Raw genomic sequence first — 137303 nt, 5'->3', positions numbered from 1 at the left:
CAACAACAATGGAGCCGCTGTTCCACGGCGATAAACATGGCAGCATTCAGGTCAGAATGAGGACGCAACCTCACAGTCCACCTCTGACAAGCATCATTCTTTCTAGTGTCCAGTCCCTGGAGAACAAGATGGATGACCTTCGAGCGAGGATTACATTCCTATGGGATACAAGAAACTGTTGCGTGCTCTGCCTGACGGAGACATAGCTGAACCCAGTGGTGCCGGATGAAGCCATTTGTCCAGCCGAGTTCTTCTCCGTGTTCCACGCAGTTTGTGTACTGGCCGAACAGATCCATGGACGATGCTGTCTCAGGTACTGCACACCACGCTCACGCGCCTGGATGGCTGGAAGGGGGCCTATGTGAGATTGCTGTTCATCCGCTATAGTTCAGCTTTCAATACCATAGTCCCCACCAGCCTGGCTGTCAAGCTGCGGGAGCTAGGACTGAGCACTCCGCTGTATGCCTGGACCCTGGACCCTGGTCTCAGCCCGCCCCCAGGTGGTTAGGGTGGGGAGGCACAAATAAAGTGAGGTAGTGTTTGGGATAATACAGCACAGTATACAACAGTACGGCGCAGCAATACGGCATCACGAACAACCTGAACAGTGACACAGTATGCGGTACAGTATGCTACATACAGTACAGTAGGTAGTGGAGCCTAGTGTATGGCTCAGTGAGGACCCCTGGTGAGGTCAGCGTTGACAGTTCTAATGGCTTGCGGGAAAAAACTCTGTCTCAGTCTCTCTGTTCCCGCTGTGTGACTGCGGAGGCGCTTGCCTGACCGCAGCAGCTGGAACAGTCCATTGTTGGGGTGATGAGGATCCTTCATGATCCTGCGGGCTCTGCTACTACACCTCCTGGTGTATAACTCCTGCAAGGGGGGGAGGGTAGTTCCAGTGGTACGTTCAGCTGAACGCACCACCCTCTGCAGGGCCCACCTGTCCTGAGCAGTACAGCTTCCAAACCAGGCAGTAATGTTGCCTGTCAGGATGCTCTCCACTGCTCCAGAGTAGAAGGACTTGAAGATCCTCACCGAGACCTGGAATTTCCTCAGCTGCCTGAGGTGGTAAAGACGCTGCCTCGCCTTTCTCACCAGAGTGTCTGTATGTACAGTCCATGTTAAGTCCACTGTGATGTAGACTCCCAGGTATTTGAAGCTGCTCACCTTGTTGACAGAAGTCCCATTAATCACCAAGGGCGCGTGCGTCCTCGATTGTGATCCTCGCCTAAAGTCCACAATCAGCTTAGTTTTGCTGACGTTCAGGTGGAGGCTGTTGTCCTGGCACCAGAGTGACAGGTCAGCCACCTCCTCGCGGTAGGCCTTCTCGTCGCAGTCGGTGATCAGGCCCACGACAACGGTGTCGTCAGCAAACTTTATGATGGTGTTGGAGCTGGACCTGGCCACACAGTCATGTGTGTACAGGGAGTACATGAGGGGGCTGAGGACGCAACCCTGGGGGGATCCTGTATTCAGGGTGAGGGAGCTTGACATGTGCTTCCCCACCCTGACCACCCGGGGGCGGGCTGTGAGGAAGTCCAGGATCCAGGCGCACAGCGGAGCATTCAGTCCGAGCTCCTTCAGCTTGACAGCCAGTCTGGTGGAGACTATGGTGTTGAAAGCTGAACTGTAATCAATGAACAGCATTCTCACATAGGCCCCCTTCTGGCCATCGAGATGCGTGAGCGTGGTGTGCAATACCTGGGAGACCGCGTCATCCGTGGATCTGTTCTGCCGGTACGCAAACTGCAACGGGTCCAAGGTGCGGGGGAGGGAGGCGCAGATGTAATCCTTAATCAGCCTCTCGAAACACTTCATGACCACTGAGGTGAGGGCCACCGGACGGTAGTCATTCAGGCAGGCGGGAGAGGTGATCTTCGGGACAGGAACGACGGTGGACTTCTTGAAGCAGGACGGGACCACTGATTCAGCCAGGGAGATGTTGAATATTGTAGTGAACACCGGGGCTAGCTGGTTAGCACAGGAATTCAGTACACGCCAAGATATGCCATCTGGGCCCACAGCTTTCTTGGTGTTCACCCGCATCAGAGCCCTCCTGACCTCGTGCAAGGACACTGAGAGTGCGCGCTCATCCCCAGTGGTGTAACTCCAATTAGCCGGCGAGCTAGCGGTGCTGTTGCCAGACTCGAACCGCGCATAAAAGGAGTTCAGTTTGTTGGCTAGGGAGGCGTCCACACTCGTGGCTGGGGAGGAGCTGCTGTTGTAATTTGTAATAGCCCGCAGCCCTGCCACAAGCGTCTTGTGTCCCCCCGCTCCATCTGTAGCTCCACGGTCTCCCTGTACGTCCGTTTAGCGTCCCTCACCGCCCTCCGCAGATTGTACGACGCCACTTTGTAATTGTCCATATTTCCAAATACAAGACCGTCGTTGTAAGCGGCCGTGCGCGCATTCAGAGCACAGCGGATGGATTTATCAACCCATGGTTTCTGGTTTGGAAATATCCGAACTTTCACCATGGGAACGATGTTGTCTGCTAGCGTAGTCACAGAATGAGAATGACAGAATGATCACAATTGTGGTCAAAGAAGTGTTTGCGGTTCATATACTGTCTGTCATAAGACATTTATGTGATGAAAGGCTATAGTATTGTTTTTGATGTTTATGTGTTTTGTATGTCTAATACCTTGTTTCGGTGTATATTTGGAAACTAGACTATAATAACGTGACTTGTTAAGATTTTGATTCACAAGATAAGATTCTATACTTTATTAATCCTCAAAGGGAAATTCCATGATTTACCGATGGGTTCGATATTAAATAATGATTTATTTTGCAATAACCCTTATGCCTCTGAATTTTTTTACCTGATCTGTGCCCTAGATCAGAACCAATCCAGTCATTTTAACCTGTTGAAATACCTACAATGCCGTTTTCCACTTGCCAAAAAGTGATTACAGCTCCTTCCTTGTCAATGAGAAAGAAATTATGCCTCGAAATGACTTGGTTTCATTCATTAGGGTTATATTTTAAAGATTATAGCAAATGGAGTCCTTTTTTATCTGTTGAAATACCTACAATGCAGTTTTCCACTTGCCAAAAAGTGACTCTTATCTTGTCACTGAAGGTTGATTTGTCTCAAAATAATTTGATCTAAATATGTTAATGAAAATTGGAGCCATCAAACCAACTTACTTAACTCATAACCATAAAGAAAATAACACTGTGTCCTCTACCTTGTTTCAGTGGACATATGGAACAGTATATCTTCCTAAAGGTACACATTAGGAAGTACTTATGTCTTGCATCGTGTATCCTAGACATTTTTCATACGTGCAACATACGATATTTTAATAAACAGTCAGAACAACATAATGATAAATACTATATACGATATACCACTATATCTACATTTACACGGTAGTAGTGGGCGCCTCTTAGCGCAGCTCCTGTGGTGCAGCTGTAGGTAAATGTGACGGACAATCTGAATTAGTCAAAAGAGGAAAACACTAAATTATGGTGAAATAGTTATACAATAATAATAGTAATGGCTGCATGTGCACCTTATGGGAGAAATTTACTAGTACATTTAAAATAAATATGTTCATTATATTCTACCATTAAATAAGATAGAACATTCATTATCTTTCCCATATGCTATATGAATGAAGTAAGTGTGCGTGAAACAGGGGTCAGCAAAGACATGAATGGGTGCTTTATTGGCCGTGAGCCATATGACATGGGAAGGTCTATTAATGCAAACATCCCCTCTAAAATATGGCCTGGATTAGCGTGGGAAGGTTTGCTAATGTAACTAACGTCAAAGAATGCAGACAAATGGGTTCTTTGCACTATTGACCGTGTAGGAGGAAGGAAGGGATCCTTATTGAGGAAACAGACGTACATTCTGGACCAACAGAAAGAGGTTAAAAGAAGGAGTCTGTGAGCGGCTCGGGAGTTCTTTGCCAAACCAACTCAGATTCTGTTGTCACCTCTTGCAAGTGATAATAAAGTCTTATATCTTCAGACCTCGACTCTCTCGAACCTCTCTTCTTCAGTTTAAGTGTTAGATGTGTTTTTTTCCACTACAACCTCTGGGCCATCTACCATCACCATGTCCACCTCTGGGCTGTCGACCACCACCACCTCCTCATCGGGCCCATTCACCAACACCACCTCGTCCTCTGGGCTACCCGCCACGTCCTCCTCTGGGCCATCCACCACCATTACATCCTCCTCTGGGCTGTCCACCATGTCCTCCTCTGGGCCATCCACCACAACCTACCTTGGGCCGTTCACCACCTCCTCGTCAGGGCAGTTCACCACCAGTATGTCCTCCTCCGAGCCATCCACCACATGGTCATCTGGCCCATCCACCACCACCATGTCCACCTCTGTGCCATCCACCACGACCTACCTTGGGCCGTTCACCACCTCCTCGTCAGGGCAGTTCACCACCAGTATGTCCTCCTCTGAGCCATCCACCACATTCTCATCTGGCCCATTCACCACCACCATGTCCTCCTCTGGCCAGTCCATAAAGGGTTATTATCTTCAAGGGTATGAGGAAGTTGTTTTGATGGCTGAAAATATTCATTAACAAGGTATTGTCTTTAAAATTTAGATGAAGTTATTTTGAGGCATAAACAACCTTTCAGTCACAAGGTTGGAGCTGAAATACATTTTTTGGCAAGTGGAAACACTATGTCAACAGGTAAAAAGGACTGGATTGGCTATTATCTTTAAAATGTAACTCTCATTAATGAAACCATGTTATTTTGGGGCATAATTTACCTTTCAGTGACAAGGTAGGAGCTGTTATCATTTTTTGGCAAGTGGGAAACTGCATTTTTTAGGTTGTATTGGCCTTTGAAAGGTATTTCAACAGGTTAAAAGGACTGGGTGGGCTATCATCTTTAAAATGTAACTCTCATGAATGAAACCAAGTCATTTTGATGCATAATTTACCTTTCAGTGACAAGGTAGGAGATGTAATCACTTTTTGGCAAGTGGAAAATGCATTGTATGCATTGTATTGGCCCTTTAAAAGGTGTTTCAACTGGTAAAAAGGACTGGGTGAACTATAATCTTTAAAATGTAACTCTCATTAATGAACCCACGTTATTTTGGGGCAAAATTTACCTTTCAGTGACAAGGTAGGAGCTGTTATCATTTTTTGGCAAGTGGGAAACTGCATGTTACTGGTTGTATTGGCCCTTTAAAAGGAATTTCAACTGGTGAAAAGGGCTGAATTGGTTATAATCAAGGGCACAGGGCAGGTAAAATAATGCAGAGGCATAAGGATAATTGCAAAAGAAATAACGTCTTTATTTTATATCCATCCCATCAGTAAATCATATTAATTATAGTCTAGCTTCCAAATACAGGCCTAAACAAGTATATTGGACATACCAAACACATAAAAACAACGGAAACAATACTATAGCATTGCCTATAATCGTGTAAATGTCTTATGACATATATAAACTGAAAACACTTACTTGGTCACAATTATGATCATTCTATTACAAGAGACGGGAAAGTTTCACAAAGACATACCTTTGAGAGTACCACAGACATAAAGTTCTGCGTATTTACATGTTATGACAGTTTGATCCAGATAAAATAGCTTTAGACAGATAGAAACTGGGAGATACAGCTTCACCAGGCTGCGTTTGACCGACCGTACGGCCACGAGATGAGAGACGGGGTTGTCTGTCTACACATAGCAAACTCTAAATGTACATTGATAGTGATTAAACTCGAACAAGACGTCTGAAACCGGCCAACCTGTTCCAACGAGATCTCAATGATGTCTGTGCGGTTGCAGTGTTTCAGATACTTTTAGCCAGAATGTATCTGAAAAATGCCAAGAAGATTAAAAACAATAAAAATACGAGCAATAACAATAGCGAGGTAAGTTGAGTTATACCACCCAGCCCTCCGTGTGACGCATGACCGCGTCATCGCCACCAGGTGTGTTAATTAGCTAAGCAGGAAGAAGAAACGCCTTTTTAATTAGCTCAGGCTTCTGTTAGTGCACTGAGCATGGGATTCGACGCACCTCTCCTTTATCTGTCCGTTTGGACTTTAACTGCATCCCTGGTCCCGCAGCTGAGCAGCACAGCCGCATGGACAGAGCAGGTGCAGCGGGTCTGGCAAGAGGCGAAGCCAGAAGTCAAGCTCGGGGGCGAAGAGGCCGCGCCGGCGTCCTCCCGCCCCGTGCCGGTGTTCCTGCACTCACCGGGTCACCTCATACCGCCGGCTCTTTTTCGGCCGGTTTCAGGTCGGGGGTCGTTTCCTAATGGACTCGCCAGACTTTTGTTCCCAGCGAGACCGCAAAGCCACGTCCACCCCACGAGCGAGGCGCCGCGCGGTGTGGACGTGCGGTGCGGCGACAACCACGTCCGCGTGTCCCTGGCGCGCTCCCAGCTCGGCGCGTGGTCAGCTCCCGCGTCGTTCCAGTTGGGCTCGTGTCGCCCGAGCCGCGTGGACGCCCAGGTTGTGTTCTTTCAGTACGGACTAGTGGAATGCCGGGGCGCCGTCCAGGTAGGAGAGCGTCGGCCAGGTTGTGTTCTTTCAGTACGGACTAGTGGAATGCCGGGGCGCCGTCCAGGTAGGAGAGCGTCGCCCAGGTTGTGTTCTTTCAGTACGGACTAGTGGAATGCCGGGGCGCCGTCCAGGTAGGAGAGCGTCGCCCAGGTTGTGTTCTTTCAGTACGGACTAGTGGAATGCCGGGGCGCCGTCCAGGTAGGAGAGCGTCGCCCAGGTTGTGTTCTTTCAGTACGGACTAGTGGAATGCCGGGGCGCCGTCCAGGTAGGAGAGCGTCGCCCAGGTTGTGTTCTTTCAGTACGGACTAGTGGAATGCCGGGGCGCCGTCCAGGTAGGAGAGCGTCGGCCAGGTTGTGTTCTTTCAGTACGGACTAGTGGAATGCCGGGGCGCCGTCCAGGTAGGAGAGCGTCGGCCAGGTTGTCTTCTTTCAGTACGGACTAGTGGAATGCCGGGGCGCCGTCCAGGTAGGAGAGCGTCGGCTCCGCATTTTAACAGTGGATCTGTGCCGCGAATCACTTTGTCCATTTGATTTGGCGTCTTCGTTGGTGCGCGAGAGCAGGTGGCGCGTCAAGTCATTGATTTAATACAACTGTATCATGCACGTGTTTTCTTGTGTTTTAGCTTCAAAACCAAGGAGGCCGACTCGAGAAACACGACTTGTTTATTTCAGTGGATAATTTATGGGTGATCCGTAATACCGACATAGCTGGAAAAGATGAATGATTATTCAAGATCAACAATTATTATGAATGCTGATTCAGCTCCGTACGATTTCACTATTATGAAGAAAAGAAACTCGGAAACTTTGACATGTCGAAATAACATTTATTTGAATTATTGATCGTAAATAGTATAATTATCGGACTTCTAATAAATATAATTGGGAGGGATTGAAAATGTCAATATCCACGACACACCTGCCAATTCCTCAGTGCCTTAGCAAAGGATTTAACTTTCTTAAACCTTTCAATGATATAATCTTCCCTTCTAAAGTTAAATCATAAATATTTCATAGATTGTACATAGAACCTGTCGAGGTATGTCTCGCTCGATATACAATAGCGTTTCAACACTTTGTAGTACCGTGTTATCATGTTGTGGCTAGTGAAAGATATTGTGAAGTGCTACGATAAACGATCTAAATAAATCCTGTCTGAAATATGGAATCATTCCCACATACATATGCCTCCACAGATTGTCAAAGGCCAGGTGATCTATACCAACTTTCTGCATTACATTCCGGCTCCCCAAGTCCATTACCATGTCATCAGAGCAGTACCACTTCATCTGCCAATTCATTGTCGTTACAACAGGTAATATTGATGTAGACAAATCTGCTCAAGAAGCTAAACCAAAAGAAAACTCAAGAAGTAACCAAGCCACCATTATGGTGGAGTGCTGTCACTACTAGATTTGCATATTGGCTTGCTTGATGATCTCATCTTTACCGGAGCTTCTCGGCTAATTTTGATAAATATGATTGGGTATTATGCTTTGGGGAGTTTAAGGCATTGGGAGATATGATGGATTAGAACATAGGTGTTGGATCCCCATATAAGTAGGAGTCAATAATAAAGGCTTGATGACGTTGATTATAAAGCCCATTGAGACTTAACTTTATTTCCTGGCACAGGGCATTTTTCTAAATACTAAAATATTTTTAGTACTGGAATATCCACTTCTCCCTTCAGTACAGTGATGACCTGTGACTTGCACACATGCCTTTGCCTTGCTTTGATGCTGAAACTTAAATCGCTCTACAGATTAATCTATAGCCAAGGGATCTCATTTTGTTGTTCACTCATTTCGTAGGTTCCACTATTCATACCAAGTGGGCTACAGACCTCAGGTGCACCTGAAGACCTTTCTGAAGAGCATAAGAAGTAAACGTAGTTTCAGCCTCACCGTCTGCAATGGTAACACACCCAGAGATAGAAATATACCTCCACTGAAGACTCATTTGAGACAGTGCTGCTGTATTTTAGACAGTATTTTTATTTATCATGCAATTTTTCTGTAATTTATGTTCAGCTCAATGGCAGCCACTGTCTCCTGGCCAAGGGTTCCATCTAGGGGAGCTGGTGTACTTTGCTGCCCAGACAGGCGCTGTATCAGCTGGAGAGAGATTATATGTGGACTTCTGTCATGCCACAACCTCCAAACACCCAAACACCATGCCTAGACTGGATGTTATCGACAATTATGGGTATGTTACTCACGGAGAAATGTCTACGAATACTATATAATGTTCCAATTCTATAAAAAATGTCTGGCAATGATTTATATCCTAGTGCTGTAAAGTTTAATTGTTTGTTACTGTGCCATGCTTTATTCCAGTTGTATGGCGGATGGCAAGCGAGAAGGCAGTAGTTCCCGTTTCTGGATGACAGGGGGCAGCATTGTGAGATTTTCTGTGGACACTTTCCTTTTCCCTGGAGTCCAACAACAAGTAGGAGGTCCTACTTCCTTACTATGTCAATGTGAACACTTAAGGTTCAGATTTTCTTTAATTTAAAAAAATTTGCTTTTGGAATTATTAGAGGTGGGAGAAAATAAACTGGACCGTTTCAACAGACCTGCGGGCTTTGCTTGACATGTATGTGCACATTTGGGATATTTTGAGGTGGAAGGGGAAAATTGTTTAGGAGCTGTCTACTGTCTAAAGCTTCTAGCTTCTACTTTGCGGACGGGCTGCATGTTTCACATCATGATTGTTACATAAACCAATGACAAAATATTTGCAAGATTTGTTGAACATTACTTTTCTGTTTGAGAAGAAAATATGATTTCAAAGAAATCAGGAGTTTGAAACTAAGTTGGCTAGGGAGAGAGAGCAGCCTCTTTGCCGGGCTTTATATTGATTACTGTACCTACCTGAGCTACCCTCATAGTATGACATAGCATTGTCAAGTCCAAGAGATTATTTATCACATACATATACTAACGGTTATACATATATGCAGTGAAATGTCACGACACCAGTGATCACGCACATTTGAGGCGTGATCGGCAAAAGGCGCTCGTGCAGGCGGCCGCAAGGGGAGGTGCCACAATCGCGATTCTGGGTTTTATAATTATATAATAGAATTAATTGTTTGTTGTATAAAATATACATTGAAACTTACCTTGACTACTACTGTTGAACAATGGCGTCCTACCCATTTAACTCTTGTATTTTTGCCTACCTGTTTAGCTAATCTATCTCCACTGTACGATGTCAATAAGCTCTGATCCTTCAAGCAAGTCAAAGTCCTGCAATTTCAACACTACCGCTGGCAGGTAACTAAAATATTTAATTGCTACTGTAATTTATCCCAAATGTACAACTCAATCTGTAAATGGAAACATTTACAGATGTGTTCGTTCATTTTACAGAATGTTACACAATATGACCATTTAGTTTGTCTTTAACATAGTTGACATGTAATACATTTTAGGATGAGTTATATGCCAATGGATTTATTGAGGTAATGTCAAAGTTGTTGTACCAGGTGGGAGTTCTAATTTCCTGCCTGGAATAAATATTTACCAAAATACCGACATACTATAACATGTAAATCAAATACTAAACATGTCAAATATGCTCTATACTAAACAAGCTGCAAATCAAATGTCATTTGTTTAATAAGAGTCTTTGTTCTAAACTATTTTAGTTTCATCGCACAGTCACTTCTATCATTCAGGGTTTGTAAGGCGATGGAACAGTAATGGAAAATAAGTAATTGTAAGTTTTAAAAGGTATTCATATCTGACTTAATTTATTTGCCAATCTTGGCCTACAAACCGCGAGGGCAAAATGCTATACTACACACTTGATGTTCTAGGGAATGTTCTAGTGATGTTCTAGGGAACCTGAATGGCAAGATTTGTTTGTGAGCGAAGTATGCATATGTCTGCACATTGACTTGCCCCATTCTTTAAGACGCTTACTGACAGGTGTCCCAAAAAGCAGCATATATTGTGTTTGATGAAAGCCTTGACCACAATTTACAAACCAAACAAATAGATTTGCAAATTGGGTTTTGTAAATGAGCAGGGGTCAAGTATTTTAAGACTTAAGTTTACAGGATATTACACAGCAGTTGACAAGATGAGCAAAGTGTTTTCCAACTAATTCTGTTAACTTCATCCAGCTGTCAATGGATGGCCAAATGTCAACTGGAAAGTGTTGGAACTGTTACAGAAGGCGATGCATCTGGAAAGAGCGGAAAAAATATTTCTCCATGTGAAAATCTTACTTCTCAAATAATGTGGTTTGATCAAATTTCCAACCATCTTTCTCTGAATTCAAAACTGACAGGCTTGGATTGAGCCTTAATCCTTTTATTGACTGGTAAAGGGGAGATTTTTTTAAATTTTATTTTTAGAACTGAGGTCATGATAGGAGGATTAACATTTTTGCCAATAGACTAATATTTTTAGTGATATAATCTGTCTAGTAGGTCTAAAAGATTTGTACACATTTCAGTAAAATGGCCTGTATCACCACAACCAAAAAGTCAGAACCATGCTTGTGGGTTTATAGGCATATTATGTTTCAGGTGATAATGAAATTAAAACCGAATAATCTATTAATTGTATGCCTGCTATTTACATGCCTGAGTAGATTTTATCCGGAACTTTATGAGTGGTAATTTGGTAATGAAATTAAGTTAAAAGACAAGTCTTGGATAAGGTGTATTAATCCCTGGTGATTATGAACAACAGTAGGGGTGGGCGACAGAATATCCCTTTGCAGTCAGTTGACGAAAGTAGGGGTCAAACTATTGGCACATGTTGCATAGGAGGTGTAATGGTTTACAAAATGGTGCCACAGTTGAGTGCATTTGAGGCTGCTAAATCAGTAGATGAGAATGTTCCTCAATTTTATTTGATGTGTGAATCTCTAGAGTTGAATGAAATTGACTGTGTGAAGTATGCTCAATATATTTAGTAATGTTTTCTCTGTAGGTGGGAGGAGCTGGAAGCACCACCCTCCATATGTTCCTGCTGTGATGCAGTATGCACCTTTGAGAGCTGTAAGTACTGACTTCATACGTCATTTAAGGTGAATAAGTAATGATGCATACCAGAAAACTACTAAGTGCAATTTCTCCTTGTCACTATTTCTCATAGTAACGTCTGACGCTCCATTTGGTAAGCATCCGATCAGCAGTTCGGGCTGGCACATTATAGAAAGAAGAGGCAATGTTCAGAAGGCAAAAGAGTTGTATGGAGAACCTTTGCAGTCGGAAGAAGGAAGAGGAGGGGGTAATAAAGAAAGGGAAGGGCAAAGGAATAGAGAATCTGTAAAATCAATTGGCCAAAAGGGTGACACTTATAGTCTCTTTACTGTGGAAAATGAGTGGAAAGAGAATTGGGGCAGAGAACGTGGTGTTGTACGTCAGCTTGTAAAGGGAGACAAAATGCCTCTGGAGGAGGAAACAAACCAGTTCACTGAGAGAAGATTGGAAAATGACACTTACATATCCAGCAAGCACACAGAGAGTTTCAGAAGAACGGAAGTTGATGTTGAGCAAGATGAAACCGACAAGACTGTCGCAAACTTCTCCAGCTTCAACAAAGCTTCTGCCATTGGCGCATCCGATGGTTTTAGTGACAGTGTTGGTAGGAAAGGTAGTTCTGGCACAACTGTGACTACGGAGAGTTTGGGGAATGGCAATGGGAGTAAATATGCTTTTTCTAGCACTGTTTTAACAACTCTGCCTACCATCATTAGATTTTATTTGAGTAGTAATAAATCTACTACTGGCAAACCAGATTCGAACACAATTAAATCCAACGCAGCTGGCTTTGCTGCTGGTAATGGTACCACCGTCACTCCTGCATATAGTAGAGAAGGCTCGGCTAAATTTACCAGGGGAAATAACTTTATCACCACAGCTGTTACTTCAGATAGGCCCTACGCTAGCACACTTGATTATGTTAAGGACTCAGAGTTGAATATAGGACAAGATGTGAATGGTGTTCAGCTGCTACCTCATACTTATCCTGAAGTTGGGGCTAAATATAAAACTGACAATACTGCCCTTAATGTCAGAGAATCATTGAAGGCCATTGTAGGTTCTATGTCACACTTGTCTATTACAGGAGCTGATGATAGAAACGGCACACCAGGGGTATCGAGCAGAATCTTTACTAATGAAGGTCCAGATCATGGTCTTTCTCAGCGTCTACAAACCAGAGGCGCTTTGAATTCTCATGAGCCTGTTGATCCAATGTCCAGTGGACCCGACTTTGCGAAGGATTTAACTAGTTTGTTCCATTTTGATCAGCATGCAGTCAAAGTTCAACCTGCGAAGCCTGATTATGTGTGGTTAGAGAATAGTCCATGGTTGGAACATGATGAGCCTTTAAAAAAAGAATCTGTTATTGTACAAAAAGAACATATTTTCAATGCCAGACTAGTCTCTGATCTGTCAGAGGAGATAATTGAAGAGAATCCTACTCACTCTGTAATTGTCATTATTGCTGACAAAGTATCAAAAGGTCCCCAGTCTACTGAAAGTGAGTCGCAGTTTAAACAGGATCTGCAAAATGTGGCAGATTTGTGGTAGAGCAACCAAGTGGGATGTATATTTAGTGGAGACCAATTGAGCTGGAGAAAGTGGCCAAAGAGGTGTGAAACATTTGTTAAAGGTGCTGGAATAGGAAATGGGTGTTGGGTTGATGGTGATCAGGAATGTTGGAGAGAACATCAAATTACTTGATGGAAGGGAAAGCAGTTAAGCTGAAACAAAGGGTCAGAGGGAATATTTTTGATGACAGGTTAAGGGCAGAATTAGTGGTGGAGGCTGGTTGGGAGCCTCTTGAGGAGCAATGAGAAAGAAGACTCCTTCCCTTTGGAACCAGGAGCTCCAGGCATGGAATTGAGACCTGTTGGAGCAACCTGAATATAATGAATTGGCTGGAACATCAGAATCTTAAAGCTCAGAACTTCTCACACTTTGAAATAAGTGTTTCTTTGTATGCCTTTTTTTTTAATCCAAATAAACCATGTGCAACACTGAATTCTGTCATATGTGTAACTGTGCTTATTATGCTCTACTTATCCTGGTACAAGATTAGGAAACGTTTTGTTTGCAGCGAACAGGGTTGGGTCAATCCGGCAGAACGGGCAAGCGAGTCTTCGGTGAATTGGTGGTTTTGTATAACAAAAGCTGTGCTCTTGTCATTCCACAAGACAATGTTGCAAGCAGTTCTGGATGATTAAAGAGTGGCATTGGAGGTTGAACTTGCAGACTAACTCCATCCTAGCTGCAATGGCATACAAATTCTGTTATATGCCAAGCATGCTGACAGCACAGGTTTAGAAAATAAATATAGTCCAAGGCACAGAATGGTGTAGGCATTTGGCACAATTCATATTGAATTTACGTTGAGTACTGATTAACACTTCATTCCACAAAGTTAATTTTGACAAAATAAATGGTTCCTGGGAAAAACAGACTTCTGATTCTGATCAAAGTCCTCCCTTACCTGCATTACACCAAATGAATCAATCATGAAAGATTCTTTACTCAATTACTGAATCCCAAAAACAGGCCTTGGACAACTCCTTGTTTCAGTGAGCTTTTTCTGATGAACATAGAGCTGGTATAATGACTTGGACTGATTAATTAGTACAGCCTTGCAACTTTGATCTTGCAAACCAGAGCCATTTCCATTTAAGTTACAATTCGATTTTTTTTTTGCTCACTAGTGCAGTGTTTTTCCAACACTTCCACAGAAAACTAGTTGCTCATAAGTGCAATTATACACGTTTGTGACGGATTCAGGTTGAGGATGATGCTGTGGATTATTTAATAGTAAAGGGTGCTGTTGCAGAAAGATTGGGGTGGAAACACTGTTCTAATTAGCCTATCTCTTGTTCCTACCAAGGCTGCAAGGAATCTTGGTGTCATTATTGATGACCAACTGACATTCTCCGATCATGTTGCCGCCGTCTCCCAGTCCTGCCGCTTCGCACTATTCAACATCCGAAAAGTCAGGCCGTACCTGACCCAATATGCCACTCAACTGCTGGTACAAACCTTGGTGATGTCCCGTCTCGACTACTGCAACGCCCTCTTAACAGGCTTGCCGGCCTGTGCGGTGAAGCCACTGCAGATGATACAGAATGCAGCGGTGCGACTGGTGTTCAACCAGCCAAAGAGGGCACATGTCACTCCGCTGCTCATCGAGCTCCACTGGTTACCTGTAGCCGCCCGCATCAAGTTCAAGTCTCTGATGCTGGCCTACAGAGTGATTGCTGGGAATGCTCCCGCCTACTTAAAAATGCTCTTGTAAAAGCACATGTTACCCCCTGGATGCTGCGCTCATCAAATGAGCGTCGCCTGGCTCTGCCGGCCATACAACCACGGCAATCCAGGTTATTCTCATTTGTAGTTCCACGTTGGTGGAACGAGCTGCCAAAAATGACCGGAGCAGGGACCTCCCTCTCTGTCTTTAAGAAGCACCTGAAGACCCAGCTCTTCAGTGAGTACCTCCTCTCCTAACTTACAATTACTAAGCACTACCTAGCAGTATTTATTGTTACACTAATGTCTCTGTCGCAATGTAGCTTGAATGTTATTCCCCCTTGTAAGTCGCTTTGGATGAAAGCGTCTGCTAAATGACTAAATGTACTTTACACAGTGGCCACTGTATAGACTAGAGTTGTGAGGAGGGATCAGGGCTGCTAAAATAAGCAAAATTCACGTCAAAGAGATTGCAACTTTTAATATAATCCACGACAGGTAAGGTGCAACGTCAAGGAAGTCTCAGGCATGCGAATACTACACATTAGGCTCTCATGGCATCTCGCCTACTTACTGTATGATTACAGCGCTCCCAATAGTGAAGACATTCCCTCCTTTCTAAGAGTAGTTTGCGTAAAAAAATAAAACCAATCGTAATTGTGTCATCACTTAGTTATTGGCAAATATAGCAATTTTAAATATCTCAGTGATTCGTACTTCACGTATAACAGTATAAAAAATGTTCTTTATTAAGTCATTGTAATTTGCCTTTTTTTTCTTACCATTTCACACCATTTGTCAATTCCCACTGACTCGGTCTTCACTGCCATTGACAAGCTCAACCAGAAGCAGTACTCTCGTGACTTATCATTCAGACGAAATAGTGTGGAATTTACTTTTAATGGGTAAGAGTCTCTGCTTTTGTTTTTCAGCCCTTTCATTATATTCACATTTGGAGTCTATTTATTAACCTAGTTGGGTTAGTTCATGAGTTAAGCATTTGTTGTTTATATTTCACATAATTCAATCATTTAATTTTCTCAACTTCCTCCAGCACTTCCATGGGATTTCAATTCTTTCGAGTTCACAGGACATTTCAATGAAAATGATGTTTAATATATTAAAAAGCTTAATAGACAAGATATCACACTCTCATGCTCCCGGGTGCTTTTTACAGCCCTTGAAACGGCAGAAAGGTAGACAGTTCCAGACCTCCAGTTCCCAGACACATAGAACTATCTGATCAACCTTCCCTCATCCTCCTCCGCTGATTATTTGACAGCATATAAAAGCCTTGAAGCTTACACATGGACAATGTCCGGATTTGTTATGAATATTCAGCTGTGGGCTACAGACCAAGTTTGCGTGTTCTCAATAGCTTGACAAGAAAGCTATTGCATTTTGAAATTGTAAATGACAGAAGATTTAATTTTAAATCGAAAGCCTGCACAACATGTAGATTAGGTCCTAGAAGCTTAAACACCTCGCTTGAGTGAGTGATGTCACATGACAAAAAGAGCTATTGAACTTTGACATTTTAAAATGTTAACATCAAAATCTTGGGTCTTGAAGTTTGAAGATGAAAGGTATGCAGCATGTAGATTAATTCTCAGTCACATAAAGCCAAGAACTTTGATTGGGTTTTAGATAACCATTTGAATTTTAGATAACCAAAAAATCTTGGAGCTTATATTTGAAAACAAAAGGCTGTGCAACATAGTAGTTTGAGTGATCTTGGTTACATAACATAAAGACCTATTGCACTGTGAAATTGAAAATATTTTAATGGTACTTTTATTTTCAAAATGAATGGCAGAGCATGTAGATTCATTTATAGAAGCATATTTTAAGTCACACGACAAAAAAGCTATTGAACTTTCACATAATTTTATTTTATGAAAGTTTCGGATCATTATTAATTTCATTTATTTATTATTTTGAAAATGAAAGTCTGTGCAACATCAACATGTTGCACTACATTTCAATCATAAACATTCACTTTGACGATCAAACAAGGTCTGTAGGTCCCTGAGAGACTCATCAACCTAGTTTGATTGTTTGAGTCACAGGACAAAAAAATATAGAAGATATAAATCAGTAAATATAAATCATTAAAATATATTATGGAACTTTTACTTTCAAAGTGAAAAGCTGTCTGTAGCTGTACTTGTACATTTTAAAACAAAGTATATGTGACATGAACCCATTCATATTCAAACCTTGGATATGTGATTGTTGTTTAAAATGCATTAGTATTATATGTACAGTACTTTTGCATTTTGGGTAAAGTCGGGTCATGTCATTTGTAGACGGTTCCGAATACGGCACTGAAACAGCGACCTACTCTGTCATTGCTGCTGCTACCATATCGGCTACCTACCATATCGAGTTCCTTCCCGCTGCATGGATGTGCTAGGACATAAGACTGACCTTATACACCAGAACCAATTGGGATAAGTCCGGTGGACACCACACACACGCATTCCTCTCCTTTCCTCCCTCATTTGCTGCCATAACTATGACAGGAAGAGGCCACGTGTCCAATTGCTGTTCCAGTTTTCCTGAACCTGATTAACAGTTTTTCAATATATGTTGTTGTCCGATGTTTATGTTTTCCGTCAACATGTTTAGTTCTATGTGTAATTGTCTCACCGGTGGTGAATCTCCCCCTCTTGGAGTAGTGATCAGTTGTTTATAGACCCAAAAAGGGGGGTTGGTGGTGGCTCTCCATAACCAAAAACTGTGCTCTTGTCATTCTACAGGTCATCCACAGGACAGAGTTATTGCAGCAGTTGTTGATGATTTAAGAACTAATAAAAAGTGGCATTGCAGGTTGAGAACTTGAACTCCACTTGTGGACTAACTCTGTCCTAGATGCAATGGCACAAATACTCTGTGTTGTATGCACAGCATGCTAACAGCACAGGTTAAAAAAAAAAAAATGTATTGCCACATCCCAAAGAGTATACAACCATGTGTGTTGAACATCCCTTTATTTCATTGATAATTTTCCTGAATAAATTAAACTAAATTTTTGTGTGTGCGGGGGAGTCCTCATATGCACAATGGTGAACAAAGACATCTTACAAACAAGAATTTACCCAAGAATCATTTTATTGGTTTAATAGAACTGTAAGAAATTGCATAAGAATGACAGTGTACAATAACTTATTTAATAACATCTTGTTCTAAATTGTATGAAGGGAATTGCATAAAAAATACTTTGAAACTGAAATAAAGCTGTGAACGAATCCTTAATCTCTCTGGTGACAAGCTTGAAATTGCGTAACTCACTAAAATAACTTAATTGATTGCGCTCCAACTAGACGTTCTTTGATCATTCTCCAGGATGTTTGGATTGCATTTTTTTTTTCAGAAGAGTGTAGATACATTTTATGAACAGAGCAACCATCAACAGTGTGCTCATGTATTTGTTGCATTTGACACAGTGCACAGCAGGAGCATAAACAGTGGAAAACACTTGGCATGAAAACAGGGAAGATGAACTGCATTTTCCAAGATAAAATATTTGCTTCACACACACTTGAACCTAACTTAGCACAACAAAGGGGTATAAGTGCTTGTAAGTTTTCCCAAATTTGTTCTCAATCAAATCAGAATACGATGCGACATGTTTATGATGCAACGATTTAGTAGTATGTCTTAAAAACAAGTGTTTATTCTAAGCTTAAACTCAAAATGCAATAATATAACGCCAGAGTTCATACAATTTTTTTCGGGTTGGGCTGATGGACAAATGTTGGCCTAGGCCATTTTCACTTTCCAAACAAATGCATATGGTATTAGTTAAAAGCCAAGACGTAATCTGTCAGAAGATAAGAGTATATCTCAAAAGTATATCTTCCAGCAAAGTTGGAGGGATTTACTCTCTGAGGCCATTAAGAGATAATAAGAGCCAAAATGACTGGTGTGTCAGACAAAAGAGAGGGTGCTGATATATTGCAACTTGTTGAGGTCAGACAATAACTGTTTGATTGACAGTTTCAGGTGTGGTAGGTGGGCAGACGGATTTGGGGGTTTGAAGTCCTCTGCGAATTCCAGCCAAGATTCTAAAACTGTAAAGAGAACACCGAAACAAACAGTGACACATTGGTCTGTGTATATCTTGGCAAATCATTTTGTTTTCGTTTTGTCGTTCAAAACCCATTAACCAACTCCAGAATGGCATTGGTTAACAATATTTAAATATAATTAAATAATTCTAGACATTTTAAGTATCAGGTTTATTTAAGTAATGCGCGCACAACACACGCTTGCTTAACAAACCTGGCTCAATATGCCAAGTCCCTTGTTATTAGCCAAAAACTGAAGTTTTGTCATTCTCACAACTGTCAGTCCCAACTATTTTTTAATGATATGTAATGATGTGTTGGGAATTACATTTTCATATAACTGTTAAAAGTGACAAAATATTGAATATTGGTATTTCAAGAGTACCTGTAAAATCACCCTCTTCAATTCCAATGTCTTCATGTTCGAATATGGTATTACTCACATTTATGCTTCAAGTAGTTTTGTGTGTGTGTTTTGTATGCGTTGATGGTTAAATAGTTTATTATAATGTCGGATTGATATGGGTTCATAGAGTGTTAGCAAAAGTACATATTTCACAGAAGTAAAAAATAAAAAATAAAAAAAGTATTTGAAAAGAAAATAACTGGATTCACAAGAGAACTCCCATCATCTTACCATCCACTTCCTTTTCGATAAGGTCCATCCTGGAGGTCAACTGGTTCTGGACATCCTCAATGTGGGTCAGCAGATTCATCCGCCACTGCACATGGGCCCTGGTTCTATGTGAAGGCCAGTTTGATTTGAAAAGCACAACATTTGCCATGTACACTCGCAGGCACATTTTGGCTGTTGAAACATGTTCGTAAATATCAGTTGTGTTTTACTCTTCCTTTGTTATTCGATTCATGCCATACTAAAGTGTGATGTGGGTCAGGGTTGCCAGATGTACGATAATTATTGTATTTGTATGATGGTTGTAACCAACCAACACCATACAACCAATATTTAAGTCTAAGATAGTTTCGCCACAATGAAACCTTGTTTGTGATTTGTTTGAGAGCAATGGTGAATTTGCTTCCCAGTGCCAGGTACAAGATCAGTGAATTACCCTATACCTTACGTTAGAATGCAGCAGAGTACCTGATCCTGGATCTAGAGTAAACCCACCAATCAATGGAATTACTACACCCAATCACAGTTGGTGTGGATTGTGACGCTGGTGTGGATTGTGATTGATTGCACAATGCCATGGGACGGTTCCTATTGCAAATGCATGTGTATTGGGAGTAGTGTATAGCCTTGTAACAGGGCTTAATGAAATAGTTTTGCCATTCAATGTAGTATCCTGCATGCAGTACTCAGTATATACAATAGTTCTTGCTAAAATACATCTATATTTTCCATATGGCAACACTTAGTTGGTTCCATCCATCCCACCTAACCAAATAACTACATTGCAAGATAATGAACTATCCTATTGCCTTGACCCAACCCAAGGGTTTCAAATAACAGTTTCAAGTTTCAAATAACACTGGTTATATTTTAGTTCTGTGCACTGTAAGCTTAAACATTTCGGCAATTCAAATAACTTCAAGCAGGAATATCTTAAGTCAAATAAACAAATGCTTAATTATGTGTATTAATTAAGCATTAAAATAGCTGCATAACCTTGAATTATCTCTGTACCCAACACAAGCAATGGCTCTGTGATTATCTTTTGCAGAGTTCCACTGCCTTTAAAAAAAACAAAAAACACTGCAAATAAACAATGACCTCAATTACAAAGTACATAAAATTACACTACATTATGTGTTTTTTCATACGCGAGTTGAAGGTTTGGCCTGTGGATTTAAAAATCAATATTGTATATTGTTTATTTTATAGGTGGAATAAAGAGACGATAGTAACGGCGGACCAGACCATGTAAACCCAGTGATCAGAAAATTTGAAACCAATCCTCCTTTTTCTTGCAGTATGCCTGGGTGAAAGACACAGCAGGAGACACTTAGAGGGCCGTACCTGGTTTTAGTCTGGAGTCCTGCCAGAGCCAAGCTGCCCAAATCTTGAGGACAAGAGAAGAGCACAGCAGGCTGTTCCTGAGAGACACAATTCCATTGGAAGACCCGCACACAGGCCACATACCACACAGACAGACAAGCATGCAGTTATTAGGATGATTTTGGACAATTCAGTATTCACCCCAACCTCTGTAACGGTTATTCTTTCCATTGGACTCTGCTTGGTATAGTACAGGGTAACGGTCCAAAAAAATGATATACAGTACAAAACTGGATTTTTTTTTCCAGTTTTGTACTTTTTTTCATGCTTTTTCAAAAGCATTTCAACATGGATCGAGGCATCTCTGTTTTTTTCGACATTGCCACAGAATATAACAAGTTACCTTGCTTTGTTGTGCACCGCAACGTGCAGTGTCCGAGGCTGAAAGAGTTTGCAAATTGGTGGTGGAAGCGAGGTCTAGACAGGGCCGCTCAGAGTTATGAGCAGGATCACTGCTTTGGGGAGGGTCAACTGGTTTCTGGTAGCTGTGTTCGGTGGTGATGTAGGTGTCGGGGAAGCTCGGGTTATAAAGGGAGATGGTGTAAAGACAGGGTCTGGAGCTGTGTCGTGGGGATGGGTGGCTAGGGTAAGGGGCGTGATTCAATAGGGTGAGGCAGTCCGGCAGGCCTCCCATGGGTTGATGTTCATCCGAATTGACCCATGAACGCGCCCAAAGTTGAAGGCTGGGGCTTTGATGGTCCCTGATCGAGAAAAACAAACACAAAAGAAAAAAAACAGAACAGAAACAAAACTTTATTGCCTCATTGAAGGAAAAATTACTTTATAGCTCAAGGTAAATTTTATATTGTATATATATTTGGGCTGAAACTACTATTTTCTTTATTACTAATTAATCATACAATCTCTCTTTTTTAATCAAGTCCAAGACTTATAATTACCAATATTTAAAAATACCACCACCAACTTAATCAAAAAAATATGTGAATCGTTTATTCACTAAATAGTATACTTCAAATCAAATAAGTGTTGTATGAGATAGGTCAGTTCCAAATAACAGTTCTAAATAGCTGAGTTTACAGTGTTAATGTTGGTTGTAAGTTGTAAAGTAGAGTAATTACGAAATTTGGTTGAAGTTTCATCCAAATCGATCCACATACGGAACAGAAATTAGTGAAACAAGAAAGTGAACAGCATTGTTTGTTGATGTTTACCTTTGTTAGTGGATCATGGATAGACAATTTATTTGGATCTCTAAAATCGTGTTAAGTTTAAATTCCGAAAATCGAATAACATTTCTAAATTGACCATGTCGTACTGCTTCCAATATGATAGATCAAAGATGACTCAAGAATGACTTATGTGGTCATTTAATTTGGCTTTGAAGCTTTCCTTAATCCTCATCGGTTCCGGTCCATTATCATCATTAACCAGGAGGTAAACAAAACAGCGCAAAAAAAACAGTGCTGCGACATTTAAAATTTATCGAAAATTAATGCGTTAATGCATCCAGCCCTACTATATATATATATATATATATATATATATATATATATATATATATATATATATATATATATATATATATATATATATATACACACACACACACACACAAACAATCAGCCACAACATTAAAACCACTGACATATGAAGTGAATAACATTGACCATTTCGTTCCAGTGGCACTTGTCAAGGAGTGGGGTATATCAGGTAGCAAGTGAACAGTCAGTGAAATGACTGTGTGTGTGTGTGTGTGTGTGGGGGGGGCGCGTGCCAAGATGGCCGAGTGAGCACACACTTTCTACCAAGCTCTGCAATTTTAAGTTTTGAAAACATTTAAAACTTTCTGAAGGTTCCAGAACTAAGGTAGACTAAGCTAATGTTGCTAAGGCTGGTAATGTACTAATAGACTGCTGTCACGATTATACCACCGCCTCAGTGACTCTTCCTTCAGTAGAAGACAAAATGGATGAGTTTCCATCACTGCTTATCACTCCAAGTAAACCCACAGCTCCGAAGAAGGTGATGTACACACACAGCAGTGTGTGTACATCACTCATTTGTGACATTTGCCTCTTTCTGCATTAATAAATACAAGATCTGACGACATTAAGAGCATGGTCAGTTCAAATGCACTGAAAAATTGAGGGATTAAAAAAGACAGTTGATTTTGCGTGTGTAGATATTAAGGATATGAAATGGAAAGTGTGTATGCCTGAGAAAAGAGTCGTCAGGGAGGAGAGACGAGTGGACACATGTCAGCAAACGTTCTCTGACTTGGAAAGATACTCCAAAAGGTGGAACCTAATGCTTTATGGCATTGAAGAATCGGAGAAGGAAGATGTATGGTGAAAGGCTACCGGGAACTGTCAAGCTGTCCTGCCAGAGCAGAACGGGCTTGCTGACACCATCGACACAGTGCACCGTCTCGGTGCCAAGTGGCAAAACGACACCAAGCCCAGAGGGGTTATTCTCCAGTTCACCGCTCGAGTCTGCGGAGATGCTGTATGGAAAGCTGCAAAAACATCCCCCTTACTGCAGGACAACACCCAAAGATTTGCAGAAGATCCTTCAAAAGAGGCCAGGGAACGTTAGGAACAAGCTGTAGCCGTTGAGAGAAGGCTCGAAAGGAGGGCAAAGCAGTTTACTTTGATGGAGGTCATGGATTTATCGTTTATTTAACAGTTCCGAAGTCCCTCCCCTCTCTTATGACATTCTCATTCACTGAGTAATACAAATGGTGAAATAAGTTGGTTGGATTAGTTTTTTAAATTTTAATTGTTTTATAACCTATATTTTGGTTTTAGGTTTGAAAAATGATCTGCATTCCATAAGCAGGTCCTTCTAGCCTGGTCCTTGATATATAAGCACAACTTCTCACCACACAAGTATCTTATTTGGAATAATAGACATTTTGTTTAAGAAGAAATCACTTTTCTTTGAGAGATGGGTACAGAATTACATTCTGCGGGTTAGTCAATTGTTCAATGGGAGGGGCTACTGTTGACTTACAGAGAATTCTTATCTACGCATGGATCGGGTTTGTTGTTCCAGCACATCCCACAGATGCTCAATCGGATCGAACCCTAACCCGGCCATCAACATGATGTAGAAGAAAAGGTGATTCATCAGACCATGCCACCTTCTCCATTGCTCCATGGTCAAATTCTGACGCTCATGATGCCCATTGTAGGCGGTTTTGGCGGTGGACAGGGCAGCATGGGCACTCTGTCCGGTCTGCGGCTACGCAGCCCCATACGCAGCAAACTGTGATGCACTGTGTTTTCTGACACCTTTCTATCATAGCCAGCATTAACTTTTCAATTTGTGCTATAGTAACAGCAATTTGTGCTATAGCAGCTCTTCTTTGGGATTGGACCAGAGGGGCTAAACTTCGCTCCCCACACACATCAATGAGCCCATGGGCGTGCAAGACCCTGTCACCGGTTTTATTTCCTTGGACCACTTTTGGTAGGTATTAACCATTGCATACGGGGAAGACCTGCCATTTTGGAGATGCTCTGATCCAGTCCCCTAGCCATCACAATTTGGCCCTTGCCAAAGTCGCTCCAATCCCTACACTTGCCCATTTTTCCTGATTACAACACATCAACTTCAAGAACTGACTGTTCACTTGCTGCCTGATATATTCCACCCCTTGATATTCCCCCCGTGCCATCCATTGTAACAAGATGAGCAATGTTATTTACTTCACCTGTCTAAAACCTGTGGTTTTAATGTAGTGGCTGATCAGTTTACACACACACACACACACACACACACACACACGCACACAAACACACACACATTTTCACAATTATCTAGAAAAAAAATCTAGTTTGTTAATTTAGCAGTTCTGTTCAATTTAAGCAAGTTTGTATGTGTAAGCATCAGTAACCAAATGTGCCTTACTGAAGTATATCCATCTTTAGTCTTAGTCCATGCAGGATGTGCTTGAGACTTAACAGGTCTGCCAAAAGCTGGTGGGTGGAGATGATTTGCTGGCTGTTCTGCCTTGAATAATTCTCAGCTAGGATGGACAAACCAAACATATGACCTTTGACTAACCAATCACGGTTGTGCCGATACTTGGCTCTCCACCTCTGACCTATTGAGTAATCAGAAATGGACAAACAAAACATATCACATCAATCAACAGACATTTATTTTCCATCTATTCTGGGTTCATTGTTTTCATCGTCAGGCAGCCTCATATTCATATATAGCTACAGAGTTTATTTTACATGTGAAACAGATTCTCTCTTCTCCTCCAACTATCCTGCAAATCCACCAAGGATATCCAAACGTAATGAGTATTAGTTTGTTGACTATGACTCCGAGGGCTATTTCTCTCAACAAAAGCTAGACATAGAAAGCGTCTGGGAGATGTCCAAGTTGAAGTTGGTGAGTGGCGTGGCAGATTGGACATTTTGTTGCCTGTTTTTGACCGTTTATGACCAAATAGATGATTCAAAACCTCCACAGACTTACAATCGGCAACTTTTCATTCAGTGTTTGAGGATAAAGGCAACTCGTAAGATTAGCATATCATTTGTCTGTGGTAGATTGTGCATGAGTTTAAAATTCCATATTTGAGTCAATGGCCTCTGTTGGACAATTTGGAAACTTACTAGCTGAAGAGAAGTATCCAATGAGCGGCTTGGCCTTTCATTATCAATTTATTATCAAGTCAACCTACCTGCACAGGGAGATGGGGGATGGTGGAACCGTGGAGGTTTACCTGGGGGAGCTTGACAGATGTGGCAGGTATACTGGTCGGGGATATTGTCTTCCAGGAGGCCCATACACTGACTGTGCTGCCAACACATACACTCCTCACACTGTCCATACACATACAAAAATAAACACAAGACAGAGACAAGGGAAGTGAAAATGAGGGTTGACACTGCAACTCCATCACAGTAGAACCGGATTCATGTGAACATCACCTATCAGAACTTAGTCCAACCAGTTGTTTTCCTCCACCAATTCCTACAAGCTACATCAGTTGTGGGCTTCAAGGCACAACATAATATGTCTGGTGTTGTTTGGGTTTGGTTAACTGGATATTTCACTTTCCTGAAGCCCCGATTCCAAGCTTATTCCATTGCTAGAAGTTGAATAGCACACTTAGAAAATCAGAGAAATTAGAATGTTTCGCAACAGAAGCACCCTCCCTAATATGTGTGATTTGACATTCATGAATGACTGCCTGGCTATAGGGTTAACCCAGAGGTGTTGTATGCAGCCTATACGCTTTCCTTTCCACCACTTACAAACATGAGCATACAACACCTTTGTCTTAAACGGGTAAGGAATCGAGACCAATGTATTCAAATTTTCAGTTGAAAACCATCTCCTTAATTGGATGCGGGAGTCAATAAATCTTGCATCCAAGGAACCCAACCATCCACTTATACAATTTAATTTTATTCACATAATAAACACAACATTAAGGATAATTATGAAAAAAAGAAAATGACAATAGTTCTTAAGTAGTTCAAAAATAGTAGTTCACAATAGTTCAAAAGTATCATTTTTCTGTTTGTGGGATCTTTTAAATTTCCTCCTTGGGATCAATTAAGTATTACTTATTGTACAATAAGTTCAAGTTCAAGTTCAAGAGATTATTTGTCACATACATATACATACGGTCATACATATATGCAGTGAAATGTCATGACACCTGGTGATTACGCACAATAAGCTCTATAAGCTCTAAAAATACTAAAACATACCAAAATGTGCGTAATCGACACAAGGTGCTCACGCAGGCAGCCGCAAGGGGAGGCGCCACAATCGTGATTCTGGGTTCTATAAGTTGTATTGCAAGTTGAGAAGTTGAACTGCAGATTAACTCTTTCCTAGATGCAATGGCATACAAATACTCTGTGTTGCATGCTGACAACACAGGTTAAAAGAAATAAATAAGAATTATAATATTAATAACAATATTTTTATTATTAATAGTAGTAGTAGTAGTAGTAGTAGTATTATTGTTAATAATAACAATAATAATAATAATAATAATAATAATAATAATAATATTAATAATCATTGTTATTATTATTATTAGGGTTTAGCCCGAAGGGGTGGAAGCCTTATTGCTTTTGTTAATAAAAAACTGAGGTCAGTGGTAAGTGGAGCTCATGGCCGCACTCAGACAAGCTGAATAAAATTTGTATTCGGGGCAGTTCCAACATGGTGTTGCTCGAGTTTATCCAGAGGGGCGGTTCAGCATTGTGGAAGAGGTTTGTCATCAACAATCGCCAACACCAAGATGGCACAGATGGTGTGAACAGATCACGTGTCAGATATACTCGCAACTGGACTTTAACTAAAGGAATAAAAGATACAAATTCTTAAACACATAAAAGTAAACGTTTTATTTTATTACTATTAACCTTTATTATATTTGAAAAAAAAAAAGTATTACCAGAAGACAATTGGATTAAACGGAACAAATGAACTTCTGCAGTCACAAAACACACTGAAACAGAGAGCCAAAGCAAGGTCATCATAAGACATTATAGGTTCATAATTACGTTCATTTATGAATACATTTGAACTTTTTGTAATGTAATGCTTCAAACTTTGGGGGCATTTTTTATTTTTTTATTTTTTTTTTTCCACAAAAAAGTTTACTTTAGATTACTTTAACACAAATGCAAACTTTGCTACCTGATACCTTACTTTGATACCTTCCACAAGTTGGAAAGTATCTCTCTAGCTTCTCAAGTATTTTAAAACATAATTTGACTTACAAGCTTCAAAAGGCTGCACTCAATAACCTATAATGCAGCTTCATACTCATGCATCTTTACTCGTAATTGAGTAAAGATGCATCTTTATTCAATTACATAGACTGTGCATTAAGCATGCATTATTAATATGGCATTATTTAATTTAATATGTAAATTGCCAAAATTGAGCCAAAACAGATATGTGTAATTAAAGATAAATCATTTAGTATTCTTAATTATCATGTCTTCCCGCATTGGTAAAATAACTAAGGAAACAAATTTACAGTTATATGGTCAGGGTTTTTGGTCACCTGGATCATGAAGCCGTTTTCCTCCTCCATCAGACAGATGCAGCGGACAATCTCTTCACGCTCCCGACTCATTTCCAAAGCGGGCCCATGATCCTCCAGGTCCAGCTCCTCGCTGCTGTACGGAAGAGACTCTGTCGTTGAGCCGTCTAGAGTTCCTCCTTCCGATAGATCTAGGTGAACAGTACAGATAATGAAGGTGAAGAACACTACTGCATTCAATAAAACACTGGGGGGAATGTTAAAGGCTGAGTTTATGGCTAAAACGTTGGTCAACATTGGTCCAGTCCCATGAAATCTGGAGAATATAAAGATGGCATGGTTGTATGTTCACACAGAAAATACCACTAAGAGGCAGATATGTCCAGCGCTCATCAGAGAACTACAGCAGTTCTGTGACTCTTCCTGTTTTTTTCCTTAACTACACTTTTGCCTTGAAGAGATTGGCATTCTTTGAGTGATTAAGTTGGTCTCAATCACTTTTCCTTTGGATAAGTTTACTAGACTTGTTTTGTAAGCTCAATCGTACAATGGCGCTTACTTTTCTTGCTATGAGCTTGATGCACTCCTGTGAGATCCACAAAATGTTTCATTTTCTGATGTATGAACCATATTGCTGCAAATTCAAACCAGTTCCACAACACTGAACTTGCATGTTTTCTCGACACAAACTCTTTAACTTATGTTATGTTTAGAGGGGGCACTGTTGGTTTATGGTGTGTTTTTGTTAGTCATGGGGCAGGGCGGGTTAGAAAAACGGAGTGCAATTTGAGGTTGGCTCCAGCACAATAATTTCCATTTCCCTGTAAGGGCAGATAGTAGAGAAAATTATATTGTTTATGATATAATATCATCCTATTGGACACCTCTAATATCAACTTGCCTTGATGGAGGCTCCCCACACTAGAATTGCTTCCCATCTTTCATCGCAACTGAAGACCCGTCGCTTCAGACTACACCTGGACCCCACTTGCACTGACCGGTCTACTTCATGAGAATCTCTTTCCCGTTTACTTTCTGAATTTACTTTCCTATAAAAAAAAAAAATTACATAAAATAAAAATTATGTAACTCTACTAATCATATTCATTTTTAGAGAAGGAATTACTTATTGGAAGCCGCTTTGGACAAAAGTGTCTGCTAAATGATGCAATGTAATATAACTTCTGGACTTGCAATACTATCCCAAACACATCAATACCTTAGTTACCTTAGTACCTTAGTGACCAAAAACATTAAATTCCTCCTTTGAAAAAGAAGGCTTTCCTTACTGGGTTCAGTCAGCAATTCGAATGTGTTCTGAATTTGGTTGAAGGATGGACCAAGTTCTAATATTAATCAGATTGTACAGTATATTAAGTAAAACACAGAATGTAATAATAAAGACCCCTCCACTTAAAACTGTGTTTTCTTTATGGTTACCCCCTCTGTACTCTCCTATGACTATACAAATTGTTTTAGGTATAGAATTTGTGACTAGTGCGCAGTCTTCATGTTGATAAAAGCGATGTCGCTTTCCGAAATATAACAAACAAACAAAAAAAACAAAAAACAGAAGTGGTCACAAAAAAATGCCACAAAAAGCTCACCAGTGACGGTCCACTATGCAAATTACAGAAGTGTGACCTGGTAACACGACAACCTTTAGAAAAAATAGACAAACTAGTTAACTAGCTAGCTAACTAGTTACTGGCATCGTAGTAACAGTTAATTATTTCAAATTATAAAAAACTAACCAGACATAGCAGACTGCCGCTTTTCAGAAAGTAATTCAGCGTCAGGAGTTCTATCTGCAATTACCAAAGGATTCTGTGTTCCAAAATAAATAGCTGCATTTAATCTTTTAAGATTACATTTATGTGCCCATGACCAGAGGCAGGATTTGTGTTTTTTAGTAGGCTTGGGCTGATTTACGATTAAATCGTCTATTGGCGATAGACTCCGTCATCGGCGATCGATTCCATTGATCGTGACTGACACTGACGACAGTTATTTTTAAATTTTATTAAATTTTTTAACCGCCAGGAAAAATCAGAGAATTTATTCCCTGTAAATCCAGTTTACCATGTGTACACAGACTTTTAGCGGCAGGTGCTCAAAGAAAAAGAAAAGGCAAATGGACCCCCAGCTCCTGTTCTAGGCATTTTTCCACTCTGGTCAAACGGAGCATCACAGCAGAGCTGCTGTGCGCACATTACAGTTGCCCCAAATTGTGAGGTTCATGAGGTGCTCCTCATGAATATATCTTGACTAGACAATCTGCTACCTTAATACCCATTAAAAAATAATAATAAATAAATAAATAAATAAATACATTTTTAAAAAAAATAAAAAACGCACCAGATAAGAAGGGCACCGTGGGGTCCATGGGGCAGGTGCTCGGACACCCCCTCCCCCTGCACGTACCTGCCGCTCAATATGCAAATCTTGTGATAATAATATAGAATATATATATATAACATCATAGAGAAAGATTTAGATTTATTTTGTTTCCTTAGTTTTCTTACTTGTATGGAAAATGAAAACCGTAAACCTAATTCAGAGGATTGGAACTGGATTGGAGTTTTTTTTGTTTCTCCTCCAGACAGTGGTGCGCGAGGCTCCCGTGCCTGTCTTTTTATTTTAAATCTATTTATTTTCGTTTGTTTCCTGCATGTCTGAAACAAAAACATTTAACACATGGAAAAAAAAAACAAAAAACATATATATATATATATACACTCACAAAAAGTTAGGGATATTCGGTTTTCAGGTGAAATTTCAGGATGAACCTAAAATGCCTTTACAGGTGAACTTAATTTGACCTTCTCTAAACTTTTGAATGCACATGTCCAACTGTTCAATGTTCCAGTACTTTTTGCACAACTTGCTGTTCTCTAACAAGGAGCTGAACGGCAAAATTCACAACAGGTGTTTGATCCATGAATCGATCAATACATTTCCTGGTTCAATTAGAATTGGTATTTAAACAGTCCTCTTCATCATGCTGTTCACAATTTGACATCATGAGACCAAGACGACACCTAACAATTGATCAACAGTACCTCGCCATTGTGAGGCTTCAAACAGGATGTTCTCAGAGGGAAGTGACCACTGAGCTTAGAGTGTCACAGAGTGTCATCAGCAGGTTGCAACAGAGATACAGAGACACTGGAAGAGTCACAGAAAGGCATAGAAGTGGACGTCCTTTGGCCACATCCCACACTGATGAGCGCTTCATTGTGAACAGTGCCCTGCGGAACCGGATGTTGAATGCCACTCAACTCCAGGCACATTTAAGGGAGGTGAGAGGCACCCAAGTGTCACGTCAGACCATTCGAAAACCATTTACATCAACGTGGTCTGAATGCTAGATGACCTGCAAGGGTACCTGACCACATCACTAGGCACAGCCATCATTGTCTTGCATTGGCCAGGGAGCATTTACGCTGGACGAGGCATCAGTGGGCCTCAGTGCTGTTCTCTGATGAAAGTCGATTCACGTTGAGCAGAAATGATGGCCGCCACCGATGTTGGAGATGTCAAGGAGAGCGCTATGCATCAGCCACTGTTGTCACCAGACAAGCCCACACTGCGGGCAGGTATGTCTAGTCAATATAGAACTGCCCTACACTTTGTGAAGGGTACAGTGACAAGCCCATACTACCTGAATAACATCATTAATACAGTCATTGTGCCCCTGCATGAACAACACAGGCCTCATTTCATCTTCATGGACGACAATGCTCCAGCTCATCGAGGTGGCATCATTAGGGAATGGCTGCTGGAGACTGGGGTACCTCAAATGGAGTGGCCTGCACTTTCTCCAGACCTGAATCCCATAGAAAACCTATGGGATCAGCTGAGTCGCCGTGTAGAGGCTGGTAACTCTGTACCCCAGAACCTCAATGACCTGAGGGCCGCCCTTCAAGAAGAGTGGGGGGCCATGCCTCAGCAGACAATAAGTCGACTTGTGAACAGCATGAGACGTCGTTGTCAAGCTGTAGTTGATGCTCAAGGCCACATGACAAGTTATTGAGACATTGACATTTTTTGTTGTGGTAAACCCACCACTGTTGTTGGCTTTTGTTTCAATAAATTGTTTGAGATGAGGAAATCACCATTGCATGCTTCTACTTAAATGCCCTACTTTCATGTATGATATCACTGTAGCGTGAACTTTTTACATTTTCCATAAATTTTACCCAAAAGCCAAATATCCCTTACTTTTTATGAGTAGTGTATATATATTAATATTACTTTTTCATTGTTTTTAATTCAACTCATATTAGCCTAGAACACACACCCAGTGTATGTGTTCTCGGCCAATATGAGTGGAATTTTAAAAATCGTACTCCGAAAAACACGCCACCAGACCAGGGTCTGCAGGGGTGCGAGTGATTCGGGCTCGACTTGCTTGGGGGACTCACACCCCCACACCCCGCAATTTTAACTGCAATTGCCAACAGCACATTGAGCACTGGGGTTTTCCGAGGTGGCAGGGCGCAGGTGGGTTGGTGTGGGGGTGTGGCTGGCCGGGTGGGGCCCCTGCAGGCAGGGCTTGAGTCCTGGTGGGTTGCGCTTGGTGGCTTCTGGAATGCTGTGACTTAGCGGAGCTGGGGAGAGTGCGGTCCGGGTGCCCTGCGCTGAGCACACTCGGCTATATGGATGGGCGCTCGGGGCTCGCAGCCGGGTGGGGCATCTGGTCGGCTGTGGTGGGGCGGACGTCACATTTGCGCGGAGAGCGGGTGGGCATGGGTGTCCTGCCGCCCCACCTGTGGGGCCGGCGGTTCGGGCGTGGTGTCCGTCTGTTGGCGCAGGACCGGGCTCTGGGCCAGTGGTCCGTGCCTGGTGCCTGCGAGTTCTGCGCTTGTGGCTGTGTCTTGTGCCTGCTCATGGGGGTGGGTTGTATGTGTGTGTCTCAGGGGTGCGGGCTCTAGTTGCACTCCCTGGGACTGGGTTATGCTCCTCGGGGGCTAGGCGTGGGGGTTGCTCTGTGGGCTTCCGGCTTCTCTGGTTGCTCTTCTGTGGCTGCAGGGCAGGGTGCTTCGGCTTTCCTGCGGCCATGGGGTGTCTGTACGGCTGCGGGACTCGGGTGGCTTTGGGGCCTTTTGCGCTGCTTGAGGAGCCACAACATAGTACCGACCATATACACCAGAATGCATGCACGCGCATGCACGCGCACGCACGCACGCACACACACACACACACACACACACACACACACACACACACACACACACACACACACACACACACACACACACACACACACACACACACACACACACACACACACACACACACACACACACAACCCAATGTCCTCCTGTTACATCCCTCTCCTTTTCTTCCTTATTTACTGCCATAACTATGACAGGAAGAGGCCACGTACCCAAATTGCTGTTCCAGTTTTCCTGGACTTACTTAACTCTGTATTTTCGATACATGTTGTCGTCTGATGTTTGTTTTTCTGTGTACATGTCGTTGTTTGTTTCTATGTTTTTTTTATGTAAAAAATAAATAAATAGAAATGTAAACAACTGAGTTAAGGGACTGTCCAAGTCCTTACTCCGTACTGTTCCAAAAAAATCTGTCCCCACTGTCGGGATGCACGTCTACCCGTTGCTTTCCATTGCTATGGGACATCATTTAGTAAAAACTGTATGTTTTTGTGGAAATACTTTGCTTGTAAAAAATAAATCCTGCACTTCTAGAATGGGGACACTGCATTTTCCACATTACATACGTTCTGTGCGCGCGGCAACCTAACCGTACGCACGCGGGCACCCCCGCACCCCCGATAAATTCATATATCGCCGATTGCTTGGGGGCAGCGATTGGCAATGTACGATGGAATTTGGAATTTTGCACGATCGCCCAAGCCTAGTTTGTAGTGCACAATTCAACAACAAAAACCTCAATGCAAAACGGTTTTAATTCAATCCAAAAAAATCTACACCCAATCACCCAAGGTAGACACAAATTACATGTTATGTGTGTTGCTGTTTTGCCCATGCAATGGGTCTGTGACCAGGCTCTACAGTCAGCTGCTAAACAACTTCTGTATATTGTTTTAGCACTGGACTGCTACCTGCTAAAACATGCAAAGGAATTCCACAGATAGTTACTAGTCTAACCAGGGCTTTATCCAGAGGATGAAATGACAAATTATCATTCACCGGTAACTTAAGTCACAATTCCAATCTCTCTAATTTCGAGGAACAATTAGCTCCTCTTTGATTCGGTGTCCAACGGAGGCTCAAAAGTGTTATTTCTTGCCATTGTAAATAGGGCATCCTGCTAGTTCACCGGCCGATCTGAGAAGTGTGCATGTGTAAGGAGGAGGGCGCATGGGGGAGTGTCAAAATGACCTAGTTATGAAGCCACACATTTCAAATTAAAGAAGAGCTGTTAAGGCATTTGATGTAGTTTATTGAACATTTTTGGGGTGAAAAAATTGATTTTAAAAGTTTATATTCAATGTCTGGAGAGGGTCTTCAAATTCCTTGTTGAGGGGGCTAGACATATTAGCCCGACTAGCAAACAATTTCTCATCCTTGACACTACAGACTAAGAGTGGAGAAATAGAGGAGAGTAGCTCAGGGAGCGCCATCATAAATATCCATGATCCCATGATTACCAAGCTCTGACAACCATGACCAGAACTAATGGGAGTATTTTACTGAGGTTATCAAGTGGACACCTTCTTTCACCGAATTAGGCCCACCACAATACCATCTCCACCTTGACAATAAAAATAAAAAAGTTTGGCTACCATTGCAGAGCAGTGGTAGTCTCTCCGCCTTGCATGGTCGAGAGCAAGCTAAACTGCAATTTTTCAATGCTTAGATTTTTCCTGGTGGCTCAAAAATGTAATAAAAAATTGTCTGTCAATGTGAATGATGATTGAATCATCAATCGGCCAAAGCCTAATGACGGCATGTTCTTTGAGATGGTAGAAATGTATCTCTTGATAGGAAAATGGCTTTAGTCTCTATTATGCTAGCATTAAAACTATGAGGCGCCGGTTTTGGACGACTGGGCTTTAAACATATGCACAAATCCAACGTTTTTTTCCACAAGAAAGATCCTGTTGCCACAAAAGAGTGTAGCAGTAACCATGTGAGATTGTTAACCTCATGAAAGCAGTCTAGTAAGTTTGTGTGGATGTGAGAGAATCACAAATATATCATAAAGAATCATAAATATTACTTTCATTAAAAAAAAAACATAAATATGGACTGTACTTTGTACATGGATATTATAATACCACTTGAATTATAAACCTGGATTAACTGCACAGAGACACTATAATAGCACCTTGGAGTATAAATATTAAGACTGTTGTTACTTAATAGGATTGCTGTTATATTAGGATCATTATCAACCTTATAAATAGACTTATTAAGGACTGCTTATTATCATTGTATGCCACTCTTTGACGGTTGTTATAACTGAATGCTATATTTCACTGCTGATACAAACGTATGCCACTTTTTGACTGTTGTTATAACTACTAGCCACTTTTCATTCGCACTTACACACACACACACTTTCCAGGAAGAAAAAAAAATACTCTGATCAGTCCGATCCTAAATGTGCCGCTCCACTGCTCCATTGAAACTGAACCTGTTTCTATGAAGACAGGTCTTTATATTCATACATTTTAAAAATGCCACTCAGACCCCATGGTCGGGTCCAGGGCAGGGTTTGCATTGCCACTGCCCGACCTACAACATTGCTCTGGTTGTGCTTCATCTCTCCCAGTGCCAGAACATTGGGGTGTCCTGCGCCATGTGCACTTAGCTACGTGGGTGGGCGCTCGGGCGCTCGGGTCTTGTGGCCGGGTGGGGCATCTAGCCGGGGTATGGCCCCGCCTTTGCCCGGGGCGTTGGTGGGCATGGGGTGGCTGGCAGGGTGTCGATCTGTCGGCATGGGACCTGGCTCCGGGCTTGTGGTCCCTGACTGATGACGCCTTGGGCATGTCTTATGCCTACACTTGTGGGTGGGTTGTATGTGTGTGCTTCAGAGGTGTAGGGTCTCCTCGGGCTCTCTGGGACTGGTTCTTGGGGCCGTGTGTGGGTGTTTCTCTGCGGGCTCCTGGCTTCTCTATGGGCTGGGGGGTTTTCTGTGTCTGCAGGGCATGGTGCTCTGAGCTTTCCTGTGGTCGCAGAGTGTAAACGGCTGCTGGACTAAAGGGTGGCTGCAGGGCCTTTTCCACTGCGATATAATTCCAACGTCATACACCAGAACCAATTGGGACAAGTCCCCTGGACACACGCACGCACGCGCACACACACACACACGTACACGCACACAGGCAATTATGATCAACTATTTGAATGAGGACAATAGCCTTTTGTGTGTTATGTGGATTAAAAACATTGCCTATGAGTTTTTAAGGAGCCCCCCAGAGTTTATGTAAAGAGGCTGTTCTTTCTCTACAATGTCAATTGTAGTATTAAAGAACCAGATCACATTTCATCCTCATTCAACCTTGTATGGAGATAAGGATAACCCCAGGGTAGCTTGAAAGAGCATTGTAAGGGATAGTAGGATTGTACCTGTGACCGGAGTTTCATTGTACCTGCTAAATCCCAGTTTGAGGGTAAGACCTGGGGAGACAATTGAGGGGCACAGTCTTGTGAATTACATCTGAACAATGACACACAACCTCTCTTTGGTATAAAACTCTCTTGGTCAGTAGTTGGGGTAGGCTGATCAGAACATAACTGTTTGTAGCAGCTCTAAATCTTTCTCTTTATTCTGTAGAATAAATATCTTTAATACTCTCAGTTTTGTTTTCTCGTAGCCGGCAGATTAATCTCACCAACCGCGCAGGAGAATTTCTCCAACAATCTGGAAAAGCTTTGAGTAAGCTTAAAGATTGTATCGGATCTAGAGGATCATTGAAGAAGCTTTATTAAACTCAGAAATCCCGCACCTCAGACGGACGTGTTGCCAGCTGCGTGCCGCACAGGCTAGGAAAGGGCAGTGGATATATAGGTCTGGAGGACCTTGGACGTGGCCAATATTTCATCGATCAAGAGAATCGCGGTTTTTGTTTGTTTAGTTTTAATTTTTTTTATGTTATTCAATAATAAGTCAACATTATTAAATACATATTTATTATAGATTATTCTTGATCCCTCCTAGCAAAAGTATTGAGGGCAAAAAAGCAGAATAGTACTCTCTTTTTTTCCTCCTAGCAAAAGCGTTGAGAGTAAGTGAGGAACTTCTGGTATTGTCAAAATTACATTCAATTAATTAATAAGTAAAGTAAGTTACTCTTGACCCCTCCTAGCAAAAGCGTTAAGGGCAAGAAAGCACAATAGTACTCTCTCTTTTTTCCTCCTAGCAAAAGCGTTGAGAGTAGGTGAGGAACTTTTGGGGTTGTAAAAATCAAATAAAATAAATTAATAACTAAGGTAAAAATGTTTAATAATAAATAAAGCCACCTGTCGGTGGTGCGGTGTATTGGGACACAGGTTGCCGTTCATTCCTGTTGGTCGTGCGGTGTATTGGGACACAGGTTTGTAAATAAAGACAACACTCATGTGATTTAGAAAGATATATAAATGTATTTAAAAAATAAAAAATAAAATACCATACTAATAATTATTATTATACTTTTTATTTATTGTTTTGTTTAATATTTTTTATTTTATAGATTTTATTTTGGAGGTACTGATAATACAGCTATGCGACTTACTTTGTAACTAGTTTCAGTAAGTTTTGAATAGTTAGGGAGAGGACGGAGTTAAAGGGCCCACTATGTGACTCTATCTGCAGTAATACATTTCACATGAATCCTGTGTGATCTAATTGGTGTGACTGCCTGGCCGATGCATCACTCTGGAGCACGTATGGATGAGATGAGTTCGGAGAGATTGGGGTATGTTTAGCTACCTGCCTGATAAAATTCTCGATGAAACAAGCGAATGTATAAACGCGAGATAAGTGTGGTATGTGTGCTGTACATAACATGTCAAAGTAGTTTCACACCTGAGTCCTTGGTGTAACAGTAGCATTATAATCTAAATATCTGGTAGGATTGCTGGAAAGGATACTGTAAGGTTTAAATTAAATTAAATTAATTCTTAAAGAAATGTGTCCACAGATGAGGACACAGGATTTCTCACTAAATTTGTTTTTGCTTTACTCAAAGGCATCCTGCACTGAATTATTGTAGTGGCAGATGATTCATGATTTTTTTGTTTTCTAGTTAGAATTGTAGAATGGTTACACACAGGATTTTTTCCTCTGTGCGACTGGGTTTTTTTCTTGTGCGTTGTCATAGTATAGTGTAGATAACCCTTACTGGTCTTTTACTCTCCTCTAGTCAAAAGTGAGAGGAGAGGTTTGGCCAATATGAGGTGGAGGTATCCTTGAATTCTGTCTGGGATATTTGGTTATGAGTTTATATAGTTGCATTTAGTATTAGATGTGTGTTTTCCCAGTAGATTCCAGCAAGATAGAATTTAAGGATATCTCTGCGGTATAATTGTATTGTATTCAATTTACAGTATGTCATTTTCTAATCCCTTTGCCTAAATTATATGACATTTTACTATTTTATTGTATTTTCCTTGAGGTGATGTTCCAGTAGGGACAAAATGAGGGAGTGTGAGAGAAAAATGCATATGATCAACTATTTGAATGAGGACAAAAGCCTTTTGTATGTTACGTGGGTTTAAAACATTGCCTCTGGGTTTTTAAGGAGCCCCCCAGAGTGAATGTAAAGGGACTGTTCTTTCTCTACGATGTCAATTGTAGTATTGAAGAACCAGATCACATTTCATCCTCATTCAACCTTGTATGGAGAAAAGGATAACCCCAGGGGGGCTTGAAAAAGCATTGTAAGGGATAGTAGGATTGTACCTGTGACTGGAGTTTGATTGTACCTGTCATAGTTTGAGGGTAACACCCGGGGAGACAATTGAGGGGCACAGTCTTGTAAATTACATCTGAACAATGACATACAACCTCTCTTTGGTATAAAACTCTCTTGGTCAGTAGTTGGGGTAGACTGATCAAAACATACGGTAACTGTTTGGAGCAGCTCTGAATCTTTGTCTTTATTTTGCAGAATAAATATCATTAATACTCTCAGTTTTGTTTTCTTGTGGCAGGCAGATTAAACTCACCAACCACGCAGGAGAATTTCTCCAGCACACACACACACGCACGCACGCACGCACGCACGCACGCACGCACGCACGCACGCACGCACACACACACACACACACACACACTCCACTTGTAGATTACCTCTGTCCTAGATGGCTAATGGCATACAAACACTCTTGTGTTGTATAAGGCGCGCATCGTCGGTACCGTCGGAGAGGGAGACAGGTGCGCAAAATGCGCCTCGATCGATCGCCTCCTTATTTTTTATCTAATTTGAATCTGTATCTCTTTCTTGACTGCACTTTTTTTTGCTGCTGCAAGCCCTATATTAGCCTCCAGGGATTAATGCAGTTTTATCTAAATTCATTGAAAAAAAAAGTATTTTCCATTCAGTTGCAACATCAAACATAACAACTTTTTTGTCAAATCGAAATTTTACTTATGCTGTTACTCTTCTAACTAAGTCATCTATTCAATTAGATATAGCTGGATACCTGAGAAGACCTCAAAAACTGGTGGAATATATGTACCGGTAAAAAACAAGGTATTAAGATGAGATGCGTTGTGTGGACTTACTCTCCCCTGTGAGGTCTACTTGTAGAATGGCCAGTGGATACAGGAGGTGCTTGGATGAAGAGGAAGGAAGGAAAGAGTAGATGTTGCCATGCTGGTGATGAACTGATGTACGCTCCAGAAAAGTCAGCGGAAGGTCATCATAGCTATGGTAACCTGAACAGAGTTGAATTACATAATATTCATTATGTGATTTTTATATCGATTTTCGCACAAAATATACATCCAAAAGTCATCAAAAATGCAGCTGAACATGGCACTTTTCCTTCACCCTTACAGTCACAGCCAAGAATATTGGTTGACTCCTTACAAATATCCACCACCTCGTCATGTAAATTGTTCAAAATGTCTTTTGGTATCCACACATGCAAAAAAGCACAATAAAATGCAAAAAATAAAAAAATTTGATCTTTGTTTATTCCACACAGAAATCTATAAAATGGCTTGGTTTCTGATGGACGTGCATCGTGCCCATGCGCAGGTCGAGTCTCCTCACCAAGTCACTTGTGACCACCTGGATGACGTAGGCCATAGGCCTACACATATGTATGAAAGGCACGTGCACCCAGTAAATGGCCCTCACGATCCTCTCGTGAACTTAGAGGGTCATATCTTGGGTCAACAACAACTCTGAGTAGCTCGGTTTATGTTCCTTTTTAGCTTGCTGTCCCGTCATTCAAATTGGACGCTTGCGTGGTGAACATGTACTGTGTGTGTTGGCCAACATGCATGTTTAGCCTACTGACTGAGACTCGGCTACAGCACTAGCACTCATTGAAGTGAATTACAATTATAGATATATATATACAATATATAAAATATTTTTTTGTGTAGTTTCAGCTGGCATTTCGTACCTGTGTATTTTGACCAAGAATTGCATGCTTGGTACACAAAATGTGTGCAGGTTGCCAGGTCTGCAACATCTGACCTCTGGTGGTAGGGTAAAAAAATCAATATACAGCATAGTATCACAATATTTTTTTTTGATGTATCAATAAATTTGTTCTAACATTGGAAAAAAAACCGGTTGGTTTTATCTCAATATTCACAAGACGACTGGTGAAAATGAGTAGAAAAAGGGAAATGCTGTTGAGCTCATCTCATACGGAGTATTTAAACAATGGTGCCGTTGGATGTAAACATAATAGGTATCAGATGTGACGTCTGTGTACTGACCACATTGACGCTTGCGCAAGTTAACGTCAGCGTTTTCAAGAAAACCAAAATGGAGAAAAAATATGCGTTTTAAACTTTTTACTGCAGTCAGGTGAGAAAGAAATGAATAATGCAGTATCGTATCGCAATTCTTGGTGTATTGCAAAGAATAAAGTATCACAATGTTACCGTATTGGGACCCAAGGATCGCGATAGTATTGTATTGTGAGATCCCTGGCGATTCCCACCTCGAATTGGCTCAAGGAAGAGTATCCTGAAAAATATTTGTGTTTCCACTTCGACAGCGGTTGCCCACGTGACATTACGTTTGAAATTTCAAGTTGAAATATTTTAATGAGTATGTGAGGCCTGTTCTAATCCTGCCGTGACTTTTCCTAAATATGTATTCTGCAAATGCTTGCGTTGTTAGAATTTAAATAGTGCTCTAAATATAGTAATCTATAGCTATAGTCCCTTACAATCTTGGCAAGAAGATCCTGGGTGCATGTGCCTATCATACAGGTGTATGGTCTCCATCACAAGTGACTTTGTTGGTATAGATACTTTGCATGCGTACAATGGGTGCTAAAGCATCGCCTGGTAGTCATCCGGAATTCAAAGAACCTCTGTTAAGCCCTTTTCACACATGCAGTCTATCCCTGGAATATTACGGAACATTTCCTGTATGGGGTCATGTGTGAATGGGATCAGGGACTGATATTCCGGGAAATCTGTTCCGGCAATTTTCCACCTCACGACCTTGAATAATTTCCAGGAAAATGCAGATTCGGCTGTGAATGGAAGTGTGTGGGAATGGAAGCCGGAACAAGCCTGTAAAGTAGGGGTCGAGCCAAATCCGGAAAAATTGAATTATGGAAAAAGAAAAAAAACTATGCTCTAGAGAACATTCTGTCAGTGATGGTTGAGTTTATTTCACACTTTCATCGCCAAATCTGTGGAATTACTGGACATTCTGGCCAATGGCGCAGTCTCCCTTGTAGACAGTGAAACACCAGAGGAGAGGGAGATGCACCAGTGCGCTCGGGTATCTCCACTGAAGCGGACTTGGTACACCGTTACCGGGAATATTTCTCTTAAATGTGTGTTCACTGTGCAAAAAACTGGATGAACTTAAATGTCAATTTCTTTTAATTTGTTTTGTAATATTCAAATTCTATTTAAATGTCTTTCCTGCAGCCCTAGTGCCAGGTGGGAGGGTGCAGTATGCGTTGAGGGATGCGGCCCAGCGGATCCCTCCACGGGCCACTCCCAACTCCAAACCAAATATCATGAAAGTCGGTTTGCAGTTGGGCGAGCTGTACTCGACATCCCCTAGCACACACTGCATTTGTTTACCAGCGGATCCACCACCTAATATGACCGAACAGGTCAAAAAAGCAAGGGAGAATCGCAAACCTGATTGTGATTTAGAAGTTTGAAATCTAACGCTTATTTCGATCGATTTTCGATTTTAATCGGAAGTGTGACACTTAGTTAGGGTAATTGCGTCTCGGGATGGGGGCTCTGTCCCTGTCTGTCTCAAACAGATTGTCCAGATGATCGCATCTACGCTAGAACGAACTGTCCCTTGCCCCATCTATTCCAGTATTGTCATGGCATGTGTGAAAAGGCGCAAGACGGAAATGTCCTGAAATGTAGCTGCATGTGTGAATAGTGAAAATCGCAGTGTCGGAAAAGTTATCCCAGTCATTTACTGGGAACTATGTGTGAAACATAAGCTACATTCAGGAATTTCCGTCTTGCACCTTATCACACATGCAATGATTTTACCGGAATAGATGGGGCAAGGGACAGCAGAAAACACCTAGTGCAGTCCGCACCCCCGCGCCAGAGAGCGACAGACGAAGCAGCAGCGTGCATGGAGTGGCACACGGACAAAACTCATTCACTTACGCGCACAAAGAGGATATATGTCAAAGTAGCAAGGAAATAAAAATAAATATGCCCATGACATGAATCCCGAAATAAATAAACGAGGCAATAAATATATAAATAAATGTAAAAAAATATATATATAAATGTGTAAATATACGCCTAACGGACTGGGTGGTGTTGTACCCATGCCCCCACACTCCCTGGCCGAGGTCTTTCATTCCGATTCATTGGATCTTTCATCACTTTCATTGCTCCTCGAGGTTTCGTGAGACCCTCTGAATCTTATGTTAAGTCGCCATTTTCAAGCATGCAAAGTGAGAAAGCGAAACTCATGCAGGTGCACACTGCTCCCTCTCCCATTTGGAAAACAGTGCTGTTCGTTTTTTTTTTATGTTTTAAATAGCCCAAAAAATAAAAAGATACAATTTTTGATATTACTGTTGACACAAAGAAAGTCCGCCGTTTAGGCGTCACATTTAAACATCTCCAGTTATCCCCATTACAGTCCATTTATGCATCCCCAGTAGCATAAATGGACTGTAAATTCCAATCAAAAAAGACCGTAATTATTGTTTTTTTGCTTGATGCAGCTGGTCTTGAAAATGCAAATGCAGCAGAATCGCTGTCTTGTAGGAATGAGATTGCCTAGAGGTGCTCTAAATCAATTCAACCCTATCAGACCAAATCCTTCATGGAGAATGTCCTGTGGATGGATTAGGCTAAATTTTAGCTTTTTGGCAAATCACATCAAGTCTATGTTTATAGAAAAAAATGAAGCCTTCAAAGACAAGAACACTTTCCTAATAGTCAAACATGGAAGAGGTTCAGCAATGTTTTGGGGTTGCTTTGCTGCCTCTGTAACTGGGTGCCTTAAATCTGTGCATGGCATCATGAAATCAGGAGATTACCAAGGTATTTTCAAGTGCAATGTTAAATCCTACGTGAGAAAGCTTGTGGTTCTTTCCCGCGTGGCTGGTTCATATCAAAACACTGGACTATTTGATTTGACCTTTAATCCCATTGAACCTGTGGAGAGATCTGAAAACAGTAGTCAGAAACAGATATCGTCAAGAGAGAATCTGAACTGTTTGCAACTGCCAAACTGCCAGTAGAGAGGTGTAGAAATCTCATTATGGCTATAGGAGGTGCTTGACTGTAGTTATTTTCTTCAAATGCCGTGTTAACAAATATTAAATCTGGGGTGTCAATACTTTTGTCAATGCCATTGCTGTTAATTTGATGATTCAAAAGGATATGTTAAGTACTGAATCAAAAACAAAGTTTCTGAAATAAGGAATTGTGGAGACCAAATACTTTTTTAAGAGAAATGTAAATAAATAAATATACAAGGGTACCAATATTTTCTGCCATACTGAATACATCTCTCCACTACAGACCTATCTCTCTTCCTGTATAAAATGTACTCACAATGCTGTTTAGATTTCTTTTTCTTCTTCTTCTTCTGTTTGACCATTAAGAGGCTGTTATTTCTCCACCCTCTTTTGTCCCTCCTTCCTGCACATAGACAGCCTCAATAAGTCATTTTCAGAGAGGTAGACTGACAGAGAGCTGAGTAGACAGATAGGATAACAAGCAGACAGAAATAAAGGTTGGTGAATAGGATATCATGATTGATGGACATTGTACAAGGGGTGGACAAAATATCAAACACCTGGGAGAAAATAGTGATATAAAGGACCAGCGTTTAGCTCCAGAACAGTTGAAATCCTTCTTGGAATGCTGTCATACAAATCCTAAACTGTGTTTAGTGGGATATTGCCCTGTTTGTCAAAAACCAAAAATCTGCCGAAAAGCCTCCAGTTCTTTGAGGGATGGAGGTGCAAATCTCTCTTTTGCATTCTTTGTTAAGCTAAGAACGTAATCTTACTGAGACTGGGTCACAACTGGGTCAATTCAATTTCTTATCAGTTCGTATCCGTATCAGTACTTGTCTGTGAGCTTTCAGCACCGAGCCTCTTGGATGTCATTTATCCATGTTTGGCATATGCTGTCATGAATTTTGAGATGGTTTCCCTTGACATATGAAATATGTCTTGCAGTTTTTGTGACCTGATGCACCTGCAATTTCAGCATTATTTATTTGGCCTCTTTGGAAATCTGTCGGCTCAAATTGCTTTGAAAAGGTCGCCATTTCTGCTACATTTGATTAGATTCTTTATTGTCGTATCTCAGCATACATTGAGAATTAAATTTGTCCTCTGTCCACCCTAGGAGGGCAGTGGAGCGCCCGGTTTAACCCACTAACATACACGTCTTGATGGTGGGAGGAAACTGGAGAACCTAGAGGAAACCCACGCAAAGACAGGGAGAATTCCACACAGAAAGGACTTGGGATGGCCATTCCAACCCAGGACCTTCTTACTGTGAGGCAACAGTGCTAACCACTGAGACGCAGTGCCGTCTGTAATTAAGCTTTATTTTGTCGACCCCATGTAAATGCAAATAACAAAATGACATCATTTACACTGCGGGTCATTTTGACATTAGCGTTGTAGAATGTGAAATGGCTTGGGTAATTAATCAGCAGAGGCAAGATTTTCGCAACAGAGCAGCAATATCTTAAACATTTTAATTTCAACTCACAGTGATGCAAACTCATGAACGCACAGTTGCTACTTACTAGCTACTAGGCGTAGTCTGGTTAGAATGCTATGTGATACCTCCAAGATTCATTCCCTAACCTTAACCACAATGAACCCATACCTACATTAAACAACCACTAACCTAATACCCAAATGTTACAATTTCTGGCTTCCTAGCTAAACTTAAGTATTTTTAACCTAAAACTAAAATATATAGCTATTTCTGGATGAAATGTAATTCAAATTGAAGCTAGGATTGATAGAAACATTTTCCAAGTTGGGGAATATCCAGATTATGTTGCCAATTGTTAAACATGAACCACCATGTTTGACAAGTGTCAAGAGACAGGCAGATACATTGCGTTATAAGCAACCACCTGGCGGAAATTAATTCGTCCAATAATTGCTCTGCATGATCGTATTATGGCCAAGGACTATGAGCTGATTTTACAAGACCAACTGCAGTGTTCAAGCAGTGTTTGCTCATGATGTTCCCATATTCCAGGACGATAATAATACACAATACATACGTATGGCTTCTGGTAAGGCAGAATAGTGATGAATATGTCAAGACAGTTGCTTCCCAGCATTTGTTTAGATGATTTTAATTTACACAGTTATTTATAGTTCACTTTTGTCAGTGTTATTACAACTAGGGCCCGACCGATGTTGATATTTTGTCACAGATTTAAACAGAGTTGAAGGGGCAAAAAAATTCAGAGAACTGATACTATTTTAATATATATATTCAGATTTTTGCAGAAAAAATGGAAACCACTGCTTTATTGAACATGTGTTAATATTTTTTAATGTATACCAAAATAAATACTTTAATTAAAAAAAAATATATTATCATAAAAAAGCACTGGCACTCTATCCATTGTTCTTTATGGCATAGTATGCAAACATTTAACAAATCTTAAATTAAAATAGTATTTTATTTGGAAAAAGTGTTTTTAAAATGTTATTAAATCCCTCATCTAAATTTCTTACAATTGTGTTTTTGTCTGTCTTTTTAAAAACAATTCCAGGACAGATCCGGTAGGGGGGACAGGGTGGGTAGTGACAGGCCTGTCGCTTTAAGATATTGCATTGCACGTAATATAGGAGCCCTGTTCACGAATGGCTAGAGGAGGATCACGGAGAGAGACAAAAATAAAACGGACACCTTTTCAGACCTGTTCCTTTTGAGCTGCAAGCAACTCCAGGTGTGAGGACACAAACACAGAATATGTTTTCGGGTGAGTAAGGAATGTCAACATTTTTATTTTAGGATATAATAATTATTGCCTGCTTAGCTCCTATCTAATTTTAATGGCCTTGATGGTTTTGAAATTCAACTGGCAGTTTAACATTTGCCTAGGTTTTGTTATTATTTCTGTTACTGCATATAAGAAATATGACTTTCATGCACCGGGAGGACCATCTGGGAAGGAGATGCCTCCCTTTGGAGGTGTACCAGGCATGGCCAACTGGGAGCAGACCCCGGGGCTGACCCAGGAGCCACTGGAAGGATTATATCTCCCAGCTGGCATGGGAATGCCTCGCAATCCCCCAGGAAACGCTGGAGGAAGTTGCTCTCGGAAAAGGCGTCTGGGCCACACTGTTAAGCCTGCTGCTTTTTTGTATTTTATATTGTGAAATACTGTATACTTTTGCATATTTACTATTTTTGCTATGCTTATTACACATAGTTAAAGTTCGGCAATATAATTTTCCAGATCAGTGATCCATGCGTATGATCGGTCCGAGGCAGTTCCACATTTTCTTTATAGTAAGAACAAATTCAAGAAAGAACATATTGGTGGATCCTGAATTTTTGCTAAAATTATGCGTACTATGGCAAACCAGGGGACAGAGACGAGCCAATCCAACTCCAGAGGTGGGCCCCCAGTTCGGGTTGGGGGTAGTGTACTATCCAGAGCAGGTTTTGCAGCCAATCGGCAGATGGAAGCGGTTACATCTGCTTTCAGTCAGGCCATATTGGGGCGGTCAAGATCCACTAAGAAACAAATACCATGTGTACTGAGAGATGCAGACCTCTCTACAAAATTTACTAGAATTATTCTGAATCGATTTTCATGAAATTTGGTTCAGAATTAAGCGAGTATATTTGATGGAATACAAAACATTTCGATGCTGGGTGCCCCCAGATGTTAATTAGGGTTAGATTAGCCTACCGCAGTTATCCACCACTTAAGTGGCGGGGATGTTTCAATAGACACATTCCACCAGCCAAACAAAGGTAACTTTCTAAAAGAGGTGGCGCTCATAGCCAAGTTTAACCCAGTATTAAAAGAGCATGTTGGGAATGTGGAAAGGGGAGCAAACTGCACTTCATACATGGGGAAAATAGTGCAGCATGAATTGATAGACTGCATCAGTGGCAAGATCAGGGAGCACATGATTGAAGAAATTAATAATAATTTAAATAATATTCAATAATTTTAGACTGTACCCCTGATCACTGTTACACTGATAAAATAACATTTTATGGGGTTCGTTGTGGAAGAGGAGTCAACAGACGAAAGATTGTCGTCCCTCATCTTGAAAAAATCTTGAAGAGCTTAATATCCCCTTTGAAGACTGCAGAGGGCAGTCATATAATGGCAGATAATGGTGCCAACATGAGAGGCAAGAAGAATGGAGTCCAAGCCAGGCTCTTTGAAATTAACCCAAAGGCTTTGTCTGTGTCATGTGGTGTGTCACCTTAAATCTGGTAATGGTAATGCAGCTGAAAGCTCCCAAGATGCCACTGGCTACTTTGGATACCGACAAAAGCTTTTCAAGTTGTTTTCAGCTTCCACCAAGTGATGGCACATATTAAAATGGCATGTAAGCAACACACTTAAATCATGGTCAGAAACCAAGAGGGAGAGCCGCATCAACAGGCCACTGTCCCAACTATAAAAATCCAAGCACAGACTTTGGCTGAGGAGGTTGGATCATACAGTTTTTTCATTTGTGTAGTATATGTCATACAGTGGTACCTCGACTTACGACTGCATCTACTATTCCAAGACACGAGTAGCGATAGTCGCGAAAATTTGTATTGACTTGTGACCGACTGCTCCAAGATTTTTCATATTTACTGTGTTTGTGCTGTGTATTTTGTGTATTTTCACCCTTCATGATTGCATAATTCATATGAGAAAAATTGCTTCGACATACGACTGTTTTAACATACGACCGTTCTTATAGAACAAATTACAGTCGTAAGTCGAGGTACCACTGTACTACACAAATGAAAAATTGGTATGATCCAACCTCCTCTCCATTAAGCATGTCGGGTGTTGCAGGTGTCTATGTGTGGGACTTCCTGCCCACAGGTAAGGGTTTAGGGAGGGAGACGGAGTCTCTCTGGCCGTGGCGTGCCAACATGGCGAGAGTTTTTATTGTCCCTTTGAACAATAATGTATGCTTGCCGCAATTATAAATAACAAAACAATGATTATTATAATATAGAGCTGGATAATAATCATCTCGGGTGCATGAGGAATGGCGTTCCGCTGCTGACGAGCCCGTGCGCCGATCCCCTCTGTAAAACAAACATTAAGTATACTCCCTTCCTTGAGATTCAAGGCAGCTTGGTGGCCGCGGGAAAGGGAACCGTGGTGTTGTCCACCACCGGTGCTTGACCACGCCCCTTTGTCCGCCACAGACCCTACCGCATTAGGCCGGGGAGCCCTCCGGCCAACAGTCAACGGGAGAGAAAGTCAGCCACGACCATCTGCGCTGCCGGCCTGTGGATCACCCGGAAGTTAAAGGGCTGGAGAGCCAGGTACCACTGGGTGATCCGAGCGTGACCGTCTCTCCATCTTTTTAAGAGGTTTAGGTGATAAATCTGTGTTGACCCCTGCCTGTCAGACCGTTTGACCTCATAATCAACCTCGCTAACCCGCCGTGTTACCACAAAAGGCCCTTGCCACTTCGCAAGCAATTTAGAGCTGGACATTGGGAGCAACATCTTGTCTCCTGGTGCAAATTGTCTGAGTCGAGCCCTCCGGTCGTATAAGAGGTGCATCTGAGACATTTCTGAGCCCGGAGCAAATTCTCCCGTGATAACGGCCAAATCAACGCGTGTAAACTTGCTCTCAGGTCCATAACATACTGTATTTCATTCTTACTGGTGCTAGGACCTTCCTCCCAGTTTTCATAAATTAGGTCTAGCACCCCGGGGTCTCCTGCCAAAGAGGAGTTCAAAGGGAGAAAATCCTGTGGACGCCTTAGGAACCTCCTGCACCGCAAACAACAAACAACCACGTGTCCCAATTATGGCTATTGTCGTGAACGAACTTCCGAATCATGTTCTTTAGCGTTTTATTGAACCGCTCCACCAGGCCGTCGTTCTGGGGATGGTAAACGCTGGTCCAAATTGAGCGGACGCCCAGTAACTCCTAAAGTTCCCAAAGTGTACATGACATGAAGGTAGTGCTCTGGTCGGTCAGGATTTCATTCGGAATCCCGACTTGGGAGAAGACCTGAAACAGCGCTTGCGCCACACTTTTGTCCGTAATACTGCGCAGAGGCACTGCTTTTGGGTACCAGATTTCATAATCCACTAAGACGAATACAAAATGATACCCACGGGCACTGCAGTCTAACGGCCCGATGAGGTCCATACCGAGGCTTTCGAACAGGACCTCGACCAGGGCAAGGGATCTCAATGGCGCCATCAATTTTAACTACCCACTCAAAGGCCCTGCGTAGGGTGTCGTCTCGCGACTGCTCCAGCAGAAAATCGTCAATAGGGAATGTTAAAGGGACCAGGGGAGACCCTACTTGGGATCTTGCCGCCCCTGCACCCGTCGTGCAGGCCGATGACTCCTCCACATCACCGTGCACCAAGCAACACTCACATTTCCCTACCGGCCCTGAATGCACTTCCCCAGCCTTTCTCATCAACGCGTCAAACCCTGGCCAATTCGTGCCCAGAATCAGAGAGTGCGACAGGCGGGAACTAACCGTAGGCTGTACCATATGCTTTTTTCCCTTGTAATGAATTTCAAGCCAGACCATTGGATACATGTGAATATCCCCATGCACACAACAATCCTCTACCTGAGACGCCTCCACCAAAGCCCCCGGTCGAACCAGGCGTTGCTGGACCATCTTCTGCGAGCCTGATGTCTACCCCCTTGTAGCCTTACCGGTACATGGTAGGCTCCTTTCAGAATGGAGGAGGGGTCCAGCGGGCTGGCCGCCCCAGACCACCTGGCCGAGTTCCATCCGAGGACAGTTGTGGCGGTTGTGGCCGGGCCGCATGCAGTGTCCGCACCCCTGCCCAGACGTCTGGGCAGGGACCACAGAACCTGGCGAATCCCGCGTAGGTCCTGGGGTCGGACGTAGCGCGCCCCCCGGATATTGTCCTCCGGAGCATCAGGACAAGCTGGGGACCCGGCAAATCCTGCGTGGGTCCTGGGGTCGGACGTAGTGCTCCCCCTGACATTGTCCTCGGGGGCACCGGCGAATCCCGCGTGGGTCCTGGGGTCGGACGTAGTGCTCCCCCTGACATTGTCCTCGGGGGCACCGGCGAATCCCGCGTGGGTCCTGGGGTCGGACGTAGTGCTCCCCCTGACATTGTCCTCGGGGGCACCGGCGAATCCCGCGTGTGTCCTGGGGACGGATGTAGCGCCCCCCCGACATTGTCCTCCGGGGCACCGCGACAGGCTGGGGACCCGGCCAATCCCGCGTGGGTCCTGGGATCAGACGGGGGTCTGGTCCTCTGGCCGGCTCCCTGTCTGCGGAGGCAGGCTGTCACAGCGTGCTCCAGGGAGCTCCCGCTGGCGAGGACACGCCCCAGCCGGTAATGGAGGTAGTCCCGCTCCTCCTCCATGTCCGCGAGGCGTTTCCGCAGCCAGTGGATCGGCTCCGGGCTACCTTTCGCTCGTCGCCCTGCCCCACCCGGGTCCCTGTTCAGGTGCCACTTGTGGGAGTTCCAGCCCACAGGTAAGGGTTTAGGGAGGGAGACGGAGTCTTTCTGGAGTTTTTGTTGTCCCTTTAAACAAAAAGGTACGCTGGCCACAATTATTAATAACAAAACGATGATTATTTAAATATAGAGGTGGATAATAAGGAAAGTTCCCTTTCCTTATTATCCACCTCTATATTTAAATAATCATCTGTGCTGTCGTCCGCAGCCGATGCTTGACCACGCCCCTTTGCCCGCCACACTATGCAATTTGATGCAGCAGTTGGCCTTCTGAGGAAGACAGAGACCTACATGGAAAGCTACAGAGGAACAGGATTTGCCTTTGCCCAAACCTGTGCTAAAGGCATGTGTGGATATGAATGTGGACGCTGTCCTCAAGCAGAAGAGGCCGATGTCCACAAAGAAGCAATTCACTTATGAATCACCTGACGAGCCAATGAGCTCTGGAAAAACATTTTTCAACCGGGTTGTGGATGTTTGTATTACATCCTTGCAGGAATGTTTCCAGAACTTGGGTTTAGTGGAGGAAAACCTTGGTGTGTTATTATATTATATTAGATTATTTGAAAAATATAATATTTTAAGAGAAAATGTTTGTTCGAAAGCAAGTGTGGTTTGTGTTTTTGTTATCATTTTTAAATTAGAATGGATTACTCTATGTTTGTTTGTGCGTAAGAGGGATGGGTTGGTTGGGTGGGTTGAGGTGACGTGGCAGAATCAGAGGGCAGGTTGGGTGGAGTTTGGGTGGTGAGGCATGCAGTGTGCATGGGAGGGCGTCATGCATCTGTGCATGCCACCAGTGCACACGCTGCGGGGCCTAAAGGGAGGCACCTTCTACAGATCTCGCCTAGGGCTCCAAAAGGCTAGGGGCGGCCCTGGCTAAGCGCTCCCTATATTTTTGAGAAAAACATGAGAAATTATGATGTCAAGGGAAGCTCCGTCACTCTCTGTGGGTAGCGCACCAACAGACACCCACATGCAAGCAGCGAACAGGTGCACGCTCCCAGAAACATGAGCCGCAGCGGCAAGACTGGACAGCAGCAGAGAATGAAGATGTGGCCTGGAATATGGAGCCATCTGCATCATTAGACAGTGAGGAAAAACTGGCCCAGGGAGTCTCTGGGTCAACCAGCGCACCTGGGGGAGACCTGCAGGCCAGGATGAGGGACTACCTAACCGCTCAGCAGAGGAGAGAGGAATGGCCCTTGGCGAAGGTGTGTGTGACCTGAGAGTGTCTCTAAAGCCTGCTCACTAGATGCTTCAGCCTGCCCCAGTGCTACCAGCTGGGATTACTACCCCAACCACGATGACTGCATCCAGCCCCGGATTCTATCTGCCAACACCAGCATCTTCACATCTCACCCTACGTAAAGAGTCTGCAAGTCCAACTTCCTCTTAATTCAGAGTTGTTGGCCCCCAGACTGGCGCGGCCAGTGCCAGAGTTGAGGTGGCGAAAGGAGCTGAATAGTCCACCCTTCCAGATGGGTGAAAACTTACACAGAATACTATTTGTTGCGTTTTGAACACAGAGCGGTTTGGTCATTGCCAGAATCTGGCAATGGCCAGAAGATGAGTGGGCATGTCAAGCTCATTCCCCTGTTGTCAGCAAAGTCATTGGAGGCCTGCATATTGATGGATGAGGACAAGATCACCACAGAGACCTACCATTGACTGAAGGGTGTCTACCAACAATGGATTCGGCCGGAACAGCACACCAAGGATATCAGCGAGACCATTATCCTAGAGAAGCTACTCTGTGTTCTACCCTTTGAGGTGAGGACCTGGGTGAAGGAGCATGAGCCACCAAATGGAGGAGTATCTGCTAAGCTAGGCCTGGAGTACATCAATGCACTGCAAGGAGAAGCAGCTACACGTCCATCCAACACTGACCCAGGCAGATACCATCGCAAGACCAGCCCAATCCAGCAATCGTCTAGTAAGGACATTGTTTTTACTGCCAGCAGCCGGGCCACAAAGCTTGTGTGTGTCCAATGTGCAAAGCAAGGGTACTGTATGTTGTTTGTCTTGCAGTGAGGAGGCGTTGTGCAAGAGACCCTGCGGACCAGATCGCAACCCAAAGTGACTGATTAATTATTGAATACTTTATGTTTACGTTTTGGCCAGCGTTTGGCCTTTTTGTTTGAGTGTTTTATAATAAAACTCCAACCGTGTTGGCACCTCACTGCCACATAGTATCCGTCCATGCCATCTTCGAGATGACGCCGGAGGAGGCCGGGTGGAGCAGCGAGGAGAGAGCTCTGCGTCTGCTCCCCTTTCTGACGGGGGACGCGCAGCAAGTGGTGCATGGCTTACGGGCCGACTACCACGCCGTCAGGAGTCAGTTCTGGACTGCGTGGGGAAGACACTGCAGGGGCACTGCCTGCGGTCCCGGGGACTGGACTACGCCACCTCGGGCCGCCCCTTTGCTCACGCCCAACTCCTGCGGAACGTGGCCCGAGGTGGCTGCGACCGGAGGAACGGTCCCCAGACCAGATCATCGACCTGGTGGTGTTGGAGCAGTTCCTCCTCAATCTCTCTGCCAGGACCACTCAGTGGGTCCACTGCCACCGTCCCGCCAGCCTGGACACTAGCGGAGGACCACGTGGAGTTGTACAGCCACATGGCAGCATACCACGGGGAGCTGCGCGAGGTCCGTCCCCAGGACCAACTCGGGAGCCAGGACAGCTCACCGACCAGTTGGAGGGGGTGCTGTGTAACGCCCTCTTCCCCTTCTGCCCGGTCTCCCCTCCGGCAGCCCGCGGGAGGGGGACGCCTACCAGCTGGGTCCTGAGGCGCCGCAGGACGGCTTCTCTCGTTCCCGTACTGTCTCCTCCCTGTCCCCTGTTTACATCCAGGGCAGCACCACAGCGGGCCCACAGACAGCTGCTCAAAAGCCCAGGCTTTTGAGCCAAAGCGTGCTGGCGCCCAAGGGTGCTGGCGCTGCGGGTGACCCAATCACTTCTGGTGGGACTGCGGCAATAAGTAACCCTCCGGCTACTCCAACCGTGCTGTTGAGGCCCATTCTCATAGTTGAGGCGCCGTTCGAAAGACTACGTATGGTCCTCATCGGGCTATTAGTCCGCAGTGCCCAAAGGGTTTTTGCTGGTCCTAGTGGATTATGCAACCCAGTACCCTGAAGCAGTGCCCCTGCGCAGTATGACGGACAAAAGCGTGGCGCAGGCATTTCAGGTTTCAGGTCATCTCCGGAGTATGGAGTACGCATTCCGAAGGAAATCCTGACCGACCAGGGCACTTCCTTTATGTCACGTACATGGTGGGAACTTTACGGGCTGTTGGGCGTCCGCTCAATTCTGACCATCGTGTGCCATCCCCAGACCGACGGCCTGGTGGAGTGGTTCATTAAGACCCTAGAGAACATGGTTGGTTAGTTTGTTCATGATGCTAGCCGTAATGGGGACAACTGGTTGGACCCTGTTGTTTTCGGTGCAGGAGGTTCCCAACGCATCCACAGGATTTTCCCCCTTTGAACTCCTCTTCAGCAGGAGACCCCAGGGTGCTAGACCTTATTAAAGATAACTGGGAGGAAGGGCCTAGCACAAGTAAGAACGAGGTCCAGTATGTTATGGACCTGAGAGCAAAACTACACGCACTGGGGCTCCTGTCACAGGAGAATTTGCTCCAGGCTCAGGAACGTCAGCAGCACTTATACGACAGAGGGGCCCAACTCAGACAATTTGCACCGGTAGACAAAATGTTAGTGTTGCCCGCCTGCCCGAACATAAACGCAAAGTCATGCAGGCAGATTTAGAGGCCATGCTGGACCTGGGGCTGATGGGAGTCTACAAGTGACTGGTAGGTAAGCCCAATGGGTCGGTCTGGCTCTGTGTAGACTACTAAAAGGTGAACGCGGTGTCGAAGTTCGGGTTGGAGGCCGGATGGCTCCCCAACCCCAGTTGGGCGGTGGGGGTATATGGCAGGTGAGGGGGCGTGTTTAAGCCGGGGTGTGCGGGTACCAGCGCAGCGGTTCTGACTCGGCCGATCAACCCGTTGCCGCTGATTGGTCGGAGTCAGCTGGGAGAGTTTTCTTATGTGTTGTTTGTCTTGCAGTGAGGAGGCGTGGTGCAGGAGACCCCGGGGACCAGATTGCGAACCAAACAGACTCATTATTAATTATAAGCTTTATGTTCACGTTTTGACCAGCAAGCTTTTTTGTTTGAGTGTTTCATGATAAAACTCCAGCCGTGTCGGCGGCTCACTGCCACCCAGTCTCTGTCTCCCTCCCTGAACCCATGTATGTGGACAGAACCATCTACAGTGCTTGATGAAGGGGAGGTGAACAATGTGCAAAACAAAGTTTTTACTATAGCTAACCACGTGCTGTATTTAGGTGATGCTGACCATCGACGGCTTGTTATTCCAACTAGCTGCAGAGCACTGATCATGCATCTTACACATACCCTACCATGTGCACGTCATCTTGGCTGAAACAAAACCTACCTAACATACCTTTACATCAGTTCACAATTCTATTGGCCCTCCATGTACACTGAAATACAGACATACTGGACCAGATGCCCCAAATGTCAACAAACATGCACTACCCGCAGGCGTGATCGGGTCATTTTACAGCAACTTCCGATCATCTCCATGCCTTTCCAGAGGATCGCAATGGTCATCGTGGGTCTGTTGACGAGGAGTAGCTCTGGTCACCAGCAACCAACTTCACCTCCAGGCGGATGCACTTCTTCCACAAACAACTGGCATTTCACTAATCGAGACCAAACAGACAGACTTGTCAAGAGGTTCAACCAAACCGCTCCAGAAGTTTGTGGACGATACCGACAGTTACTAGGACCGCTGGTTTCCGTTCCTGCTCTTCGCTTAGCGTGACGTTCCCCAGGCGTCCACAGGTTTTCCCCTTTTTGAGCTGCTCTATGCCTGGGAGCTTCAGGGCCCATTAGATCTCCTGAAGAAAGGATGGGAGGCTCCTAGGACATCAGCAGACAAGAGGTGTGGTCCAATTTGTCTTGGAGATGAGGGAACGGATGCCGAGATACCGTGAAGAAGCATAGATCTACGTGAGGCCCAGAAGGTGCAGAAGACCAGCGAGCCCGGCACAGGAACTTCAAACCTGGCCAAAGAGTTTTTCTGCTGCTTCCTTCCTCCATCAACAAACCGTTGCTGAGGTGTTTGTTGGTGGAGGAAGGAAGTGGAGGAAATTGGTGGCATTCCTTTTAGTAAAATGTTTTTGTCTTCTGGATGTAGCGGCTGGATGTAACTGTATGTGGGTCCCAGACGGGGGTGTTCACACACTACATGATCCTTCACTCGGCAAGACGCAAACTGCATGGATTAATACCGCAGAGAGCTGGAGGCAAATTATTATTATTACAAATGAAGTCCTAAATAGTGCAACGAAAATACCGAACATTCCTTTATTTTAATAAACAATCATTCCATATACGCTTTAATATTACTTCCCCAGCCCCCCGGTTTCCCTTCGGCCCATGTCTTGCGCTCTCATTGGCTGCAGCTCATCATTGGACTGCCCGACAGGTCCATATTATATATTATATATTATATAATATATATATATAATATTTATCTTGCATAAATCTTGCTGGCGTCCATGACACATTGGTGAGGGTTCAGTGATCTCTCTGATCACATCTTTTTCAGTTCACACAGTGACATTTGCTCACAGGAGTAAGCGCTGAATTGATTCTGATCTGGGGCTTTTGTCTGCGATCTCCAAAACCTATCTGCAAGTGGCTACAGTCGTGTAGTCTGAACTCCCCATTAATTGAGCAGTTCTCTTTTTTTAGATAGCCAGTTAGCTAATCACCTGTCAAACACACAGTTGGTCAAGTACACATCAAGGACCAACCCTTTTGTACCCAAACCAAAGACCATTTTGGCCGGTACTTGTATGCACTTTTTGAGATGGAATCATCGCTGTAACCATGTAGAGGCAATCTGAAATGTGATTCTGCAATGTAAGTTATTGACAGACTTTAATTTATCCCTCTCATCCAATATCACCACCAGTAGCCACGGCTGCTTGCTCTAAGAAATATTTGCAGATTAACAGGGCACTCTAGCTCCAACACTATATAACTGATCCAAAGACAAAGACCCTAATCTGTGTTCTTATTACTGCAAAGGGGCCAAGAAAGGAGCGTCCACGTCGCGGCCCTGGGAGTATTGACGAGATCGACAAGATCGACTAGATCTACAAGATACTGCTAATCCTATCACCACTACAAGCAACAGTTACAAGCTACATGCTACGCTGAAAGCTGTAAGCTATAAGCCACAAAGCCACAGAACACAAGAGAAAACATCATGCCTGGAGATAGACACAAAGGTCGATGTCGGAAACGAGGAACCTCCTCAAGACCAGCATTGACAGTCATATCTGTGAACATTGAAGGTTCTCCTCTGCAAAACAAACCATCTTAGCCGATCGATGCAACAGGCAACACTGTGACGTTCTCTGCTTGCAAGAGACTCACAGAGGGAGTGAAAATAACCGCCCCACCATACCAGGAATGGTCCTGGCCACTGAGCGACCTCACCGGCAGTACGGCAGTGCTATATTTGTAAAAACAGGGTTAGCTATAGAAGATACAGATATGTCAGACGACCATGACATCGAAGTCCTATCCGTTGAGCTAAGCAGTGATGTAGTAACATCTGTCTATAAACCACCACCTGTTGACTTTATATTTTCCCAGCCAATCCCCAAAGTACACAGCAAACCACAGATCAACTTCAACAGCCACAGCACCCAGTGGGGCTACCCTGAAATGAACAAAGATGGAGAAGCAGTAGAGGACTGGATACCAACCAACTAAGTCGTATCCATGACCCCAAGCTACCACACTAATTTTTCAGTGCTCGCTGGAAACGTGGCTACAATCCAGACCTCACCATGGTCACAAGTAACATCGCTGGACTGTGTAAAAAGACTGTGCTGGACCCTATTCCATCAAGCCAACACCATCCCATTGGGATCCAAATTAATGCAGCTGTAGTCCCAACCATCGTGCCCTTTAAAAGGCGTTTAAACTACAAGAAAGCCGACTGGAAAGGCTTCACCAAACGAGCTGGAAGAGAAAATCAAAAATATAATACCAGTTAGCAAGAACTACAACCAATTTGCTAACCTGGTGTTGAAAACTGCTCGGAAACACATCCCACGAGGCTGTAGAGTTCAATATATACCTGGGCTTTCAAAGGACTGTGCAGGACTCTATGACAACTATGTCAGAATGTTTGAAGCAGATCCCTTCTCAAATGAAACATCTGCCCAAGCTGAGAAGGTGATGGAAAACATTGCCCAAGAGCGAAGCAAGACCTGGAATGCTCTTATTGACCACAGACATGTCAAAAAACAGCAAGAAAGCATGGACACTTATTCACAAGCTAGGGGGTGATCCTAAAGCAGCTCCTCAGCACCCAAAAGTCACTGCCAACCAAGTTGCCAACCAATTGCTCTTGAATGGAAAGAGTGGAAAGAGAGGGAAAAGACCAAGCTGAACCACAAGAAATACATCGAGGACCCTGCTTTTACAAGACAGCTTACTATGGAAGAGCTGGAAGGGGGACTCTCCACCCTGAAACCAGGAAGGGCAATCGATTGGATTACATCGCAACCGAACAGATCAGGCACTTCGGTCACAAGGCAAAGACATGGCTTCTACAGCTTTACAATGAGTGCTTAACAACACACAAACTCCCTAACATCTGGAAGAAAGGCCACATTATGGCACTGCTGAAACCTGGGAGAGATCCATACGCTCCCAAGAACTTCAGACCAATCGCACTTTTGAGTCATACCTACAAGCTTTTCGAACGCCTGATCCTCAACAGAATTGGCACCTTTGTTGACGAACACCTCATCCCTGAACAAGCAGGTTTCCGCCCTGGCAAGTCGACAACTAGCCAAGTACTTAACCTCACTCAGTACATCGAAGACGGCTATGAGGAAGGGATGGTAACTGGTGTGGTGCTTGTCGACCTCTCAGCTGCTTATGACACAGACCACAACCACAGATGTCTCCTCAGCAAGATCCTGGAGACCACAAGGGACATCCATCTGACAGAACTGATCGAAAGCATGCTTGAAAACAGGAACTTTTTTGTTGAGGTTGGAGGAAAGAAAAGCAGGTGGCGAAGACTCAAGAATGGCCTTCCACAGGGAAGTGTGCTTGCACCACAACTCTTTAACATCTACACCAATGACCAACCAAAAAGTGCAGACACTCGCCGCTTCATCTATGCAGACGACCTTGGCATAGGTGCACAAGCCACTGACTTCAAAGTTGTGGAAGACAGACTCTCCAATGCTCTGGCAGAGCTAACACCCTACCATGAAGAGAACCACCTACGTGCAAATCCATCTAAGACACAGGTGTGTGCCTTCCACCTGAGAAATCGTGAAGCCAAGCTCCAACTGAAGGTCAACTGGTCAGGAACCTCCCTCGAACACTGTGAGCACCCGGTCTACCTAGGGGTAACCCTGGACAGATGCCTCTCTTTTAAGACCCACATTGAGAAGACCAAGTGTAAAGTGAGTGCGAGGAACAACATCATCCGCAAGCTCACTGGAACAACCTGGGGTGCTAATCCACAGACTCTGAAAGCAACCGCACTGGCTCTCTGCTACTCAGCTTCCGAGTATGCCTGCCCAGTATGGGAGCGAGCTGCCCATGCCAAGAAGTTGGACCCCGCCCTCAATGCTAGCTGCCGCCTTATCACTGGCTGCCTGAAACCAACACCAACAGACCGGCTATACATCCTGGCAGGCATAGCCCCACCAGAGATACGACGAAATGCAGCAAGCAAGAAAGAGCGGCAACAACAGTCAAATGATCAAAGACATCCTCTCTTCGGCCATGTGCCAGCCAAAAGCCGCCTTAAATCGAGGAAAAGTTTCCTGAAGAGCGTCCCACCTCTCAGAACACCGAGCGCAAGCAGTGAAAGAGTCACTCGGTGGGAAGAAAGACTTGAGAACCTCCCACCAGAAACAACCGCTGGTGTAACGCCAACAACACCAAATTCCTCTCCCACTCCTGCTCGCCGAACCTGGAACAGCTGACCATACTATGCCGTCCATTTTATCTCCCCCGGGAATTCAGCACGGTCATCATTACAGCCGTTTATATCCCACCGCAAGCGGACACCGACGCAGCTCTGTCGGTTCTGTACGATGTGTTGTGCGGATTTCAGAACAGACATCCCGACGCGGCTGTGGTGGTGACTGGGGACTTTAACAGGGCCAACCTTAAAAAAGTTCTGCCGAATTTCCACCAACACATCACGTGTGCCACCAGGGAAGACAGAACTCTGGACCATTGTTACACTCCTTACAAGAACGGATACAAGCCCGTGTCGCTCCCTGCTTTCGGGAAATCAGATCACGCCGCGATCTCGCTGCTTCCTGTTTACAGGCCTCTGATCGCGCGGGATCTGGTGATGACGAGGGAAGTGAAGCGGTGGACGGACCAATCAGAGGCTGCGCTTCAGGACGCTCTGACTGACGTAGACTGGGACAGGTTCCAAGCAAGTTCAAGTGACGTCAGCGAGTTTACGGAGGCTGTAGTGAGTTTTGTGGCTACACTCACGGATGAAATCGTTCCCACGGTGAAAGTTCGGATATTTCCAAACCAGAAACCATGGGTTGATAAATCCATCCGCTGCGCTCTGAATGCGCGCACGGCCGCTTACAACGACGGACTTGTATCTGGTAACATGGACAACTACAAAGCGGCGTCGTACAATCTGCGGAGGGCGGTGAGGGACGCCAAACGGACGTACAGAGACACTGTGGAGCTGCAGATGGAGCGGGGGGGCACAAGACGCTTGTGGGAGGGGCTGCGAACAATAACTAACTACAAGAGCAGCTCCTCCCCAGCCACGAGTGTGGACGCCTCCCTGGCCAACCAACTGAACTCCTTTTATGCGCGGTTCGAGTCTGGCAGCAGCACTGCTAGCTCGCCGGCTAATTGGAGTTACACCGCTGGGGACGAGCGTGCACTCTCAGTGTCCGTGCACGAGGTCAGGAGGGCTTTGATGCGGGTGAACACCAGGAAAGCTGCGGGCCCAGATGGCATATCTGGGCGAGTACTGAAGACCTGTGCTAACCAGCTAGCTCCGGTGTTCACCACAATATTCAACATCTCCCTGGCTGAATCAGTGGTCCCATCCTGTTTCAAGAGGTCCACCGTCGTTCCTGTCCCGAAGATCGCCTCTCCAATCTGCCTGAATGACTACCGTCCGGTGGCCCTCACCTCGGTGGTCATGAAGTGTTTCGAGAGGCTGATTAAGGATTACATCTGCGCCTCCCTCCCCCGCACCTTGGACCCGTTGCAGTTCGCGTACCCGCAGAACAGATCCACGGATGACGCGGTCTCCCAGGTACTGCACACCACGCTCACGCACCTGGATGGCCAGAAGGGGGCCTATGTGAGAATGCTGTTCATTGATTATAGTTCAGCTTTCAACACCATAGTTCCCACCAGACTGGCTGTCAAGTTGTTGGAGCTAGGATTGAATGCTCCGCTGTGCACCTGGATCCTGGACTTCCTCACAGGCCGCCCCCAGGTGGTCAAGGTGGGGAAGTACATGTCAAGCTCCCTCACCCTGAATACAGGATCCCCCCAGGGTTGCGTCCTCAGCCCCCTACTGTACTCCCTGTACACACATGACTGTGTGGCCAGGTCCAGCTCCAACACCATCATCAAGTTTGCTGACGACACCGTGGTCGTGGGCCTGATCACCGACTGCGATGAGAAGGCCTACCGCGAGGAGGTGGCTGACCTGTCACTCTGGTGCCAGGACAACAGCCTACACCTGAACGTCAGCAAAACCAAGGAGCTGATTGTGGACTTTAGGCGTGGATCACAATCGAGGACGCACGCGCCCTTGTGGATTAATGGGACTATTGTCGATAGGGTGAGCAGCTTCAGATATCTGGGAGTCCACATCACAGAGGACTTAACATGGACTGTTCACACAGACACTCTGGTGAGAAAGGCGAGGCAGCGTCTCTACCACCTCAGGCAGCTGAGGAAATTCCGGGTCTCGGTGAGGATCCTCAAGTCCTTCTACTCTGGAGCAGTGGAGAGCATCCTGACAGGCAACATCACTGCCTGGTTTGGGAACTGTACTGCCCAGGACAGGCGGGCCCTGCAGAGGGTGGTGCGTTCAGCTGAACGTACCACTGGAACTACCCTCCCCCCCTTGCAGGAGTTATACACCAGGAGGTGTAGTAGCAGAGCCCGTAGGATCATGAAGGATCCTCATCACCCCAACAACGGACTGTTTCAGCTGCTGCGGTCAGGCAAGCGCCTCCGCAGTCACGCAGCGAGAACAGAGAGACTGAGACGGAGTTTCTTCCCTCAAGCCATCAGAACTGTCAACGCTGACCTCACCAGGGGTCCTAACTGAGCCATGCACTAGGCTCCACTACCTACTGTACTGTATGTAGCATACTGTACCGCATACTGTATCACTGTTCAGGGTTGTTCGTGATGCCGTATTGCTGCGCCGTACTGTTGTATACTGTGCTGTATTATCCCAAACACTACCTCACACTATTCACATTCACATGCCACTTTAATTCACATGCCACTTTAAATGCACATATCTGTATATACATAGGCATATTCCTTCAACCTATTCCATTTTATTTCAATTTATTTTTTATTGTATTTTATTCTATATATTTTTAGGAGTCAGTTAGTCGGTCTATTAGAAAGGAATTTTCTACTTTTTATTTTATTTTATTTTTGTACTTTTTCCTAGGACTTATTGTGTGCTATCACCGGGTGCGTTGCATTACATTTCACTGCATATATGTATGGAAGTATGTATATGTATGTGACAAATAAAAATCTTGAATCTTGAATCTTGAACAATGGAGCTAAAGGCGAGCGAGGCACTGCCTCCTGGAGCAGACACCAACTACGCAGTGTGGAAATGCCTTAACAGACTAAGATCTGGTGTTGGATATGCAAAAGCCACTCTTGCCAATGGGGATACCTGAATGACGGGAACGCTGTGTGTGACTGTGGCACTGGACCACAGACCATGGAGCACCTCCTGATATGTCCCCTGCTGGAACAGCCCTGCACAGCATCGGACTTAGCAGAGTTTAATGAGAAGGGACAGCAATGTGTTCAGCTGTGGCTGAACCACATCTAGCCAAGCCTTGTAACTGACTGTTTTGTGGACACGACAAGAAGATTACTGCAAAGATAGAAAATTATGCTATTAAAAAATGTACAGTGAATCAACTCATCTTTTATGTGATTCCAGATATAATTTAAACCTGACGGCAGCTAATTAATGTGTGTGAGCAGAGAAAAAGTTTCCATTGGAAGTGCAGAGGAACTGTGTTATGTGATGCAAGTTTTGGATGCCTGCTGAGAAATGCATCCACCTCACAGTAAATAAATAAATTCTGCTCAATTCCATAAAACCCCCTTAGCATACAATGTGACCCACACCTGGGGATGCATTTTTAAGCAAGTATTATTCAGCCCTGCTGAATAATGCATGACTTGTATGCTGGTGACCTCAGCATGAAAGGCTTTTTGTTTCAGACATTTTGAACAGGTTAGTGAATTTAATGTGTAGTTGGTTGGTTTGTCAAAGGGAGGGTTATGAGGCTATTGACCCTAATTTGACCTAGGGGTGTCTGTGGTCACTTATCACCACTTGATGTAATGTCAATGCCAGGCATGCAAACTGTTGAGGGGTGAAAAAGATGAGAAGAATGCGTGAGAGGAGAAAAACACAGACCCACTAGGGGGTTCCAGGGTAATGCCCTGGGGACGTTTCCTTTTTGAAAAGTAAGTTACTAAATGCTCATTTGTGATTACTTTTAAGATTACTTTAGGGTTGACTTGATGACAAGCTAAAATAATAACAAGACTGCGCAACATTAAGTACAAATTATGAATTTATTAAGTGCAAAAGGCAATCCCACTGGGTACATAATTAATGAAAAACTTGATACTCTCCAAGAACAATATTGCTAAACTAGACAGTTCTAGGAAATTGTGTGGGTGCTTGCCGGCATGCACCGTCAACTCAGTGCATGTCGTTGAGTTCTGTGGCGTGAATTAAGTGTACAATGGACGTAGTGGTCAGTTGCCAACAGAGCCGGTCCTGACCTCCATGGCACCCTACGCGAAATTCTTTGTGCCTAATTCACCCTGAGGGTCCGTGTCAATGGAGAGGGTCCCTCTCACCAAGTTGATGTGACTTTACTTAACACAAAGAAATTATAATAATCAAAAAAAATTTTAATTACATTGTCATCATCACTTTCCAAATTACATGGAGGATTGGGGCGCTTTAGAACGAAACTTACGTTATCTCCAATAGTTCACAACATAATAATAATAATAACTGGGATTTATATAGGACCTTTCACAAACACAAGGACACTTTACAATGGAAAACAAAAAAACAAAACAAGACAAGGTAGATAAATTAAAATAAATAAAGAACAGGGGAAAAAAAAAAGGAAAGCAAAAAGGGTCAGGGACAGTAGGCCTCATTGAACAGGTAGGTTTTGAGGATACTTGACAAGTAACTCCGCACTGTCCAAAATCACCAATCCAGAAATCCACCCTATCGTAATTTCCGATCACGGGCCGATTAGTTTCAACCTGATAAATGAAACAAACCGGAACCCTCCCGGCAGGTGGCGGTTTAACACCTCACTTTTGACAGATAAAGAATTTAACCATTTCTTTTCAAGAGAATGGACTTCCTTCATTGAACTGAATGACTCCCCAGAAATATCACCATCCTTACTTTGGGAAACAGCTAAGGCAGTTCTAATCATTCTCCACTCACAAGCAATAGAAAGGACAAGAATGCCAAAATATATTCGAACAGCGACTAAAGGAGTTGCACTCCCAACAAGCCCACTCATCTTCTGAGCAAATCCGAAATGAGATCAGGACAATACATCTCAACTTGATACTATCATCCATAAAAGGAACGAACAAGAGCAAATTATTTTGAATTCAATGACAAATCAGGTAAATTTCTTGCCAATCAATTGAAACGTGATAGAGAAAAATCCATCAAAGATTCACAGGGTAGAATAACATACTCTCTGTAAGACATCAATAAGATATTTAGAGACTATTATAATAACCTATATCATGTGGATAATGAATCGAATATATCAAACATTCACTCATTCCTTGATGATATTGACCTTCCTAAGCTTTCAACGGAGCAGGCTACCACCTTAGGTCAACCACTTACTCTTGAAGAACTCAGTAAAGCGCTCTTCTCTATGCCCAACAATAAATCACCTGGATCAGATGGCTACCCAGTGGAATTTTATAAACACTTCTGGCCACTTATCTCCCCATTATTCATCAGAATGGTTACAGAGGTCAAGTCAACCTCCACCATGCCTCCGCACATGAATACTGCTCTCATTTCGGTTTTGCTCAAACCCAATAAGGACCCAACCCTCACCTCCAGTTACAGACCCATTAGCGTTATTAATTGCGACCTTAAGATTATAAGTGAAACACTAACCAACAGAATTGAAAAAGTAATTCCATTTATAATTCACCCAGACCAAACAGGCTTTGTCAAAGGCAGACACTCATCCAGCAATATGCGTTGTTTATTCAGTCTGATGAGCATATCTAAAAGGAACAACTTTAGTACTATTATTGCCTCTTTGGATGCCGAAAAAGCATTTGATAGAGTTAATTGGACAAATTTGGCTTTAGAGAGTCCCTCATTCAATGGATCAGAATCCTCTACAACTCTCCATCTGCTTCTGTCATCACCAATGGTCACACTTCACAGCGTTTCACTCTACAACGCGGCACAAGACAAGGATGTCCGCTCTCCCCTTTACTATTCGCCATCTTTATTGAACCCCTCGCGGCGGCTATCAGTCAAAACAGTAATATTGTAGGCATACAAACAGGAAACTCTGTTCACAAAATCAGTTTGTATGCAGACGATATCCTGTTGTAAATACAGAACCCAATATCATCCCTACCGGAGGTGTTCAATCTTATATCTAAATTCTCAGCTATCTCAGACTATTTAATAAATTGGACTAAAAGCACAGTCTTACCACTCAGTGGGGGTGTCTGTAATGCTGCAACCCAGAAACTTCAATTAACCATCATAACGGGCAATATTAGACATCTTGGTATTGATATCTCCCCCAATCTATCAGATTTGTTTCCGCTTAACTTCACTCCATTGCTCAAATCCATTGAAGACCTCATTCGATGGAACAACCTACCCATCTCCCTAATTGGTAGGATAGCAGCAGTGAAAATGAATATACTTCTAAAAATAAACAATATATTTTCAATGACCCTAGTGCAACCAATGATTGGTTTAATACTCTAGATTCAATAGTCACCAAATTTTATTGGAAATACAAGAAACCAGCATTACAGCAGTCTCAAAAAGTTAAAATCAAATTGACGAACAACATCCTACAACCACCTGAAATGATTGAACATCTCACTCATATCGGACACTTGAAAAATACCTTTTCCAGAATATATAAACTTTTATTAAAAACAGACGACACCTTTCTTTACCTACAATGAAATGGGAAAGAGACCTTGCTGTTCCCACCGATATCAACCTGTGGAAGCTTATGTGCAACAACACCTTTTCTATGACCCGCAACTCCAAAATGCAACTCATCCAATATAAGATTTTGCACAGAGCCCATATCACGGAACACAAAATGTTCAAAATGGGTTTTGTGGATGAAGACATTTGCTCTCGCTGTTCCCTTGATACCAGAGGTGACTACTTTCATGCCCTCTGGCTCTGCCCACCTATCCTAGTATTCTGGACCAACATCACCAAGATGCCATAAACCCTTCTGGTTAGCAGCATTCCAGTCTCCCCGTCTATATGTCTTCTCGGTGACCTCTCCTCAGTCGATCCACCACTGAAACACCACCAACCCATTTTGATCGCCTTAACAATGGCCAAGAAAAACAATATTACTCAATTGGAAAAAGAGAGATAATCTCACCACATCCCAATGGTTGCAGTTATTAATAGATTACATCTCAATGGAAAAACTATTGGCAATATCCCAAAAAAATGTTGATTCATTTAATGAAATATGGGCTACTTTTATCACTGACATAACTCCATCATTTCACACTTGAGTCTTGCTAAGTCAGTGTAATGTCAAGGTGCTTTGGGGCATGTGGACGATGTGCTCCCGGCGAGTACCTGGAGCTGGCGTCTCCGTCTCCTGGCGTCTCCTGGCGTCTCCTGTCATCTCCCCGGGCTTCCGGGGTACCTGCCCGCTAACGCTCTCGGTGCGCGGGGAACTTGTCGCTGGGGGGGTCGGGCTGTGGGTGGGGGTGCCGTCGGCCGCCCTCTGTTCTATAGTCCGCATGCTCGGCGGCTGGGGGCTGACCAGGTGTCTGATGGGGGCCCGGAGCTGCCCGACATGGCGGAGGCGCATGGCGGAGGCGCATGGCGGACGCTCTGCGCGCTTGGCTAATCGCTGTAGGTCGGCTGCTACCAGGTACGGGAGGTGGGCGCACTGGGGCGCGGCTGGGTCCGGGGGGAGGGGGTCTGCGTGGTTGCCCCCAGGCCTGCTGCGCCCCTGGATCGATACAGTCGCGACTCGCCTATTTCTCACAGTGCCAAAATTCATACTCAGCACATACACCACACAATAGACCGAGGGCTTGCGGGATGGGCGGGGTGCAGGTTATGTGGGTGGGGATGCGGTGGGCAGCTGCCATCTTGCCTGTCACGCTCCTGCCCAAGCGTGCTTCTCGTCCATCCCAAAATTTTAATCCCACTCACATTAGCTTGGAACACATACACTGGCACACCAATCCTACTCCGAACAACACTCCATCGGACCAGGGTCTGCAAGACAGGAGGGGTGCGATTGATTCGGGTTCAATTTGCCTGAAGCACTCGCACCCCCAACCCCGCAATTTTAACGGCAATTACCAACAGCACACATTGAGCACTGGGGTTTTTTTTTTTCCGTGGTGGCCAGTCGCTTGCGGGTCAGTGTGGGGGCGTGGTTGGCCCGGGGGCGATCGGGTGGGCGCCCCCTTCCGGCCTAGCTGGAGTCCTGACGGCTTGCGCCTGGCGGCTTGGGATGTGCTGCAACCTGGCAAGGCTGCGGAGTCCCCCCGGGTGCCTTCCGGGGCCCCTGGGGGGACTGCTTGCCATTGTGGGTATGAGTTGGGGTGTGGGGGACGGCTGTTGGCCTTTTGCTTCTGTGGCGCGGCTTCTCTGCGGCGGGCGCCCTGGGTGCTGGGGGTGGCAGAGGGCCTGTTGGGCGTGGGTAACATTGAGGTGCCCAGCGCTGGGCACACGCTGCTACGTGTATGGGCACTTGGGCGCCGGGCGGGGCGTCTGGTCGGTTGCGGTGGTGCGGGCCTCCCTCTTGTGCGTCGCGTGGGTGGGCATGTGGGTCCTGCCGGCTCGCCCCTGGGGTGCGGGGTCTCCTCGTGCTCCCTGGGACTGGGTCATGCTCCTTGGGGCTGGGCATGGGGGTTACTCCAAGGCCATCTGGCTTCTCTGAGGTAAGCAGTTCAGACAGCTCAGACATGAAGGTGGTGGAGACTTTAGCAGGGCGATAGATGAGGACAACCTGGAGGTGTGCAGTGAGAGAAAATGCAACACATTCAAAAGAGGTGGTGTTTGGCACCGAGAGTCCTTTGACCAGGTTATCTGCTCGGTGTATTACAGCCAGCCCACCACCATGACCTATGGGGCGGGGCTTCTGTATGTACACATATCCAGGGGGGAGTGGCTTGGTTGAGTGTAATAAAGTCCTGTTGAACTTGCCAAGTTAAACAGAGAAAGTCAATTTTCCGTTCATGATGATGTTGTAATTGAGCAGTGATTTATTGCTGAAAGATTGTGCATTCTGTAGCATGAATGTTGCAGTTTAAACTATAGAAGGCGAGGCAGGCGAGTTGGGAGGAAAGAGCCTGTCAAGACAGACCAGTGGCTGCAGAACAGAGTGCACATGGGATTTTTTATGATGATGATGTCTCCGCCGATTCGACATTATGGATGGAATAGTGCGATCCGAGTAAACAGACTTGTGGACATAGCAAGGGTGGCACAGGAGTCCGATGGATTTAATGTCGGCGAGGCAGTTTGGAGTGGAGTGACAGGAGAGATTCATGAGTTCCAATGCGTAGTATTTTAGGCGCACCATCTCAGCAACAGGTGAGCACCATCTCAGCAACAGGTGAGCGCCTATCTCGGCTAGTGGCGCTAGCTAGCAGGGAGGACTAGCAGCGAGATGAGAGGGCTCGGAGCTGACAAGACGGCAAGTCGTTGATCCAGTTTCAGCGGAAACACAAAAAGAAATAGGCCCAGGTAGTTGCAGCAGTGGGCCAAAACTGAAGTAGCTAGAAAAGCAAAAGCCAACAGCCAAAAGTTCGGGGAGACGAGAAACAAACGAAAATAGACACGCAAACAGGGAGGTGAGAAGCGGCAACAAAACATGCCAGCGTCCTCTCGACACAATACGACCATAATTAATCTGACTTCTTCAGGGCTACGAAACATACATTACCTTCAAACGTTTAAGCCTTAAAACCTGGGAAAACAAGGCTGCATTTCTAGACCTCATTTGAAGGAGCCTCCGAAATGGGACACAGCTTATATGTCCATGTCCGTGCCCTCGTTGTTTTTCTTGAAGTCAGGTGACAGCAGGGTGCAGGCGACACTTGGCGCCTGCGCATATTGAGAGATCTACATACAGATGGATTGAAGCCCCGCCCCCCAGCCCTGACTGAAATATTTTCTCATCGGATCTCCACGAATCACGTAGATGGCCAATTTTGGTTTCAAAACTGCAAATTTTGCCGAAGGGTGACAAGTTTGCATGCCTGCAATGCATCATATTGGTAGATTAATATAGTTATGACAGTGAAGCACAAACAAGAAAAGGCGCCATGGGTGACACTGCAGGCTGTAAAGCTGCACCTGTGTTATGCGGTGGTTTTGTTGAAATCATATGCAGGAATAAGTTGCAGGATTGCGAGATCAATTTGATGCATTGGAGGAACGACTGAAAACAATGTCTCCAACAAAGTTTACAAAGAAGACACAAGGAGGAAAAAAAAAACTTGAGATTCATCTGGATGAGTCCACAACACCTGAGGTTCACTTAATGGGACAAAATAAGTTTGCCACTGGTGTATTTCTGGCTGTGATGGATAGACTCCCATCAGGCAGACGGTCAACCACTATAAGCACTCTTTTGTGCAAAGCTCCAGATCGGACGCAAATCATACCACGCTCTCATGAGCACCGAGTGTGTGGTGTGAACTGCTCAAAATGTGATCCGACTACTCACCGAGTGCTCAGCCAAGCAGGTTTATTATCTGGTTGTGTCAGGCTGGACTCGGGAGTGACGCAACGAGCTACAGCCAATGAGAGCAGACATGGCGTGAGGGGGAGGGGAGGATTAGAGAAGGAGAGATTGGGGAGATGGGAGTGCAGCGGAGCAGCAGCCAGAAACACACAACATAGCGTCATTTCCGGGGTCTCTTCTCAAATGTGTTTACGTGACAAAACGTGATTTGGAGACCAGACAGACTTGTCGGGGATTCCTCCTTGTGTAAGATCTTATAATGTGTGACACCCTGTCGACAATCAGTCATGTAGTGTGAAACCACTATGACAAGATTCAAGATTCCCGATCACAAGACAGAAAGTGTGAACTGTACAGTGATCTGATGACTTTAAAAGTCGCGTCATGTGCCCAAGGCATAAAGGACTGTGTTGTTCTGTATTGGATCACTGCGTGATGGAGATCTCCATTCCACTGCGCATTCTGGATCCCATGTCTCCAAACAAAACAAATAAAAACAAAACTTGTTTTTATTTTAGATGTATTTGTTTTCTTCTGTTTCCTAATTGAACGGAACAAAAAAAAAAAAGTGTGTCCCGTGCAGTGTCACACACATCTCCCCATTGCTTTTAGTTGCTATGGGACTTCATTTCTTAAAAAAGTTTTTGTGTAAATACTTCCTGCACTTCTGTAATGGGGAGACTTCCCCTATTTCCCAACTAGACTGAAATCTCATAAATCGCTCGGTAACAAAATGGATCTTCCAGCTGCCGTTGATCCTTCAGCCCAAATGGAAATCAGACAGCGTGTTTCCTGTGTACTCCATCCACGAGAATCCATTTTACCTGTTGTTGTAGCTTCTTCTTGTTTATTACTTGCACTTTAATATGATGCCGTTGGCACACAAATAGTACGCACTTATACTTACGCCGAGGATGTCAGTTGAGTAGGCGGTCCTTCAATATGGCCTTGGACACATACGCACTGCTAAAAGAATGTGTCCATATACGGCCCAGACCACCTTCAAACGTGGTCTGAGCGATCGGATCTCAATATGTCCTCAATGCATTTTGGGTGTGTTCACCCCTGTACTTAGAGGTGTCCACTTGTGATCGGATCAACTGAGACGCATTATAATGCCAGGTGTAAACAGGGCCATAAGTGCCTGCTTTCTTTAAACAGATTTCATTAATTGTACTGAATAAAATGGATATTGACTTCTATGGCAAAAAGAAAAATACAATACTTACTTCATGTTAAATTGCTTACTACTTTCTCAATAAAAACTGTTTACAAAATAAAAATAATACAGACTACAAAACAAATTCAGGAGTGGTTCAATAAGACTTCCCAATCACCTGATCTTAATGACTGAACCTTCTTGGGAAGTTCTGGAGTGAAAAAAATCAAAGTAGATTTCGACCTCCTTCATCCCTCAAAATAACTGGAGGCCTCTCTTCCTACCATGGCCTTTCCATCCACCTAATATGGACATTGTTTAACTTTTATGGAAGGTTCTGGACAGAAGGACGCAAAATACATTTCCATTTCATCCCTCAAAGAACTGGAGGATTTTCTTCTTGAATAATGGTGCAATATTTCACTGCATATACAGTATATGGTTCAGGATTATATGAAAATATTCCAAAAAGGATTGCAGATGTTCTGAAGGCAAGGGGTGGTCCTATTCTTTATAAGGTATTTGATATTAATCTATTGCTAGTTGTTTCTGTTATTTTGCCAACCCCCCATATGTGTGCATGCACATATTCATGAAAATGGCAGGTAAACATGCAAGCAATTAAGGTAAATTGACCAACAAACATTAAAGAAATAAAAACAGAGACACAATCAGAGAGACAGGGTTAACAGCCAGTCAACAAGATAAAAAAGATGGATTGTCAGACCTATTGTGTGGTTGGTGCCGTCCAGTTTTATTCGCTTTCCCATCTTGATTAAGCCTGGGGGAGGTGAGAGAAGAAGAAGAAGAACAACAATCTTTAATCGTCACACAGCACACCACACTACAACACATGCACGCACACACATGCTTTGGATGGTGGCCGGTGAAATGAGGCCTCTGCATTTAACCCATCCTTCCTCCGGGGGCACAGCCAGGAGCAGTGAGCAGCATTCGAAAAATGCAGAAACTAATGTGCAAAACCCATTAAATACAACAGTATCATATAATTTGAAGGATAACTTAGTCAAATTAGCATTTGCTATTAAACATCGAAAAATATTTTATAATCCTCATAAGTTGCTTTGGAGAAAAGCGTCTGCTCAATGATGTAATGTAATGACGCTCAGGCACATTCTATATTTAAATGTGCAATCTAAAATCTTAAATGTGGAATCTAAAAATAAAAACTATAGGGTTCTTACAGCTTTCCTTTGTCAGCATTTTAGATTTAGAAAACATTTTAGTCTAGTATGAGTCACATTTGATAATTGCTAATTTCATAGCCAAATATAACTAATTTCTTCCACTTCTTCTCAGGCCCAGGCACCCCTTCTTTGTATTTTTTTTAAACTAATACAGATAGAAAACAACAATCCAAGGCACTCTTTGAAATGGCAAGTTCACAGCAAATGCATAGTGAAAAAACAATAATGTGTTTTGAACATCACCCCGCCTTCGTTAGGGATTACATGACAAATTCTACAGTACAAAGAGATCAGCATGTTAATTAGGGGAAATGTACCTGTATTTCTATTATTTCAAATGTAGAGTTCATGCTCTGATCAAAGCTGGTTTCCTTCTGTTCTTCAAGAATTATGGAGTTCTTACAGTAGTTTGGCAACACCTAGTGGGACTTTGTAATATGACTAATGAGTAATTTCCATTTCCTCCTGTGTGTCACCTAGAATTGTGCATTCTGATTTTCTCTCTACTTGATATAAATGAAAAGAGTCCATATAGATCACTTCATTTTCTGCAGAGAATTGACGTTGAAGCCAATTTATGAATCATAATATTTCCCCCAGTGGAATAATAATGTATTTTCTCATTTTATATGCTGAATTTCACATTCAATATTCGATCTTGAATTAGGTTGGGGCATGTGTGGGCCAGGCCAGTGCAGAGACGTTAGGAGGGGCAGGTGCTTTAAAAAAAAAAAAAAAAAAAAAAAAAAAGGGCACATGGAACCCCACCACCGGTTTTAGGCATTTTGCCACTCTGTGCAATCTGCTGATGAGGGGGGGGGGGGGGGGGGGGCGGTTAGGGAGTGAGTGAGGAAGTGTTCCCATTACACATAGTGTTTTGTTTTGTTCCATGAAAAAATGGAGCGGCACAGTGTGGTGTGGGCATCTGCCAGGCATCATTAATGAGAGCGTGGGGAGAGGGCCGGGAAGAGATTTGGACCCGGGCAACATTAAACCAACGACAAGGATGCAATCTATATTAAGTATTTTATATATTTTCTATACTTTATTTTGCAGGATAGCCGCATGCTAGACAGGGAGAGAGGTTTTAATTTTAATGTATGTTAATCCTCCAACATTTTAGTCTTATTTAGTCATAATTAATATTGATAGTCTTAATCATGGGGGAAAAAAGATTGTTGACAAATATTTTCCATGAGTTTTGTGAACAACGTTTGCATCAAACTACATTTTTCAACGGCTTCCATTGCATCCAACAGTTGCCAGCTAGGGAATTAAATTGTAAATCTCCTCAACTGAAACACACTGAGTTTGTACCTATTTGAAATCAAGTTGTTTTTTTTTTTCCTTCCATTTTCAGAGATAATTTCCGAACTTAGGGTAAATGCACACAGAATTGTGCAGACTGTGTACTGTGTTCAGCATGTGTTCATTAGTTCAGATGTCATTATCAAGCAAGTGATCTGAAGTTGACTTTATGGATCAGGACTGGGGCATCATTGTACAAGAACCGTACCTGCATCCAGTGTGGTTCCGAGCGCAGTAGGACAGTTAAGAGGACTCAGCATCACATCCCCGGGGGAAAAGACGTGTGACGGCACGATGGCTAGTTGAGACGAGCTGTTTGTGGAGTGGAGTTCTGCGCTATCACAACTATGAGAAGCTGAGCAGCTTCTTCTCTTCCAAGAGCAGGATATTGGTTGTACTGCTTTTATCTGAAAATCTTGGGAGGATTGAACTGTACACACACATACACACTCATCAATAGAAAATCTATAAATGTACAACAGGATCATAATTTATATCATTGTATGCTTATGTGCTTACACGAACAGGAAGACTTTGCCCGTCGTCTCTGGCCATTTTGGAGCTCTAGTGTGCACATTGTAGGAGAGGGTGGTAGGACGGTTGATGGAGCCTGCATTGCGTCTTCCTTTGCTCTGGGTGGATGGTGCGGGGTCTGGTCCTGACCCAGGATGTTACAGTGATAGTATTTGAGGTGGTAGTCCAGCAGCTTTGCCTTGCGAAAAGTCTTTGAGCATCCAGGGAGGGTACACTGAAATTGGCTAGGGTCCTCAGTCGAGCAGGGACAGGCGGAACTTTGCAGATACGATATGACTGTGGCAGGTGAATCAAAGGAAGAGGAACAAAAGGATGAAGACAGTTGGGATTGAGTAAGACCCTTTGACAGCTTTTCCCATTTTGAAATGTTTTTTTTTTTTTGAAAAGCATCAATTTGCACATTTGCATTGGTGATAAGATATGGATAATGGCATCCAAAAATGTTCAACTAAAGAAAGAATCAGAGAACATCAATCCACGTCCAACAACAGTTCTGCAGTCACACCTTTCCAAGATTTATATATTTTTGTGTGTGTACCATTTTTCTCTCTTGGTAAGTATAAACTATTAACAATAGAACATGGAAAGTGTTCATTTTAAATATCAAAAAGTTTTTTCCCCACAGAACAATTTTGCAGATATTTCAAAATCGGTTCATTAAGACTAAAGAACGTTTTTTTCTGAATTCTTAAAGAGTAAGACAGCTTAGTTTCTCCATTATGTACATCCTTTATGTACACTGCTCAAAAAAATAAAGCAAACACATAATCATTACGATGTAACTCCAAGTCAATCACACTTCTGGGATATCAACCTGTCTAGTTAGGAAGCAACACTGATCGTGAATCCATTTAACCTGCTGTTGTGCAAATGGAACAGACAGGTGGAAAGAGAGGCAATGAGCAAGACAACCCCTATAAAGGAATTGTTCTGCAGGTGGTGGCCACAGACCATTTCCCTATCCTTATCTTTTCTGGCTGATTTTTGGTCACTTTTGCATTTTGCCAGTGCCCTCACCACTAGAGGTAGCATGAGGCGGTGTCTGCAACCCACAGAAGTTGCTCAGGTAGTGCAGCTCATCCAGGATGGCACATCAATGCGCACTGTGGCAAGAAGGTTTGCTTTGTCTCCCAGCACAGTGTCAAGAGCATGGAGGAGGATACCAGGAGATGGGCCACTACACCAGGAGACGTGGAAGGGGCCGTTGGAGGACACAACCCAGCAGCAGGACAGCTATCTGCTCCTTTGTGCAAGGAGGAACAGGAGGAGCACTGCCAGAGCCCTACAAAATGACCTCCAGCAGGCCACAAATGTGCATGTTTCTGTTCAATCTGTCAGAAACAGACTCCATGAGGGCGGTATGAAGGCCCGACGTCCACAAGTGGGGCCTGTGCTCACAGCCCAACACTGTGCAACCCGATTGGCATTTGCCAGAGAACACCAGGATTGGCAGATTCACCATTGGCGCCCTGTGCTCTTCACGGATGAAAGCAGGTTCACACTGAGCACATGTGACAGACATGACAGAGTCTGTAGACGCAGTGGAGAACGTTCTGCTGCCTGCAACATCCTCCAGCATGACCGGTTTGGTGGTGGGTCAGTGATGGTCTGGGGAGGCATATCCTTGGAGGGCCGTACAGACCTCCAAGTGCTGGCCAGAGGTACCCTGACTGCCATTAGGTACCGGGATGGGATCCTCAGACCCACTGTCAGACCATATGCTGGTGCAGTGGGCCCTGGGTTCCTTCTGATGCATGACAATGCTCGGCCTCATGTGGCTGGAGTGTGTCAGCAGTTCCTGCATGACGGAGGCATTGATGCTTTGGACTGGCCTACCTGTTCTCCCGACCTGAATCCAATCGAGCACCTCTGGGACATCATGTCTCGTTCCATTCAGCTACGCCACGTCGCACTACAGACTGTCCAGGAGTTGAGTGATGCCCTGATCCAGGTCTGGGAGATCCCTCAGGAGAACATCCGTCGTCTCATCAGGAGCATGCCCAGACGTTGTAGGGAGTGCATACAGGCACGTGGAGGCCACACACACTACTGAGCCTCATTTTGAATTGTCTTGAGGAATTTCCACAGAAGGTGGATCAGCCTGTGATCTGATTTTTCTTCTTTTATTTTGAGTATGATTCTGAATCCAGACCTTCATGGGTTAATTTCCATTGATCATTCTTAAGTTATTTTGTTCTCAACACATTCCACTATGTAATGAATAAAGATTTTCAACTGGAATATTACATTCATCGAGATCTAGGATGTGTTGTTTAAGTGTTCCCTTTATTTTTTTGAGCAGTGTATTATCACGTCTTTAGATGAAAAAAATAAACATAGGATTTAACTGGATTGAAATGGCACAGTGGTCAGGGCACTAGCAACGAGTAACGGTAAAAAGTCTGCTTGTAAAACACATACAACAAAATAACTTTTCAATGATTTGAGGTAAGATTCATGTACTTACTCGGTTCTCTGGTATGTTTGTTGGCTTTCAGAGTCCTTGGAGCAGAGGTACTTGTGCCAGCTGGATAAAGAAATTCAGCTATTTTAAAAGTGGATAAGTATATAATTACACACATACATTAAGATATACATCACCTCTTTCACTTAATCTAACCATTATTTCCTGCTAAACTTTTTTAGATGTGAAACATTTTTAAATATATTTTTTCAATGCTTACAAATCTTGATCAGACATGGGTAAATAAAAGGAAAGGATTTTATGGATTTAATGATGATGTCAAGACATTAACACAACATGCTCGTCACGCTTGTGAATTAATCACTTTTATAGTTAAAAGTGATTCTTTCCCTCGTGGACTGTGTGATTGGTTGTCAATGGCTTGGTTCAGTTTGTTGTATGATTGAGTAACAGTGTGGACACAATGCAATTTCATCTGTTTGGGGTATTTGCATTCAAAAACCTAGTGACACATGAAAATATATTTGAAAAAATACAATTACATTTGCATAAGAATGGTTTATTTTGGAAAGACTGTGTAAATGTAAGTTTACAGGCTAAGTTGTGTGCACTGCGTCATTAAAATGCACAATAAGACACTGCATCCCCAGTTAAAGAAACATGAAGAAAGACACTTTTTCAATATAAATATTGGTGGGTTAGCAACATTACTTTTAGCTGACTCAAGAAGTATTATGTCTCTGCAGAATATTGAAACCAAATATTAAAAGTCAAAGGCCTAATATACTGCAAGTATACTATTTCCCATTTTATTATTCTTTGAAGGATTGTAAAAAACATTGTAAAAAATGGAGTTGATATTGCTTGCAGCAAAAAGATAAATATTAAAGCGAGACTCAATATTGTTGATGTTAACAAACTAATTACGTCAATTTGTTAATTTACCAGAATGTCTGTGTTGCTCTTCCTTTCCAATAGAAGGTGGGGGATCCGAGTCTGAAGGATGCTTGTCCATCACTCTGTTTACATCACTCGTACACACCGAGGCTGCAGCTTCACCAGTTACCTTTTGTATAAAAGGAAATAAACATAGTAGTTTAGGGCTTTCTGTAAACATTTAAATCTAAAAGTGTCGGCTTAATTTATTTCACTTTTAGAAAAATAAATGTCACCTTTTTACAACATTTTTTAGTGAAGTAAAATAAAATAAAAATAAAAAGCTAACTCCGATAAGCATTTTTTTTGATCATTTTATTAGCTTTTTCATAAATTGGTCGCCCCAGACCCAACCTCACGGAGCTAAACAAAAAGTCCATTACACACATTGTAACCTTAATAGAACAGGATATCACACACCCACTCAATCACCACCTTACCCTAGTCTAATCATTGATCTATTGTCACACAGAAAATTCTGTGAGTGTTTACATTTTGCTCTTTTAGCTGAAATACAACGATGCACTAGGGGTGGGCCAATTTAGGTTCTGGAGAACCAGCTCCCTGTAAAGGCCGAAAAATGTTAGTTCCACGCCTCAGAAGTGTCCTTCCTGGGATTTTTCATTGACGCTGGTAACATTGATGGACCAAGGCAGTCACGGACTGGCCACCTCCTCCCACTCACAAGGAGCTTCAAGCACTTTCTGGGCTTCTCTAATTTCTACATATGTTTCATTCGGAACTACAGTTTGGTGGCAGCTCCCTTCACCGCTTCACCTCCCAGAATGTTCCATTCTGGCTGAGAGGGCTTTTGATGAGTTTAAAATCACGCTTCACCTCTGCACCAATTCTCATATTCCCAGCTTCCCCTGTCGCCAGTAAATTGTGGAGGTGGATGCTTTAGACACCGGAGGGGGGGGCAGTCCTATTTCAGTGGTCGGCTGAGGATCGGAGGGTTCACCCGTGTGCCTTCTTCTACCGGAAGCTGTCTCTGGCAGAGACGAATAATGACATTGGGAAGTGGGAACTGTTGGCGGTGAAACTTGCACTGGAGGAGTGGAGGCTCTGGGTGGAAGGGGCGGAACAGCCATTTGTGGTCTGAACGGATCACAGGAATCTGGAATACATCCGTTAGGCTGAACGGCTGTATCCTCGTCAAGCCAGGGGGGTCCTATTCTTTAACCGTTTTGATGTTGTGCTCTAAAAACATCAAACCTGACGCCTTGTCCCATCAGTTCCAGCCTGAAGCGCTCCTCCACAACCTGAAGGTATCCTCTTCCGACATGGTGGATCATGGGCGCGGTAACCTGGGAAGTGGAGGACAAGGTAAAATGCTCCCACGTGGAACACCCTGCTACACTCCCATCTGGTTTGGCCCCTCTGAAATGAGACGCACCTTGGCATGTTCCGACAACACTTCTGGTGGTCTTCCATTGAGGACGATACCAAGGGATTCATCGCCACCTGCCAGATCTGTGCCTAGCATATGAGCACTCGCCAAGCTTACTCCAGCCTTCTTTATTCCCTATTGGTTTCTCGTTGCCCCTGGTCACACGTCTCTTTGGAATTAGTCACTGGCTTGCCATCTTCTGATGGCAATACTGTTATCCTCGCAGTTGTGGATCAATTATCTAAGACTGTCCTGTTGATTCCATTACCCAAGTAACCCACTGCCAGAGAAACCACCGAAATTCTGTTGCAACATGTGTTCCGCCTGCATGGCCTCCCCTGTGAAGTTGTCCCCATCTTGAGGGTCTTCAACCCTGTGGCTGTCCATCTCCATCTGCTGCGATCCATGAGGATTCATTTACTTTCCATGTAAGATGGAAAGCACCTGGTGGATTGGGAGGGCTACAGTCCCAAGGAGCACTCTTGGGTTCCGACACGCAGCATCCTGGATCCAACCCTCATTACTGACTTCCATCGGGCCCATCCTGACCAGCATGGTGGAACGTCAGGAGCCATGCCTTAAGGGGGGTTCTGTCACAAATTCCCCTAACTAGCAATTATATTTCACATAGGCTCTGTCCTCTAGCTTCATACATATTGGGTTCCCCCATGTGTATGCGCGTCTTACTGAAAATTTGAATGTTGCGCACCCTGGCCAGGGGCCAGCTCTTGGGTGCCTCCGGGTATGGGAGGTGGGCGCTATGGCATTGTCCGGCCTGTTGCACCCCTGCGTTGATCTGGTTGCTCTGGTGGCTGCTTGATCTCGGGAGGGGGGGGGGGGGGGTGCTGGTGGGTTGGTGTGGTGCGGCCAGGTGGGCCCCATGCCGGCTAGCCTCGAGCCCTGGTAGTTTCTGGAGAGCACTGCCAGGTGCCTTCCGGGGCCCCTGGGGAGCCTGGGGAGCCTGGGGAGCCTCTTGCTGTTGTCGGTTGGGGTGTGGGGGGTGGCTGTCTCCTGCTGCGCAGCTTTCCTGCAGCGGGGGCCTCGCCCTTGCGCGGGTGGGCCCTGATGGCTCGCAGGTGGTTTGGGCAGGGTGTCGGTCTGTCTGTGTGGGACCTGGCTCCAGGCTTGCGGTCCATACCTGGCACCCACGGCCAGGGTTCCACGCCTGAGGCTGCGTCTTGTGCCTGAACATGGGGGTGGCTTGTATGTGTTTGCCTCGGTGGTGCGGGGCCTCCCTGCACTCTCTGGGACTGGGTTATGCTTCTCGGGGCCGAGCGTGGGGGTTGCTCCGCAGGCTTCCAGCTTCTCTGGGGGGTGGGGGGGTCTTCTTTGGCTGCATGGCGGGGTCCTTGGGGCTTTCCTGCAGCCGTGGGGTGTCTGTACGGCTGCGGGACTCAGGAGTGGCTTCAGGGCCTTTTCCGTTGCTTGGAGGCGCTACGATATAACACTGATCTTATACATCAGAACCAATTGGGACAAGACCCAATACACTCATCGGCACGCACGCACGCACACACGCACACACACACACACACACACACTTTATAACCTGCGATATAACCTCCTGGTTATATCGCTCTGCATTTCTTCCTCATTTACTGCCATAACTATGACAGAAAGACGCCATGTGCCCAATTGCTGTCCCAGTTTTCCTGGACCTAATTAACTCAGTTTTTTTGATACATGTTGTCGTCTGATGTTTATGTTTTTCTGTGTACATGTTATTTGTTTCTATGTTTGTTTTTTTCCATGCACATGCTGTTGTTTGGTTCTATGTTTATTTGTCTCACCCGTGGTCATTCTCCCGCTCTTCTTTTGACATTTTTCTAAAATTTTCCTGCCATAATGCAAGATGTAAACTAGGCATCTGTGTGTAGCCCCCAAATTCTCATTATTTAACATCACATTCTGTCCATTATCGTATGGTACCATCTTTGTCTGTACCGGTGATCTTCAATCGGGGGTCCACGACCCTTAGGGGGTAAACAGAGGTACTGCAGGGTGTCCGCCAATTACTTTTAAAGTCAAGGTTTTTGTGAAAAATGTAATTAAGTATTTTGCTCTAACCATTATCACTAACACTAACACTACAGCAGCATTTTTTATTTCAGAAATCAGCTGAAAGAAAGTGTTAGTGAATCACACACAAATTCACAGCTTTTGATGCACCATAACATCAGAAGCTGCAAATTTGTGCCTAGTTTTTGACATTCCAGTTTTTTGACATTCAAAAACCTCAGAATTTTCAGTAACATACCGTGCCTCAAAAATACATCACTGTTCCATGGCTGAACTTCAATAAAAAGACATGGTAAATGGTTGGTATTATTGTATTGATATTTATCAGCATGTAAAACCCTATTTCAGATTCGTGAAAACTTTTAATTTTATTGGTGAAAACAGAAAAAAGGGGGATTTCACAAATTTTCTTCTACACAGGCCATTTAAGAGGCAGTCCAGATGAAAAACTACTGAACTTTTACAGTAGTAGTCAAACCTGGACTAGATTATAGTAAAAACCTAAACAGCATTTCAAACCCTATTTCAGATTTGTGAAGACAAGGGTGGATTTCACTGGACCCCCCTGGCTTTTCACACATACTTGTCACGCTCCGTAACTGGTCTACCAAGGAAACTAAACTAACAGAAATAAATCTAAATCAAAAATAGAAACCCACAGAAAACGTAAAGGTGGAGCATACTTAAAAAGATGCAGAACTTTTTGACCAAAAAGAGGTGTTCGAAACAAGAGAAGAAGCAAATGACGCTGTGATGGGTTCTTTAAGAATTTGGTGCAAGCCCCGGAGGCAAGGGAAGCTCTCACTCTGAGAGCTTCCCTTGTAATGATTGGTCCAAACGCCCTTGCATCACCTGGCAGGAGAAGGACTTCAACCTCCTTTTCATTTTTTTGGATCTTTAAATACAAAAAAGCCAAAGCCGACTCCTCTTGCTATTGCATGTGTGCTTCTTTCAGCGGTGCAATTGTTGTTTTGCTTTTTTTTGTGTTTCCTGCAACTCGCTCCGGAGATAGGTGCCACTTTGCACCCCGGGTGCTTTGATGAATGTGTGTTGTTTTATGTTTTCGGCTGGTTCCACAGAATGATACACTGTGCTGTATCTTGTCTTAAGGTGCCCACAGACGACATGACTTTCACCATCCTAACATCTTTTTTCCTTATTTTTTTTTTGTCTTGAAGACGTAGTGGTGCATCCCAAATGAGGATGTTCACATGACATTATCCTACACTCGGCGAGTGACAAGAGGGGACAGCCGCAGATGAGACTTGAGGCAAATTATTATAACTTATTATTATTATTATTATAAACAAAGTCCTAAATAGTAATGCAGTGAAAATATCAAATATCGCTTTATTTTCAAGCTTTTGACTCTGATCTGGGGCTTTTGTCACTGATCTGAAAAACAACTGCAGAGTGAAAATCCAGCTACAATTTTGCATTCTGAAATCAGCATTAATATGTGCTGCCTAGCTGAATGGCACTGAGAATATTAAACACATCTCACACCGGTAAAAGATAGGTCTACCATTTCTCAACCCAGGCCTTATTTAAATGTTGGTTCCCTTTATTTATAACTGTTCCAAGTACAAACCTGCGGAAGACTTTAGAAATGTACCCCGCTACAGAGGCTTCTGACTGTGTGTAAATGCAGTCCAAAGGGGCAAAGTCTGAAACTGTAAAAAATTGTTAAATCTCAATCTCACAATAGTCTGGCAGTTTTTATTGTCTGACTATATTGTGTTTTTACATTTATCAGTTTATATCAGTTTTTACATTTTACTAACTGAGAAAATGGTTATAATTCCTGCATTTTATCAGGTTCTTCAGGGTTTTAGTGGCTCTTTATGATCTAGATGTAAATAAAATACAAAATACACTAAGTTAGGTGGGACAATAATGTGAGTTTCACATTTTCATTCAACAATTTTCTTTCAACAGTTTTCTTTCACCAACTTTGGCCTGTTGGACTGTATTTATGCATAGTGAGAAGCTGCTGCAGAGGGCTAAGTTTATCAACAGTGTTGGTGAGTTTGTGCTAGGAACAATTACAAATTATGGGAACATTTTAATAAAGCCTGGGTTGAAAGAAGGCAAGCCTAGACTTTAAAACTATATTGTATTTTGCCCACCTATTAGAGTGAATCGAACTAATCATTTGGTTACTTGAAATCTATACTGAACCTTGAAACGTATATATCGAATGGTTCAATACAAATATGTGTATTGTTATAGATACATTTTACACATACATATACATAGTTTAGATACCTGGATCAAATAGTTTCTTTACTCACCAACTCTCTTCCATCCTCTGTTTCCTGTCTTGTTCGTCCGTCCTTCTCTCCTTGGGCATCTTGTCGACAGCGGATGCTGTTGTTGCTGGTTCTGGGTTTATTAATGTTTTTTGACCAAGAGGCTGTAGCAGCTCTAACCAGGGCAACCCAGTCCTGTTGATGTTGCAAAGATGTCGAATAATTGACATAAACCCAAAATATACAAATGATTTATATAAATACATTGGGCGACATGAAGCAATGAACTGACAAACACTTGTGTAGATGAAAACCCATTATTTTCTTAAGTGTTGAGTTTGCATGTGGAATTCAAATTACGACACATGCAAGCCAAACTCAGCCCAGCCCAGGTGTACCTGACGCGCAGCAACCTGCCAGAGATACAAGATGGCCCCGCACAAATCACCAAAAAAGCAGCAACCATAAACTACTGATTATAATCATAAAAACTGCAGATTTATTTTGAATCAGAGTCAGAATCTGCTTATTCAGCCAAGTACATTTACATATACAAGGAAGGAATTTGTCAGTGAGGATTGGTGCAGAAAATTATAATAAAAAAAGTTTAACAGTCTGAAAAGATATATCCAGATATACAAAAAAATAGCCAAATATAAAGAACAGAAATAGCCAAATATAAAAAATATTAAGAATATACCAAGTGTCATTCTATGCACAGGATAAATTAAGGGTATAATTGAATACAGTGTTGCCGTCGTGGTTGTGAGGGCAAGGGATGTCTGCCTTGGTACCATTGCGTGACTTTTCCATGGCAGATTCCCGAGGTGGAGGAGCGGCCGCAAGGGCATTGGCAGGGGTTTGTCCCCCCAGGGGAGTTGCTGTTGGGCACCCTGTGCTGAGTGTACTCGGCTGCGTGGGTGCATGCTCTGTGCTTGTGGCTGGGTGGGGCATCTAGCCGGTTGCGGAATGGTGGGCCTCGTCTTTGCGAGGGCCGTGGGTGGCCAAGGGGGCCTTGTGCCTGTGGCCGACATTATGCCTGGTGCCTGCGGCCGGGGTTCTGCACTTGCGGGTGCATCTTATGCTCATGGGGGTGGATTGTATGTGTGCGCTTCAGGGGTGCAGGGTCATTCTGTGCTTTCTGGGACTGGTTTGTATACCTCGGGAAGTGCGTGGAGGATGGATGTAAGGCTTTTTCCGATGCTTGGAGTAACTATGATAAAATTCTGACCTCATACACCAGAACTCATTGGGACCAAACCCATGCACTCACAGGCAGACAGAGACACACACGCACACACACACACACACACGGCATCTGCTTTGAACACTCCCTTTAACACCCCCCTGATTATGACTTTCACCTTTTTTCTCCTTTATTGTGATAACTAACACAGGAAGAGTCCATGTGGCATAATGGCTGTTTTTGTCAACTTAATTATGTTTTGTCAAATACATGTTGTGGTCTGACTCTGTTTCTATGTTTATGTTTTGTCAATAAGTGATGTTCGGGGTGGGAAGGGTCAGCCACAATCTTCCTCACCCGCCTCAAGGTCCGTAAGGCGTGCAGATCCTGGACGGAAGGGAGGTTGCAGCTGATCACCTTCGCCACTAAAAGAATGATGCACTGCAGTGTGCTCTCGTCCCTGGCAGTGAACCTGACAGTGATGGAGGAGGTGAGGATGGACTATCATTTTGGTGTAAAAGTGCACTATCATCATCATTTCTTCAGCTGCATCCACTGCTGGGCCCTTGTGGAACAGACAGGCACCAAAAGAGAGATAGAGACAGTGGCAACATATAGGGATATGTTTGCCAAGTTTAATAACTCTAAAACCATATTTATCACTATTGAGTTTTAACCCACTAATTTCTCCATTGCCGATAGCAGTACCAGACAGAGACCTTATTTATACTCTGGTATTTGACAATTCAATACCAGTATCCATTTAGTACCAGCAGCCCAATAGCCTGCCCCTTCACAATAACAAAATTTACGGATGGTTAGGGCAGGTCTAGCAGGGCAGAAATTGACAAATTAATTTGTGAGAGAGCTGGTGTCCTACTACAGTGCCAGGTTGAAAGTCACTGAGCTTTTTAGTACGACCAATTCAATTGCAAATGTTTGTCTAAGAAGATTGCATAGCTGTAAGATGATGTGAGGGTGTCAAGTGTAGCACAGAACATGCGTAAGAAATTATGTACTCTCAAATAATAGTTTACATTTCCACAGAAAGGTACTGTAGACACCTGCCTTTTGACGTAGATGTAATGATACAAGAACAGTTTACTGCCTACCCTGCTTCTATGGCCGGTGAAGGCAGAGAGGCTTGCTGGTTGCCCTATGACGCAAGCTGCCAGTCAAATTGTCTGACACGCCCAGTGCAGTACATTAAATTGCAGTTTCAAAATCCTGATCATTTATCATTATCTTTTTTTTAACAATAAAATGTTCAAAAAACATGTAACTATCTAATGCTGTCATGATTTTTGAGATAGCTATCCCTGCATTTTCCTCACATATTAATGTTTTAATTGCCAGAACTCTTTTATAGCTGGCACATACCACTCAACCTTATATGACTCACCGTTGCAACCGTTTGTAACTGAAATTGAAACAGCAATATTTCCTGCCATCACAACCTTACTCATTACGCATTTTGTTATGTCTCCTAATTTGAAAAAAATAGCTTATGCATAAAAGGTAGAAATTGGTATTTCTCTTTTTTTGGCGTGCCCCTAGTTGATCCAAGTTTGTACTTATGGTGCCTTCCCACCAGAGTATCAGAACCCGTAACCCAGCTGAGCCGTGCCATGCCAAAGTACCCGTGTTGATTCTAGCTCCTGATCTCGCATGGTACTAGGTGCAACAACTGGACCACATAGGTGGTGTAAAGCGATACTGCAGGCCATTGATTAGTTAATCGCAATTTACACAAAATCGCCAAATGCAGAAGTAGTTCCTCCATTGTTGTGATTGGTTTTTATATTACTGTTCTTTTGTGCAAGAATGCATGCCTGGTTGTGTTTTATTAACTTGTGTTTTTGTTTGGTTAGTCTTCAGATAACTTTGCAATGGGGGTTTAAAAAAAGTATTAACTATATAATTGTTAAATGACACACTTCACACTATATCCTGATTTTATAACTTTATAAAGTGTCAATCTCGAAGATTTCCGTTTCGCTGTTTTCGGTGGCACCTATAGCGAAAAGCGGTAATTGCAGGTGTGTTTTTGGACCTCACTTCCCAGAGATCCAAACAGTGTCCCCTGTGTGATGTCATCAGTTGGTAGTAAGCACCTGGGTCACGCCTCCATAATGATTCAAGGTCGCCAGTACACAAGAATGCATGAATTTGAATGCATGGTGGGGAAATCGCCACAGACACCTGGTTCTTGATACTCAGAATACTGCAAATGTAAGGGCTTTCGACAGTGGACCATAAGCTCAATCACCTTTATGTTAGCTCATCCTGCAATAGTGACTTTACAGACATTTATTTAAATGAAAATCTTCTAGATTGACACTTTAAGTAAAGGACAAAAACGCTTCAGATAACTTCTACCTTCACGGCTCTGTTTACTGCTGTTGTACGATGGAAAAACGATACAGGGGATTCGATTTGGGATTTGGGTGAGATGGCGATGTGTGCCCTACCATGCTTTGTGAACATACTTTGAAAAGGGCCTTTAAAATCAGCCTATGAATATTACATTGGTCAAAACGACTCCCTCTCAGTTCTTTTTCTTTATTTTAAGATATATTTTTGGTATTTTCATGCTATATTTGATAGTGATAGTGTGGGGAGAAAGGGAAGGCAGGGGACAGAGAGAGAGGGGATGACATACAACAAATGGCCTCGTGCCAGGCCGCTGCGGTGAGGACTCAGCCTTTTATATGGTGCGGTCTAGGGGTACCCCCTCCCTCTCAGATGATTGAGAGTCATTATAGTTAAAACTATAGAAAAGATAATTAGATCTTTTTAAATCACAAAATGTTGCTGAATGTTTCATAATGCTGTGCTTAAGGTTTGTAGACGTAAAACTTTAATACCAATTTATAAATTCCGTCTGTCTTTGAAGTCAACTTTCATGTGGTGTTTTGTCCACACGTTCATGAGAATAAAACCAAATTAAAACATTGGATATAAAAGGCAAGATAAGTGCATAATTAAGTAAGGAACCAGGTCACTCAAAGGAATAGATCAAATAACTATATATTTGATAGCAGAACAAACGCTGACCTGTCCCTTGGCATCTTCTGGCATTGACTTTATGTGGATCCTCTTCACACTACGTACCACACCATCATAGAACTGTACCGTGTACGTACCTACAAGGAAGAAGGATTGCATACACAGGCAATATCCCATTATTAGTAATATATGCATGTATATAAGCTAAGTTAAGTTTATTTTCATTTTAAAAAGGCTAATTAAATATAGTACTACTGTATGATGTTTGTCAAAAAGGCTGGAGTGAGCAGTGTCAGCAACCACTCAGGTACAGACAAGGTAAACAATGATGGTTAATATTATCACATATTTTCTGAACAGACTACATGAAATTGCTAAAACAGCTTTACCCAGGAATCTATGACATACTTTCTAAATTTGAAACAAGGATAGGCATTCACATTTTGCAGATTGGAAACAGCCTGTTTGCATTTTTTTAATTAGTATTATTACAACATCATTACATTAGATGTGTTTTGTATTGACAGGATAATTGGTAATCTGATTTTGCCTTTAAAAAGGTCCTCTTTTAAAAATACCACCATTCCAACACTGAAATGGACAAAACAATACCCCCCCAAGATGTTATGTGATCCATAGGACCAATGCTCACACATCTCTGTATCTAAGAACAGGCCAATCGAGCTACTTGTGATTTAAGTGAATCCAAAGTCAAGCATCCCCCACACGCTGTCGGTGGATGAAGAGTTAGGTAAGGAGAAGAGAAAAAGTCACTACCACAGTGAATTTAGGTGGTTTATGATAGCATACAATTAGATTTCATAAATGTAAATGTACCTGGCGAAAAAAAAAAGATTCTGAGTCTCTGTTGTAACAGACATAGCACTGGTGCTTATTTGTCTGGAAAAGCTCAAGCAAGCCTAGATTTCATCTTTAAGTCACTCTGTTTCTAATGGAATCGAGATTCCCCATTCATCTCAATCCAGCTCTCTAGAGGGCATGCCAAAGAGTACGTCGGGAAATAGCCTGATCTCAGATACAGCGTGTAGGTTGTGTTAATTGGTTCTATGGATTACATAACTCATAACTAACTTTGGCCATTTTAATGTCGAAAACGGGTGGTACACACTTTACCCAACAGTTAGATTAAGCTGGAGCTCACCCTCTTTGTTAAAAGCTTCTATTTTAGCAGGATAATAGCGACAGTCTGTCCAGCGGGCGAGGACCTCCTCTCCATCCTGCAACTCCTTTAGACAAATGCATTTTGACATAGAAGAGCTTATTAATCTACAAGATTCATAACACAACAAAAGCTTATACCAAACAATACTAGGGATGCAACTGTACACAGTATATTATCGAGCCGTTCGGTACGCCTACAGCTCAATACGCACACATGAACCGTGGTATTACGGTATCACATTAGAAGTCCACTGGACGCGTTGGCACAGCATACAGGCTCGGTGTACCGTGAGTGGTGCTTCCCATTGAATCCGCTGTGGAGCTCCACTGGCCATGTCAGCCGCGCGGGGTCCACACAGAGCCGTGCTGCATTTCAAATTTTTTGCGCGAGAGGTCAAAACAATTTTTAAACTGTGTACAGCTTTTTCAATAGAAACATGCGATAAAACTACAGAGAAATGTTTTAGTAAAGAGTGCAATTAACTCTACTCACACCACATCGATCACGAATGATCAGGTTTTTTTGTACGGCTCTTTTGTAGATATTTAGGGATCAGAGTCTCACTGGGTGATGAGCCGTTCTTTTTGTCCAGTTTTACAGTTTTATGTGGTATTGTTTTTTTAAGTTGCTGTCTCCTAACGCCAGAAAATGTTTCCCCCCTATGTAAGAGAGGGCTGAAAAGGAACGCACCCAGTCACGTCAGGTTCACAAAGCGAAGGCACTGTCCAGAGGAATACATTCCATTAAAAGACGTGGCGACACGCACTGGTCTGTGAGGTTTTATTTCAATAAGTTATTTTATTATTATTTATGTGCGAAGAATACTGTTTATAGCTGTTCTACACAAAAAATAACTAACAACAGTATTGGTTTTATTTATTTTTTATCGTGAAACATTTTTTAAATATAACATTTTAATATATACTGTGTATATATATATATATATATATATATATATATATATATAAAAACTTAATTTTTTTTAATAATAATCTTAAATATAAAGATATAGAAACCGTACCGTTACCATGGTCACCAAGCGCACCATACTGTTGCATCCCTAAGCAATACCAACGTAGCAGTCAGAATTTCCATTTTATTAATAAACCGACAAAATTATGCTTTTGTTTCAAGAGTATGATCATTTAATAAGAAATCCCTGATTTAAATTATGTATACTTCTGTAGTCTCACCACAAGGGGTATGAGAACCAACAATAGATAAATAGCTTTAACATATTGTAGCCAGAACAGCCTCTTACTGAGCAACACAGCAAATCGTTGATTTTAATAAGAAATGTATATATAAGCATTCAATAAATTGGTTATTTTTAGGAAGGAAGGAGAAAAGAAGTTACCAAAATTCCTGTATTTCACAATTTTTATTGAGTATTTTTCTGCCAACTCATCACATAAATTTTCCTGCGGTGTGATGTCACATTTTGAGAAATATTTAAAATTCTCTTTTCAGGCCTTGTGGCCAATAGTTAGACTTTCATCGGTAGTCCGCTAAATATAAAGCCATTTCCTACATGTTTGAATCACTTTTTTCACTGAAATTGTTTTACATTTATAATGCAGAGGCGTCAGACTACAGGACAGAGTAGTGTGACATTACATCATTTAGACCCTTTTGTCCAAAAAGACTTACAAAAAACACATTCCCAAAATTAGATATCTTTACACATGAACACCGAGATAGGCTTTCACAAGTATAAGTGAGTTGACTGAAACTAAACCAGACTTTACACACATGTAAAGTATATAAAGACAATGTCCCTGGATTTGATCAAATCAACAGAACACAGGAATTGATATAATTGTCAAAATGTTATCCTAATTCTCTCTATCCAATCTCTCTCTGTCTTTGCTCTTCTCATTCCTTTGGATTAATCATTATAAATTTGTTGTTTTCACTTTGTATGATCAATTCTATATTACAGTGTTTTCAAAAGTGTTTTTTAGTGATTATTTTCTCATATGACTAGTTAGTATGTTAAATTGAACTGTTCACACAAATTTGTTTCAAAGAAAAAAAGTCATATGTCTACAACAATGTTTAGTTTCTGTTTAACAGCCATATACAGTATGTAAAATAATTGTACACATCGGAGTTACACACAGATTTTACACATTAAAGTTAAACGTAAACAGTAAATTGCATAGTCATATGTAAGGATGTAGGTAAATATGAAAATGTCAATGGAAAAAAAACTTTGATACCAAAAAGTGGAAGTTGACGGTCAAAGAAGTGACGTGCCAAGCAGTTGTGTCTAGAACTAGAGGGAACACAAACAACTTGTACCATCACTTAAAAAATAAAAACATCACAACCTACCCCTTCCTTTTCAAAAGTGGGAAAATTGCATTATCATGTGCCAAAGACTGTCATAAAATATTGTGAACTTCCCCAGTGTACTGCTGGCATCAGCATCGTTGCTGACTTTGTGCTCTGGGCTACCCATATTGATCCACAGCAATCCAGGCTGCGGATCAACAAGGCCAGGGGTCCAGACAACACCAACCCTAGGGTGCTTAGGGCATGTGCCCAGCAGCTAGCAGGAGTGTTTGAGCAACTCTTTAATCTCTCCCTGAGGCTGTTGGCAGGCCAACATCGACTTGGATGATGCCATCATCTACCAGCTACACCAAACATAATGGTAAGAGTCACATTCTTCGATTTCTAAAGTGCTTTTAACACTATCCAGCCCTTTCTGCTCGCAGAGAAGCTGATGATGATGCAGATGTACCACGACATGGTGGCCTGGATCAGCAACTACCTCACCGACACCGGTAGTGGCAGAGAGGAGGATGAGCACAAAGATCGAGGCCATCCTGGAGAACCCCTTTAATCCTCTCTACCAGGAGCGGAGGATGACAAGGAGCAAGTTCAGCCACAGGCAAATCCCTCCGCAGTGCACAATGGAACATTTCAGGCGTTCCTTTTTGCCAACAGCCAAGAACTGGTGAACATTAATATCACACTAATGGTATTAGAAAACTAAAATCGAATACCACCTTAGAGTTTACATATTAGGACCGTTGTTAGCTAATAGGACTGCTATTGCGTTAGGATCATTTGCACTATTACCCTAATTACTCCTGTTATTATTGACTGCTGTTATCATTGTATGCCACTTTGACTGTCTTTGACTGCAAATATTTTTGACTGCTGGTTATACTTGATGCCATATTTTCTGACTGTCGTCTATACTTGATGCCATATGTTTAACTGTTAATACCGAATGCAATGTTTTTGACTGCTGTTACTACAGTATGCCACTGTTGATAGTAATGCAACAATACTGTAATTTGTACTTACTGTAGACTAACTGCCACTTGCCCATATTGGGCTCATAATCACTAGTACCACTCTATGTATACACATCTATCGACACAAAGCTATCTCTCATCTCTTTCTTGACAGCATTGTTTTTGCTGCTGTATCGCCTGAATTTCCCTCCGGGGACTCAAAAGATGTCAATGTGGCAAGAGAAAAGACGATCCCTGCTAGGATCAGGAAAAATAAATATTTTTGCTTTATTGTAATTCATATCGTCATTGCAATATCCAACATGATAATCGTACATTGCCTATTTTCCCTGTACCGTGCCTCCAAAATGACCAGTCTAATAAATTGGTCAAGTTGCAAGTTGTCACCTAAGCATTTATGCGCCCGAGGATTGAGACTTAAAATACATTTTTAAGAGGTCAGGTGCTTTAAAGGTATGTGAAAGGGTATTTGTACCTGGATTGTTGTTTCAGGCTCTGTGTCTGTCTGAGGACTATGGGTGATCCGTATCTGTGCGTGTCGTAGAGCTGGGTTGCCCCCCTCCTCCATTGCGTCCCTGCGGATGGTGGATCTGTCCAGTGGTCTTAGTCGACTACTGTCCCAGGAAATCCACTCGTCAAAGCGATGACTCCAGCGTTCAAAATGGACCAGAAGCTTTCCATCCTCAGGCTCCACCTTCTCTATACGGGCAGGGTACCTAGACAACAGCATATAAATAAGTGGGGCTCTCTTAAATGATCAATCAATTTAGCCCATTCATCATCAGGGCATGGAGAGGTCAGAGAGTGAATTATGTATCGAGACATTTAGTCAGCGGCTGTGGATAAGAAGAAAAGAGCAAAAGGGGTGTAATGACACACTCACAATACAAGTACTATACAGACTTTACAGATTCCGTTTTTAACAGTTAGATCGGAAAGAAATTATCACTGTAGAAGATTCCTTCTTTATTCCTTCGGTATTAAATTTTTTAACACTTGGCCTCATTCACTAACGTATGTAGAAATGTTACTTTATGCACTGAAAAGATGGATATGCATAGTTCAAGCCAGATTCAATACGTGTGCGCAGAGGCCAAAGTTGTTGTTATCCATGTGCGTATGTTGATGAATGTGAAACCATATTGAAGTTCCTCCACTAGAAGTGTGGGGGAGGGCACTGATTGGAGTTGGGAATTGTCTCATTTGCGTTGAAAATTTAAATGTAAAATATTTCAATGAGTATGTGAGCCGGTTTTAATCTTGCTATTGGTTTACCTAAATATGTGTACTGCAAATGCCTACATTGTTAGAATAACATAAATCGTGCTCAAATTAAGGATACATTTTCCCAAAAGTATAAATATAAGGGAACAAAACAAGACAAAAATAGATTCAATAAAATGAACAACAGTCACAAAAATGATAAGCTGTTCTTTGGGCCCGAGAGAACCCAGGTCAACTAAACAGAACAAAACTCAAAATACATCACAAAAGAAGTGCTGCTGAACTGAACCAACTCGCCTCCAGACTGAAACAAGGGGGGGAGACGACGACACGAGCGTTACACTTTAAGTTTACATTAATCTTTTCTATACTAAATTTATATCCAATTTAGTATAGTAACCTAAAATGAGAATAAATAAATTAGCATTAAACAAACGTTTAAGACACAATGTAAAACTGACTAAATTTACAGGTCAGTAAAACACTGGAACTAATTCCACTTTGTGACGCACACGTTGACAGTCATTAATACAAATATTATAGTCCCATCTTATGTTGGATATTACCTCTCAATTAATAATGTTATGGCTTTCTAACTATCAAACTAAATAAGCCATTTAGAAGACCTTAAAGGCGTCTAAGTACTTGCTTAAAACATTGCATAACACAATTATTGACCACATATGAAACCTTACTTTTCCAACGTAATCATCTTGAAGTCCGGGACAGGCTATTGTTTGATAGTTTATATGAATGTGTGTGTGTGTGTGTATGTGCATGCAGTGGCTGGTGAAAAAAAAAAAAAATATGCATCACATGCATCAATCAAAGATTTTTAAAGATTTTTTTAAAGGGTAAAGGCAAAATAAATAGCAATTATTGTTTGAAAGAATGAAATAACTGTTCGAAATGAAATAACGTAGCAAATACCGTGCTAGAAAAGCAATATTGTTCAGATGATTGTTTGAGTGATGAGTGGTTTTCATCTTCCACTAGTAGAAAGATAACACATATTGTGGCTTGTTTTTTAACCGTGCAGGCTGTGATAATGAGCCGTCTTAAAGCATGCTTGCCAGAATGTTTATTCTGGTAAATAGACAATTAAATTTACACATGTGCCTTCTGTCAAATTGTCTACATAATAGACTATTTATTATTTTTGGAATGTTAAAAATAATGAAATTTAGTCATACCATTTCTTGAGGTAGTCCTGGGCCTCTACTTTTGCTCCCACTTCCCATCGGATGCCAGGTCTGCTAGGAGGTGGCTTGCTCATTCTGGTTTGCTCAAGATGATCCAGCAAACTGTTTGAAGCTAAAAGAGAACAGTGTTGTCTGTTAAAATTCTAATTTGCCATCACATATCTATTGCTCTAATAGTTTGGCTAATAGATTGCATAAATTTGATTTTTGTCATCAACTAATAAATATGTTTTGATATGAAATTTGATATATGATGTTTTTGCAAAGATATTTTGGCCTCTCTTCTCCTTTCAGCTGCTCTCGTTAGGGGTCGCCACAGCGGATCATCTGCCTCCAATACCTTCTGTTCTGTGCATCTTCCTCCCTTACACCAACCGCCTGCATGTCCTCCCTCACCACATCCATAAACCTTCTCTTTGGCCTTCCTCTTTTCCTCTTGCCTGGCAGCTCCATCCTCAGCATCTTTCTCCCAATGTAACTCTCCTCTCTCCTACACACGTGTCCAAACCATCTCAATCTCACATCTCTCACTTTTTCACCAAACTGTCCAACTTAAGCTGTACCTCTAATGTCATTCTTATTCCTGTCCATCCGTGTCACTCCCAATGAAAATCTCAACATCCTCAACTCTGCCACCTCCAGTTCAGCCACCTGCCTTTTTATCAGTGCCACCGCCTCTAAACCGTACAACATAGCTGCACTCACTACCATCCTGTAGACCTTCCCCTTCACTCTTGCTGGAACCCTTCTGTTACAGGTCACTACGGACACTCTTCTCCACCCACTCCACCCTGCCTGTACTCTCTTCTTCACCTCTCTCCCGCACTCTCCGCTGTTTTGGATGGTCGACCCCAAGTACTTGAACCCATCTGCCTTCTCCACCTCCACTCCTTGCATTCTCAGCTTTTTGCCACCCTCCCTCCCATTCAGGCACCTGTATTCTGTCTTACTCCTGCTGACGTTCATTCTTCTCTCTAATCACAATGTCACAATCACAATGTCATCCGCGAACATCATAGTTCACGGAGATTCCTGCCTGATTTCATCTGTTAACCTGTCCATCACCATTGCAAACAAGAAAGGGCTCAGAGCTGATCCTTGATGCAATCCCACCTCCACTTTGAATGCCTTCGTCACGCCTACTGCACACCTTACTACTGTCTAACTGCCCTCATGCATATCTTGTACCACTCTTACGTACTTCTCTGCCACCCCCAACTTCCTCATGCAATACCACACTTCCTCTCTCAGCACCCTATCATATGCTTTCTCTAAATCCACAAAGATGCAGTGCAACTCCCTCTGGCCTTCCCTGTACTTCTCCATCAGCATTCTTAAAGCAAATATTGTATCTGTATCTGTGTATCTGGCATGAAACCATACTGCTGCTCGCTGATCCCCACCTCTCCTCTTAACCTAGCCTCCACTACCCTTTCCAATAGCTTCATGCTGTGGCTGATCAACTTTATTCCCCTGTAGTTACTACAGCTCTTTACGTCTCGCCTTATTTTTGAAGATGGGTACCAGTACACTTCTTCTCCACTCCTCCGGCATCCTCTCCCTTTCCAGGATGGTGTTAAACAGTCTCGTTAGGAACATCACTGCCATCTCACCTAAACATTTCCATGCTTCCCCAGGTATGTCATCTGGGCCAACTGCCTTTCCACTCTTCATCTTCTTTAATGCTGTTCTCACATCATCCTTGCTAATTTGCTGCACTTCTTGATCCACTATCCCCACATCATCCACTCTTCTCTCCCTCTCATTTTCTTCATTCATCAACTCCTCAAAGTACTCCTTCCACCTTCTCAACACACTCTCCTCACTTGTTAGCACATTCCCATCATTATCCTTCATCACCCTAACCTACTGTACATCCTTACCAGCTTGGTCCCTTTGTCTTGCCAATCGGTACAAGTCCTTTTCTCCTTCCTTACTGTCCAACCTCTCATACAACTCGTCGTATGCCTTTGCCACTTCTCTCTTCGCCTTGCGCCGCATCAGCTTGTACTCCTGTCTACTTTCTTCACCTCTCTGACTATCCCATTTCTTCTTCGCCAACCTCTTCTGCTCTATGCTTTCCTGTACTTCCTCATTCCACCACCAAGAGTTCTTGTCTTCCTTCCTCTTCCCGCATGATACACAGAGTACCTTCTTGGCCGTCTCCCTCACCACTTCTGCAGTTGTTTCCCAGTCATCTGGTAACCGTTCATTCCCACCTATTGCCTGCCTTACCTCTTCCCTAAATTACATGCAACTCTCCTCATTTTTCAACTTCCAACATTTTATCTTTGGCTCTTCTTTCACTCTCATCCTCTTCTTGGCCTCCAGAGTCATCCTACAGACCACCATCCGATACTGCCTAGCAACACACTCTCCCTACCACCACTTTGCAGTCACTTATCTCTTTCAGATCGCACCTCCTCTCTAATGACGCTTAAAAATTGATTCCTGGCATGCTGCGTTCAAGACTAATCTCTTTCACCATCTCAGCAGAATATCAGAGTCTAACAGCAACTCCATCTTGAATTTTGCATTCAAGCCTCTGTTTTTCCCCACCATCAGTATGATGGTGCAAAATCCTCTTGGCCTGAACCGCAGCGGACGCTTCTCTCCATGTTTCCAACAGCACACTTGATGATGGTGTTGGAACTGGACCTGGCCACACAGTCATGTGTGTACAGGGAGTACAGTAGGGGGCTGAGGACGCAGCCCTGGGGGGGATCCTGTGTTCAGGGTGAGGGAGCTGGACATGTGCTTCCCTACCCTAACCACCTGGGGCCGGGCTGTGAGGAAGTCCAGGATCTAGGCACACTGCAGAGTATTCAGTCCAAGCTCCTTCAGCTTGACAACCAGTCTTGTGGGGACATTGGTATTGAAAGCTGAACTGTAATCAATGAACAGCATTCTCACATAGGCCCCCTTGCGGCCATCCAGGTGTGTGAGCATGGTGTGCAGTACCTGGGAGACCGCGTCATCCGTGGATCTGTTCTGCTGGTACGCAAACTGCAACGGGTCCAAGGTGCGGGGGAGGGAGGTGCTGATATAATCCTTAATCAGCCCCTCGAAACACTTCATGACCACCGAGGTGAGGGCCACCGGACGGTTGTCATTCAGGCAGGTTGGAGAGGCTATCTTCAGGACAGGAACAATGGTGGACCTCTTGAAGCAGGACGGGACCACTGATTCAGCCAGGGAGATGTTGAATATTGTAGTGAACACCGGGGCTAGCTGGTTTGCACAGGTCTTCAGTACTCACCCAGATATGCCATCTGGGCCCGCAACTTTCCTGGTGTTCACCCGCATCAGAGCCCTCCTGACATCATGCTCTGACACTGAGAGTGCACCCTCATCCCCAGCGGTATAACTCCAATTAGCCGGCGAGCTAGCAGTGCTGTTGCCAGACTCAAACTGCGCATAAAAGGAGTTCAGTTCATTAGCTAGGGAGGCGTCCACACTCGTGGCTGGGGAGGAGCTACTCTTGTAGTGTGTTATAGTCTGCAGCCCCTCCCACAAGCGTCTGGTGTCCCACTGCTCCATCTGTAGCTCCACAGTCTCTCTGTATGTCCGTTTAGCGTCCTTCACTGCCCTCCGCAGATTGTAAGACGCCGCTTTGTAATTGTCCATATTACCGGATAAAACACCGTCGTTGTAAGTGGCCGTGCGAGCATTCAGAGCGCAGCGGATGGATTTATCAACCCACGGTTTCTGGTTTGGAAATATCCTTAATTTCACCGTGGGAACAATGCTGTCCACTAACGTAGCCACGAAGCTCACCGCTACATTCGCAAACTCGCTGACGTCACTAGAACTTGATTGGAACATGTCCCAGTCTATGTCCGCAAGTGCGTCCTGAGGCGCAGCCTCTGATTGGTCCGTCCACCGCTTCACTTCCCTCGTCACCACCAGTTCTAGCACGATCATATGTATGAAAGTATGTAGATGTATGTGACGAATAAACCTCTTGAATCTTGAATCAGAGGCCTGTAAACGGGAATCAGCGAGATCGTGGCATGATCTGATTTCCTGAAAGCAGGGAGCAAGACGGTCTTGTATCCGTTCTTGTACGGTGTGTAACGGTAGTCCAAAGTTCTCTCTCTCCTGGTGGCACACATGATGTGTTGGTGGAAATTAGGCAGAACTTTTTTAAGGTTCGCCATGGTAAAGTCCCCAGTCACCACCACAGCCGCATCGGGATGTTTGTTTTGAAACAGCACAACACATCATACAGGTCCGATAGTGCTGTGTCGGTCTCCGCTTGCAGTCGGATAAAAAGGGCTGTAATGATGAACGTGCTGAATTCCCAGGGGAGATAAAATGGATGGCATAGGATTGGCAGCTTTGTCTTACAGAAATTGATGAACCAACAATTGTGCCGTGCCACAGTTGTAGAAAAATACTAAATTGGACAATTGAATCGGACTCACAAACAATTCATTCGTAGTGGACAAATGTTTTCGAGAGTTACTCTGTCAGGGTGAATCTTTAATCAATCAATCAATTTTTATTTAAAGTGTAGAATCACCATGCGGCATGGTTCCGATACACTTCACAATCAAAAGAAGACAGGAGAAAACAGCAAACAAAATAGTCACAACCAAACAACGACATCAAAGACATCGAAGCCAAAGAGATGCCTGCACATAGCAAAAAATAAATTAAAATCTAAATAAAACGACAACATTAAAAACGTTAATGTTAAAGGACTGTTTGAAAAGATGATGGACTCGACTCAGTTCTATGTTCTAGGGTAGGCTGTTATGAAGTAAGTAGAGTCAGGTTTTCAGTCTTGATATAAAGATTTCAGCTGAGGGTGCTCCTTTGACATGTACTGGGAGGCCATTACAGAGATAAGGGACATGGTAGGAAGATGCTCTGAAACCAACAGTTTTATTTGATTTCGAACTCAAGTTGTTACTATGCCTTAAGCTGTCTCCAGACAGCTCCACTGAATAAAGGTAAAAGCCCCTTTAAAGCAACCAAGTCTCAACCTGGCCCTGACAGGCTGTGATTGGGCGACTCCGACACCAATCATATGGCCCGCCTCCCAGTATATATACTGGGTCACCGCCTGTCATACTTCTTCAGCTCTCCGCTATTGGGACAAAGAAAAAGTAAAATTTAGGAATTATTATGTCGGCTGGGGACTTGGCCCACAGGGATGGATACTCAATCGTGTGTCTGCTGTCTCGGCACACAGATGCAGAGGCACTGTTGGCACTGCTGGAGTCTGCTGATGGAAGTAATCCGCAATCAGGCCGGCCAGGCCGCATCTTCAGTTCCCTCCCCAGTCGCACACAACTACTACTACTGCCGAAAGGCCTTCAAGCATCTTGGTGGAGGACGAAGAGGAGGAATCGGCTCTCCCGTCCTTGGGCCTTGTTTCAAGGCCACCCTCCCCCGTCTCTCTGGATCTTCCTCAGCATTTGTGCCAGGGGGATCAGGAGGAGTTGGTTGTGCACCAGGAGTTGTGGGAATTTGACGCAGCCTAGTGGAGCTCCAAGGTGGAGGAGGAGGAGGGGCAAGGAGAAGAGCCAGGTGAGGAGGCACATGGTGCTGCTTACAAACCCTCCCAGGGGCCTTTTCACCTCCTGGAGCGAGCTGTGGCAAAGCTGGGAATGCCTTGGGCAGACCCCGAATCTGCTGCTCTCTCCATCATGTCTGGGGCATATTTTACAGAGGCTGGGGATCGGTCCCGAGCCCGCTTCCCCTCCTGGTGATGGAGGATTTCACCAAGGAGGTAAGGCTGTTTTGGGGCGCTCCCCAGAAGATGTGCGGCACTATCCAGGCGTTCAGCAAGTGACCGACACTAGACACCAAGCCGGAGTTGGGATACCTGGCGATGCACCCCTGGAGGAATCGGTAGCTCTCCACATGTGCTACTCTCTCACCGCGGAAAAGCCTCAGTTGCCGTCCAAGGCATGCAGGCTGACGGCGAATTTGGCTGAAAAGTCATACAAAACAGATGTTGTTCAGCAGTGTTGTAGCCTGCCCTACAGCTGCTGAACAACATCTGCCTGCTGCAGGCCTACCAGGCCAGGCTCTATGAGACCTGGAGGGGAAGGCCACCCCTGAGACCTAGGTGGAACAGCGCAAAGTCACTGACCTCTGCCTCACGATGGCCAAGGGTGCAGCGCAGGATGGCGGGCATGTGATGGGTTTTTTTTGGTGGTGACGTAGCACGACCTGTGGTTGAACCTATCTCAAATCTCTGAGAAGGAGTAGACCAGGCTCCTGGACGCTCTGGTGAAGGTGTCGGGCCTGTTCGGGCCCATTGTGGACTCCATGACCCACAAGTTTGAGCGGCAGCAGAAGGAGTGCGTGGCATTGAGGATCTTCATGCCCCGACGGACCCGGTCACCTCGCCGCGAGCCCTGGCAGAGCCCCGGCTCATCACAGGAGCAGTCAGGATCCAGACGGCCCCCAAGATCACCACGTGCCCAGAGCCGACTGACTCTGGCCCAGGAGATGTCCCAGCATCCCATAGCTGATGGGATGAGTGGCTGGAAATGGGAATCTTTTCTGCCGTCCCCAGCAGCCACAGGCTTCGGCGGTTAGGGGCAGGAAGATGCAGAGGACATGAGCGGCTACGGAGAGGGGATTCGTGCTGCTAGACCTCTAGTTTTAGCACGAAACAGACATTCCACTGCTCCCGTGCCAGCGAAAGCTGTCACGGTTAATGTACACAAAATAATTGATAAATAAATAAATAAATAAATATTTATTTCCCCTCCCTCCCTCCAGTGTGTTTATTGAGGACTCCTGTCCACTCAGTAACATGAGCGCCATGGCTGAAGAGAAAATGTGAGCCCAAAGCCTCACGTGAGGCCGGGAAATGTCACCAAACACATGAACACAGGTGTTGGGCTCTCACACAGGTGTGAGAAAATGTGGCCGGAGGCTCAATTTGTGGGGGAATCCACCCCAGTGCAGTAACCAGAGCATGCCTCTCCGCATGTATGAGTATGGATTCAAGATTCAAGAGGATTCAAGAGGTTTATTTGTCACATACATACGTTCATTGATATGCAGTGACATGTCTTTGCAACGCACCCGGAGATTATGCACAATAGTTTTTAAACCAAACATAATAGCTAACCTAATTTCTACCTAGCTGACTAACTGAAACTAACTGATTCCTAAAATGTAATCCAGTGCGTGAATAGAATAATATTTATTAAATTAAATAAGACTCAAAAAGGTAATACAGAGTGGGGATACAAAATAGAAGTAAAGGGAATAGAGTTATGAATATGGGATAAGCAATTTGTATACAGATATGTGCAGTAAAGTGCATGTGAAAAAGTGTGTATGGAGATATACAGTACAGTATACAACAGTATATTATCTGTATCATTGTACTGGGTTATAGTATACAGTGCCGTATTGCTGTCCAGTGTTACTGTACTGCTGTGCTGTACTGTTGTATACTGTACTGTATATCTCAACACACACTACCTCACTTTATTCACATGCCACTATAATGCACATAGCTCTATACATAATCTATTCCATTTATTTATATTTTGTATTCCCACTTCGTGTATTACCTTTTCTATTCCTATTTTATTCTATTTACTCATTGAATTAAGTTTGAGGCTCTGGTAAGTTTAGTTTAGTTAGTTAATTATAATGCATAATCTCTGGGTGCGTTGCATGTCATTTCACTACATATATGTATGCTTGTATGTATATGTATGTGACAAATAAAGATCTTTAATCTTAAAGGGGCTTTCAGCTTTATTCGGTGGAGCTGTCTCAAGACAGCTTAAGGCAGGGGCTGTCAAACGTACGGCCCGTGGGCCGGAACCGGCCCGCTAGGGGGTTCAGTCCGGCCCGCGGGATAAATCTGCATTATTGAAAAAAATAACAATAAACTTCATTTTCTTTAAAATCTGCAGTTCCTATATTGTCCGCTAGTGGCGCTGTGTTTTAGTCAGTTCTATCGTTTTACCCGCTTTTTCTGTTGACCCTGGCCCCCTCTTCAGTGAAATGTCTTTGTCAAAAAAGAGAAAAGTGGACACAGAGTGTCGGATTTTTCAAAAAAAAATGGACCTCTTCCTATATGTTCACGGAGGTAAATGGGAAACCCGTGTGCCTGGTGTGCATGCAGCAAGTTTCGGTGCTTAAGGAATACAATATTCGCCGCCACTATGAAACTCAGCATGGTGAAAAATACAACAGCTTGCACGGAGAACTGAGAAAACAGAAGGTAAATGAATTGTTGGCGGGTCTGAGGAAACAGCAATCTGTTTTCACCCGGAGCCGAGAGGTCAGTGATGCTGCGGTGAAAGCCAGCTACGTAATTGCAAGCCAAATAGCATTAGCCTCAAAGCCATACTGTGAGGGGGAATTCGTCAAAAACTGTATGCTGAAGGCTGCCGAAATTGTGTGTCCTGAGAAGCGACAAGCTTTTGCCAATATTAGCTTGACGAGAAATACCGTGGCAGACAGGATTTCGGAACTATCGGCAGATTTGGACAGCCAACTAAAACGCAAATCTGAGTCATTTCTGGCATTTTCTGTTGCAATTGATGAGACTTCTGATATTACGGACGTCGCTCAACTGGCCATATTCATTCGTGGAGTTGACGAAACTTTGACTGTTACAGAGGAGTTTCTCGAGTTGGTGCCTATGACCGACACCACAACAGCTGCGGACATTTTCCGCTCCGTCGTTGAAGCGCTGGACAGAGTCGGGGCAGACTGGTCCCGCGCCGTAAGCCTGGCTACTGATGGTGCGCCGTCAATGATCGTGATTTTTGGACATTTCATTGCATTTTGCATCAGGAGGCATTATGTTGCAAGGCGTTAAAAATGGATCACGTCATGGAGGTGGTTGTCCGAACTGTTAATTTCATCTGAGCCAGAGGTCTCAATCATCGTCAATTTGAAAGCCTTCTCAGTGACTGTAACATTACCCATGGTCTGCCATACCACACTGAAGTAAGATGGTTAAGCAGAGGTGCTGTGCTGAAGCGCTTATTTGATCTACGTGAGGAAATCTGACAATTTATGGAGAAAAAAGGAAAACCTGTTAATGAATTACAGTGCCCACTTTGGCTGCAGGACCTTGCATTTATGGTTGATATTACAGAGCACTTGAATAATCTGAACAAAATGTTGCAAGGACGCAAAAAAATTGTAACAGTATTATGACAGCATACATGCATTCAAGTTAAAGCTCGCGTTATGGGAGACGCAGATGGCAAGCGGTGACCCTGCTCATTTTCCCTGTCTCAGAGATGTGTACGCAGCAAGCGTTAATCCTGACATGAAACAGTACAAAGATTTCAGGGTTGCTGAGGGAGTTTGGGAAACGATTTCAGGTCTTTAGCGAACTCGAGACAGAATTCGCAGTTTTTCGCTCACCATTCACAGTCAGAGCTTCTGATGTGCCCATTGAAATGCAACTTGAAATCATTGATTTGCAGTGTGATGTAGAATTGAAGGACAAATTTGCTTCTGTGGGCTTGGACACATTTTACAAATATCTCCAACCAGGCTATCCTAAATTGACAGCACTGGCTGCAAAAATGTTGTCCATGTTCGGGACTACCTATCTTTGTGAGCAGGTTTTCTCAGTAATGAACATTAATAAAATGAAGCTGCGCTCAAAGCTCACACATAAGCACTTAAATGAGATTCTGAAAGCGGCTGCTACTCAGGACATGTTGCCTGATTATTAATGCACTTGTGCAGGCTAAAAGATGCCAAGTTTCAGGGGCAAATACTGAGACTAAATCTTATGGAATGCTCCTGTCAACATCGCACTATAAAAATAAACAGCTGTGAATATTTGCTGTTGTAATTGCTGTGAAAGTCAGTGCTAGTCAGTAACAGATTTACAACAGAAGAGTTTTGCTGAGTAAAAAAATATTTTTTATGCATGCCATATTTTCTTATGCACGTATGTTTTTTTACATTCATACATGTTATGCATTAACAAGGAAGGGGACAAATTTACTTTATCAAATGTCTGTTTAAAACAGCTGCCACTTAAGATTTCAAGTGTGTGGAGTCAGTTCATGTGTTCAGAATTGCTTCCCAGATGTGGAAAATTGATTTTAAATCATTTATAAATTTTGACGTGTTTGATGTATTTTAACATGCAGGACAGTGTTTTAACTTCCACAAAACTGTCAATAAATGTTTTGCAACATTGTACAATCACTGTGATCAGTTTTTATGCATAATGCACTTAAATAAATGTTAAACTGGGCGAAAGTGTTGTTAAAAATGCACATACTTTTCTTAAAAACTCTTAGGTTGTTCATAATATATTTAATAAAAGGACAATTCATTGCATATAAAGATTTTTATAATTTACTTCTTCTTCTTTGCACTAATACAAAGAAAAAAGTGGACTTATTGTTAGTTCTATGTAATTTTGGAATGAGTTTACTGGTCTGGCCCCCTTGAGATCCAATTAAGTTGTATGCGGCCCCCAGACCAGAATGAGTTTGACACCCCTGGCATAAGGCGTAGTAAGAGCTCTTGTTCATTTGTAAAACCAGGGTAGTAGCACAACCCAAGCAATTTTTTGTTAACTGAGGGAATGATCAGGAGACCAGCATCGAGAGAACGAAGAGGGGGTGCTGGGGTATATGTTAAGGCTGAATTATTCATCAAATTGAAACCAACATCGAAACTTAAAAAAACATGCTAAATATGCATACTAAATCGCAATCGCAATATGGGTCTCAAAAGAAAAAAAAAGAAAATCGCAATTTCATTATTTTCCCAAATCGTTCAGCGCTAGTTTATGGTATAATTATCTCAGAGAAGTAAGGTGGTGCAAGAAAAGTTAAAAGAACCTTAAAATCAGCTCTAGCTTGCACTGGTAGCCAGAAAACAAAGGCCAGAACCGGTGTTATATGATAAATTCTTTCGTTTTTGTCAGGATTCGAGCTGCAGCATTCTGAACAAGCAGAACATTTCCAGTAGCACAATTAGTAAGACCAGAGAAAGGGGCAATAATCAATTCTGGAGGATACAAATGCAGTAGTTTTAGCATTGCACAATCATAGAATAGATCCGATTTTAGCAATATTACTTGTTATAAGAATTTTGTATTTCTGTGTATTCTCAATTGAACTTATGAAGGATTGTGACATTATGTCCTAACGTGTATATGCAGAACAACATGATCAACATGTACTCAAGTGACTACGTGCCAGGAACAGCATGTATGGACAACATGTACACAACTGATCACAAAAGAACATATGGATCACAAAGAACTGTTTTTAACCGGAGGCGCTGCAACAAACCGATGATGCAACAACAGTCTCGAAAAAGTCTCAGCTCTCGAAAGAGAGAGCTGATCATTTCCACGGTAACATCATATTGTGTTGTTGCTCTGTAAATGCTCCTTTTGCGCAAGACTACATTTATTTTAATTCTATTTTACTTTATAAACCTAAAGTATTGGTCTCCGATTTCCTCTAACAATTTGTCCGTCCACGAACAAAGTTTATAGCTGTTTAGCTTTAGCATTAATTTGGCGCCCAATGTGGGGCCCCAACATCTTCCTCCTCTCTCCAGAGCATCGGACCTGAAACCTTGCAAGGGGGAGTCTGGAACTCCTAAAGAATGTCCTCAGCCCCAGACCGTTAGAGATCCGTTTTGAGCAACAGAGGCCAAGCTCCACTGGAGAGCGGAGCAGTGACGGGGCCAGGATTACGGAGGAAACGTGACACCTTAATATACGTCAGGGACATATTTAAGGTTTCGGTCTGGGACACGAAACGGAAAACTCCCAAAGGTAAAACAATTATTACTTATAAGCATTAATTGGCTAGAATGGGACGAGTAGAAAACGCCTAAAGGTAAAACAATTTAACATCAAATTGTAAGGAAAACTAATCAAATTGTAGCATTAACATTAATTTGGTATTTAAGGTTTTGGTGTCTGGGACACGAAACTCCTAAAGGTTAGGTAAGTTACTCAGGCAGGGTATATCGGGTTACAAGCGTGCATCAGGTGTATCTAGGTTAGCCTCTCCTTGATTTTCACCACTAACTCACAGCGGTAAGAAGATACAATCCTTTTTCTGTGTATTTACTCCCCAAAAGGTAAAGTAACATTAACATTAAATTGTCAGGTAAAAACGAATCAACATTACTTATTTGAAGGTAAAACAATTCGGAAATAATTGATAAAATATGAATTACTCTAAAATTTAATAAATTGGATTGGTGCCCAACAATTCAATTAAGGATAAAAGGCCCGGTTCAGAAAACCAAGCAATTCCTAAAGGTACGGTCAATTCGGTCCCACTGCCTTAAGGAAGGTAATGCTACAAATTTAACATCATATTGTGAGGAAAGTAATAAAACTAGGACTCGGGAAAAGACGTCATTTGGAAGGACGTAGGGCTTAAACTAATCCCCCAGGACCTGAGTTAAAAAAAGATTGAACTTAGCTATAAGGCAACCAAGCATAAAACCAAGCTTAAAATATTTGTGTTTGTTTATTTCTGTATGTATGTTAAAGCGCTAAAAACAAAACAATAATAATAATAATTTAAAATATAAAAATGGACAACAACTGTTCAAATTGTTGTGAAAGGGAGAAAGAAAGACAGGAACAAGAAAAGTCAAAGGTAATTAATAACCTTTACCCTGTTCTTTGTTCCCGCCGAGACAAACAGGGGAGAGAGGTTGATGACTAGTACGTTCCTCTGGGTCCCCGACCCGATCCTCCACCCTATCCTGAACCTCCAGTCCTCACTCCTCATCCAATGCTCTACGCTCCAGTTCCTCCAACCTCCTCCGAACCACCACGTCTCAGCCTACAGTCCACAGTTCCTCCAGTACCAACCTGACGAGACCCTGAAAAGAATAACTCGCAGCAGTAACTCATACAATCCTTTTCCCTCACCGATACCACCACAATTAGATGTAAACAATACTGCGGACTACTCAAAAATAAACCATTGCCCCCAGGAAGAATGTAAACAAGTAATAATCTTCCTCGGACGACTCAAGCGGGTGTTTGATGCTTATAGTGACATGATTATGCAATTAAAAAATGCCTATCCAAACAACATGCACCCAAGTGCATGTATCTGCTTTCATTAAAAAACACCTAATCGGACACAGCACAGCAGGCTTGCACGTCATGAAGGAGCACACCCTGCATACCGAAGGAGTGAAATGCACAAAAAAGGAAAAGAAGGTGAGTGACACTTTAATATAAGAAGGAGAGGATGATAATAATGATGGTTATGCTTCTGTGTATTTCCGAGGAAATGCACCTTGTGTCATGATCTCCGCTTTCATCTACCTTCCTCTACCTCTCCTTACCTGCGTCATTAGCCCAACTCCATTCACCTGCGCACATGGCTGTTCCCGATCAGCAATCAAGCCACTATATAAGCCTCTCTCACCAGTCACCCATTGCCTTGGTTGATTGATTGTTTTCGATGCTTGCACCAGACTCTCCAGCGTTCTCCGGATTGATTCCCCGCTACCGACCCTGCCTCGCCCCGATCACGTATCCTGCCTGCCCCCCACCTGTCTTCTGTCTGCCCTTCCTGTTATCGAACCTGCCTGTCCCCGACGACGTATCCTGCCTGCCCCCTGCCTGTCTTCCGTCCGCTCTACAAATAAAAGACATTACCAAATATCCCTGCCTGTCTTTGTGCTGCAATTGGGTCCTATCCACACCCTTTACAGTACAATCTGGCCAACAATGGACCCAGCACACAACCCCGAGCCGCTGGCACGCCTGGGAAGGGTGGAGTCGCAGCTCCAACACCAGGAGGCTGTCCTAGCCTCCACCGCAGCGGACATCCGGCTAGCAGCGGCTAGCCAGGAGCAAGGGCTCGCAACGCTAGCCGCCCAGGTCCAGCAGCTCGCCACCACTGTCGTTCAGTTCATCCCGCTGCCTGCTTCCCCGGACCCACCTCCACCAGCACCGGCCCAGCCTGGGTACTCCCTGGAGCCCCAGGTGTGGGTTCCAGAACGCTACGCCGGAGACGCAGATGGCTGTAGTCCGTTCATCACGAACTGTTCATTCCTCTTCGCTCTGCAGCCCCACACCTTCACCTCCGAGGATGCCAGGGTGGCGTTCGCCGTGAATCACCTGACGGGCCTCGCTCGGCTGTGGGGAACGGCCAAGTGGGAATGACGCACACCAGCCTGCTCCTCCTTCCACGCCTTCGCCGCCGAGCTCCGCAAGGTGTTCCGGGTGACAACACGGGGTCCCGATACTGCTGGTGGTCTCCTGGGTCTAGGTCAAGGGTCCCGCTCCGTGTTCGATTACGCGATCGACTTCCGCACCCAGGCTCGACTGAGCGAGTGGAACCCGGCAGCCCAGATTGACGCATTCCTGATGGGATTAGCATACTACGTGAAGGATGAGCTAGTTTCCCACGACCTGCCCACCTCTCTCGATGGCATCGTTGAGCTTGCTTCCCATATCGACCGACGCATCCAGGCCCGCCAGCGAGAGAGGCATCAGAGGCAAGTGGAGCGCCGCCCAGCAACCCGTCTTCCAGGTTCCTCCGGGCCGCCAGCTCTTCCGGCCCGTCAACCCACGAGTAAGGCCTCTCCCATGCAGGTTGGCCGGGCCAGCCTCACCCCGGAGGAGAAGGAGAGACGCCGGGTGGGGAACCTTTGTCTCTACTGCGGTCTAGCTGGACACTACATCTCCGGGTGTCCAGTAAAAGGCCGGGCTCGCCATTGAGGGAGGAGGTCCTGGTGCGCCACACCTCCAAACCCTCCTCCAACCTACGCCCCCTGTGCCAGGCTCGGCTGCTGCTGCCCCAACACTCAGATTCCCTTGCCATACTTATTGACTCTGGTTCCGATGTTAACATCATCTGGAGGGGGACCATCCAGATGGACTCCACCAAGGTCTCTGCCGTCACGACCTGGGCCGCCCCGGACTCCCGCAAACAACTCTAGCGCTTCCTCGGTTTTGCCAACTTCTATCGGAGGTTCAACCGAGGCTACAGCAGGGTGGCTGCCCCTCTCACAGCCCTAACCTCCTCCAAGGTGCCGTTTCTGTGGTCCGCCACCGCCAACGACGCCTTCCTGGCCCTGAAGGCACGGTTCACTTCAGCCCCCATTCTGGTATTGCCTGACCCCAAACGGCAGTTTGTGGTTAAAGTGGATGCCTCCGACGTGGGAGTCGGAGCTGTTCTGTCCCAGAGGACCGCCTCCGACCAGAAACTTCATCCCTGCGCCTACTTCTCCAGGCGTTTGACCCCGGCCGAGAGGAACTACGACATCGGGAATAGGGAGCTTCTCGCCGTCAAATTGACCCTGGAGGAGTGGCGACACTGGCTAGAGGGAACCCAGCTGCCGTTCCTGGTGTGGACCGACCACAAGAACCTTGAGTATATCCAGTCCGCCAGGAGGCTGAACTCCCGTCAGGCTCGTTGGGCGCTCTTCCTAACCAGGTTCAATTTCTCCCTCTCCTATCGGCCGGGGTCACGCAATGTCAAACCCGACGCCCTGTCCAGGCAGTTCCAGAAGGAGGAGGAGGACACTGCTGACCCTGACACCATTCTGCCGTCCTCCCATCTAGTCGCCACACTCACCTGGGAGGTGGAAGAGAGAGTCAGAGCCGCCGCCCAGGACCAACCCGGACCCAGCGCATGTCCGCCCGACCGTCTGTTCGTTCTGCCTGACCTCCGGTCCAAGGTTCTCCAGTGGGCCTACAACTCCCGACTCACCTGCCACCCGGGGATCCAGCGGACGAAGGAGGTCGTCCAGCATCGCTTCTGGTGGCCCTCCCTGGGTCAGGACGTCAATCACCCAGTGATTGACGAACCCTCCGAGGGTTCGTCAATGCCTGCCCCACCTGTAACCAGCACAAACCCTCTCTTCTTGCTCCTGCCGGTCTCCTACACCCACTGCCGGTTCCTCATCGCCCCTGGTCTCACATCTCCATGTACTTCCTCACCGGTCTGCCACCGTCTAGCGGCAACACTACCATCCTGACCGTGGTGGACCGGTTCAGCAAGATGGCTCACTTCGTGCCTCTACCGAAGCTCCTGTCGGCCAAGTGTACCGCCGAGCTACTGCTGAACCATGTCGTCCGCCTCCATAGCATCCCGGTAGATGTTGTATCCGACCGGGGTCCCCAGTTTGCCTCTGTCTTCTGGAGGGAGTTCTGTTCGCTCCTGGGGGCCACCGTCAGCCTGTCCTCAGGGTACCACCCCCAGTCCAATGGCCAAACAGAGCGGAAGAACCAAGAGATGGAGACGGCCCTTCGCTGCATGACGTCACAACACCCGTCGTCCTGGTCTGAGCAGCTTTTGTGGGTGGAATATGCCCACAACACCCTGACCAGTTCGGCCACAGGCCTCTCCCCCTTCCAGTGCGCCTACGGCTTTCAACCGCCTCTGTTCCGGCCCTTGAGAGGGAGGCTTCCTGCCCATCCGTCCAGTCCTTCATTCGCCGCTGCCGCAGGACCCGGACCCGGGCCAGGGGCGCCCTCCTCCGAGCCCCTGGCCACAACGCCTCTGCCGCTAACCGTCGCCGCTCCCAGGACCCGGAGTACCAGCCGGGCCAGAGGGTCTGGCTCTCCACCCAGGACCTCCCCCTGAAGGTGGAATCAATGAAGCTGGCTCCTCGGTTTATCGGCCCGTTCGAGATGGAGAAGGTCGTCAACCCGGTGGCAGTGCGGCTCAAGCTCCCCAGGTCCATGCGCGTCCATCCCACCTTCCATGTGTCCAAAGTCAAGCCGGTCAGGGAGAGTGCTCTGGTCCCCTTGGCGCCTCCTCCGCGCTTCATTGATGGGGGTCCTGCCTTTTCTGTCCGCTGTCTCCTAGGTTCCCGCCGGCATGGGAGAGGCCTGCAGTACCAGGTGGATTGGGAGGGTTACGGTCCGGAGGAGAGGTCCTGGGTCCCTGCGAGGCACGTTCTGGACCACACCCTCATCAGGAGTTTCCATCAGCGCCATCCTGACCAGCCCTCCAGACCCGGTCAACCCTCCCGACCGCAGACCCCACCACCTCTTCTGTGCCCTCCAGCAATGGTTCAGAGGCGGACGATGTCGACCCTGGGGGTCCCTCCCCCGATGAGTTTGACGTGGCCCATTTAGCGGAGGACGAGGAGATGGACGAGAAATTGCTGATCGAGGAGGGAACACGGAGGCGGTGGAGGAGGAGGAGAAAGGGATGCACATCCGGAATGTCTCCCGAAGAGAAAAACAGGTCACGCACACACACACACACACACACACACACACACACACACACACACACACACACACACACACACACACACACACACACACACACACACACACACACACACACACACACACACACAGATTTGAATAAAGGCGATTCAGAAGAAACTATCAACCCAGAAAACGCGGACATGATGTTAAACCTGTATGAGCAGAAACCCTATGTGTCTTTAATAGTGGGAGATAAAAAGATCCCATTTCTCTGCGATTCAGGAGCATGCAAAATGATTGTACGGGAAGAAAATGCAGATGGTTTAAAAATATCTAAAGAAGAATAAAATAATTAAAATAATAATAATAATTAATAAATAATTAAAATAACATCACGAAGATCATTCAGGCCATATCAAAGACAAAATCCACTTAAATCCGAAGCAGAAGCAGGAATAGCACCAGTAATCGCAGACCTAAAGCAAGCTGGAATAATAATAGAATGTCCAGACTCACCATGTAACACACCTCTATTTCCAGTTAAGAAAGCTGCACCATCAGTAGGATGGCGTATGGTTCAAGATCTTAAAGCGGTTAACAGCGCTGTCATGCCACGATCACTCATCTAATGTACATGCTAAAATTCAACAGGTTATGCTGGAAATGGCACTTAAAAATCTTGTTCCACATACCCTTTTTCTTTTACTTTGAGCACCTGCCCCTTTTGAGGTCTCTGCACGGGCCTATGCATAATTGAAACCAGACAATGTTATTTCAGAACTGCAATATTATGTCAGTGGAAACTAATTTGTGGATCCCCTCACAGAGGATCCTGTGAACCTGGTGCACTGGTGGTCATACATCACCAGAGGCTTCATTACAAGTAGGATGTTTGAAGTGTGAACCCCTGTGCATATCTATTAGCTGCAGGATCAGGATATTAGTCTGCCTTAGGGCATGAAATCAATAATTTTGAGACAAAAAGAAAATCTATTACCCCATACAAATTATGATTACAGTAGGCCAGGAAAAATAATGTAACCGGCCTATGAGTCTAACAAAGAACTGCACTGAATTTAAATTAACAGTTAATATTTTCTTCTCTGCGCAGACTACTGTACCTTCTGTAAATTTGGAGTATTCATCATGATATACTGTAAGTGCCTGGATTATTCTGCTAAAAACAAGTATTTAACAGTCTATACGCAAAACATTATGAAAAACTCTCATCTTGTATTGCGCTCAATTTTGGTGAAACATCACCTGACCTCCGAGTGAACCCCCATTGTGTCTCCTTACATTCTTCACATTGTGATAGCAATTGTGATACATATATTAGATAAAACATAAGATTAACAATAAAAATGGGTATTACAGCAACATACTGTTAGACAATAAGTCTAAGTCTAAGAATTAACAATTAACTATTGAATAAGCCAAGAAATCATCAAAAAGTTAGAATAAATTGCAAAATACACTAACTGAGAATTAATTTGGAAATAAAGAAAGACCAATCACTTACTACTCAGCAAGATAAGATACAATAGCGAGAGCATTACCACCTTGCCTACAAGCTGTGTAGGCAGCAGCCCTCGAGATTCAACAATACCAGGAGGAAAGCCGATACTTCCTAAATCACTTTTTAGATTTGCCGCTATTTTGAGCCATGGGAATACCCATGTCTCAACAGGAGGGATGGTTTATATGGTTGAATGTCAATTCACAACATACGGATTTCATAATTAGGCAAAAAAATATATATATTTGTGCATGATGTCTAATCTGCTCTAAACAAAACTCACAGGGTAGAAAGAGACCAAAGAGAGGAAAGTTTCCATTGGCAGATTATCCATTTTAAACAATATGCATGGACTTTATAGAATTAAATAAAGCAGAAGGGAAAAGGTACTGTTTAGTAAGAAAGGCCATGGACGAAACAGAGAAAACATGGATTGTATGTTTACCTGCGCTTGGCATACCTTGGCAATACCTCTCATACAACTCAAGGGAGATGATGCAGAATTAACAGGAACAATTGCTGAGTACATGTGTAAAATGTTATAAAACAAAGACATTACGGCCCAAGTGTTTTCTCCAACAGAACCAGTGGCACAGGGAGAGACTCCAGTAAAACCAGGAGACTGGGAGTTTATCAAGGTCCTAAAATAGAAGTGTTGATCCACTCCACGCTGGGAAGTACCATTCCAGGTCTTGTTGTCTACCCCCACTGCAGTCCGCATTGCTGAAAGGAAAACCTGGGTCCACCTCACCCACTACAAAAGAGCACGTGTAACACCTAAGACACAGATAAGTAAAACACCAAACCATAGCCGACAAACCATGAAACCCATTTAGGCGCACAGGATGTGGTTTTAGAGGAACATTGTGCATATTAATGTTCTTAGCATTAGTAATAGTACTGCACATACTTTTGATGGTTTGGGACTTTTGGTATGAGGGACACCAACCCCAGGAACAACTGGACAATGACACCCCTACTGAGCCATCACTTGCATCCACAGCTATGGCAACCACATATAGGATCAAGAGGTCCCTTAGGCAAGCAAATCCTAGGGTCGTGTTAAACTTCACAGAAGGACAAACAGCGAGCATCCTATATGACTTATGTTCTGTAATTCATTGTGGGGATCAACAGAAAAGACCCCTGTACGGGATCCATCCGCTTTTCAAATAACAAGCTTTGTAACCTATGGTGCAGCAGCTGGCAGTACGTCATTTGCAATTCAGGACCGTCTGATTGGGGTTATAAACCAACAAAGGCCTCTTCAGGTCCCACCCCACTGATAAGTATAATGTCAATCTTCCAAGGCTTATATCAAGGTGACTGTGGGAAGGACAAGTGTAATCCCCTAGTAATAACTCTTAAGAACCTCCAGCAAGACGACACTGGGATATATGTGTTGGGGTCTTATGAAACTGAGGAAGACCCACTGGGACGATTTATGATCTCGGTCCGTAATAAACCGACACCCCCGGCTATATCAACCAATACGAGTAAATTAGAACCAAGAAACCAGTTGGTCAGAAATATCAAAGTCACCACAGTCCAGGAAACGTTCGAAATACAGACAGGCTATGAACAGAAAAATGAATGGTTCGACTGGCTGATGTACACAGTTTAGCAGAATGGCCCTAAAACAGACTGCCTGGCATGTGCAGCAGCCAGGCCCACACTAGGAACAGTGCCGTTCCCTGATTCACAGGGGTTCAAGTGTGTCCTACAGCTGTTTAACTCTGCCACCCCACCTCATAATTGTACCACTGTAGCACACCTGGTTTTCCCCGTGTCAGAAAAGCCGAAAACACCCTGGTTTATGCCATACGATGGCAACTACACCTGCCTACAGAGAACTTGCTGGCTAGGACATGATGCCGGAGCCCTGACGTCCTGCAACACAACTTTAGATGTGTCCGCAGGAGATGAGGGGATAACAGATAACTGGCTCAACAATCAAACCACACCAAGGGCTGACATCTGGTGGTTCTGTGGCAGGAAGACACTCAGGTTACCATTTAACTGGCGTGGCACCTGTGCTCCGATACAGCTTGTGATGCCATTCTATGTCTTACCCCTCAACCACACTAACGGCATACGATATATGACTGCAAGTCCAAAACACACAGATACAAGCGAAAAGCATCTGGAGGAACTTTTGACAGCAGGGTTTATATAGATTATATCGGTGTACCACGTGGAGTTCCGGACGAATATAAAGCCCAAAATCAAATAACTGCGGGATTGGAATCTGTGATCTTTTGGTGGGTAACCACAAACAAAAATGTCGATTGGATTAACTACATATACTACAACCAACAAAGATTCATTAACTATACTAGGGATGGGATGAAACGCCTGTCAGAACAACTGGATAAAACTAGCTTAATGACTTGGCAAAATCGAATGTCATTGGACATGCTGCTGGCTAAGGAGGGTGGCGTTTGTAAAATTTTTGGTGACGTATGTTGCACTTTCATCTCGAACAATACCGCCCCTGAAGGCAGTGTGACCAAAGCATTGATTGGACTGACAGCACTGTCCAAAGAACTGGCAGAAAACGCCTGGATAGAGAATCCCCTTACCAAGTGGCTTGAGAAAATGTTTGGAAAATGGTCAGGGATAATACAATCATTATTATTGTCCTGTGATCGCTGTGATGATTGCAATTGTGGCTATGTCTGGTTGTTGTTGTATCCCATGTATAAGAGGGTTGTCTCAACGATTAATTGAAAACGTTATGACCAAAACAATGCTATACACCAAAATACCTAATGACAACAATGATGACGGTACCACTGACAATTATGAACCTCCTATCGACTCCGTTCAGGAGGATTATGATGACCTAACCCCTGTTGAGAATGTGCTCAAGGTTCCAGGTTCGGACGTCGATCTCGACATCCCCGGACTCTATAATGACACTGGAGTCTGATGGCCAAGAACAAGGATTGACACGAATCACACCGACGGAAATTCTTACAAAGACACCAACGTTTAATTAGATAACAAGTCTTAAGCATTATGAAAAGTTTTATGAAAAGTTTATAGAAAATCTCCAAAAGTTAAAACTCTCTGATGGCATAATATATGCAGCCAATTAAGATTGTTTGTCTTAAATGTTATCCAGGAAGACGTTCAATATTTTATATGTTGTTTATCGTGCTAGGGTAAGATTCTATTAGGTCGGAAAGGTCCAGCTGTAGGATCCGATGGGTCAACCAGTCTGTGTTGGACACTTATGTTTTATTTACCTTCTTCCCCTTTATTACTTGGCTAGCATCATTACAAACGCAAAGTGCATTATTACGTAATGCGTTTTAGTGTTGAAAGTTTAAGATAGTGGGTTTTGGAACCGTATCATGTACTGCCTGGCAGCATAAACAGGAGGGAATGTTATAAGAATTTTGTATTTCTGTGTATTCTCAATAGAACTTATGAAGTATTGTGACATTATGTCCTAACGTGTACGTGCAGAACAACATGATCAACATGTACTCAAGTGACTACGTGCCAGGAACAGCATGTACGGACTGATCACAAAATAACATATAGATCACAAAGAACTGTTCCAGAGGCGCTCCAACAAACCGATGATGCGACAAGAGTCTCGATCCCATAAAAAGTCTCAGCTCTCTCGAAAGAGCTGATCATTTCCACGGTAGCATCATATTGTGTTGTTGCTCTGTAAATGCTCCTCTTGCACAAGATTAAATACTTTATTAACCTAAAGTATTGGTCTCCGATTTCCTCTGTAACGATTAGTCCGTCCACGAACAAAGTTTATAGCTGTTTAGCTTTAACAATTACCAACAATAAAAAACGCTATCTTGGGAATAGCCTTGATATGAGACTGGAATGTCAGACGGGAATCAAAAATCACTCCAAGGTTTATGATGGTCGAGCTTTCAGCAATAAAACAACCATACAACTTTAGGATTTCGGAAAGTTCATTTGGCTTTACCGGTACATATAGCTGTGTAACATCAGCGTAGCAATAACATTTAACACCACATTTGCAAATAATGTCAAAGATGGGAAGAATATAGCTAGAGAAGAGCATAGGGCCAAGGACACATCCCTGGGGTACATCACACTTTACTACAGAAAATTCAGAGATTGTATTATTGTAATTTACACATTGAGTTCTATTTGATAAATATGAATGAAATCATGAAAGCGTCCCCTTCATGAAAGCGTCCCCTGGATACCTATATGCTTCTCCAAGCGGCTTAAAAGTATGTTGTGGTCAACAGTGTCAAAAGCTGCACTCAAGTCAAGAAGCAGCAACAATGTTGTCAAATCCGAATCAACAGGTAATAAGTAGATCATTGACTACTCTGGTCAAGGCAGTTTCAGTGGAAGCGATCAAAAGCCAGATTGAAATGTATCGAAGGGATAAGTAGGCAGTAAGTTGATCAGCGACAGCCCTTTCAAGTAGTTTAGACATATAGGAAAGATAGGAAATTGTCTGTAATTATTCACAATTTGCGGATCAATATTTGTTTTTTTGAGCGGCAGTTTGATAATGACAGTTTTTAAAGCTGAGGGCACAGAGCCTATAGAAAGCAAGTTGTTAATAATATCAAGACTCTACTATTTAAAACAGCAAAACAGTTCTTTAAAAAGTTTAGACGGTATGGGGTCTAATATGCAGGTTGTAGATATGGAAGCAGTTACAAGGCTGGTTCATTTCAAGTCATTCAATTTTCATACTGTGGAAGAGAGCAGTTGGTCCGAGTCACAGTGCCTGCATCCATCAAAGCATTAGAGAGTTTATTGCCATCATTCTGAGAAGAGTGTGGACCAGTGAATTTATCTTTAATGGAGACAATCTTATTTGTAAGGAACTTCAGAAAATCATCAGCACTGAATGAAGAACTATTGGCAGGGATATTCTGTGTGAGTTTAGCAACAGTATCAAAGAAAAACCGTGGATTATATTTTATCGTTGTTTATCAAGTGAGATAAATATGCTGTCCTAGCAGCTGACAGTGCACGTTTGGAGCAAAATTATTCCACGACACAATGAAAGGTCTAAACCGGCAAAGTACATTTTTAGCAAGTCAGTGGTCAAATGGCTGAGTTTACAATTTACAGCCAACAACTCTGCTTCAGTCTCTAGAGTCTAGAGGGCTGAATCACCAACTACAAACCCAAATCCCACCACTCAAAGAAAGACCTTCGCTTGCAGTTGAGCGGAACAAGGTCCACTGTGTTATTGAAAGACAAGCCGCATTTCCATTAGCGCAGGTACAGCTAGAACCCGAGCCATGCGCCCGGTGTTCAGAGCATGGGTTGCGGGCACGGTTTGGATCGCTTTTCTATGACTTTGGACAGCACAGGTGAAGGCATGGCTTTCGTGATCACATGTTGGGGGTTTAAGCCAGTGAAGCGACGAGCACATTCAAAACAAAAAGAGTACATAGGCAATTTTTGTGGATATGATAGGCATAAACTCTTCAAGGAAGTGAAGAAATTATGGCAGCTGTGCGCATCCAAGATTGCCAAAGGCAAAATATGAGGCTAATGCAACATGAAGCGGAAAATGCCGACCAATGCAGAATATTGTAGCTTGGCTCACTTGTTTGCTGTTCATGTCATTTTTGCTATTGAGAAATCAAAAATTGACATCGACCATGACTACCTGTGCCCTTACTTCTGACAGATTCACTGGTATTTGGCCATCTGAAAGCTTATAGTATCATAACATATAGTAAAACATACAGTAAATGTAGTGTCATACTAGTGAAAAAATTGCATGATGATGGATATCTAAGTGATCCCGAAGGAACAATACCAAAGTACAAAAAATAAAATAAATAACAATTCCCGTAAAAGTAGTGAAACCAAACATGCCAACAAAAGGGTAAAGAAAATCAGTGGCTCAGTCCTCAGTGGCTATCTAGTCCACAGATTTGGCTTCACTGTGAGCAACACTGACTTTTTGACACAGATCAGTGCAGGGTGGATTGCTTAAAGCAGGCTAATGGAAAGGAGCAAAAGGGACAGTGCCGACTTCATTAACCTGAGCCCCCCCATTTGCTCTAGCCCATCATCACCTCTGCCCCCGCCATCACCTCTCTCCATACTGGAGAAAGACATTAATTGCCTGTTACACATCTTTCTTATCAACAAATGCTTTTTAGAGAAAATATACCGTCCAGTTCGTTTAATACTGTCGCAAGTGCAGATTCAACACACCATTCCACATCAGCGGTAGCCATCTTGGTAAGGTGTCTCAACGGAAATAGGGGATTGAACAGACCACTCCACATCAGTGGCAGGCATCTTGGGAAGGCACCGTCAACGGCTCTCCTCTGCATCGCCATTTTATCAAAACCGCCCCAAATCAAAATAAATGGTTGAGATTGGCCCGACCACAGCATGGTCGGTGGAAATCAGAGAGTGAGAGAGAGAGAGAGAGAATCCGGTCATATTTAAATCTATCCAGTCATAATGTCCGGTCAAAATAGTTCCCTCTAAGCACCATTTTAATTAGTGCTGTGCAATAAAACAATAACGATAATTATCGCCATATTCTTTTCCTCTTTCTCAATAATAGACTATCATTTCGGTAAAAATAACATGAGCAGATCTGTTAATTTCTGCGTTCGGAAAGTTGCAACGGAGAGCCATTCAGTTCAGACGATCTAAAACCTTTCACCTCTGACCAATCACGGTTGTCGCTATAGAAATAAGCCCCGCACACAGTTTGCACTTGTAAACACACACAAACACGGAACGGAGATTAGTGGTGGGCATTCCGATTGCTTTCAGGGACAAAAATCTTTTGATTCAGTTCAGTAAAAAGTGTCCACTGATTAGTTCACCGAATCGCAAGCTTTTTCCGGTGATTCTCACGTTCGCAAAAGACTCGTTCTTGCCGTCTTCCCTGCAGCCGCAGTCCATGCGGAAAGATTTCTGGCCTTGAACAAATGTTAAAACAAGTTTGAGACCCCACTTTTGCCGCCCCCCGCCAATCGATTATGGTCTGGGAATAGCTACATGTTATTTAAGAAATGTACTATGATCAACTACAGCACTTACAGACTTAACTACGGTGACAAGATGTCCCAGTCTGTCCGGGATTATCTCAGTTGTGTGTAAACATTAAAATGTCCCGGTTTATTATTATTATTATAATTATTATTATACTTGAAAATGCTGCGTTCTGCACACAGTGCAAGAGTATCGATCATGCACGGTGGAAATGCCAACATAAAATATAATATTAAGATGGCCAATCATAATAATAATATAAACACATTCATATGGCATTTAAATCTCAAAAGTATCAAATAAAATAGTTTAATTAACAATTTTAGCTGATAAAGATTTTATTTCGACTTTCATGTCAATGTGGCCAAGTGTAGTTGGGATCATGCCATAGCGGTCAATCCCCGGGATCCTCTTGTATTTTACTCTTCTTCCAGTTGTTTATTTTATTGTGAATAATAAATGTCCCATATTTTTAACCATTCTAAAAATAAAAAATAAAAGGAATAAAATAAAGGTTGGCTCTCCGCTCCAGCAACTGGCACTGACCCAAAAACTGCGCGTGTCCCGTTCCCCCGTTTCTCCAAACAAAACCAATAATATAATAAGTGTGTTTTTTATTGTTATTGAATGAAACCACAGAAAACACCATGCGTAACCTTTAGTAACGAGCGGCACTTTGTCAGTCACACCCCTGCCTTCCACGCCAACGGTGTACCACTGGGACAGTACATTTCCCTTATTTTCAAATCCCACTGTTGACAGGCATGGATCATGCAATGCATGTGTAATGTCTGCACAATACGGTTTTGAAATAACAGCATTCTGACTCAAATAACTGAAGAGGGAATGAATGAATGAATGAATGAATGAATGAATGAATTGAAAGAACTAAAAGAACTGGCGGAAACAATTCTGAACTATTTCTGCCAGTTCTTTAGGTTCCTTCACTGATGAATTCGCAAACAACCTCTTGAAGTAGCTTTTGGCGAAAGGCGGAGACTCAAATGAACAAATTGTTTTGGTTGAGGATTCAGTTCATTTCGTTCACTTCAAAGATTAGATCAAAAAGAACGAATCGTTCGCGAACAAACCAACACTAGCCGAGACAGAGCACAGCATCCAAAACTCAGAGGTGAAGCAGAAAGATGATGTATTGCTGACAACAGGGACACATACATTCATAGTTTTTTTTTTGGGGATATTTATGTTCAGACCCAAAGACCCAAATGTGAGACAGACACCGCACTTTTTCCCTTTTTCAACAAGGGAACTTTGTCACTTATTGACTACAAACAGAAATTATTTGATTTCAAGTAGTAATATTTATTTATTTTTAAAATGGCGCTAACTGATGGGACTTATTTCATTTTGAATAATTAATAAAAATAAAAATCTACATTCCTTCATGATTTCATTTTTTATATAGTAACTGTTGTTAAGTTCACTCCCTCCCATTTGTCTGGGACATCTTCCAGGACACGTGGACCAGCGCCAATTTTTTCCAACGTAAGAGAGATATAGCACACACACACACACACACACACACACACACACACACACACACACACACACACACACACACACACACACACACACACACACACACACACACACACACACACACACACACTGTATTGTTAATAAATTGCACAGGTTGTTTGTTTGTGTGTTTGCTGTGGTGTTGATCTGTGTCCAGAGTGTGGAACAGGGGGCATGAAGCTTGTTTGTGAGCCCAACTGCCATGGGGAAAAGGTGTTCATGTGGATGGAGGTTTTAATATTTATAGTGGAACGCAACCTCCTATAAGTGGTGTCCGGCAGCCACGTGCAGAGGTGATGGTGGAGAATTCCCAAGCACCTGCCCCTTAGCCCCTTGATGTCCATGGCGCCCTTTTAATCAGGTGTGTTTAGTTTTTGTTTTTAGCATGAATGGGCAGGAGATTTTGTTGAAAACAGCAGTATTATACACAGACTAAAAGATGGGCCCCCAATCCGACAGACCCCTGTTTTAATCAGACAGTTGGAAGCGCTGATGGGGGGACCGGTTCTTCAAGAGAGACGTGCAGGGGCAGAGTGGAGTGTTTGTTTGTTTTTTTCCCCCAAAATCTGAATATCAATTGTCAACTTCGGCTAATATAGAATAAAATAAGCCCAAATAATGGCCATATTTAAGCGGGCCCCACTGTGTGGTTTTAGTAGGGAAAAAGAAGACAATAACTCCTTTCCCGACTTTTTTTATAATCATGGCAGGAGAATAACATAGCAAGTAGTGTTTTAATGAGTAGAATTTTCCAGGATAAATTACTTTATTTAGCCGGTAGGAAAAAGGAGAAGAGAAAGTCCAGACTACTAGCAGGTAGCGGACTTATTTTCTGGGCAAGATATGAATATTCATGAGGTACGCGTTCTGAATGTGTTCTCATTGGTCGAGTCCAAACGAGTCTTTAATGGGTGAATTGATGTAAGAAGCTCACATTACTGCTGAAGCAGCGTATTGGGGGAGAGATATGAATTCAAAACAAGATATGAATTCATAAGCTCTTAAATAATAGGCCTATAAATTCATATAATAAGATATCTATAGCTTTCTATAAATTAAAAATGTGATTTAAGGATTCTTTGTCTAAACCATGGAAAATAATTTGGTTAAACAAATACAAACAGCTTGAAATTGACATTAGCAACTATTATCGTAAAGAATATATGGAAAATTTGAAGACGAGTATGTTAAATAAAATTAAATAAATCAAGAATCTATATATTCTATGACATGCATTATCAAACAAAAAAACTAGACTTGTTCAAAGCTACTGATACTAGACTCTTGCGGAAGCTCACTTTGCAATTCACACAATTAGCATGTTTTTGTTAAAGAATCCAAACATTTAATTAAAATACATTACATACAGTTTGTATATGGGTTGCTAAAATTCACCAGGTTATGCTGGAAATGGCATGTTAAAATCTTGTTCCATGTGGCCTTTTTAACTTTGAGCGCCTGTCCCTCTTATTGTCTCTGTACAGGCCTGGTCTCTGGTACGGGAAAGGCAGGGAGTAACGTTTTTCACCATTGTCACAGAACTGTCCCGAAAAACCATTGTAACCACCCCAAATGGCCTGGCCAAATGTAAAATGCTGTTAATCTACATTATAATAAAGTTTGAACACCACAACAGCTGGTGCAGTCATACGGAAACTTAAATATATAATCCCCTAATCGACATCTGTTCATATACTGGTACTCACAAGGGTGTGTACCATCCCCGATCCTACACATCTTGTATACGTATGAGTGTAGGAGTCAGCATGATAAGAGACGCGTCACAAAGTTGTCTCATGACTCAGTCATAGTGAGTATTCTCCATAATACGGAAACTGAACATGGGCCTATACTGGGACACTTTATTAAGTGGTGTGACAACTCTTTCCTCCATCTTAACATCTCTAAACAAAAGACGTAACCATTGATTTTAAAAGAGAGCCTCAGGTCAGAAAACCTACAGTACTAAAAGGGCAAGACATCTAACACAGATTCCATCTGTAAAAAGAGCCAATAGTGTTTGAGAAAACTCTGCTCTGTTAACATTAAGGATACCCAAACACAACAGAACCAGAAATGACTCATTCCTACCGCCAAAAATCTGCTTAATATGCACAATTAACAGACAAGATCTGGTATTGGCAGTTGATTTGATCTCATGTTGGCCATGTGTTAAAGTGTTTTGTATGATTTTATGTGTTGCAACGCAAATTTCTATTATGAGGCAATACAAGTCGAAAGAAGGAATTGATCAGTTTTTTGAGATGACCATTCTGTAAAATTGTTGATTTCAACATCACATTTCCCTTTTAAGCCAATGTTAGAACTGTTGCAAATGTCAATTTAGCATGTTTGTATCAGTAGCATTGAGGCAAATTTAACGTGTACTCAAATGTTTATGTTCCATTGTTCAATATCCATGTGTATTATTATATTATTTTAGGCATATACTATGATATGAGCAAAAAGGCAATTACATTTTTATTCACAATTATTTGCATGACAATTAACAGTCAACTCAAGTGTCATGATTGTGACCGCCTCAACATAAACCACACTGCTAATGCAAGCACAGGCTTATGGGGGCTAAAGAAGCAACCTCTCTGAGAGGAAGGCCGAGCTCCTTGAGTGACCAACGGAGTACGTCACAACATACTTTGCTTTGGTCACTGTGTTGGTCATTGTGTTGGCTGTGGCTTGCTGCTGGCGGTCGACTCAACAGCTCATAGCAATGGTCACCCAAGTCTGTGAGCAGCGCTTAATCAGTGAACCAAAATACACCTTCGTTCCGTTCAAGCTCTGGTGAAACCTACAGTTATTTATAGCTAATGTTATTTAAAAATTGATGACACCTGTTTTGTTGATTGGGAATGCCGGATTGTATTGTATTTCCTTATTTTGAGTAGACACAGAGGTGTTTTATAACCCAGAACATTGCTCATTCTTGTCTTTACTTTAATTCTGATCTTATTTTCTATTGAAAGACAGTTTGAAAGAGATTGTAGATGTAATTTGTTTTATTTAATTAGTATCAATAAAAGCTATTAATTATATTGTGCATTGTATTCAGCTTGTGTACTTTTGATTATACTAGCCTATCTGTTGTGTTAAAGGTCAAGTAATAAAATATGTACAAAACATCTGTCTTATAGTTTGATATGTATAATTATCACGGTATACATCTGATTATAAAGGGTATCTACCTCAGGACCTCTTGGATGAGGGGCACCCTCACTACCATTCACGCCAACCCCCCCCGCCCCCATATTTATGTGTACAGTATTGAAGTAGCCCGACTGCTATTTGTGTGGTTCCCGGCAAAGCGGTCCTTCTTCACGGAACAAATAATAACTCTGCAGTAGTACAGTAAACGTATTTACGTCATGTGAACCGTCGCCCATAGCTTGTTGAGCAAGTTGAGCAACAAAGCAAACAACGCTTAGATTTAAAAAAAAACCCGTAACATATCGGTTATATCGTAACATTAGCATTGTTACAAACTATTCGATGGCCTGGTGCGCTTCTTCTTCGCAAATAAATACGATTGGGGTCGCTCCAGGGCAGTGTTGCCAGTTGCCGCAAACCAAATAATCGAACGAGGACTCCAGAATGATCGTATTTCAGGGAGAGCTATCGTACATTCAAATCCAGACTGCGACGCAACCAGAACTGCGTTTGCAACGTGTGCCGAGGCAAACCCATGTACGACCCCTCGATATACATTATTGACACAGTTAATATAAGATGAATAAAGATGATGAAAGCATTTCACTATTATGAAGGAAGAAAAACTGAAACTGACATGTCGAAATGATCGTTCATTAAGGGGTTTTAAGAATTATTGATCGTTCATCGGACAAAAGGCTAAATTATCGTACAAATACAACAATCATCGCACATCTGGGAATGCTGCCCCAGGGAGCGCTAGGGCGCCCCCTATCGTCAATCACCGCCACGACTGTTAGCGGATCCCTAATGAAGTAAAGCAACGCAACCTAGCTTGGTACTGACCAGCGAAGGGGTGACGGTCACGCCACCAAGTACGATGTGTACGACCAAATGCATCTCTCAACCGATGACAATAACTTGACGACATCCACCAAATTGCCCTCCGAATGATGTCGTCAACGAGCACTTCAAATACATTATGAGCGCTAGTTAGCTTTCTCACGAATCTGTTACCTGACGTTGACATGTTTCAACTGCCTTTCGTTGACCTTCTAGATGTTAGTTCGTATATCGGTATGTATACCGGCGTACATAGCTTAACTAGCTTCTTAGTGCTGCAGCGATTCAACTGACTCAGTGTTTGGTACAGGTTTCCACGAGCAAGCGACATACGGTATCAGCGTATGGTAAACAAATGTACATTTTAATAGGAAGGGACGGATGTTTTACCTTAACGAAAACATTGTTAAGTTGGGCCGATTTTCTCCCCCAAAACTCAACTTTCTGGACGCAGGGTCTGGTTGCTGGATACACTCCACATTGTCACTCCAAACATATCCCAGGGAAAAAACTGCCTCGAGCTTCAAAGTAAAAGCATAATTTGTTACAAACGTTGCGCAACGTGTATTCCCCAACCCAGGTCATTGCATCGAGGTTTTAGTTTGAAAAGAATGGGCCGGAAGTACTGATTTCATTTCGACTAGTTTCTCACAGGCTTCACTGTCAAGGCTCGTCCATTCTAACGTCAGCGCTCAGAACGACGTCATGATGTCTGTAGGCCAGGCAAAAAGTATGGCAAGTAATAGGGGACAAGACTTGAGACGGCATCCCACATATCCTTTTAAAATAACAAATGAACAAATAACTACATTTATAAAACTATATTTTTATAAAATAACTACACGTGTAAAACCATCCTTTTATAAAATATTTTCATTTCCAAATTTTTCTCATATCGATTTGTTTATGTAGATGTTATATATATATATATATATATATAATTTTTTTTATTATTTTTATGAAATTTCTGATGTCTGAACAAGTCCATTTTATCACACCATTGCTTTTGACTTAACGAGACAGTCGAAATATAGAAATGAAACATTTTAATACCGTTCTACTTTTGGTTGTCAACCTCTTCTATCACCTTTAGCATCTTTGAGAATAATCCACTTGATATGATATGAGGTAACGGCGTACACCAAAATTCATTCATTCAAGAGCTCATATTCACAAGGTACACCAGAAACACTTCTCTCGTTCTTATTTTATGTGGTCCTGATTTTCCTTTAACACTCCTTCTTTCGGCTGCCCCCGTTAGGGGTCGCCACAGCAGATCATCTGCCTCCAATACCTTCTGTTCTGCGCATCTTCCTCCCTTACACCAACTGCCTGCATGTCCTCCCTCACCACATCCATAAACCTTCTCTTTTGCCTTCCTCTTTTCCTCTTGCCTGGCAGCTCCATCCTCAGCATCTTTCTCCCAATGTAACGCTCATATCTCCTACACACATGTCCAAACCATTTCAATCTCACCTCTCTCACTTTTCACCAAACTGTCCAACCTGAGCTATCCCTCTAATGTACTCAATCTTAATCATGTCCATCCTTGTCACTCCCAATGAAAATCTCAACATCCTCAACTCTGCCACGTCCAGTTCAGCCACCTGCCTTTTTGTCAGTGCCACTGTCTTTAAACCGTACAACATAGCTCGTCTCACGACCGTCCTGTAGACCTTCCCCTTCACTCTTGCTGGAAACCTTCTGTTACAGATCCCTCCAGACACTCTTCTCCACCCACTCCACCCTGCCTGTACTCTCGTCTTCACCTCTCTCCCGCACTCTCCGCTGCTTTGGATGGTCAACCCCAAGTAGTTGAACTCCTCCACCTTCTCAACTTCCACTCCTTGCATTCTCAGCTTTTCGCTGCCCTCCCTCCCATTCAGGCACATGTATTCTGTCTTACTCCTGCTGACTTTCATTCCTCTTCTCTCTAATGCATGCCTCCACTTCTCCAGTCTCTCCTCAACCTACAGGTCACAATGTCATCCGCGACCATCATAGTTCACGGAGATTCCTGCTTGATTTCATCTGTTAACCTGTCCATCACCATTGCAAACAAGAAAGGGCTCAGAGCTGATCCTTGATGCAATCCCACCTCCACTTTGAATGCCTTTGTCACACCTACAGCACACCTTACTACTGTCTGACTGCCCTCATGCATATCCTGTACCACTCTTATGTACTTCTCTGCCTTCTCTAAATCCACAGAGATGCAGTGCAACTCCCTCTGGCCTTCCCTGTACTTTTCCATCAGCATTCTTAAAGCAAACATTGCGTCTGTAGTACTCTTTCCTGGCATTAAAACCATAGTGCTGCTCGCTGATCCCCACCTCTCCTCTTAACCTAGCCTCCACTACCCTTTCCCATAGCTTATGCTGTGGCTGATCAACTTTATTCCCCTGTAGTTACTACAGATCTGTACGTCTCCCTTATTCTTGAAGATGGGTACCAGTACACATCCGAACCACATCAGCTTGTACTCCTGTCTACTTTCTTCATCTCTCTGACTATCCCATTTCTTCTTAGCCAACCTCTTCTGCTCTATGCTCTCCTGTACTTCCTCATTCCCCCACCAGGAGTCCTTGTCTTCCTTGCTCTTCCCCCATGATACATCGAGTACCCTCTTTGCCGTCTCCCTCACCACTTCTACAGTTGTTTCCCAGTCATCTGGTAATCGTTTGCAGGCAACCTATTGCCGCCTTACCTCTTCCCTGAATTGCATGCAACACTGCTCCTTTTTCAACTTCCACCATTTTATCGTTGGCTCTTATTTCACTCTCTTCTTCTTCTTGGCCTCCAGAGTCATCCTACAGACCACCTGTCATGATCTCCGCCTTCTTCTACTTTCCCCTCCCTCTCCTTACCTGTCCCATTAGCCCAACTCTATTCACCTGCGCACATAGCTGTTCCAGATATGCAATCTAACCACTGTATATGCCTCTCTCACCAGTCACCCATTGCCAGATTGTCTTCGATGCTTGCACCAGACTCTCCAGCGTTCTCCGGACTGATTCCCCGCTACCGACTCCCCGCTACCGACTCTGCCTCGCGCCGACCACGTACACTGCCTGCCCCCCCGCCTGTCTTCTGTCTGCACTCCTCGTTATCGAACCTGCCTGTCCCCGACGACGTATCCTGCCTGCTCCCTGCCTGTCTTCCGTCTGCTCTACAAATAAAAGACATTACCAAATATCCCTGCCTGTCTTTGTGCTGCAATTGGGTCCTAACCACACCCGTTACAGTACAATCTGGCCAACAATGGACCCAGCACACAACCCCGAGTTGCTGGCACACCTGGGAAGGGTGGAGTCACAGCTCCAACACCAGGAGGCTGTCCTAGCCTCCACCTCACCGGACGCTCGGCTAGCAGCAGCTAGCCAAGAGCAAGGGCTCGCCACGCTAGCCGCCCAGGTCCAGCAGCTCGCCATCGCTCTCGGTCAGTTTATCCCGCCGCCCGGACCCACCTCCACCAGCACCGGCCCAGCCTGGGTAACCCCTGGAGCCCTGGGTGGGGGTTCCAGAATGCTACGCTGGAGACGCAGATGGCTGTAGTCTGTTCATCACGAACTGTTCCATCCTCTTCGCTCTGCAGCCCCACACCTTCGCCTCCGAGGATGCCAGGGTGGCGTTCGCTGTAAATCCCCTGACGGGCCGCGCTCGGCTATGGGGAACGGCCGAGTGGGAACGACGCACACCAGCCTGCTCCTCCTTCCACGCCTTCGCCGCCGAGCTCCGCAAGGTGTTCGGGGTGACAACACGGGGTCCCGATGCTACTGGTGGTCTCCTGGGTCTCAGTCAAGGGTCCCGCTCCGTGGTCGATTACGCGATCGACTTCCGCACCCAGGCTTGACTGAGCGAGTGGAAGCCGGCAGCCCAGATTGACACGTTCCTGATGGGATTAGCAGAGTACGTGAAGGAAGAGCTAGTTTCCCACGACCTGCCCACCTCTTTCGATGGCATCATTGAGCTTGCTTCCCGTATCGACCGACGCATCCAGGCCCGGCAGCGAGAGAGTATCGGAGCCAAGTGGAGCGCCGCCCAGCAACCCGTCTCCCAGGTTCCTCCGGGCCGCCAGCTCTTCCGGCCCGTCAAGCCACGAGTGAGGCCCCTTCCATGCAGGTTGGCCGGGCCAGCCTCACCCCAGAGGAGAAGGAGAGATGCCGGGTGGGGAACCTTTGTCTCTACTGCGGTCTAGCTGGACACTACATCTCCGGGTGTCCGGTCAAAGGCCGGGCTCGCCAGTGAGGGAGGAGGTCCTGGTGAGCCACACCTCCAAACCCTCCTCAAACCCATGCCCCCTGTGTCAGGCTCAGCTGCTGCTGCCCCAATGCTCACATTCCCTCGCCATACTTATTGACTCTGGTTCTGATGTTAACATCATCGACGATAACGTGTTGATCGAGTTCTCCTGCCTTCTCCGGTTCCTGCCACTGCCCTGGATGGCCGCCTCCTGGGGACAGTCACCCATCAGACGGTGCCCATCCGCATGCTCCTGTCCGGCAACCACCACGAGACGATACCGTTCTGCATCCTGCACTCACCTCGCCACCCTCTCCTCCTGGGGTTCCCCTGGCTCCGGCGTCACAACCCACACCTCGACTGGACGACAGGGGCTATTCTGGGATGGAGTCCTGAGTGTCATCAGGTCTGCCTGAAGCAAGCCGCCGCACCTCAGCCACCCACCAGCTCCAGCTCCGCTCCTGACATGTTGGAGGTCCCCGCCGAGAACCTAGACTTCAGGGAGGTATTCAGCAAGGCCAAGGCGACATCCCTTCCTCTGCACAGGCCATACGATATTGCCATCGACCTCCAGCCCGGCTCCACCGCCCCCCCCCCCCCCCCCCAGAGGCTGCCTGTACTCCCTGTCCGCCCCGGAGAGAGAGGCCATGGACACCTATATTAACGATGCCCTGGCGGCGGGCATCATCCGTCCCTCCTGATCCCTGGTGGGGGCTGGCTTCTTCTTCGTGGAGAAGAAGGACAAGTTGCTTCGCCCCTGTATTGACTATCACGGTCTCAATGACATTACGGTCAGGAACCACTATCCCCTGCCCCTCATCTCATCAGCCTTCGAACTCCTGGAGGGGGCCACGGTGTTCACCAAGCTCGACCTACGCAACGCCTACCATCTGGTCCGGGTTCAAGAGGGGGACGAATGGAAGACGGCGTTCAACACTCCCTCTGGTCACTACGAATATCTGGTGATGCCCTTTGGTCTCACCAACGCCCCCGCCGTCTTTCAGGCCCTGGTAAATGACGTGCTCAGAGACATGCTCAGCAAATTTGTCTTTGTGTACCTCGACGACATCCTGATCTTCTCCCGATCCCAAGCTGAGCACGTCCACCACGTCCAGATGGTCCTGCAGCGCCTCCTGGAGAACTCACTCTTTGTGAAGGCTGAGAAGTGTGAGTATCACGTCCCGTCCGTCTCCTTCCTGGGGTATGTCGTGGGGAGGGGGACCATCCAGATGGACTCCACCAAGGTCTCCGCCATCACCACCTGGCCCGCCCTGGATACCCGCAAACAACTCCAGCACTTCCTTGGTTTTGCCAACTTCTATCGAAGGTTCATCCGAGGCTACAGCATGGTGGCTGCCCCCCTCACAGCCCTAACCTCCTCCAAGGTGCCGTTTCTGTGGTCCGCCGCCGCCAACGACGCCTTCCTGGCCCTGAAGGCACGGTTCACTTCAGCCCCCATTCTGGTATTGCCTGACCCTGAACGGCAGTTCGTGGTTGAAGTGGACGCCTCTGACGCGGGAGTCGGAGCTGTTCTCTCCCAGAGAACCGCCTCCGACCAGAAGCTTCATCCCTGCGCCTTCTTCTCCAGGCGTTTGAACCCGGCCGAGAGGAACTACGACATCGGGAATAGGGAGCTTCTCGCCGTCAAATTGGCCCTGGAGGAGTGGCGACACTGGCTAGAGGGAACCCAGCTGCCATTCCTGGTGTGGACTGACCACAAGAACCTGGAGTATATTCAGTCCGCCAGGAGACTGAACTCCCGTCAGGCCCGTTGGGCGCTCTTCCTTACCAGGTTCAATTTCTCCCTCTCCTATTGGCCGGGGTCACGCAATGTCAAACCTGACGCCCTGTCCCGGCAGTTCCAGGAGGAGGAGGAAGACGCTGCTGACCCTGACACCATTTTACCGTCCTCCCGTCTAGTCACCACACTCACCTGGGAGGTGAAAGAGAAGGTCAGAGCCGCCGGCCAGGACCAACCTGGACCCAGCTCATGTCCGCCCGACCGTCTGTTCGTCCTGCCTGACCTCCAGTCCGAGGTTCTTCAGTGGGCCCACAACTCCCGACTCACCTGCCACCCGGGGATCCAGCGGACGAAGGAGGTCATCCAGCGTCGCTTCTGGTGGCCCTCCCTGGGTGAGGACGTCCGAGAGTTCGCCAATGCCTGCCCCACCTGTAACCAGCACAGACCCTCTCTTCTTGCTTCTGCCGGTCTCCTACACCCACTGCCGGTTCCTCATCGCCCCTGGTCTCACATCTCCTTGGACTTCGTCACCGGTCTGCCACCGTCTAGCGGCAACACTACTCTCCTGACCGTAGTGGACCGGTTCAGCAAGATGTCTCACTTTGTGCCTCTGCCGAAGCTCCCGTCGGCCAAGGGCACCGCCAAGCTACTGTTGTATCACGTCTTCCGGCAAATGTGGTATCCGACCGGCGTCCCCAGTTCGCCTCTGTCTTCTGTTCGCTCCTGGGGGCCACCGTCAGCCTGTCCTCAGGGTACCGCCCCCAGTCCAACGGCCAAACGGAGCGGAAGAACCAGGAGATGGAGACGGCCCTGTGCTGCATGACGTCGCAACACCTGTCGTCCTGGTCTGAGCAGCTTTTGTGGCTTGAATATGCCCACAACACCCTGACCAGTTCGGCCACAGGCCTCTCCCCCTTCCAGTGTGCCTACGGCTTCCAACCGCCTGTGTTCCCGGCCCTTGAGAGGGAGGCTTCCTGCCCGTCCGTCCAGGCCTTCATTCGCCGCTGCCGCAGGACCTGGACCCGGGCCGCCCTCCTCCGAGCCGCTGGCAACGCCTCTGCCGCCAACTGTCGCCGCTCCCAGGCCCCGGAGTACCAGCCGGGCCAGAAGGTCTGCCTCTCCACCCCCTGAAGGTGGACTTTAAGAAGCTGGCTCCTCGATTCATCGGCCCATTCAAGATCGAGAAGGTCGTCAACCCGGGGGCAGTGCGGCTCAAGCTCCCCAGGTACATGCGCGTCCATCCAACCTTCCACGTGTCCAAGGTCAAGCCAGTCCGGGAGAGTGCTCTGGTCCCCTTGGCGCCTCCCCCACCTCCTCCGCGCTTCATTGACGGGGGTCCTGCCTTCTCTGTCCGCCGTCTCCTACGTTCCCGCCAGCGTGGGAGAGGCCTGCAGTACCTGGTGGATTGGGAGGGTTACGGCCCGGAGGAGAGGTCCTGGGTCCCTGCAAGGCACATTCTGGACCACACCCTCATCGGGAAGTTCCATCAGCGCCATCCTGACCGGCCCTCCAGACTGGGTCAACCCTTCCGACCGCAGACCCCACCACCTCTATTGTCTGCGTCCTCCAGCAATGTTTTAGAGGCGGAGGATGTCGACCCTGGGGGTCCCTGCTCCGATGAGGACGTGGCCCATTTACTGGAGGACGAGGAGATGGACGGGGTCTCCAACTACTCCGACAATTCTACATATGCAGCCCCGTAGGTGTTCAGTTCCCTCAAATTAGTAATCATTCCCTCAAATGACTCATTTATGCCTTCAAATTATTTCATCTGTATGCTCAAATTGCAAAAATGTAACCCTTGATTTACTCATTTGTTGCCCAAAAATAGACATTTGTCACCACATATTGATAAGCATCATTGGCCGGAATACTGTGTTTCACAGAAAATGATAAGAGGGTGTCATGGAAATTATATGAAATTATTGAATTAACCCCTATGACCCCCATACCTGCTTCACTAACAAGGAGAATATCTTGTACTGCTGATAACAGTGAAACCATTGCCCTGTGATCGAAAGGAGCAGTCACCTTTCACTTGTCTGACTTTTCAGACCCCACCAGGCAACGTTCCCACTAAAGTAATGATCCATGTGACGTAGTCAATATAACCCCCCGCACAACTCAGTTCGGGGGAGATGCTCTTTACTTTTCTGTGTGACTTGTGAAGTGCTCCACGCTGATTAATCTTCTCTGTAATAAACTAGACTAAGTGACAGTTGTTGTATTCTCTGTTTAACCTGAACTCACCCCACGCAACTAACTGTGGCTAGAATTTCCACCACAATTCCTGGCGTTGTCGGTAGGATCTCTAACTCCAGATATCTGACCCGATCTCCTTTACAGGTTGAACCATACAGCCGTGGTCTGGGACCAGGGAAGCCGAAACTCGCCCTTGACATAATCGAAGCGGGAGGAGAAAGATCCTGCCCAGGATTGGGAGGATATGGGGAGGTGGACGGATTGGCTGGATGGACTGGGGGATTGGGAGGCCACAAGCCTAGGAGGACCCTTGTGGTCACCAAGAGTCCGGGCCTACCAAGAACCTATGAACTGGGTGTTTCTCGTCCGCCGAGCCGTACACCTGGTGCCAAGCAAGAGCAAGAAAACAATATTTTGACACCGCCACAGGGCCCATACAGTGCTCGTTGACAGAAGCTGAAGAGGTGCTCCTGGCCTCAGTGCCAGAGCACCTGTGGGCTCAGGACAAACACGATGTGGGCCTAATGGCTGGAGCTGCCCCACTACAGGTACACCCAAAATCTTCATACAGGCCATGCAAACCGCAATACCCTTTAAAAAGGGAGGCTGCGATCGGCATTGCACCCCTTATTAACTTGCTGTTAGGAGGGGAGATTGTGATACCATGCCCCACTTCCCCTTGTAACACACCCATACTCCCAATCCGCAAGGATGGGAGTATGGGTGGGGAAATTGGTGGATGGGGATGGGGATGGGGGAAATTGGCGTTTTGTACAGGACCTAAAGGGGGTAAATGATGCTGTTCATTGCCGCGACCCAGTGGTCCCTAAACCCACATCCATATTGGCCCAAGTACCCGGTGATGCAAAGGTGTTTACTGTGATTGATTTGGCAAATGTAGTAGTATACCAGTGGAAGAGACATCTCAGCAGTGGTTTGCGTTCACATTTAAAGGTGAACATTACACCTGGACCCGCATGCCCCAGTGGTACGTGGAGTCCCCCGCAGTATTCAATGCAGCATTAGGTGAAAACCTCGACCCTGGCTTCACATTCAAACACAGCAGCACACTAATTCAATATGTTGACGATTTATTAATATCCTCCCCTGACCTACAAGCCTGCGAGGCAGACACAGTGTTATTGCTAAAATATCTTGCAGAAAATCGCCACAAAGTAAGCAAATCAAAATTACAAAAAGCCTGTTCAGAGGTGACATATCTAGGCCACGTCCTCTCAGAAAACTGAAAGGAAATAGCCCCCGAGAGAGAGGAGACAATTCTAAAAATACATCGCCCTCGTACATAAAAACAGCTAATGTCATTCTTAGTCTGCACCGGATACTGCAGGAGCTGGATAACTGACTATGCAAGACTGACACTGCCCCTTCAGGATATGGCCCACGGTCATGACCTGAGGGGCCAGGACGAAGTATAATGGACTGACGATGCAGACACGGCATTTCAGGACCTGAAAAAGGCCCTCAACAAGGCATTGGGTTTACCAAATCCAGACCAACCATACACTATGACTGTAGGTGAGAAGGGGGGGGGGGGGTTATGTCAGCAGTCCTTATGCAACCCCATGGAGATCAATTAAGGCCGGCGGCTTATTACTCTCAACGAATGGATGCAGTAGCACAAGCTCTGCCTGCCTGTATGCGCTCTGTTGCAGCTACAGCAGCAGCGGTCAAATCATTCGCTAGCCTTGTGGCTTACAGCCCTCTGCGGCTATTGGTTCCCCATGCGGTAGCAACCATACTACTTCAACAAAAAACAGCCACTATTCAGATAGCTCCCCTATTCTTACATACTTTCACTTCCTCATATCACCCTTGAACAATGTACTGTGTTAAATCCAGCCACCCTCCTGACTACAGAGGAGGACGGGGAACCATATGACTGTGTAGCAGTGATTTCAGAACAGACAACATCCGGCCGGACTTACTAGAAACACCCCTCCCCAACAGCGATCATATCTGGTATGCGGATGACTCGGCCTACCAAAACCCGGACACGGGGAAGCATATTGCATAGCCTACTGTCCATGATAACGGCCTGGTAGAATCAAACCCACTCCCACCTCACTTCTCTGCCAACAGGCACCACTGTATGCCCTGACAAGAACCTGCACCATGGCGGCAGGACATTCTCTTACTGTCTACACCGACAGCTGATACGCTTTTGGGGTCGCTCATGACTTCGGCCCCCTGTGGAAGTTAAGGGACTTTTTGAAATCAGATGGTAACCCAATACTAAACAAAGAACAGGTCAAAGCTCTTCTGGAAGCTATCGCTTTGCCGACCGCATTGACCATATGCAAATGCAGGCGCACACCAGAACCACTGATACAATTGCCCAAGGGAATGACTGGGCCGACAAAGATAAATCTCAAAACACACTGCGCCTACCACCCTCAAAGCAGAGGAATGGTAGAACGCGCTAATGGTACATTAAAATACAAACTAAGGCAATGGAGGACACAGGCATGGACTGGGTGAGATGTCTACCATTAGTGCTAACTGCTATTCACAGCTGCACTAACCCCTCCACAGGATTATCATTGTATGAGATCCTGAATGGCAAGCCCATGAACACGGGCTTGGCCCCACCCTCTGGTCCCCTGTAGTTTCTTGATGAATTTGGTGTGTTGATGAAGAAGGAGAGACCGCTGACGCTGACTTGAGTAAAATAATAGATTTATTACAAAAGAACAGCATCAGACCAGACTTGCCATGGACGGTCTGGGAGAGAACCAGGCCGGAAGGATTCTCTGTTGAATGAGACACGGGCGGTTTCTTTTATACTTGCCCAAAGACAATGGTGACCACTTTGATCCCCTACATAGGTCACAGGACACATTCCACCTCCCTTATCTCCGGGCCCCCTGGCAATGGGCTCTCTCTCTTGGACCCCTGGCACCGTCTCTTAGTAATTATCTTATACGATGGGGCTGTCTTGGGACGCCACACCCTCCAAGACACCTCACCCCATACACTAGAAGGGATAGATGATGTAATGATGACTTACTGTCGTAACCTTCTCACTGTGCATAGACAAACCCACTTACAGGTTAAAGCTTCCCTACCATCCCCTGTGGAGGGACCACTC

At 44.3% G+C, this 137303-nt stretch overlaps 1 protein-coding gene across 3 annotated transcripts; it reads right to left on the bottom strand.

The window, feature by feature from the left end:
• Positions 1–17858: 17858 nt before the first annotated feature.
• Positions 17859–126513, bottom strand: phf20l1 (PHD finger protein 20 like 1). Of its 3 annotated transcripts, none has more exons than XM_080005035.1 (20): positions 126400–126513; positions 94793–94913; positions 92851–93091; positions 89083–89167; positions 87969–88057; positions 83768–83920; positions 78074–78194; positions 77171–77230; positions 74689–74979; positions 74378–74599; positions 72381–72434; positions 44022–44108; positions 39546–39698; positions 27861–28030; positions 25548–25647; positions 24719–24914; positions 21189–21546; positions 20807–20883; positions 19463–19566; positions 17859–18828 (listed from the first exon to the last, which is right to left on the bottom strand). In XM_080005035.1, the coding sequence occupies exons 2-20, from the start codon at positions 94873–94875 to the stop codon at positions 18686–18688; spliced, it is 2787 nt and encodes a 928-aa protein (XP_079861161.1). In that variant the 5' UTR covers positions 94876–94913; positions 126400–126513; the 3' UTR covers positions 17859–18685. The 3 variants fall into 3 exon arrangements, with proteins under 3 accessions (XP_079861161.1, XP_079861163.1, XP_079861162.1); XM_080005037.1 differs by having other exon boundaries at positions 24875–24914; XM_080005036.1 differs by having other exon boundaries at positions 24719–24836.
• Positions 126514–137303: the final 10790 nt, after the last annotated feature.

The sequence above is a fragment of the Zeus faber genome, assembly GCF_960531495.2.
Source record: "Zeus faber genome assembly, chromosome: 8".
NCBI lineage: Eukaryota > Metazoa > Chordata > Actinopteri > Zeiformes > Zeidae > Zeus > Zeus faber.
Note: the sequence above shows the minus strand (reverse complement) of the source record. Positions and strands in the feature narration are given on the sequence as shown.

Coding starts and splice junctions, on each gene's coding strand:
- phf20l1 (XM_080005035.1), bottom strand. CDS start 94,875: ATGAGCAAGCCACCTCCTAGCAGACCTGGCATCCGATGGGAAGTGGGA. Junction 93,092..94,792: donor CAGGACTACCTCAAGAAATG/GTATGACTAAAT, acceptor GCTGTTGTCTAG/GTACCCTGCCCGTATAGAGA. Junction 39,699..44,021: donor AAAGAAATCTAAACAGCATT/GTGAGTACATTT, acceptor AACTCTGTTCAG/GTTACCATAGCTATGATGAC.